The following is a 144,179-nucleotide window of genomic DNA, read 5'->3' on the forward strand; positions in this document are numbered from 1 at the left end:
GTCTTAACGACTACTCAAAGCACTTTTTACATCATACAGGATACATTCACCATTCACACACTGCGGCCGAGGCTGCCGCACAAGGTACCACCTGCTCATCAGATATACACTCACACACATTCACAATCCAATGCACAGCATCGGGAGCAACTCAGGGTTCAGTGTATTGCCCAAGGACACTTCGACATGGGACTGCTGGGCCAGGGAACCACCAACCTTCCGACTGTCAGGCAACCGCTCTACCACTGAGCCACAGCCTCCCCAGGTAACAGATCAGATAACAGATCTGATAACATATCAACTGTTGAAAGGGAGACATTTAGAAATGTCATGCCAGATATTGGCTCATTTTGGATTTTATGAGAGCTACACATTCTAAAATAGTTGGGACAGGTAGCATAAGATTCAATTCAATTCAATTTTATTTATAGTATCAATTCATAACAAGAGTTATCTCAAGACACTTTACAGATAGAGTAGGTCTAGACCACACTCCAGAATTTACAAGGACCCAACCGTTCTAGTAGTTTCCTCCAGAGCAAGCAACAGTGCGACAAGGGCGAGGAAAAACTTCCTTTTAGGCAGAAACCTCGGTCAGACCCAGGCTCTTGGTAGGCGGTGTCTGACGACCGGTTGGGGTTAGAATGAAGAGTGGAAATAACAAAAATAGAAAAAATAGTAGTTTGTAGCAGTTCTTTGTAGTAGTTCATGGCATAGCAGTGCACTGTGCGACATTACAAGGCCAAGCAGGACGTAGCTGGGCACCGCAGAGTGTAGCAGATGAACATGGCATCGCAGAACGTGTAGCGGAACCATGGCGACAGCTGCTACCATGATTTTGGAGCCTCCCTGATCCGAGGGAACATGCTGGGGAAAAAAGAACATAAGAACTTCGGGGAATGACTCCCCAGAGCTAGGTTAGTAACAAGCATTTCTGGGACATGGATGCACATAAATGGAAAGATAGGAAGATAGAGGAGAGAGGAGCTCAGTGTATCAAAGGAAGTCCCCAGCTGTCTAAAACTATTACAGCAAAACCAAGAGAGACAGGGTAAAGAGAGGAGCCTGGTCGGGCTAGAACTCTCCCCAACCGGATCGGGCTGTATGCCAAGTCTCCTTTTAGTTTTATTATAAGCTTGATTATATGATAGATAAATCTGACAACTATGACGAGAAGCAGGTGGGCCGGGTTAGGCGGACGCTGCGACTTCTTACTCCCTAACAATATTCAATTCTATGCCCTAACTATAAGCTTTATCAAAGCATAACCAAGAGATACAGGGTAAAGAGAGGAGCCTGGTCGGGCTAGAACTCTCCCCAACCGGATCGGGCTGTATGCCAAGTCTCCCTTTAGTTTTATTATATGCTTGATTATATGATAGATAAATCAGACAACTATGACGAGAAGCAGGTGGGCCGGGTTAGGCGGACGCTGCGACTCCTCACTCCCTAACAATATTCAATTCTATGCCCTAACAATAAGCTTTATCAAAGAGGAAAGTCTTAAGCCTACTCTTAAATGTAGAGACGGTGTCTGCCTCCCAAACCTAAACTGGAACTTGGTTCCACAGGAGAGGAGCCTGATAGGTGAACGCTCTGGCTCCCGTTCTACTTTTAGAGACTCTAGGAACCACCAGTAACCCTGCATTCTGGGAGCGTAGTGCTCTTGTAGGGTTGTAAGTTACTATGAGCTCTTTAAGATAAGATGGAGCCTGACCATGAAGAGCTTTGTAGGTGAGAAGAAGGATTTTAAATTCTCTTCTAGATTTTACAGGAAGCCAATGCAGAGAAGCTAAAACTAAAAAGAAGCTAAAAAAAAAATAAGAGGCCGGAAAAGTTAAAATTACATATAAGGAACAGCTGGAGGACCGATTTGCAACTCAATAGGTCAACTGGCAGCATGATTAGGTGTAAAAAGAGCCTCTCAGAGTGGCAGTAGGCTCGTTCGAGATGAGCCAGGTCTGCGCAGAATCGATCACCGGCAATCGGCGCCCGTTGCATGCCGGTTAGATTTGTGTCCGACTTGATCCCGACTTGCTCTGACGTCACGCACACGTGGGCAACGGAAATCTCACGAGAGCAAGGCGGCCGCAGTTCTGAGACGCAGGCGGTGCAGTTGCTTTTCACCGACTGCAAGAGCCAGGCGGACTCAGGCGGACCCAGAGCATGCTGGGAAACGCCGGCTTCTCAGCTGATTTCAAATCTGATTGGTTTACAACATGATGACGTTTTATATAAACTTTTTTATCGTTTTTGAATCGGAGGGATTTTAATTGCTATTTGTCTGATTTAAAGACTTATTCTGTCCAGAACACATGTTGTGTGACTGATAGTGACGTTTAGAAGTCAGAGAGACTAAATCTGATCAGATCACTGATCATCTACAGTGTGTTGTTAATTAAAAGCAACAGATCGCATGTAGAGCACTTTGCCAGCTACTCTGTCATAATTAAAACAACTGGAGACTGTGTACTAGCTGATCTGGGGTCTGATTATATTTTCTTAAATCGGAATCGCACCACAGTGTTTTCATCACTTCCTGTCCAGCCTGAAGGCTTCACAAAGAGGAAGATGAGACAAAGAAGACCTAATATAGAAGACAGTTGAGCATCTAGAAGCCTGTATTAGACAAGAATGGGACAACAGTAACTGTTATTAAAAGAAGAGGGGATGCCACACAGTTTCTCAGTTTCAACATTTGATATGTCATCTATGTTGTATCCTGAATAAAATATTGAAATTTATAACTTCCACATCATTGCGTTCAGTTTTTATTCACAACCATTTTGGAATCGGGTTTGTATGTAATGTGTGTGTATGTAAATATGTGTGTGTATGTGTGTGTGTTTATACATACGGTTAAACAACAACAATCATAACCAAGTTGTAGATAAAGGGAATTATGCTTTAATTTAATTTACCTTCTGTACGTTGTAATGTTGAATGGGCCCCTTTAAGAATCTCCCATATGAACATGAATTGTTGAAATGGGGCATACAGTAAGTGACATGAATTCACATTAAAATCCCGACTGGTCCAGAGTCATGGATTAAGACGCCTTCATCAAAATGAATTAGGAGTTTACATATGCTATAGAAATTTAATGCAATAAAAATGTAAAAAGAAGACAAGTATAATGTGATCCAGACACCAAGCGGCAATTCAGAGCTGGAGTTTCACCGTCCCAAGGGAAGCAGAGAGGATCACTGATCAGGGCTTTTAACAAGAAAGATAAAATAGGATGAACCTTTATTGCCTCCTACAGGAGAAATTCGCCTTTGGCAGTTGAGAGAATAAATAATGACATTTGATAAACCTTACACAAGACACCCCTACCTTCTCCCACACTCACAGAAGAAAGAGCACCCACTGCACATCATCCCCTTTATATTGCACTTCACTGCACCCAGATTGCACAGTTCCCATTTAAACATGCTTCGATCAACAACTCATGTACTCTCCAAATGCACAGTTACACACTGCCGTCTCAAATTAAAAAGTATTGCACCATAACCCTAACCCATAATAGTGAGGACCACAAATATTATCTATGCTTAAACCCAGGACACAATACACACTTATCTCTTATTATTCAGTCATTTACCAGGTGGTGTAACACGTTTGGGCAGGCTCAGAAACCCTCAGACAATGTATAATTCCCTCAAAGTGCAGGCAGACACCAGTGGCTTTCTTGCCATCGGTTTACTTAAAGCTTTTCTCCCAATCCACCGTGACTTAACCCCCACAGTATAAATGAGTAAATACATAGACCATGTTATCTTAACGCATGAGAAATAACATTTTTCCAACATAAAATGCAGGAAAAAAAAAACAAGATTCCCTTTCTGGCTTCATGCCAACATTTTCCCAACATTTAAATAAGTTTAAAAGTATTGAATTCTATCAAGTTACATTACAAAAAACTCTGGAGTAGAGGTCTGCAGTTCATGCAGTGGGGTATACAATGCTAATCCATGAGCCTAAATTCATATATTCATCACCATTCATTCATACACATATTTATTGCATATATGAAATTAATTCCTCCAAAACTGGAGCGTACACACTTGGAAATGGGTAGTTAGTCTGTGTAAAGGCCATTTACCTCCCAATATAACTGCCTACATGTGAACTTCAATGAAAACGAACATGACTTCAATCAGTCCAAACATATTTTACATTGTATAAATGCTATATAATCAACTTGGTATTTTGTTTTTTGCAACTCGTTTGTTGTGAGAACATGATCCGTACTCGGACCACACCAAGGATACGTGCTCCTCGGTCTGAGCTCTTAGTCAGGAGTGTTCAGCAGTCTGTGATGCAGCAGAGCAGCAAACTGCAGCAGCTTCAGTGTTTCCATCACAGGAATAGACTGCGGTCAAGCTCGCCGTCCGTCACACGTGGTTTGACCACTCAACCAGAACACAGGACCTTCTTCCTGCATTTACTTTCTTGCTCCCACCTCCCAGACATTCGACCAATGAGAGGGCTGGACCTTCTCACCTGATTTGTAATAACGCAGTTTGGTACGCTAGGATTTTTCCAGGTGTGAAACCAAACTAAACCAAACCGACCGAGGGCATATCGCTCCAATTTTACTAACTCACCAACTGATTTGGTCTTAAGGTCTTAAGATGCCCTTAGAAGTATTTTGAAGTATGATGCTGGGCGCGCCTGCCTCCATCACACAAACAACGGGCACATCTCCTGAGGCAAGCCAATGTGTTTTCAGTGAGTGTCTGGTCCTTCCCTGTATAGTTCACCATTTAATAAACACTATGTAGAGAATAGTGAGTGAGTGAATGAGGGAGCGGTTTTGAACACATCTTAAGTTTGACAAATGAGCGGATCGTGGGTCTAAATATCAATAATATTGATCAATACTAGACTAATGAGATTGATACCTTGGTTTTCAGTTTCTCTCTAGTATGCACTGCTGTGGTTTCATCAAAGAGGCGACCGGGCTGTCTGTGTCTGTGTCAGTGTCAGCATTGCTGCTTTCAAGTGCCGCTCCCGTGCAGTGCACAGCAGGCACACCTTGCTCCAGTTCCCCCTCTGTGTGTGTGTGGCCAGCACCACACACACACACACACAAGCAGCACGGAGACGGAGCAGAAGAATAGCAGAGAGGAAGACAAGCGCCGTGTAGCTATATTTTTAGGCAAAAAATTCAACAACGGCTGTAAGATACAGTGTTAGCACGACAAATTCACACAAGCATATGAAAACTATGCTTTGGGTTTTAACTTATTGATACTCTAAATGTAAAATCCCCAATTCACTTGAAGGCTATGAAAATCCATTCAGATGTAGCGATTTCATGATGAATCGGTTTTGCATCGACATCGGCGATACAGGCCCTGTATTTACTTGGTATCAGATCAATACTACATTTTGCAGTATCAAACACCACTACCAACCAGATTTTGCCACAATCTCTCTAAGGCTATCATGTTTTCATTGTCAAACTATAAAGCTGTTCTCCTCTCGGCTGCTATTGTTGTCACCTAGAATGAACTAGACAGATCACTTCACCTACTCGGGCAGCCTCCTCTGCTACTCCAGGACACTTAAATGTAAATGTGCTGTATATATATATAGTAACTAGCTAGCTGAGGCTGCCGTATGAGGTGCCACCTGCTCAACAGATAAACACTCACACACATTCACACTCCGATTGAACCATCAACCTTCCAATTGGCAGGCTATCTCTCTACCACTGAGCCACAGCTGCCCCGCTGCACTTAGTGCAGCTAACCATCTGATCGCCACCATGCAGTCTCCATCTTGTTCCAGCACAGTTATCCATTCACGGCTACAGTCCCTGGAATGCATCAGCCTCGATCATCAGCACCCCTCATCGCTGCCAGGACTCTGTCTCCAGCTAGCCTTATTATGTTTATATTGTACAGTCATAGTCAATATTTTATCATGATCTACTGCACTGTTCAGTCCCTGCACTGTTCACTTTTTCATCATCATCACACACAGTCTACAATAGTGTCTCACCTTATCATGGTCATTGCATTTCTGTGAGTGATTTCTAATTTTTTTTTTTTATTCTTAGGAATGTGTGATACGTGTGTCTATATGTGTTTGTTGTGTTATGGTTGTCTTGCTACTGGATGCCTAAAATGTTCTTAGGGATGAATAAAGTATCTATCTATCTATCTATCTATCTATCTATCTATCTATCTATCTATCTATCTATCTATCTATCTATCTATCTATCCATCCAGCCACACAACACACCAGCTTGCCCGGTGCATAAGGTTAAAGGTGGATCCCCCAAGGCAAAAGAACAGTTTATGTCATCTGACAAAATATCCATCCACACATATAAAAATTAAGTGTCACATTCGACCTGTGTTCTCATCTATTCAGTGTTTAAAGACAATTGTTTTCATGGATTACGGGTCATGCTGCTAGTTTCTGGGCGCTTCGCCAAACTGTAACAGTGTTTGCATTCTGTCGTCGTCCCCTGTGGATGTGGAAACAATTACTGTAAATTCTACAATAGATCAGACCGGCAACATGTCATCCAGAGAAGGCTCTCGTGACCACGGACCTTTCTGGGGGAAAATAATCCCGCATCCCTAACCCTAACCGTGTAAGCAGCAAAGCGCAGAACTTCTAGTTTAAACAAACTTTCTATTTGTAACGCTATGCTGAAAAGTTGCTGTGTAATTAGTGGTTGCACCAACAATAAAGCAAATAACGATCTCTGATTTATTCCCCTGCCATGTCCAAAAAAAGATCTCGACAGAAGAGCTTTTTGGCTCCAAGAATAAAAAAAGGGATTAGCTTTAGCTGAAGGGACTGGGACACAAAGCAGAGATGCAGCCTGGCGGCTAGCCTCCAGTCACTACAGCCACCTGTCAATCAACGTGATCACGCCCTTAATTATGCAGAACTTTAAAGCTATGTTGCATAGTCTCCCCCCTGAGGAATTCAAAGTAATGACAGCTAAACTCTCTCAACTAAAGACTCTTTATGAGAAGTAATTATCTTCACTCAACTTTCTGCGCGTGAAAATCACAGGATGACACCCTTTTCTTAACATAGCCATACTGAGAAATACTGAGAGAGTTGTGTGGAGTCTTTGTTAGCTTTGTAGCAACTCATTTGGCAATGGCTTGAATGTTACGGATGTTCCTTAATGTTAAAAAGTTATGCACTAAAGCTTTAAGGCTGAATATAATTTAATCGAGTGAGAACTCCACCCTAACAGTTGTAGTGAAGGGGTTAGTAAGTTATAGACACCAAAACCATGTTTTGTACTTGGCTGTAAACATGTTAAATCCTGCAGTAAAGTTGGTTATTTTAACATGGTGGGTCTTTGTGGACTTACTCAGTTTTGGAGCCAGCCTTGAAGGGTAACTACAGGTTTTTTTTCAACCTGGACCCTACTTTCCTATGTTTTTGTGCCTTAGTGACTGATGGGAACAACAATCTTTGACATCGGTCCAGTATTAAGCAAGAAGCGGGGAAACAAGCTACATTGTGAGTTAATAGGGTGATTGTCCAGCATGTATTTACCTTCACAAAAGTGCTAATTTTTGCCACTGACCGGCTCAGATTAATATTCTTAGTGTCTGACAACATTATGAAAAGGATTTCTAAGGAGGTCCAAGGTGAAGAGGGTAGTTACTCTTTAACCCTCGGGTTGTCTTCCCGTCAAAATTGAAAATCGACACTTTTGTTGACGCTTTTTATCAATGTTTTTAACTTCTTCTTTTACAGCTGTTTTTGGAATTTATGGTCAATGAACCTCATTTTTAGGAATTTATACCAAATGTTTGAGTTAGAAAAGCAGAAAAAAGGAATTGTTTAGACTAAAATTAAAGGAATGGGTGTTGATGGATAATCACAGACTGGAACGTGTCAACTTTTACTCAATACTTCAAAACCATTTCATTTTTTTTTTCAAATGCTGTAAAATTGCATAAGACCCACCAGTATTGTAGAGATTTGTACTTGTCAAAGAGTGTTGTGTGGAATCAATCATTTTATTTTGGGGAAAACAGGTCAGTTTGACCCAAAGACAACATTAAGGTAAAATGGCCACTCAATGAACTACAGTTTTTTGCAGTTGGCTTCATTTTTCAGCACCTGTGGTTGCCGCCTGATAAAGATATAGTGAAGTAATAATGTCCTGAGCTGAGAACGAACATGCGCTCCCTCTGTGTGTGTTGAAATCCAAACTTATCTATTCTTCGTCTGGATAGCCGTTCCATGTTGCCGTAATTTCACGTAAAGAGAAACATCTGTGAGAGCTGCATGTAGGCGATCCCAGCCCGCTGTTTTTAGGTACACCCCCATTAACATAATTCAGTGTTAATTTTAGCTCAATATTTCTTGGTTCATTTAGGATCCTCAATGCAGCAGCTATTCTTCCCGAGGTCCTTAAAGTAAAGTGAATAAAGGTGATGTTTCCCGGAGTATGTCCATCTGACTTAATGGAGCAGTTTACACATTGTTATGACTGTTTATTTATTAAATTGGGGTTCAACTGAACGAAACATGACAACAGTTTAGCAGGTCCTCACTAATGCAGTATATAAAAGGTCTGGTAGGTGGTAAAGATAATCAGTGTCTAAATAATGAAATGCTTACCTCAACCACCACAACCAGAGCCATACCCAGGGTCATAATGATACATTAATTTATTGCAATTCATTTATAAACCCCTGGATTTTAATAGCTCATATGTGTTTCCACCAAGATTTCTGCTTTTGCATGCACGCACATGCATGCACATTCAAAATATAACTTATACCATCTGTGTTCACTGACATTTGGAGAATGCTTGTACTATTAAGAGGATAAACTCAATTTATTGAGAATAAAGTCACTGTTAGGGTTTTGCATTTTGTTCTGTTTCCTGTTTTATTGTGGTAGTCTGTGTCTCTGTCTTCCCTTGTCTTGTTTTACTTCCCGCCTGGTGTTTTCCCTCCTTTGTGATTGTCTGCCCCACCCTGATGTGTTTCACCTGTTGCTGATCCTCGTGTCACCTGTCCATTGTTTCACATACATACAGTACATACACACACATATATACATACACACGTGGACTTATATTAATCCCTGTTCACTTTATCACTTTAACACTGGACTCAACATTGACACTTTGATAATAATTTATGGTCTTTTTTGTCTTTATTTGACGAATGTTCTTATTGTTATTATTATTATTATTATTATTACTTATATACTTGTATATACTTGTTATTTTTATGTCTTTATACTGTCTTTTTTATCTATTTTTTTTTTCTTGCTAAAACTGCTGCTGAAATTTTCAATTTCCTCGCGGGAGTCATCCCAAAAGGATCAATAAAGAGAAGTCTAGACTTAGACTTAGACTTAAAATTAGACTTACCTTTGTTAATCCCTTTGGGATGACTCCCGCAAGGAAATTAAAGTTACGTTCTTTTTGGCCTTTTTTTTCCACACGCTTTTGCAATAAAACTTTAGAAAAACTACAACACCACACCAGATAAAGCTAGACCGGAAACAAGACAACACGCACGCCACACACACGCCGTTTGGGCTTGCGAGCCGGCCAAAGAGTAGTAACGTTAGGTTTTGAGTTGTTGGCGAGCGAGAGACTCCGAAATGGATGCCGATAAGATTCTGGATGGAAAGCTTACTTTTTAAAAGTTGCCAAATGTTCCACTGACAAGACCAAAGTGATGTGTGTGTGTTTTGTCGCTGTGAACTGAGCGATAATCGCAGCACGTCCAGTTGGAAATACCACCTGATGGACAAGCACACAGCTGATGCCAATTCCCCCCCCTTGTCAAAGTATTTTTGTCACCCTTTTATTGATGAACAGTGTTACATTGTGAGAGATTATTTGCTCTAAGTGAGAATGTTAGTGTGAAATTGAACACTACAGTAGGCTATATGCCAATGTTGTTTTCAATTTTAAAAAAAAGACTTTGCACAGAGCGAGCCAATCCACTTCACCATGTTAAGAGCATTAAAATAAAGAGAGAGAAAAAATAATGGGACAAAAAGAAATCAAGGGACAGTTGGAATAGATTTAAAAAAAAAGTGTGATTAATTGCGAGTTAACTAGAATAGAATGCCTTTATTGTCATTCTACACAAGCGCAGTACCTGTGCAATGAGATTGAAGCAACCCCATTACAGTGTTGACACGAACTATAAAAATAAAAAAATATAAAGCATAAAGTGTAGGTAGGCAGTCGAGTCCTGAGAGCAACTACATACATATGTAAAATAGCTTTGTGTACACATTGTGTGAAAAGTAGTTAGGTATTAACAGCAAATAAATAAATACTGCACTGTAATGAAATGAAATGGTTAAATAATAAATATTGCACTGTTTGAAATTGCACAGAATTCCAGTGTCCTTTTAGGTATTATGTGACATAGTGTCAACTATGACATTAATGCGATTAATCACGATTTTAAATATTTCAATCGTTTGACAGCACAAGCAGAAACAGCAGCATTTGCAAACAACTGGCTGGCACTACGCCATCTGGGGACTGGGAGCAGCAGCCTCATTGCATCATCACATGTAAGACCACAGTGAGTCTGCGCAGACTACTTTTCCTGTAGCTCCACCCGAGATGAGCTACGTAGGCTACATCGGAGTACAGAAAGTCCTAAACAACCGTTACATTTTATAGTTGCACAACACATACTACACTTGCAAGGCAATATGTTAGCTCAATTTATCAGTTATAAAATGACCATTCATGTGTACTATGTCATGTTTTATCTAATTTATTATTTTTGATCTAAGTATCTTATATTTGCTGTGTTAAATGTCTATGTCTGCCGGTGTTGAATCACTAGTAAACAGACTCTGCATGTGTGTACGTGATGCTGGTGTTCATCAGTCTTTATTTTATTGCTGTCTGGTTTCTATCAGGGTTTTATTCCAGGTGAACAGTGGTGGTTTCTCCTGCTCTCTCTGTCTCTATTACTTTGACAGCAGTGCCTCCCCATGGCTGCATGGCAGTCTTGTTTAAGGAAGTACTTGAAAGCAATACTTGGATATATTACCTTGCTTTATCTATTTTATTTTATATATCGCTGATATTTTTGAACTTGTTTTCAATTGCTCTTTATGTCTGGCACATATTGCAGAATTGACAATAACGTTGACTTGACATAGGTCTTTGGCCCAGAATGCAGCGGCGGTGCCCTTTCAAAATAATAGAACTTGTTTTGGTGAACATTTGCACGTAGGGAGGCGAACAGGGCTTTAGTCGAAATTCTGTGTTAATTTTGCACGTGTCTCCAGATGTGCCCACGTTCTAATTAGAAGAGCTAATTCCACATTAAAATTCATCCAAGCTTTGTCTTTTTGTTTGGGTGTTTTAATGCCTCTAGGTTTGCAAATATACTGCGTCATTAACGGTCATGATAACCGGGGCAGAAAAGGATGTATAATATGGCACTACAGAATCCTCCTGACACACATTATGTAGAAAACAAAAAGGCAACAAATTAATTTCACAGAGCAACAAAACAGATTCTTAGATCAGATTCTGTGCCCATGTTTGGTTCACATGAGCAGCAGCTCATGTGAACCAAACGCTAGTTAATTTTTCATTGCTTGAGACCAGTTTTCAAAACTCTACACACTTAGGCCATGACTTTATCCACAATGGGCACAACACTGTGGCTTTACGGCACTTGTTAACAAACTGCTGTCACAACCACACATTCAAGACTATCAAACACTGCTGATTGCAATTTTAACTGAAAGACTAAGCCGTTGTCTTGTTTTAGAATTGTTAGTGAACACCTTCTATACAGTATACAGGGAAAGCTCAGAAAGGTTTTCTGGAAATAAAGAAACACCAAATAAGAACGAAACAGTTACACGTTGTACCGTTACACAGCAAACAGGTAGAAGAGCAAAGACACCAATATGTCCAGGTAAGATATCTGAGGTTGCATAGACAGTTTAAAAAATGGGAAAACACTTCCTTTACTATAGTAAAACTGTGCGCTTACTGCTTTTCACAAAGTAATGGAGGTGTAAGCAATGGTAAAAATTGGATCATTCATTTAGTGTATAAATGATCCAGGCTCATGGCAAGAGAAGACATCCAATGCGTTGATAAAAAACTGGTAAAACTTCTAAATTATTACGTACCTTTCAGTTTGTAAACTTTCCAGTAATTACATACAAAATAAAAATGTATTAACATAATGTAGGTAAGCAAACTGAGGATTTTCATTTATCCTTGTGTACCTTGGTTACTGGTATAACATAAAAATCAAATCAAATACTTTTACTCTTTTCTTGAAGAAAATATTGATTGGGTAAAGTCACTTAAATTATTCAAACTGTAAAGACAAGAAGTTAGTATTTTCTGTCTTGGTGTTTGATGCTAGTGTTTTTACTCTGTGTGTTCTGAGTGACAGTGTGTGTGTTATCTCAGTGAGGGTTGTTCATAGTGTGTGGTGCACTGAGCCTGTTTTGAGACGTGTGTTAAGAGTTGTGTTGCTTGGAAAGAGTTTTGCATCTGAACTGTTTAGTTCAGGTGACTGCTGGTAGTGCAGACTGTAGTTATGGTTAGTTCAGGTGACTGCTGGTAGTGCAGACTGTAGTTAGGTTAGTTCAGGTGACTGTGGTGTGACAGACTGTAGTTAGGTTAGTTCAGGTGACTGTGGTAGTGCAGACTGTAGTTAGGTTAGTTCAGGTGATGCTGGTAGTGCAGACTGTAGTTAGGGTTAGTTCAGGTGACTGTTGGTGGTACAGACTGTAGTTATGGTTAGTTCAGGTGACTGCTGGTAGTGCAGACTGTAGTTAGGGTTAGTTCAGGTGACTGTTGGTGGTACAGACTGTAGTTAGGGTTAGTTCAGGTGACTGCTGGTAGTGCAGACTGTAGTTATGGTTAGTTCAGGTGACTGCTGGTAGTGCAGACTGTAGTTAGGGTTAGTTCAGGTGACTGTTGGTGGTACAGACTGTAGTTATGGTTAGTTCAGGTGACTGCTGGTAGTGCAGACTGTAGTTAGGGTTAGTTCAGGTGACTGCTGGTAGTGCAGACTGTAGTTAGGGTTAGTTCAGGTGACTGTTGGTGGTACAGACTGTAGTTAGGGTTAGTTCAGGTGACTGCTGGTAGTGCAGACTGTAGTTAAAAAAAAAAGACAAACCAAGAGATGCCAAATGAGCCAAAACAACCACAAAACACCAAAGAAAACAAAAATGACCAAAAAGAGATAAAATCAAAGAGAAAAATGTATGGGAAAATTGCATAAAAAAAAAAAAATGAAAACACATTTTCTTGAGGAAGGATGCCTGATACGCACAAAGCTAGGGGAAACACTGCTACTGCTGGGACTCCTGGAGCGACTGCCTTCACGGACACTGCAACCAGCAGAGGGGATGGAACAGAACCGAGGAAGAGAGAGGGATACAATCAAAATTGACATGATCAATCAATAAAACTTTATTTAAAAATCATCTTAAACATAGTCTCAGTGCCCTTTACAATACAGAAAATTCCAAAATGACTTTTTAAGATTCTTTTTTGGGGCTTTGAGGAGAGAGAGAGAGAGAGAGAGAGAGAGCGAGAGAGAGAGAGAGAGAGAGAGAGAGAGAGAGAGAGAGAGTTGGAGATGACACGCAGCAAAGGGCCACAGGTCGGACTCGAACACCGGTAGCTGCAAATCTGATGCGACTAAGGGGAACTATCACGGATGCACTTTCCTTCCATATTTAGACATAAACAAAAAAAAGGCTCATTAGTTAGTCAGCGATGTGTTTATTTAGGTTATGTCTCAACAGTGCATTTCTAGAGATACAAATGCTGATTTCATATTCATGACTTTTTGTTTTGTGGGATTTATTTAATACTAAAACAAAATGACAGACTCACATTGCCATAGAATAACTAATTACATGAAAAAAAAGTATCAAAATAATGTCCGTTTGTGGTCAATGAAGAACATATATCCATCCATCTATCTATTGTGGATTAAAAACCGTGAAAATCAGATCCTTGGTGGAGGCGGCGACAGGGGAGATGAGGAGTTGTTTGACGCTATTTGATGACATCACTCAGCTGGAGGGGCCTCAGGAGGTTCACGATTAACTGGATCAATAAAATAAAAGAAAACAGTAAACAGTTGAGTGATTGTTATGTAAGTAGTCTAATCTTGTTTCATATAAATTACATCAACTGCAAAAGTATAAAGATATGGTGCAATCCAATCCTTTTTCACATTCTTGATTTATCAACAGAGAACATGCTTTTGTAAAAATGTAAATGAATAGCTCCTAAATATGATTGCTTCCTGATACCGATTCCAATACCTGAACATACGTCTCATCCGATCCCCAGTACTGTTCCAATACCAATGTGTCAGATACACTAAATTAAATAATTAACACTTATGTTTTTGCCCGCATTTTTCAGGAGCTGAACTCAACGGTCTAAGACTTTTTCTACGTAACGAAAAGGCTTATTAATATTTCTCTCAAATATTGTTCACAAAACTGCAGATTTTAGAGGGGCCTTTTATTGTGGCCCGCCTAAGGCACACCTCTTCAATAATCATGCTGTCTAGTCTAATCAGCATGTTGATAAGCCACACCTGTGAGGTGGATGGATTATCTCAGCAAAGGAGAAGTGCTCACTAACAGATTTAGACAGATCTGTGACCGATATTTGAGAGAAATAATCCTTTTGTGTAGATAAAAAAAGTCTTAGATCTTTGAGTTCACCTCATGAAAGATGGGGACAAAACAAAAGTGTTGCGTTTATAATTTTGTTCATAATTGTTCATAATCATAATTATGTTTTAACAGCTGTACGCTGCTATCCCTGTATGGACAGGATAGGATTTCTATCGTTGATGTACAGTCTGACTCAGGCTAAACATTTTATTATTCAATTTGACAGTGAGTCACAAGGGGCAAAGAATATAAATGAACTACTTCAAAAGTAGATGTTCTTCATGGCATCACATGGGTGCATTAACTCATTTTGGGCAGTATTGGTGGCTTTTCTGAAACTTGTATCAAAACATCTCTAAATATAATACAACCCCACCAACCTAATATCCACAACAAATATATACCGTAACAGAAATGGCTTATTTCGGAAGTTAATTATAAATCCAACATTAAAGTCTGCATATGTACCTTCCTCTCGTGCCTTCATACGCGCGACAAAGTTGTAGCTCTTGTTCCTGCGATAGTTCTCATAAGGGTCGTCCAAGGACACCCCCACACCTTTATACTGGTCCCACTTATCCCTGATGTCTCCTCCTTTGATGGGGTCCTGGATGCCCTGTTCTTTGGCCCCCAAACCACCTGACCCACTCCAGCCTACAGCAGACAGGAACACAAGAAAGAAAGCTAGAAAACAGTACATGCAGCATCTGGGTCATTTTTACTTTGACGCAAGTTCCCAAACACAGGCTGTACATTTTACAGTGGAATGAATTACAAACATCTCATATATTCTTACTGTATAACATAGGCATGCACAATATGAGGAACATATCTTATCGTGACTATGTTGACTGATCTGGCGACTGCAATATGATTCACAATATAGCAGGGAATGAGCGTTTTTGTATCACTCATTTTCATTGAAAAATATATTAAAATAAAAAAATGATTGTCGTGTGATCTATGCGAGGATCTGTACCAAACAAGAAGATTTTTTCTTTAGTCTGTAGGATAGGATTTGTAGGCAATTTTGATAAAACTGCAAATAATTGTGCAGCCTTACTGGATAATTGAATAAGTTTAAATCTAAATTATGAAATAATGAGGAAATAATAAAGAGCATACCCATCTTCATCAGCAGCTGATGGCCCTTATTCTCCTCCCCTAACCTCATATCTGATATCGGTTTGGAGGGAGGGACACCAATCACTGATGTGGAGCTGTAGAGAGCAGATTAGATATTTAATATAATACTGTATAAATAAACATTAAGGGGTCTTATGAAAACATGTTATCAAAGAGCAGTGAAGGAGACTCACGGAGGGGAGGAGCTCTGGGATTTGGGGCCATGTTGTCTCTTGGTGGGTGAATGGGAACGGGATCTGGAGCGAGAGCGACTCCGAGAGGACCTGGATCTACTCCTGGACCTAAAGAGAGGTAGAACGGTTAATGGACTGCATTCATTTAGAGCATTTCAACTTTACGGATAAAGCGCTTTTACAATCTCACACACTCACACGCTACCATAAAAGGAGTCTCGTTAAACGCAAACCGTGTAATGCTTGTGTGACTAACAATTTTTTTTTTTTTTAACATACAAAACACACACCTTGCTACATAAACAGATCCCTCCCTTCATCATCACCACCCACCAAGACAAAAATCAAGAAAAGATGACACAATAACTACATTATTCAAGACATTCAACAAAACAGACAAACCATAAACCAAATAAATGTATGTATAAATGACTGAACCATAAGCCCATCATGCACATCTATCCCTAGCACAAAGCTTCTTAGGAGCCCTCCAGAAAGTTCAGGTAATTTCCCCCTTTTTCTAGTATAGACATACAAGCTGGCAAACCGTTTATATAATACCTTTTCAAGAGTCTCACTAGCCCACTCCTGGATTGACGGCCCCCCTCATTCTTCCATCCTCTTAAAATAATCTGTCTGGCCGTCATTAAAATAGTCTGGACCCAAATTCTTATGTGCTTATCCGTCCCCCTTAGTACCACTTATAATCTTGGGCTGAGTGGAACCAGGGTCCCTGCAATCTGACACAGGTTATCATCTATCCCGGTCCAAAATTCCTTGACCTTATCACAGGACAGCAACCTTATGACTAAAAGATGACCCGCTATACAACAAGCCACAGCCGCCCCAGGACGGTTAAAGCACGTCCATAAAAAAAAAATCCATAACAGTATCGTGTCTGCTTCTTCAATTGTTTCATCGTCTTTGTTCTATTTTCCTAATTTTTGTTCTATTTATAAAAAAAATGTAAAACAGATTTGCATTGTAACTTTGAGCACAATAAAGATCTATCTTTCTATCTACAACTGGTCACTTCACTTCCTACCAAATAGTAAAAACAGTTAGTCTCTCTTTGTGTTCACAAGTCTTCATTTCTATATAGACACGTGTTTAAATAAGATTCCTGAATATTTAATTCAATTCAATTTTATTTATAGTATCAATTCAAAACAAGAGTTCTCTCGAGACATTTTACAGATAGAGTAGGTCTAGACCACACTCCAGAATTTACAAGGACCCAACAGTTCTAGTAGTTTCCTCCAGAGCAAGCAACAGTGGCGAGGAAAAACTCATTTTTAGGCAGAAACCTTAACATTCCTGTGTGTGTGTGTGTGTGTGTGTGTGTGTGTGTATATAGTTTTGAGCAAGTTACTTTCAAAATGTAATCAATTACATTTAAACTAGTTACTTTCACAATAATAATGCCTAAATGGTGATGCACAATATATATCGGTATTTTCATTGTTGCACTGTACAGCACCTTGTAAGCGTGGTTTTAAAAAAAGTGCTTCATAAATGAAGATTATTATTTGGGGGTGTAATGTTACGTCGATCTACCGATCCAATCTAATTGATGCAAAGTGAAAATATCAATACATAGCGTCTGTATGATTCCCACTTTATATTTATTCAAGCATAGTTTGTTTTTCATTTAAATGTCTGGAAGAGCTCAGGTATTAAACTGACAAATCATATTTAGTTTCTAATTTGAGTGTAAATGTAACTGTGTTAAATTGGCACATGGTATTGTCTCAGATCGATTGAATTGAAATCGCACCCTGACAGACTTTAAGATAGCGTAACAAATATTGTATCTTTGTCTAAAGGATCAATATAATATCGTATTGTGATAAAGCTTGTGATTTACAACACTAATTATCATCATCACAAAAGGTATCATCCAGATGTGTGTGTGGTTTGTGTTTGCAGACCTGGAGCGTGAGTAGGAGCGAGAGCGGCTGCGGGAGTGGGAGCGAGACGAGCGGGACCGCGACCTGGAGGACTTTGAGGAGCGAGAGCTGGAGCGAGACGAAGACCTCCCTCGGCTGTGACTTCTGGAGCGACTGCCTCCACGGACACTGCAACCAGGAGAGAGGGTGGAACGGAAGGGAGGAAGAGGGAGAGATACAATTAAAATCGACATGATCAATCAATAACATTTCATTTAAAGTGTAAAATCCCCTTTAAATATGGTCTCACTGCTCTTTGCAAGTAGAGGAACAAAGAAATAATAGACAGTAATTAAAGCAGTAATAAACAATACAAAACCAGCAACATAGGAGAATAAGTCAAAAAAGGTTTGTTTGTGAGGGAAGCAGAAAGGATGGTGTGTTATAGTTGGCTGTAGTATGAAAAGTACGGGTGGGTTTTAAAACTAGATTCAAAGATTTTTCTTTAACATGTAGTGAGAGGCCACAGTAGGAGAATGCTCGATGACCAACTGATTTTGTGTTTACTAGGGGAATGACCAGCATCAAGGGAGTGGAGAGTGCAGGTGTCCATGGTGTAATAAGCGTAGATAAATAAGGTGGTGCAAGTCTCTCCAGGGCCTTTTTAATGTGTGTTAAAAAAAAGAACCTTTCAATCAACTCTAGCCTGCTCCAGCACTGGGAGCCACTGAAGACCGGACAGAGATATGTGATTATATTTTCTAGTTGTTGTCAGGATTCTGGTTGCAGTGTTCTGAGCAAGTTGAAGGCTTCTAGTGGCACAATTTGGAAGACCAGAAAAAAGGACACTGCAGTAATCAAGTCGGGAAGACACACATGCGTCAATTACAGTTTCAGCATCCCGAAATGATAAGATGATAATCATGTGGGACAGGTTGGCAGGTAGTGCACCAAAAGCAACGTCCTTCTGTAACCAGTAACAAACGTACCTTTAACTAGGGCTGTTCAATTTAGAGCCCGGTTGACATATCGGCGAGCCGATATTATTGGCCAATATTAGGTATTTCCCGATCTATCGGTATCGGCATTTATAATGGCCGATAATTATTTTTTTTCAAAAACATTCATCAGAATCATTTATAATAACAAATAAATGATTCTAACAAATGAATATTTAAAATAATAAAACGACTGTCAACCATGTTATGAGTGTTGGTGTTGCATAGTTTGTCCACCAGAGGGCTCTCTACAAAGTCCCTGTTGGAAACACTGATGTTTTTTGATGTTTTTGATGATATCGGATTTTTAAATAACCAAATATTTGTATTGGTATCGGCCTTAAAAATCCTTTATCGGTCGGGCTCTAGAGCAATTAATAGAATTTCTTTTAACTCTTATTTTGTTTGTGTGAGAAATTATACAGCTCAAGGCGTTCTCGATGTTGAGAGACAATGTGTAATTGTGTTAAATAATCTTGATTATGAGTTTTTCCATAATCAAGCCGCCTTAGCTTTGACCAGAATGAACACAGAGTGCAATTAAAAAAACTCATTTTGACAGACAATTAGGCAGCCCCACCATTAGCTGTAAACTCGGAATATGTGTGAGAGACGGAGAAAAAGGCAAAGAGCCAAGAGAGAAAAGATCAAAATGAAGAGCAAGGGGTTACCTGTTGCGTTTCTCCTGTCCCTTTTTCCGCCTGGCTCTAAACTTGGCCCTGAAGAACTCATACAGGCCGTTCTGCTCCCAGCCTTCACTGGTGGAGAACAAACAACAGCCAGGTAAAGACAATGACCGACAGCAATGTCTATCAGAAGCTAGCAGGACTACAAAGATGCTGCTGCAAACTACTGAAAACGATCAGATGATTTCATGGTGATCATTTGCAAGCAAATGGTATATTGTTCAAGTATGTTTTTCATGTATAGTTTTTAAACTACTTTATAATTACTTCATAATTACATTGCTAGACCCTCCTCCACATTGCTGTAGTGGAGGGTCTGGCTAGTCCAAACAGCATTCTGTGATGGGAGAATAGTGTGTTATGATTTATTGTTATTACTTAGCACTAATCACAACCGTCTACGCCCCGAACCCAATGACGATGCTTCTGTTAATTAGCCTGGGGAAGAAACACGTTTTGATGGAACATGTGTGCGTTCAAATGTAGTTTTAGTCGTGCAAGGGAAAACTCAGATTGGACAGATAGTCTAGCTAGCTGTCTGGATTTACCATGCAGAGATCTGAGGAGCAGTTAACCAGAGTCCTCAGATATCCAGAGTTTAGAACGCCAACACAAAAAAAGCAGAAGGAAACTGACATGAGGGACATCCGGTGGATCTTTTGACGGCACCACCGCAATCCCGGAAAGGAATCGTCGTTATAGACAACTTAATAATGAAATCCTTACAAACAAACAAAAAGCTGAAATAATTCCTATTTAGCATAACTAATAAAATACTGGATCCTTGCTCTTTTTAATATGATCAATGTACAGTCTGGTAATGTCAGTAGGCTTCTCATTTTTTAACCTGCCACTGACCATTGCGGTTGCAGGTTTAACTGACAAATGGTGCTTGTGGACTTACTAACTAACTAAGATCCATGGCTAAAGACACTTGGGAAAAAAGGTAAAAATGAAAGTCAGCCATTATCTGGTTAATGTGGACTTTGCTAGCCAGTTACTGGCTAGCGGATTCAAATTTAATACATGTGCTATCAAACACCAACCCTACATATGACAAGGGGGAAAAGAGGTTTCACATTGACCAATGGGAAAATTCTGATGTATTCACAAAACTGCTATTTTAATATCAGCCAGATTTGTCTTGCAGACAGAGTGGAGGTTTGTGCGTACCTGTTCCTTGGCCGATCATGGGATGGAGGGCTGTAGAAAGCTTCCACAGCAGCTAGCAGGCGATCGCTGGGTGGCATGGGAGGGGGCAGCCGGATATCTTTGGGGTCCAGAGGTTTGTAATCACAGTCCTCAAGCTGAGCAATAGACATTACGAGGAGGATCATGAGACATGCAGGTTTTACTGCTGTGTGAGAATGAGTCTAATGAGCCAATTCTAAAACTGTACTAGTACAAGGATCAGTCTTTACAGATTTGGACTGGCCTCTATTGTTATAATCTATTTGGAAATTTATACTTGTCTGTTTCCCAAATTGTCTTAAAAATGTTACAGCTACAGCTCTGTGTCTGTCCTGACTTAATGTCCCGCCAACAACATTATCTAACTATCTTTGATTGTGGATTATGATGAAAGTTTCTAATTCATTAAATAATTGCTTAAAGCAGTTGAACAATGTTTTGTGTTGGAGTTTGTAACATTCCAAAATCTTAATAGTGACTTAAAGAATTTCGTTTTCACTGTAAATGCAATTCGGTTCTATATTGGTTTTATTAACTACTAATAATCGGAATTTGCCCTGAAAAAATCAGTCGATACTTAGCTGGCTAACAAGTTCTGACATAACTGCAACATGTGGTGTTCACATGTTACAACTGACTCAATGTCAAAAATCTTTTTTGGAAGAACCCCTGGTTGTGAATCACTGCTGTAAGCCACTGTGGCAGTGCAACATCACTCTTTACCATTATCGTTTTCTCCTCTGGTATAATTTAATCGTGATTGCTTTCTTCTGGCAATAGAGTAAATTTGTCAGCTGATAACTGTCTAATTTCATGTCATACCCTTATCCTCAAATCAGAAGCAGGTGACTTACTTTGACCAGAGGAGCCATTAAACCAGCAGGCAGGTCAAAGTATGGTACGTTAGGCACCAGACTGGGGTCGTCCTGGACTGGATGCTGGCGATGGCGCATGTGGGGGGAATGGCCGTTGAAGCCGTGTGGGGGCGGGCCAAAATCTGGGTGCTGGCCTCCACCCCAGGGAGGATGTTCGGCCCCCATACCTGGGGGAGGGAGCCTCTGACTGGGATGGTGGTGGGGGGGAGGACCTGGTATGTCTGGCAAACATATTGTTAAAAAACACAAGTTAATAGCAATACAGGTGCAAAAACAGGCAGCTTTACAGATGCATTTATAGGATCAGTGTGTAGGATTTAGTGGCATTTAGCAGTGACGGTGCAGATTAAAACCAATTGAATGCTGCTTCCTTCACTCCTCCCTTTCCAATGTGTCCGTGTGGAAGAACCTCGGGTGGCCTTCAGGTAATGTAAAAACTAGGGCTGTCATTAAAAAGTTTAACTCTGAAACTCTACCTGCCACCCAAAAGACCCTTTTATTTATCTATTTCTGCTCACATCTGCTAGCAATCCACTCCCGTTCTTCGATGTATTAAAAAAGACTTGTAACACAAAGAAAGAAAATTTGGATCAATAAAGACTATGTTTACAGCATTTACTCTCTATCTGGGACGTTTTGGGATTAGGACAGCCAATAGATCCGCCTGAGTTCTACACAATGGACATTTAAGTGAAATTACAGCTCAATCAGGTACCTCTGCACTCAGCTCCGGGATAATCTCCCTGAGCGTAGTCAAAGCGGTGTGGGGTATACGGCGGCCGGTCATAGTGGTGTCTGGGAGGGAAGTCATCCTGCATAAAGCGCGGTGGGAAGCGTCCAAAACTGTGCGGTGGTGGAGGTTGGTTGAAAGGAGGTGGCTGCTGGTGAGGAGGGAATGGCCCTCTGAAATGGGGAGGTCTCTGTAGAAAAAAAAAAGTTGGATAAAGTCATTGATGGAAATGAGCAGCAAAATCGTATCCTTGACGCAACAGAAAAATGTTTAATGTGCAAGTGTGTATCTCAGTATGTGGTGTCAAACTGTGGAATTCCTGATGATGATTTAAAGGTTATGTCTATCTTTCAGTAAGAGAAAATGTATAAGGAAACATTAGCTGACTGTTTGTTGTATCATTTGAGAAAGGGGCTGATAAAATAAGATTTTTCTCTTCATCCAGTTCCTTTTCGATCATAAATATGTGATGTAATACAGCATTATTAATGGTGGTTTGATTATAAAATGTGTCTTTTTCCATGAGCGGAAGTGAAGTGAAGGATAATTACACATTGTAAATATAGAGTGTTCAATGTAGCACAATAAAAACTGGAAAAAGAAATCACTGCAAAGACAGTCAAAGCCCTGTGAATATCTAGCACATGCCTGCATGCGTGGAGGAAATGGGGGCTCTCTCTGGCCCCATGGAGGCTGGTCAGGCTGGTTCCCCCATGGTGGCTGCTGGTCATATGAGTTCCAAGAAGGAGGGCCTGGGTCGGACCCACCTGGACCGCTCCAGGGGCCTCCTTCTCTGGGTGGACCCCCGCTCCAGTTTCCTGGGTCTCTCTGGTCATTCCACATCCCCTCATGGCTGTTCCAGGGAGGGCAGGGAGGGGGGGGCTGGTTTGGGTCAAAAGGAGGCTGGAAACAAGGACAAGTCAGAAAGTGCCAACTCACTCACACAAATAAATCACTGTTCTTTTAGTTTAAGCAGTGTCACTCTTCATCACACGTCTGGCTGATTAGGAACTTCTAAGCTCTCTGATAAGTACTGGAGCCCTATCTTTGGCAATGTTACCATTTCTAGTTTAGAATACATTTTTAGGGTGTAAGGTAGAGGTATATCATTATATGCCTCCAGCATAACGTTTGGGAATTATTTTCCACCTAAGTAGATCATGTAAGCAGAATCTTTCTCCATCTTCAGAAATTTCCAACCTATCTCTTCGGAGAAAACATACAAATCTAATACGCTACCTCTCTGTTCTTCTTTAAAAAAAATATCACTTGCAGCAAGTGTCTACTGATAGCAATAGCAATGGATAGCAAGGATGAGTTACTGCCTTCCTGTCCCCACACAACCCACCCACCCACCCAGGTCTTTACCGGCTGGTTGGGGTTCCAGGGGCCTATGTGCTGAGGGTCATACCACCCAGGTTTGTTAGAAGGGATATCTGAGGGTCCACTGGGGTTGCTGGGGTCCTGTGGTCTGGATGAGGGTCCATCAAACTCCCCTGGAGGAGGACCCGACATAGGAGGCTTCACATCCCCTGCACACAACACACACACACCAACCCATTACAACACAAACACACATGTACTTGCCCATTGAGGAACAGATCACAAACCTATACAGCAAAACCTAACAAGACAAGTTGGAGAAAAAAAAACTTCCACTCATTTCATGAGTAAGAATGTACTGATGTTGTATATTACTGTTTTTCTTAAATAAAGTAAAACAATTCAATTCAAGTTTAAAATTGAAGCAGAGTGTGACTGCACTGTATTTATGTACAGCACCTTAACATTTAGTTTTTGCTGTTATGTGAACTATAAATTTGACTTCATGTACTGTCTGTGCCTCTGGTTATGTGAAGGGTGTGTCTTCTCACCAGCTTTTGTGGTCATAGGTGGGGCCTTTTCAGGCTCAGCAGGGGTAGCTAGTGGCACTACAGGGGCAGGCTGTGGCTGCTGCTTCAGGCTGGAAACAAACTCTTCATGCTGTGTCTTCAAAGCCTGAATCTGCTGCTGGAAGGCCAGCTGGATCGGCTGCACCGCAGCAGCATACTCCGTTATCAGAGACGCCTGAGAGAAGGCAAGGGAATTAGATTATTTAAAAATGTTATACAAGGTTATCAGTGAATGACAACCACCAATTGTTTTATTTTCCTGAAATGGGGCGCAAACACAAGCAAAATGTCAAACTGAACACATAATTGGGCGTGACCAGGCGCAGCTTACACAGCGTAGAAGAGAGCCTGAAACATACGATAGAATACATAGTTAGAAGAATACAATATGAGCAGGTGGAGTCAGCTGTGCATAACGTATGCCAAATTTTGGAGAGATGTGAGTGTGATCCTCAGCCAGCGAGTTGGTACTATGCAGAAGGAAACACAAGTGAACATGCTCCAATGAAAACACGAGTGTTACTGACTGCACAGTACTAACACTAAAGGCTAACACTAAATGTTTAAACAAAATTTATCACCTCTCTCTACTTCGTGCGGCAAGCTCTTGCCTTTGCTGCCCAGCAGCACCTCTAAGGTTATATTCAATTATGGGTCAAGTCAGGTCTTAAATTGACGAGTCAAGTCAAGTCCGGGAATTGATTTAAACCTCCTGTTGTCCTCGGGTCAAATTTGACCCCTTTTAAAAATGTCTATATCAGAAATATGGGATCTTTTTAACCAAATTACCACAAAAGAGGATGGATTCCATACAACGCTCTTTGAAAATACAATTCATCGCTTTCATTGAATTTTGGGTGAAAATTGAAATGGTTTCAAATCACTATTCTGACCAAACTCCTCCACTAAACATACATTGCTCTGATCTTAAATACTAGTCAAAATAAATCATAATTTCTGCTTTATTATCTCAAATATTAGGAACAATTCTACACAAATAAAAGTTATTGACCATGAATTCCAAAAAGTAGTGTAAAACTAGTGGTAGTGAGGTGGTGTTAGTGAAATCAAAAAATAAATAAATAAATAATGCATTGAAATTGGCAGGTCAAAAAAAGGGTTAAAAAAAAAAAAAAGTGTTGATCTGTTTGACCTGGGAGAACACAAAGGCTTAAAGATAATTTCCGTCTCTGGTGCAGGTACATGTTTGCAAACTAGAACCCGGAAAGACTCTGCTCTGGAGATATATATATAATATATATATATATATATATATATATATATTATATATATATAAAAAAAACAGCCCTTACATAAACACTTCAAACACATTCTCTTTATTTGCGAAACAGAAGAATATATGAATATGCTTCCATGTGCATGTGCCACACACGCAAATATTAAACCATGATTGGAAGTGGCATCACTGAAACTGCACTGTAATAAACTTCTTGACATGACACAAATCAACGTTTGGACTGCTTCTATATACGTGATGGAGCATAGGACGCATCCTGCTGACAGCTGCGTTATCCCAGATGATTTGACTAAACTTGGAATCAGCAATTAACAGCTTTCCAGTCAGAGGTTTAGACAAAAAAAACACACATTAATTACTGTTGGAACATGAACTACCCTCTCACTGTGTCTGGAGATCTAAATAATTAATTAATGACATTGCTACTGCTGTGTCATCCTGTAAAGTCACGGACAGCTCCTCTCTTGTATCCCAGACTGTAGATGCCTTATAGACATGTATCAATACCGCACGGAAAAGATCAAACATTTCACAGGTTCCAAATTTCTGTAAAACTTTGAGTCCCTCTTCACTTAGGATTACATGGATGATATTAGGGCTGAACAATTAATTGTTTTTTAAATCAAAATCGGGATTTGAAAGAATGCGATTAGGTAATTGTGAAGGCTTTTCACTTTGTAAACCTTTAATGTGCACAAAAGATATATAAGACTATAAAGGAAAGGGAAAAAGCATAATAAGAGCACTTTAATAATAAAAAGAGGAATACAAAAATGTTACATTTACTGTTTTGTTTTAAGATAAATGCCGGTATAATGTTACATATGACAGATTTGTAACACAAATGTCCCGTTTTCAGTGGATTTTTCATTCACGTTTTATTACCGTATTGGTCCGAATATTAGACAAACCCCCTCATTTTTGGGAAAATACTTTTTTAAGAGCAAATCTTGTTTTTATTATAATACAATTTGTTTTTTAGAAAATAATAATAATTCTAATACAAACACACTGAATAAAAAAGGTAGGCTATTGTTTTTAAAATCTTTTATACAGAATCTTTTTTTTTAAATGAAAATGTCACATTTAAAGTAACATCAAGTTTTTTCAGTCAGGTAATCATGTTCTCCTGTCAATCTCTTGGAAGCGACTGCTTCGACGATGTATCATCTCCATGACAACGCCTCATTGAACTTCTGTCCGGCTTTTAGGCTTTTGCGTAGCTGGATATATAATTTGATGCGTCTTAATATGAATGCGGATAATGGTAGTGATGGTGAGATGCTTGCTACAGTTCCATTTCTAGTGAGGAATCAGCGAAAACACGTTTTATTTCTCTGATTCCCTCTCTATCTGACTTGACCATATAACGTTACAGTGCTTTTGTTCGGTCGTTGGGGCTCGGTCTAAAACTCCGCCATTTCAAACAGCTGTTTGTGACAATAAAATAAAATGGATTATGGATCATTTCATGTCTATAGTTTATAGCTGACTTTACCAGCTGACTTCTCTACTGGCTGTTAAAACAGGAGACACCACTTGCGTTTTAAAACCAGCCTCCGCAACTTCAACAACTGAAGGTCTAGACCCCAAATATAAGACGACCCCACTTTTTCAAAAGTATTTCCAGGGGGGAAAAAAATCGGTCTTATACTTGGACCAATACGGTACTTTATTTAACATGATGGTAGAAGGTGCAACATGTAGATGCAACTGTTGAACTGAGGCATAGCAGAAATTTCAGTTTACAGGAAAGTTCTGATATATTTTATTGGAAGTTTTTTATCATTATAACTTTAGGTTTCGTGATAAATGTTCTGTGTTTGACTGTTCAATGTTCCATGCTTATTAAAAGAAAAACACGTATTGCTGCCAATTCATGTCCATGTTCTTATCCCTTCATAAGAATATAGAGCAGTTTTGACGATGTCTCATTACGTGTTTGATCGTTACATAGTGAATTTTTAACTATAGCTAAACTTTAAATCAAAATGATTATATATGGCAGATAAGTCTTAATTTGTTTAGCACTAGACGATGTTGGTAAAAAGTATCTTTTACACACATATCAAGCTTAAAGAAAACACTGGCAGGAACGCAGAGCCTTAAGTCTTTTTTTCACTCACTTGGTACTGGCCGAGCCCCAGTGCTGGATTCTGGAGCTGCTGAATGGTTTCCTCATCAAAGTACCCGTTCTTCTCCCACAGCTGCAATAACTGGAAAAGAGGGGGATGGAATAATCAGAGAAAAGTAACTTTAGACTTTTTAACATTTTTCACTAAAGAGGTACAGAGGTACTATCTCTAGCTTTCCAATTTGATAAATTAAGAGCATAACAAGCAAGAAGTGCTGACAGACATTTATTTGTCTACGCTGTATTATAAGTTATTTATGTATTATGTATACGTATGTTTCTATAAAAAGAAATAGACTGCATTAGCATTGATTGTTAATATACAGGCTGTGATTGACACAGTCCAATAAAAACATGATGGACTCAAGTCAGCGCAGCCAACATGATGGTATTCATTATACTATATGCCACTACCACTTTACTAAAACAAGCCCTAAAACTGAACTCACTCAAATTAATGGCTGATTCACATTCATGCAAATGCTCTATTGTAATTATTCAGGGTTTAAATGGTAGTATGACTTTGAATGAGTAGTGTCCCATGATGTTAACGTTACTGCCAAGAATAAAACACTCCAGTAATCTGTAGGGAGTTACCCCTATTTTCCACCGGGCGTGTCTGCGATGTGTTCTGGAGCCGCCGCGGTCCCCGCGTGCAGTTGCTGCCATTCAAGTAAATGCATGATATTCCACTAGCTGCGTCAGGGCGTGTCCCTGAAGCGTGCTTGACTCGGCTCTGTGCTACGCTAAGGATGTGCGCCAGGTCTATATTTAGCCAAGCCACGGGACGGTAGGACAGCCAGGCAGGACGTGAAACAGAGTATTCAGTAAACTTACACCCACCCCCCCCCCTCCAATATTACTTATGTCTCCTTTACAACACCACGGACGACGAGAGATTCATCTTGGAGGTTGAAAAACATAATACGACATCAAAGATCAGTTTTTAAAGGACATCACCAGTTAACCTAAGTCATTGGAATGGAATGTGTCTGCAGGTAGATACTAGCTTAATAAACACAGTAAAGTAGTCGGGCAGCAAGACACTCCGCTCCTGAGACGCTCCCAGTGTGGTATAGCGGTTGGCGGAGGACGGAAGAAAACCAGAACGCCGCATAGAAAGTGGAAAATCTGAGTTAAAGATGTACACAATCATGGACATGTGCATGTGTTTACCCTGGTGATCTTCTGCTGCTTCTCTTCCTCTACAGCCAGAAAGCTGGTGCAGTAGATGGGAACCACAACTTTCTGGAGCGCTGCCAACAAATCCTTCTGCTGCTTCCGCTGGCTGGGAGGACAAATTTAAACATGTTACAATAAGGAAGATACTGGTCAAACTATTTGATTCTCACCAAATGGCGTGGCTTGAGGCATGTCAAAGTGTCCCCGAGCAACACACTGAACCCCAAGTTGCTTCCCGGACGCTGTATGTATGCTTCCAATACTATGAATAATATAATAATATAATAATAATAATAATAATAAAGTTATGTTAAGTTATATGTGTTAGGTTAACTTATAAACATGTAGTTAGCGTAAAACTGACATTTGGATATTTTACTTGGTAACAAAATGCTTGCTGCAAACATAAAGTCAGAAATAACTTTAGATTAGCTTCCCATTCTCCCTGCTGATTTCTCATGTCTGCATTTACTTTTGTCTTCATAAAAGCTCAGTTATTTGGGTTGGCAGCTTATAAAAACTTAAGTCATGGTTATTTACCCTGTTGGTAGTAAATATATCACCACACAGCAGCTTTTAGGAAAGAAATTTGCGGAAGAAATTGACACTGAGGCACTTTCATGCAATACAAGTCAACGGAGAGCAAAGAGTTGTTTTTCCCTCAAGTGGGAATGGCTTTTAGAGTATGACGCGATGCACTCTGTCTCACTATAACACTCCATAAGAAGGAAGTGTAGGGGTAAAAGGATCGACATGTGTTTATTGACGTAGTTAAGTTTGTGTACCAGTGATGGAGAACGTCATTGGTTAAATAGATGAGATGTAGGCGGAGCTCAAAATGCGCTCCATCAGCAATTATGCGGTTGCGAAGATGTGATGTCATCAGTTCACAGTGCAGGGGAGACTTGGCGTTGTTGAACATCCAGTTTTTACCGCCCTAACAAGAGGAGAAATAAATTAGTGAGATGAAAATCTTTTTTCCAAACTATTTAAGGAATCTAAAGGCATAAGCATCCCTTAGAAATAAATCTCCATCATGGCAGGCTTACAGAGATGGCGTCTTTGGTGCAGGTGTCTATAATGGGCTGCAGGAGGTTGTCAAACTCTGTGATGTCCAACTGAGTTTCCAGCAGCAGTTTTTGGGTCTGCTGCTCCATAGCCAGAGATATGGCTGCAGTCACTTGTTCCTAGATTGAGAAAGACAGAAAAGGCTATCAACCATCTTCTTGTTTCCTGCTTCTTACAGTGCAGACCCTTTGCTGCTTGCTTCTGCCTCTGCTTGCATATTTCTGCTGATGATCTTGCTTTTCCTCCGTGAGAAACTATGAGCAGCGGCTCCTGAATACTTTTACATCAATGGACTATATATTTTTGGTAGACATAGTAGGCTATCGCCATATTTCAACATTTTTATGACCTCCTCAGTACTGCGTGAGCATGGCCTAACAATACCACAAGCCTGTCCTACACTGACTGGAAATGTGGTACTTAGCTAAAGCTGATTAGCAGTAAGATTCCTCTCCTCTCTGTGGGTGACTGATACAAACCCTTACAGAAGATTGCAGTTCTGGAAACCAATTTTCTCCAGTTTGAAGTGAAAGTGAACGAACCTTGTGGGAATGACATCACTTTACCATTGAACAATGGACAAAAGCGTGCTAACACACAAAATAGCACCAACAAGACAAAGAAACAAGAGGGCTGTGGAAGTGGTAGTCCTTCCTGAAACTCTCTTGGTTCAAAGCCTAAAGACAGTACTATGAAACTCCACGCCATAGCTACGCCTTTGCTCCAACGGCGTTGTGAGCCCTTCAAAGTTATGCGTCGGGGTTGCTTTGCATCGCAGTGCAACCACCATAACACTTGGGCTGACGCCTGTGTCTGTGTCGCTCACCACCAATACAGTCCTCAGACTGGCAAACCCCATTGACTAAAATGTGACTAATATACTAAAATGAACTTCCCCCAAAGTAGCTTACTGGCATAGAGTTAATTTCAAAACGTACTGACATAAACACTTTACAAACAGATAACTCTGTCATTGTAACCAAAATAAGTTTATTTGCAAAGCTTAGGTCCGTGAACTAGCATGTTGCAACTCCCTACAGTGGGCTGCTTGAGACACTAACTATCAACATACAGGACGAGTTGACCAACCACAGTCCTTGAGGTTGGCTTCGACTCGACGCAAAGGTACAAATTTTTGAAGGTGCATGTTAGCATACGGCGGAGGGCTCAGAGAGAGGTTTACAGAGACGCAGAGCAGTCTGTGGGGGTATGTCGTTAATTCAACACAGAAGCATACATCAGCCTTAACCCTTTCCTAGTGAAAACCTCTTCTTTTCACTAAACAACAGTTTTAATGCCTTCCTGTTGGTTTTTTGACCACACCACAGCACTGAGACGGCTCTTGTTATAGTCTTTAATGACATCCACCTTAACACAGATAGTGGCAAAACTTCAGTCTAAACTAAAGTATAACTTTATCTCAGTGCTGCATTTGACACAGTTGACTAAGACATATTAGTAAACTGATTGGAAAACTGAGTTGGACTTTCTGGCTCAGTACTAAACTGATTTGAATCCTACTTAAAGTTGCTGATTGAGTATACAAATATGACATGCAGAGTTCCCCAAGGCTCCATTCTAGGGCCTCTTGTGTTTAACATCTACAGTACATGTTTCCACTGGCTCAGATTATGGAAAACAACAAAATAAGTTGCCATAGTAATGCAGACGCCACATAAATTTACATAACCTTGATCGCCAGGGGACTACAGTCCAATACAAAAACTGAGTAAGTGCATTGAACAAATTAACGACTGGATGTGCCAGAACTGTCTTAAATTAAATAAAGAAAACGTGGTTGTGTTTGGAGCACAAGATAAACGATTAAAAGTGAGCGCTTAACGTCAAACAACAATGTTAAAAACAACAGACAAAGCCAGAAATCTTGTAGTCATGGACTCAGACCTGAATTTCAACCGCCACATTAAAACTTACTTACAAAGTCATTATCACCTTAAGAATATATTAAGGATTAAGGACTTATGTCTCAGCAGGATTTGGAGAAACTTGTCCATGTTTTTTTATCTTCAGTAGACTTGACTACTGTAACGGTGTCTTTACAGGTCTCCCTAAAAAAAAAAATAATCAGACAGCTGCAGCTGATTCAGAATGCTGCTGCTCTAGTCCTCACTAAGACAAAGAAAGTGGATCACATCACCCCAGTTCTGAAGTCTTAGCACTAGCTTCCTGTCTCTCAAAGAATTGATTTTTAAAATACTGGTGCTGGTCTATAATTAACTACACGGTTTAGAGCCAAAATCCATTTCTATTAACCACCCAGGCCTCTCAAGTCATCTGAGACAGGTCTGCTATCGGTCAGAGTCTTTATTATATTATATATTTATTAATTTCTCTCTTGCTCTGTACCTGTCTGAGTGTGTGCATATGCTGCTCCTGTTGCTGCAGATTCCATAGGCTCTGTTGGATGAGATCTTCCATAGAGGGCACGGCAGGCGGAGGAATAGGAAGCGGAGCAATCATCGGCATTGATGGAGGGATGTCAACCGCGTCTTTGGCACCGGGTTGTAAATTTCTGCAAAGAGAGCAGCAGGAAAAGAGTGGGGGATAATGAACATTTGAAGTCTGCAGGTTCAGCAAAGCTTTGATTTTGAGGCTGAGGTTAGGGGGGTTGATGCTGTGCGACTGCAGACGTGATGTAGATGTCCAAAGAGAAAGTTTCAGTCCATAAATCATATACAAGGTAAACATAGCATGGTTTGTTTACACAAAAGTATTTAAATCAAAAGGGACCTCAAAAGATAAAGCAGATAAAACATGTCAAATACAAAGCAGAAGAGCGAACAAAATTTGAAAGACAATCAGCACTAACTCCCCCTCCCAACCACCCTCCAACATGTTAGCACCTCAGAAAAGTAGAGACCCATCTTGTGATGGGATCACATCAGCTGGCGCGCCAAATTGGACCAGGGGCGTAAAGTGGGTGCAGCAACGACCCCTTCCCTACCCCTACTTCCGACGTTCTTTCTCAGACCGCACTAGGGCTGCACAATGTATTGTTATTGTCATCGTGGTATCAACTACTGTAATAGACACATTGCGAAAACGGCTACATATATTGCGAAAAACACTGAAATTTTGTGTGTTAATTGAAAGAAATTAGCAGTAAAAAAATTGCACTTTAAAATGTAACTCTTTTTTTAAGTGGTGCCTATTACATTCCATTCAATGTTCAATTTGCTCAATAAAAGAATGCTGGAAATTATTTAGCTTTCAAATTATTTTAAATTAAAGTTGTATTTTAGCAGAATACTGAAAGCAGCAAAAATGTACATTTTAATATTGGTTTATTTATTGCAAGTAATATCATTATTGCAATATTCAACAACGCTATTGCATATTGCATATTTTCCTCGTATCGTGCAGCCCTAGACCACACCCACAAATTGGCCTTCATTTTGATCTCGGTAATGTTTTGTGACTGCATCTTGCACGGTTACCGGGCCATTATAACTATTCTATGTTCGACAGAATCCTAGAAGTCTACAAATAAGGCTGCAAGTCAAAAATGCTCTGAGAGGATAAATATTGGACTGATCAAAGAAATCATTAACCAGCCATGTAAAAACTATTAATTTGTAATTTTTAGTTTAATCTGATTTATTTTTGCCCCACTGCCCTCAGTCAAACGCCTGAACAAATTAAAAATTTGTATGCTGATTTTAGGCCTGTAGTTTGACAGCGATGTGGCACAACCGTAACAAGAGTGAAAAGGTGCTAGTGTCAACTTTATAGGGACTTGTTTGTTTTTTTAACCAAGAACTAAGTTCAAAATTCAGAAACTATTGTTCCGAACACAACACTTGAATTGTTGGTGAAATCATGCTGCCCTGGCACTTCATTCGCTCTGAATCGTGACAACACAGTAAATAATACAGCACAAACTCAAAAAGGAAAAAAAAGAAGCATACGGATAAATGCAACTGAAAACAAACCATAACAACTTTCAAGCACAAATGTGATAATGTCCAGCAGAAAAAACAAAATGTGACGGTTGAACTGGAATTTTGAATTTGTCAGACCAATCTGGTTCCAAATAAATACCTTCAGATATATACTCCTCCCCATCTTGGGTAGAGGGATCTAAGTGGAGAAAAGCAAACAGTGGTATTACATGACTGACAGAACGTTGAAGAGCCCTGCATTGGAAGGCTGAACCTGCTCCTCCTTCCCCATAGCCTGCCACATGCCTCAGAGGAAACATGTAATGGGTGCTGTCTTCATCACTTGTGAAATCAACTTTCCAGGTTCACAAACTAAAAGTTGCCCTCAAACTGCCAACGAATCGGCAAACAGCAGTAAACTACTATCGGCAGCGCGCTTCTATGATTTCAGACTTTTATGTTTATAGTATTTATTTTTCCACTTCCATTATTTATATCTTTAATTAGTAATTTGACAAGCCATTTAAATGATGTAACTCATTGTATTATGTATTGACATATTTAGTAACACATTTGACTTATCAGATATGATGACGTAATCAACAAGTTTGTGCATTTTGCAAATGACATGCATCTAGTGTCTACACCACACCTGGCTGACTTTGGGCTCATTAACATAGCAGTGCATTACAATGCAGATGCTGCACCGACTTGAGTTTTCAATTTAACTGATATTTTCTGCTTTTGCCCTTTCAACAAACAGTTTTAGTTATGAAGATGTTTGCTTTGCACATACAGTGCTCCTCAGCAGACAAGAATCCTATCAGCTCTGACTGCTTGCATCTATCACAACGGATACACACGCACACACACACCTCATTCAGGTGCAGAGAGTATATAGGACACAAATGACGAAATGAAGCCCATGTGCAATGCTGAAGAAAAATTCAAACAGCAGCTAACAATTCAGTGTCCACTATAAGGCCACAAAGGAGGAGTCAGAGTTCATATCACCAAGTAATGCTGCTCAGTTTCGAGAGGGACAGGATATTTAATTGGGGAAGAGTGTTCTTGTTTAGGGCCGGGCATTGTGGTTTAAAATAGATACATTTGGTTAGAGAAGCCCAAAGCCCATCTTATGCATACAATAAAAATACAATTGTACAATATACCTGCCATATCAAAGTATTTAATCAAATTGACTAAAAAAAATAAAATCTATTATTTCCATTTAGCAGTTTTTACAAGAGTTAAACAAGAGCTAAGCTAAACTTGTTATGTGTCGGCAAGGCATAGAAATTACTAAAAAGGGAGTGCAGGTGGCCTATGAGGTGATAAGTGTGAACTGGTAATCAAACAGTAGCAGGCGGTTGTGATGCTTTTGTAAACTATAATTTGACAGTATTTGTTTCTCACAGCAAGTGTTGGCAATGACAGAATAGTACCTTTTCCACTTGAATTCAGCCACAATAAGCCATGCGAAATGTGTTTTTTAGTCTGTACTTTAGGACGCTGTTAGTATACCTGGTATATAGCTTACAGTGCCGTACAGTGCTGATGGTTCGGCTTTCCCATACACCCAGAGATAAAATAGGACATGTTGAATAGTAGGTACACATGGTATGTCAATATGTCTGACCGTTGACAAATGTTTCCTATTGATGTTGCCCACCATTAATAAGAACCATTAATAAAATACAATCAACTATAAATTTGAAAATATTCTGTTTTGAATAATGAAAAAGCTTCAAATAAGAAATATCAGTTGGCATTGAATGTCAACTGTAGATACTTGAATTTGGAGCTAAAGACTATTTAAGGTTGCATACCCAGCCCTACTCGTTTCAAATAGAGAGCAAATTCCAAGTTCTATACAGTGCAGCACTGGTGAGCTCCACATGGCTTTGTTGTGAAAATGTGGCCTAGACAATGGAGGCAACTTGTGGTTGTACTGCTACTCTACTGTAGAAAACAGCTGACATGGCAGGTGACATTAAGGTTCTACCATGTGCTATAAGTAAGCACAATAAAAGTAGATAAGTGTGAGTAGGTACAGTACTTGCTTGATGGGCTTTAAATGCCTAAAAAACACAAAAGACAAATCCACTCAAACAGAATACACATTATTAGTATGATGTTGGCGAGTTCAATCGAAAAGAAATCTTGTGTCTGTATATGGATGAGCAAGGTGTTCCAATTGGTTATGTACCTAAAATACAAGATGATATGCTCTCATTTAATAAAATGAATTACATGCTGATGACTTATTGGCCTGTAAAATTGTAAAAAGCTAGCCTGGAAATCCAGACCCAAACCCGAAAGATTAAGGGTCTGGCATTGAGTAATGAAAGTCGCCCATCGTGAGGGGTGGCACCAAGCGTCCATTTAAAATTCTTACTGCACGCAATTGGATAACAGTACAACCAATCACAACAATACAAATAGGGTGACGTATCCAGAGCCCTATATGCTTAGCTACCAGCTGAGCTAACTGGTAGATTAAACTGTCGTCATCTGTTTAGCTCGCCTCTGGCCCGCTTATATCAGATACACTGATGTTATTGGTTCAGCCGGGCTGCAAGGGTACAGTTAATGAGCAGCAATACTCAATGATAGAGTGACTTAAAGAGTAAAATCAAATTCTGCTCTCACTAGAACTCTGGATTTCCAGGTTAGCAAAAAGCTGCATTTCAATTTATTCCGTTTCTTAATTTCATATGTTTCATTAAAGGACTCTATAGCACAGGGAAAGACCTAATTTTCTCTTGAATACTAAAATCAACTGAACATTACAACATCATACAAATATTTAAGTGCAAATTCCGGTTAAATGGTGGACTGTTCCTTTAACTACATACGCTGCTGTTGCTCTATAGCAAGCTTGCACTTGTAGTAGCTGAAGTAGTCTCCCCCAAAGAGGAAGGAGAACTTAGGGTTGTCCTTCTGTTTCTCCATTGTCATCTTTTCAAACTCTGGCCCGTTCCGAGCGACAAACTGCGCCAGCTTGTCAATGACATTCTTCAGTTCTTGATCTGCACCAGAAAGAGAAAATGAGGAAACAAATACAGTCAGAACTGAGGCAGCTGGTGGTCTATCTGAAACTAGTGGCAAACAGAAGATGTTCAAAATTACCATAACATGTGCTATTCTGACACTGAAAAGTTATATACTGACTTGGCCACAGTCTTTGCCCTCATGTGTTATTGTATTAAGTACATATCCAGCTGTAAATCTTGCCCACAATACTTGTTATGTATATTTTATATTCATAGGACAAAACCAACTGTAAAATTCTGTTTATAATATTATTCAGTTCCATATTTATTAATTTATGCACTTATGCACTGATGAAACCATTGTATATATCCTGCACTGCTATTGCACTTCTGGTTAGACCCAAACTGCATTTCATTGCCTTGTACCTGTACATGTGTAATGACAATAAAGTTGAATCTAATCTAATCTAATATTCCAGTTACAGAGCTACGCAGTTTTCCAGAAAGACAAATATCCTTTGATCTTTGAAATAATAATTGTTCACCTACATTTTCCTCTGTTTTGTAGGTGATTCCTGAATCCTTAATGACTTTTGTACCAATCTGAATGAAAGAAGAATCCCATCTACTGCAAGATAGACAAAAAGTATTGACTCGGTTTCCCCATACAGGAGCTTTCTGCATAGTGGAATAGGTCCTTGCTCTTTTTTAATACAGTAGATCAATATACAATGTGAAGCAACATCAATATTTACAACTATAATTATTAATATTTTTTAATTTAGGTTCACATTGTTCAAATTGAGCAGGGAAATATTTCACTTGAGGAAACACATTTGGGAAACCGTTTGAAAAACCTGTTACTCTGCAGCAGACAGTATTTCTTCATTTCATCCAGGTAGTTAGAAGAGTCTTTGAGAACCCTGGAAATGTCTTTAAAACAGTCAGTAGTAAGTGTACGCTCGTTAGCTAAATTTACAGTTACAATTTTGTTTTCCTTTTTTAAAGATTGCTGCCTGGGTATTCATCTTTCAGAAGAGACACAAACAAGGGCTATATTCTAATCGGCATTGTCAGTTAATCTTGTGCCTTTACAGTTAACATTCTTGCCAAATATCCATACATAATCAACAGTGTACACTCATCTATCAAATTTATATTAAATATATATTATATTATATTAAATATTTACCTTTGACCATTCGTCAGGCTTCCTCAATACCGATTTTTAAAACTCTTCTTAAAACTCATTTCTACACTTTGGCTTTCAACCCAAACTGAGACTTGATCTTATCTGTTTTTATATAGTGTTATTGGGTAGATCTTCACCCCCAGTTTATTATTTTTATGATATTGTGACTGTTATTTTTATATGTGTTTGCTGCCTTCATGTACAGCACTTTGTTCAGCTATTGCTGATGTGAAAGCGCTTTATAAATAAAGTGATGATGATGATGATGATATATAACGATGCCCTGTTTTATTTACAGATAGAGCTAGCTAGTAGTGGAGTAGCCCTAGGAGAGAGGGATCCTAATCCATAAATTGTCTGCAATGGAAGTTGAAAATTACCCTTTTGCATTAGCTTGGTTACTTGACTAACGTTTAAACTTACAGGGGAAAAGCTAATTTCAACCTTGGATGACTTTAGCCGTGAAAGGAAGCCAACTTAATAACATGTGTAACGACTAGCTAACGTTAGCTACTTAGCTAACGCTAACTGTCAACGTTACAAAACTACTACAATTATTGTTATTATTATTATTATAATAACAATTATTAGTCATACTGATTAACATTGGTGCAACTGTGTACACAAAAACCTGGTGTAGCTCGCTAGCTAAAACCTGTGGCCGAAATACTAAAAGCAGCGGTATAACAGCATTGTGTTGAGCAGTAGCGCCAGGTAGCATGATGCTAGCTAACGTAGAATTACAATAACACAACGCTGTGGCGCCACGTTAACGGTAATGCTTACCTTCAGGGGGATTTGGGATATCCATGTTTGGCTTCAGTTACAGCAAACCCGCTGCACTTTAATGAATAGTCCAGATATCAGTCAACTCGGTTTATGTGTTACTAAATTCACAAAATTGCCCCTGGAACGTACACCGGAAGTACTATTCCACAGACACCGCAACACGAAACAGCGGGGTTGTCTACAGCGCCACGCGGAGTTTAGTCGAGCACATTCTTCCACAGCAAGCATAGACTGTATATTAATATTCAATATGTAAACAGTCTCCGAAAAGCAAGCCAATCCTTGGTGGAATTTTTAAATTTTATTTTTTTTAAATTTATTTATTCAGAATACAGATACAAACAAACAAGGCATATGTACAAATCCATTTCAAAAATAGAGCTTTTTCCTCTGGTGGAGTATACAATCAAAAACCTAGGAGCTTATAACAAAGTCACATAAAGAAGAAAATAAAATAAGAGAAAATAAACAGAACAGACTATCTCAAACTGAGATGAGTTTCAAGTAAACAAATCAATTCAAAGGCTTTTTTTTTCAACCGTTAACCCATTTCAACAACACACACACAATATCATACGCAACTCATTCTTATAATGGATGGAGGGGTTGGTCTTAAAATATCTACATGTGTATGTGTAAAATGTTTTACCAAATTGCTGAGAACAAAATCTACCTTCTTATCTTCAACAATAACACCAAACTTTATATTCTTCACTGTCAGAGGTGGCATTTCAATTTCTCTGGTCTATAGCCGGCTCTGCAGATCTCGCTATTAAGACTGCACCGACTCACACAGAAAAAATAGCCTACATGTTCTCCATTCTCAATTTCCTTTTCACAAAAAACACAATTATATGGATTAGAATTGAATCTCAGTCTTAAGCATTCATTTGTTGGCTAGATTTCATCTAAAATGTTCTTTTACCTTTGGAAGGAGAGGAAATGAGACATAACCTTTCCTTATTTTCTTAACCTCTCCATCACCAAATTCTTTCAACATATATATTTTCTTCTTACTGGATTAGAATAATATCTAATATACTGTATAATCTTTTAATAGAATATTTCTAAAAACTTTGTTGGTACACTTATAGTCACAGAAATCAATTCATTCAATGCAGAGCTGCCTCAGACCACACTTTGGAGTACCTAATGTTGATTTTAGAGACTCTGGTATAGCTTTTAACCATCTATAATAATACTTGACGTTGCATTGAAATTGATATTTCTCCCAAAACTCCTCGTGCTGTAACACAATACCATTACCATCCATAAAATGAGCTATTGCCCAGATTCCCCTGGATTTCCATTCAACCATGTGCACAGATTTTCTGCTTATCAATATGTATCTATTATTCCAAACTTGGGTATTATGAGGTGTAAAAGGATGTTTGTAGATTAACTTCCAATAGAGAAGGACCTGCTGATGGAAAGCAGTTTGACTGGTAATGAATTGCTTCCCCCCCCCATGTCATCCATTTATACATTTCAAATTGGGGACAATAAACCTAAAGGCCTGTTATAAAAGTTTTTCACCATTTCAATGTCAAGACGCCATTATCAAAATCAATCGCATTCGCACCTCCATTGTCAGAGTTTTCAACCATGTTAATTTTCCTTATTTACTGAAATTTGTTTCTCCGTATTAAGTTAAAATTGACCTTGTTTATGACTTTGATCATACTTGTAGAGATGGGTAAAGAGAAGACCGGTAAAATAAGTCTGGATAAGCTGTCCATTTCGGATAATAAAGGAAATTGTGATATCTTTCTGCAGCCACCTATTTAAGATTGTTTTACACTTGTTTACAATTGTTCCATATATTCATTTTGTCCGAAGCTGTCTTATTCTTGGAAATAACAATTCCCAAGTATTCAACTCCTGACTTGACCTCTATATTTGCCCGCCAATCGGAAGGTTGGTGTTTCGATCCCTGGCCCTGCAGTCCCACGTCGCAGTGTCCTTGGGCAAGACACTGAACCCCGAGTTGCCCCCGGTGCTGCGCATCGGAGTGTGAATGTGTGTGAATGTTTATCTGATGAGCAGGTGGCACCTTGTACGGCAGCCTCGGCCACAGTGTGTGAATGTGTGTGAATGGTGAATGTTTCCTGTAGATGTAAAAGCGCTTTTAGTAGTCGTCAAGACTAGAAAAGCGCTATATAAATACAGCACATCTATATTGCACAGGGATTGTAATCATGTAATATTAAATTGCTCTGAACAGCGTTTGAAAGATATGGAAAAATTGATAGGCTATGTTGACTCAAGCTTGTGTCTCAGTGGTTAAAATGAATGTTTTACCCAGGATTCATTTTGTGAGCTCTATGCTGCCTCTCGCCCATCCTGCTGGCTACTGGCGTAAATTACAATCAGTGATATCTATATTTATCTGGAAAGGGAACTCAAGATGTCTACTCTACAGAGGAGGAAGGAGTATGGTGGCCTCTCAGTTCTCAACTTCAAACATTATTTCTGGTCCTTTGTGTTGAAGTCCCTCCTTACGTGGTATAACCCAGATGTGTTTGTTTGCAGGTGTACCTTAGAAAATCTTATGACAGAGCCTTGGTCACTCCATAATGTTCTTTTTGCCAGTGTTTCTATCAAACAGTGCCAACTACACTTTGGCCCCATCATCTCTCATCTTATAAAAACTCGGAGATTAGCTGAAACATGCTGCCATGTAGCTTGTAACTGGCACAACCTTTTCCCCATTATTCAATAGTACAACACTCCTGATTGGTCGGAATCCGATAACAGCCCAACAATGGGAACAAAGTGAAGTTCATTGTCTGGGAGACATTTTTAGCGTGGTTGGCTTGTTACCCTTCTCTGACTTACAAAACGCGTTCAATCTACCATGTTCCTCTTTTTTTCACTTAAGGCATACGGTGTCTCCTGGCAGAGGCCTTTGCCCATTCATCCTGTTCGGAAGTTATTTACTATGCAGCCTAAAAACTGTGGTATTTATCAGTTCTTAGTGATAGCTGGCCACTCTGCCCTTCCTATTGAGAAGATCTGGGCATGCACTTGCCCAGGCCTGAGTATTGATCTCAACTGGGATGCTGTATAGTCTAGCATTCCAGAAGTATCACGCAATCCAGACTATTAGCAGAGTCACTACAATTTCATTCATGGGACATATCTTACCCCTGGGAAAATGCATCACATTAAAATAATGAACTGCCCAATAAAAGTTAAAGGTACATATCTTCACATGTTCTGGGACTGTTCTCCTGTTGGTCAGTTCTGGAACAATATTGCACACAAAATTTCTGCTTTGATTAAAGCTAGTGTACCCGTTACTGTCAATGTCTTAAATCTGAATAATCTGTCAGCCTTTCAGCTCTCTAACACTTAAAAAAACATGCTGTGTTGCTGGACTTACAGCTGCTAAGAAAATTATTGGAAACCGTTGGAAACCACCGTCTTCTTGTACATGCATACTTTTCTTTTTTGGATGTCATATATATGGAACTCTCAGGAAAGACTTTGGACACTTGGCTCAACATAGCGGAGTCCTTGAAATCTTGGATGTAAATTTGTGCTGCAGCCTCTACTTCTGTTTGCACATGTGATTGGTCCCTTGTCTTGTGTCTGTCTGTGTGGGTGTCTGTTTATGTACAATATGTGTTTGTTAATGTCTGTTTTCTGCATGTATTATTTGTAAGCTGTGGACGTCACTCTTTCTGTTGTGTTCTTTTTATGTTTTTAACTGAATCCAACTCCTCAAGTCTCAGAGCTGACTCTTAAATGTCTTTAAAGGGATCACCAATGCATGGGATGGCATGTTTGATTTTATCAAACAAATAATCAGTCTCTATCCCAAAATAATTTGAGTACAATTTGGAGTAAAATGAGAACATTTCCTTACCTATACTTCTCAAATCTATGCTTTCTACCCCATTCATATTTAAACTAGTAATTTAGTTCTTTTCACATGCCTCAATAATTTGACCTTATAAATGTCCCCTGTGCTTTTTCAAGATAAAGTTCATCTAATCGACTTGTAACTCCAATAACTTGTTTTTCCCTTGATAATTTAGGTCCAAATTACTACAACACTGGTTAATTTCCCACAACAAATTACTTTAATAGTCTTTTTCCCTTTTTAATCCCTCGCAAAAATGTATTGGGATTTCTCTAATCTTAAATGTACCAATATAACCTTGAATTGAATCATCCTTTTCATTTTTTATTATAATTTCCCTAACCTTCATGCAATTTTCCTCCTTTTGTAACATTTTACAACTTAACTTCCAATATGTTTTTTGGTTACTCTCACTGTGGGTTCTAAAAGTAGTAGATCTATGAAACAATGATCAGAAAGTGGCTCTTCAGAAATTTGAGTTTGTTTAACATAAGTCAGAAAGGTATCGCTTACCAACCAGTAATCAATCCTAGATTTACTTTCTCCATTAGGCTTAAACCATGAAAATGTGTAAACCCAAGGATTAAGGAGTCTCCATGCATCAATCAAATTGTTGTCTATTATAAAAGTTTCTATATATCATTCTGCTTTGCTTTCCTTAGTCTGGGAGGCATTCTATCATCCCATTCATCTGGTGCCATATTCCAGTCAGCTCCTGCCAATATGTAATCGGTAGGGTACAGCACTTTTAACTCTGAAATCACATTTGAGATACTTTCCATCAGTATTTTTGATTTGACCATCATAACCATAAAAATTGGTAATTATAAAGAATGAACTTTCCACATTCATTATTACCATCAAATAATGTCCGTCTCCATCGGATCGATGAGTCATTCAGGTAACTTTAAGCATATCGCCACAGATCCAAATCAGTTAGAACCATGACTAAATAAGATTTTTTCCACCCATTGATTAGTCCAAAAAGCTACATCAGCTTCAGAAGAAGGAGTCTCTTGTAAAAACAAACTGTGAGATGTTTGCCCTTTACAAAACATTCAAAGAACCAAAACAGATTCTCATTTAATGTGAACACCAGAAATGAGAAAACAAACAACTGCTAGTTTAACAGTTGTTAAGCCACTGAGACCAGGAAAAACTATAGGCTTTAGGGAAAGTTTTGTCCCTCCAAAAGTTTCCACTGCTTTATACCATAAACAGACCGTGTTCCCTCGTCTTCCCGTTGTCTCCAAACCGCCGATGCATCCATACAAGTTTCCCGGACCGCCTTGCTTGTTCTATTACCTCCGTCTTTCTTCCCAATCCTCCCGTGGCAGAACCTCGGCAAAACGGATGCCGTTCTCTTCACAGACCGAAGAGTTTTTGGTCCACTGCCAGATTTCTTCCTTCACTCATCTTTTAGTGAAGAGAACGATGATATGCCTGATCTTTTTGTCAATCTTTTTATTCCAACTCTGTGGACAATGTCCACTGCTTCTGTCACGATTCACTAGAACAGGAACCCAAAAGTAGACCAGGACAAGGTAAGTAGAATGAACAACGTGGGTATTTATTTGAATAGTGTGTGTGGAAACAGGTGAGTCCAGATGGCGGAGCAGTGGATGAAAGCGAGTCGGATGGAAGTTAGTGAAGATCCGATAACGCTGGTGAAGCAGACAGCCAGGTGGATGTGTAGGGAATGTCCCAGGTGACAGAAACTGCAGACAGAAGAACAGGAGGCAGATTAACAGGCACAATAGCACAAGCAGCAGAGCAAGCTTTCTAAACTGATTAACTGATACACTGGCAAACATCCTGGTAAGGCTAATGATCCGGCAGGGAATGGATGTCAGTACACTGCTTACATGGTGGAGCGGTGATGATCATGACCAGATATGCAGATTGCAGATGAAACACAGGTGTGGGTGGTTGCAGATTCTCCCACCTTGCTTCGTCACCAGGCAACCAGACAGGAACTCATGGAAAACAGACTCAAAAGTGGAAAACAGGAACTCAGGCAGAAAACAAACCCAGGAGGCGGGATTCATGACAGCATCTTCTAGCTTTGACCCCATATCTGGAGCAATCATGAACCAGGATGTGGGTGAACTGTGTACGTATATGTCTGCCATTTTTCTCTTCCGAACAATTTTTCTAGAGGCACCACCTCACCCTGTACCTTTATTGTTCTTTGACACTCTCCTAATCTTATTATTCTCTTTGCAAAGATGGTCGTTTTGTTTCTCCAGATCTCATACTTTCTTTTTACATTCCGTCAGTACCACCCTGTCGAACTGGACGGTCTTTGCTAAGCTAGCATTCATGGCGCTGCTTTGTTGGCTCTCTTAACTCGGCTAGCAGCACATCCACTCGCTTTTCCAGGGCCAGTATCGCCTCAAAAATAGTCTTATTAGAAACGTCATCCCTCTCAGCGACTTCAGTTGACTTGGCCTTCTTTCCCACAAGTTGCTTGGTAGGCGTTGGTGGCATGGAATCATTGCCACAGTGGTCCTTTTTATTTAGCAGTGATACATCCATAGCATAGTCATGCTCCTCTTCAAGCACATTTTCAAATTCTTTCGATGTTAGGCAAGGATTTCTTTCCTTCGGGATCTATTTTAAGTGTTGCATGTTTAATGACACGTTTTGCATCTATTTTCACACTTCAGAGTGGACATTCAACTACTTCTAACTATAATTTGGGACTACTTGTGAAGAGCTTGGAAAATCACGACTGCTCAATCCGCCATCTTGCCAGAACCCACCCTTGGTGGAATTCGGAGGACCCTTGACATTGGAACAGTCTTTTGATGACATAGTATTGTCAAAATTCAGGCTTCGGAGGATCCTTCCTTGACTGGGAGAAACGGCTGTAGAGTAATTTGTTCATTCTGATACATATTTCCCACCTGACAGACTGAGCCACGATACTTGTAACTACATTCATAGTATAGTTAGTACATTCATATATATTTCCTACTGACAGAATGAGCTACACAACTTTAAACTACATTTTATAGAGTAAAAAGTCTATTCTTAAAGATATTAACTACCAGACAGAATGAACTACCCTACTTTCAAAAACAAGTGGAAGTGATCTATTTTGATAGATAGTTCCTACCTTAATAAAGTAGTCCATTCTGATATATATTTTACAATAAGCTACCTTACTTTTGACTACATTTATGGTTGAAGTAGAGCATTCTGATGGTCTACTTTTATTTACATTTTCAGAGTAGTCAGATAGATAGATAGATAGATAGAGTGAGTTGTCCATTCTGATAGATTCATTCTACAGCACAGAATGAGCTACCAAACTTAATTACGTTTATAGAGTAAGTAGTCCTGATAGATATGTCATACCTGACAATGAGCTACCCTACTATAAAATCAATTCATAGAGTAAATAGTCCATTCTGATAGATATATCCCACCTGACAGAATGAGTCACCATTCTTTTAACTAAATGTAGAAGAAATACATTCAACATTTGTTGGAAATACACTTGCTACACACTGTCTCAAAAGTATATGCTTCTCGTTTTAGCTGCTTTTAGATTGTCACTGATGCATAGCTTTGAATCCCAACATTCCAGCTATCACAGACAGACCACTTCTGGGAGTGAAACAGCTTTTTCCTCTTGTCTTTCTGTCTGGTCCCCATGAAGCTGGTTCAGTTGTCCCCATGTCCATACAACAGGAACTTCCTTTTGAACTTCCTTCACTTCTTAATACGGCTTTGTCGCTCGCACACGATGGACAGATACTGGGTCAGCTTCACCATGGCAATAATAATGGTTCCTACAATCAAGGTGCAGGTTGGCCAGAACAGGGAGTGGAAGACGGCGACCCGACCGTAGATCTGTGTCAGGATGGCACTGTCAATTCTGTCTGTAGGGTCCACAAAACACTGAACTGTGTGCTGAGACCTGAGGCGCTCAGAAATGTTCTGAATGATCACATGCGTGGCTGCATAGTCCTTACGACACTTTGGGAAGTAGAAGCACTGAAGGAAAGAAGGAAAAAAAGACATGGTTTATTTGTATACAGCTGGCTCGTGTGTGGTAGTCCAGGTGTTCTTAACGTTACAGAAGTCTTTTGACTGTTCACAGTCCAGACCTCAGGGTTGCTGTCCTGCGTCTCCTCGTTGTGCAACAGTCGTAGCACCTTTCCTGTGGAGTTGAGGCTCACGTAGACCTGAAGACAGGGGTAACGGGAACTCTTCCTGCACTCTGCTCCACAGCTGTATGAACAGTTGACATCGCCCACGATGGTGGAGTTCACGATAGTGCAGCTAGCCTCACTAGTCCACACGCTGTAGAGAAAGAACAATTCTTTTCAATGCATGCAACAAACATACCTTCATTGATTTTAGTTGTTAGTCAGAGTTTGACTATGCAGATAATAATGCAAAACTAACCATGACAATTAAGTCAGTTTCTGTTTTCTAAATGAGTTAACGGGAAATGTGCAATCATTGACATTAAGTGCAATATGAGGGGAAGGATGTGCTGTGGGTTCTCTTCTGTGAATGTGAGGGAAGATGGGGGGAATTGTGTGTGGTTGTTAAAGGTCCACTGAAGCATTGGATGACACAATGTATGATTATGTTCTGTGTTGGTTAACTGTAAGCTTATTGTGTGTGTATGTGTTGCCATTTGTTATCGAATGCCCAAGACAAATTTCTCCTATAGGAGACAATAAAGGCGTATCTTCTCTCGTACTGGAACTACGTAACATACTGGAAATACTGTATGTCACATAGAATTTGATGAAAGTGATGCTTTTGAAAACATGATATTACACACTCACTCACTTACTTAGCACCTGAGATCAAATAAGTCTGAGAGTCTTTAGCCCTTAGTCCTCAGAGCTCACTTTGGGATTGGGCCATTGGCATTTCTTCAAACCAATCACCATTGCCTTGGGCAGTGGCGGACACAATGACAGTGTCTCTGCTAAATAGCCTCAGGAAGGAACTTTGTGGTGGAACATTTTTACGTTCAAATGTAGTTTTAGTGCAACAGAAAACTCAGATTCAACAGACAGTCTAGCTAGCTGTCTGGATTTACCCTGCAGCAATCTGAGGAGCAGTTAACCATAGTCCTCAGAAATCCATCAGAGTTTAAAATTAAAAGAAGAAAAGTGGAAGGTGTTGGACATCTGGCGGAATATCTGTTGGATCCTGAACAATCCTGGAAGTGGAACGTCGTCGATATCGACTGACCTTGTGACTTGTCATTACCTGTCCGAGTAAGAGCGCAGTATGGTGATTCCCAGGACAAAGTACATCATGACAGAGAAGACGACCATGCTGAGGCCCAGCAGTATGGCTCTGTCTTCTCCTGCCCTAAGAGCTGTCATGGTCTTCCTCTTGTCCAGGACATCGTATTCCCGGGACTTCTGGTAGTTGGAACTAAAAAAGGTTAACGTGTCAGATGTCCTTTAGCAGTTCAAAAGGTTTTACAGTCAACATTGCACACATGTCTAGACCTTCTATAGTGTAAAATGCAATCTCCTTAAAACAAAATATGTAAATCATCAAATGATGGTAAAGCATTTTATCATTCATGGAGGGTAAGCTGAGCAACAGGACACACTCTGTCGTGTCCTTTAACTGTCTATCAATGTAATATCTGCCTTTAGTCCTAGTCCTTGCACTGCCCACTTGTTTGCGGGGTCCACGAAATAGGAAACTGTGAGCTGAGACCTGAGAATCTCAGAATATTCAGAACTATAGTGTGTGTGATTGAACCGTCTCTGCCTCCTTCATATTAGATTCATTAATTTTAAAGCAGCTAAGCCTTATATAATAGGGTCATGGGGAGTCATAACACCCCAGTCTGCTTTGTTCAAGTTAATGAAGTTTTAGGTAAAATCATTATGGCATCACTATGCAATAATGATGGTGATTCTTGCACTGGCTACCACAGACTCTAACACAGGTATGTGTATACATGTTTACCGTGACCTTTACCTTCTTCTGAGCCAGTATGCTACACAATACCCTCATGATAGACCTTTGCTAGATGTTCCTAAGCCAATCCTCAAGACTAAATGTGTACCCTTCGGCCAATAATTATCCATCATGACATCAGGTAATTAAATCATTTGTCTTCACTTCTGGAAGCCAACTTCTGTAGACTGGCCTACTGTTATTTTTAATATGTCTTTTAATCAGAATTGTACTCATCTATTTTTACATTCATGCATTATATGTATCTAATTTTAGATTTATTTCAGATCATCTACTTTTTTTACTGTTTCTAATGTTTTATTACTATAAAAAGGTGTGTCATTACACACTGTCTTGACCCAGCTTTTGAATTTACTGCACTTTCACTACACTTAGAGTAATAATTTAGTGTGTTGATCTCTGCTCTTCAACTGACAGTTTAACTGCTTTTGGCCTTGACAGCTAAAATACTCCAACTGACATTTGAAACTCTTGTCACTGCTGACATACTAACTGGCACTTCAATTAGCACACACACTCATCGCTGACTCTTGAACTTGAACTGAATTTGTCATTTGTTACATTATCTAACTGCATCAATGGTTTTCTATGGGGTCAACTACTTCTCATTTTAACATTTTAACCTGTTATGTCCAGCAAACTTACACTTTTCAGAAAATGTCACCTTTTCTAGAACATATCTGTATTAATGTTGAAACAAACTGAGCAAGGCAGTATTCAATACCTGCGGTCACTTTTTCCATCGGTTGCTTTGCTTCCTGCCCACAGAAACATCCTATCTGAGGAATGTGGGGACTGTAGTCCACCGATGCTGCCAGAGGCGCTGACCCACCTGCAAAGTACATGAGACAGTTATTCAAAAACCTTACAGAATCTAACCTCTATTGTCCTGATGGACCATGAGGAATATTATGGTCTATGGCTCAGATCCTGTGGTTAAAGTATTCAGATCTGTTACTTAAGTTAAAGTAGCACCACACACTGTAAATGTGACTGTGAATGGTCTGTGTGTATGTGTCAGCCCTTACGCCCAATGTCAGCTGGGATTGCCTCAAAGGATAAGCAATTATAGACAAAGGATGAATGTATAATTTTTGATAGCACTTATTGGATTAATTTCATCAAGGTATTGGGATTTCAAAAACAGCCTCAGGATCAATGACAAAATTAGTTGCAAAAAACATGTTCTGTGAACATTAAGAATATCACGATGATAACAAATATTAGTTGTAATGGAATGCACATATCAAAGATGCATAAACAACCCTCAATGTACAGTATGTTCATATGTCATCACTGAGCTGGCCCAGCATAATTCACAATGATTTACAACCCAGGTAACGGGTCTCTTTCATCATTCATCAATAAGACGCTTTGCGAGGTTACTGTCAGCACTGGTGTGTATGTGTCTGCATACTGTATATGTGCATGTGTTGTAGGCAGTACAGTAGATCAGTCTGCTGGCAAGGCAAGGCAAGGCAGCTTTATTTGTATAGCACATTTCAGCAACAGGGCAATTCAAAGTGCTTTACACAAAATCAGTTAAACAGATAAAACACAAGTAAAAACAGTTAAAAATAGAAGCATTAAAAACCGGTAAAACACATGAATAGACAGTTAAAAAAAATAGACACATAAAACACAAGAATAAAAGTTACAGTGCAGCATAAGAAATTTAAAGAAATGAGCAGTCATTTAAAGAAAGGCAGCATCAAAAAGAAAGGTCTTCAGCCTTGATTTAAAAGAACTGAGAGTAGCAGCGGATCTACAGGTTTCTGGGAGTTTATTCCGGATATGAGGAGCATAGAAACTGAAAGCTGCTTCACCCTGTTTAGTTCTGACTCTGGGGACAGAAAGTAGACCTGTCCCAGATGACCTGAGAGAAACAAGCCTCTCCAGAGAGGTCTGCAACCTGTTCACTCAGGTTATGTTTTTCTTTCAGAAATCACATTTGTCTACACGAGTGACTTAGTTAGTTTTCACTATCTTGTGCACCTGTTTTTTTGTCAGATGCAGACATATGCTGCATAGCCCTGACCTTTTTTCCAGTTTTGTACATATTGACATTTACGTGATTTTGTTCTCTGTGATTGAGCGTAATCACAGAATTGATTTTCTCCCATTCAATATCTCCATTGACATTTCATCAATGCCTTTATAGACAGTTTATTCTGGAACCAAGCCAACCAGCTACAACATGACTAAAACATTTGATTCAGCTAAAAAGAACGTTTCAAAAACAGAAAAAAAGGCAAAGGTACAAGACTGGTTACAGGCTTACGTGAGTACGGTAAACACTTCCACGGAACAGTAAGCTCCCCCAGTCAGAGACGTCACTGATACGCTTATTTATTGTGGGTAGTGTAGTATTTCTCCATGACATCCTGAATCTACGTTTCATTGTTTAGATCTGCTAAGATTACTGAAGTCCAGTTACTAGACCTGAGCGCCCTCTGGAAGTAACAGGTAGTCCAAAAGCTAAGAGAATCAAAGGTAATTCTCACCATGTTCTTTCTTGCGTATTCTCTTTAATGCCATCAGGATGGCCATATCTTGCCCCACCCCCATGTAAAACCCGCAGATACTTGTATTCTTTCTGCGATAAGGCCCTTAAATGCGGCTGATGGCAGCAACCAGTGACATTCAGTGCTTGTAATCCTGGGGAAGCACCATGCTTTCATTTATGTATTTATTACTTCCCTTAAGTTAGATTATGGTTGTATATTTATTTTGTTTAGCTTAATGTTTAAGCCACCATGTGTTGACCTGCTGCTACTGACATGTTGGTCGATTGATTGCGATGGTGTCGATTAGGGGTGTACTTGACTAAGAATTTACACTGTCAAATCATATTTGCCAAGTCTTGTCTATTGTTGACTGAAATATTCAGCTGTGATAAGGTTGTGTGTGAAAGTTCCTTTTGTATGAAAACATGCAACCGATTAGGACACAGAAATAAAAAGACTAGAGTCTTATTGTATAAGTGTTGCAAGGGTGTAGAAGATTAATTAAAAAAAGGTTTGGGAAAAACTGGTGTAAAATCAGACATTGAGCACCCCCATATGGCCAAAATGGCATGATCCTCATTTTATAACACCTCTGCGCAAATAATTGACTGAGATTGGCAGTCAATTCTGGCTCCTTCGATCAAAGCATTGAATATTTGACATTTTAGGGTCACCCTGAGTGTTAATACTTGTCTGCTTTTTATGGGACGTGTTGACTGGAAAATTCCATTGCCCTGTTGGAGTACATATTGAATGCTTTAACCCTTATGTTGTCCTCGGCTCAACCTACATCAATTTTCTTTTTAACTACCCAATTGTAATTACCCAAAATAACATGATGGATTCCAAACAACGCTCAAAACACAGAGACTAAATACAGGAGGTAACGAGGTAAAACCTGGGACAGGTGACACAAGGGCTGGGAACAAGTGAAAGACATCAGACAATCACAAAGGTGGGAAAACTGAATGAAAGGAAGCAAAACAAGACAAGACAAGACAGAAAACCACACTACCAAAGTAAAACAGGAAACAGAAACATAGGCTACAAAAAAGTGCCCTGCTATGCCATGAACTACTACAAAGAACTACTACAAACTACTATTTTTTGTTACTGTTATTGCCACTCTTCATTTTAACCCCAACCGGTCGTCAGACACCGCCTACCAAGAGCCTGGGTCTGTCCAAGGTTTCTGCCTAAAAGGAAGTTTTTCCTCGCCACTGTCGCACTGTTGCTTGCTCTGGAAGAAACTACTAGAACTGTTGGGTCCTTGTAAATTATGGAGTATGGTCTAGACCTACTCTATCTGTAAAGTGTCTCGAGATAACTCTCGTTATGAATTGATACTATAAATAAAATTGAATTGAATTGAATTGAATTGAAATCCCTTACAAAAGTTGCATGCTTGTTCAGATAAGTCTCGTAAAAGTATTTTTTGATCATATACATCCAGAGTAGCCTTTGACTCTATGAAAAGTCATTAGAGAAACACATTTAGTGTGACAACCTATCAATCACCCAAGTCTTCCTGTTAGTGTGGAGAAACGTGTAACCTAAAACAAGTGGGGCCGACATTGTGTGCATGCACGTGTCTTTCCTGAGAACATGTTCTTTTGATTGATGACTGACTGCATACCCAAACAGATCTTCATGTGTGTCTTTGAGTGTTTATATTTATCTTTGTCAAACTGATGGAAAAAACTCACACACACACACAAACACACATGAAAAGGTATGTTGACACGCTGTCTGAAACATAACTGTCATTCCTTTACAGTTTAAAATGGAAAACACTCTCTCGTAAAAGCTGACATTGTGAAGGACAGACTCTGGCCTTGTCACTGGACAGGCTGTTCTCTTTCACTGTTCATACTTATACATCAGAAAAAGAATGCCATGCAATAATATACAGTCCCTGACAAAAAGTGTGTCGCTTATCTTTTTTCCCAAGAAACACTGCTATTAACCTGACTTTAATTAATCAATTTGGTGTAAAAAATAGTCATATGAAAAGCTAAACCTCCCAAATGATGTTCAATGCACGAATAAATTAGTTTCATAATAAAAAATTATATTTAAAATGACAGAAAGGTCAAATTTTGGCAAGACAAAAGTTTGCGCCTATACAGAAATTGAACAAATTTACTACAAATATAAAATATGGCAGCAAAAATTTAAATAGCGGTGCGTGAGATCCAAATTAATATCTGTATGGGCTTCCATGAGCTTGAAGGACGGCCCATGCGGTTTTTTGGAAGGATTCATACAATGTATTGATGAAGTCATCAGGAATAGCTAGGAAAGCAGTCTTGCATGCCTCCCACAGGTCATCAATATTCTTTGGTTGGTCTTCCATGCTTCCTCTTTCATCTACACCCCACATATGCTCAATGATGTTCATGTCTGGTGACTGGGCCGGCCAATCCTGGAGCATCTTGATCTTCTTCGCCTTGAGGAAACTTTGAAGGGAGATGGAAGTATGCAATGGAGCACCATCTGCTAGAGAATTGGCCTCTTTTATGGTTGGAATGTAAGAGGTAGCTAAGATTTCTTGGTATTTGAGACTATTGATGTTGCCTTCCACCCTGCAGATCTCTCGCACACCTCCATACTGGATGTAACCCCAGACCATGATTTTCCGCACCAAACTTCACTGTTTCTGGGTGAATCTTAGATCCATGCGGGCTCCAGTAGGTCTCCTGCAATTTACGGCAAACTGTGGTGTAATTCAACAGAAGATTAATCTGAAAATCCACTTTCTTCCCACTTCTCCAGCATCCATCCTTTTAGCAGGCTGTGGGCCTGGCAAATGCCACACGGTTTTTCAATTGTCTTTTGTTTTAGTGCTGGCTTCTGGGCATTGATTTGACCATGGAGGCCATTTCAAGACAGAATCGACAAACTGTTCAGGTTGACACAGGGACTTCAGGGGACCAGGTCTTGTGGAGCTCTGCTGCAGTAGAAAATGGGCTGCCTTGGATTTTCGAGCCAACAAACGGCCCTCTCGAGCAGTTTTCTTGCGGGTCTGCCTGACGGGCTTTTAAAAAACATCCCAGTGCTTCAAATTTTTTTTTTAACCCTTACGATTTGGAATACTTAAAGGTTTCTGCCCCACCTTGGTTTGGTCTTCTCCCCCATCCCTCTCCGCTTTCAGACTGGGGGGCCACCCAGTAGGGCCCCCCCAAACTTCCCTTTTCCCGGCCCATCAACTAGTTTTAGGGGGAGGGGCGTTCCCGGGCAGGTTGGAGATAAAATCTTCCACCTTCCGGGGTCTTCCCCGAGGTCCCCCCATTGGAGTGCCGGAAACCCCCTAGGGAGGCGCCCAGGGGCCCCTTACCAATCCAAAACCACCTAAACTGGTCCTTTCAACGCAAAGGAGAGCGCTTTTTTGACCCCCTTGGGTGACTGACTTCTCCCCCTTCTTAAGGGACCCACCACCCTCCTGGGGAACCCATTGGCCCGCTTGACCCTTGATCTCGTTCTTTTCGCATGACCCACCCTTCAGACCATAGGGGGGAAAAACCCGAAAATTGCCCGGTAGATCGGAGTTTTGCCTTCGGGCCAGCTCTTTTTTCGTACAACGTGCGATAAACGAATGAAATACCGCACAGTTTCCCGATTCCCCCGACCAATCTCCCCCCAAGGCCCCCTCCTCGCGAAGCCCCCAAGGTACTTAAACTCCTTCCCCTTGGGGTAGGATTTCCATCCCTACCCGGAAGACCTCATGGGTTTCCCCTGTGAAACCGGGGCCTAAATTTTTAGAGTTCTGACCCCCCCCGCCACATCGGCGCAAACCGTTTCCAGTGGGCTGAAGGTCACGGGCCGATGTGCCTCAGACCAACATCTGAAAAAAGCGCGATGGGATCCCGACCCCACCAAACCACCCCTCCCCGCCCCGACTAGCCCGATATCCCTTCCAAAATATTACAAACAGGTTTGGTGAAAAAGCGCAGCCCTGGGGGGAGGCCCCCTCACCCGGGAACCGAGTCCGATTATTTGGCAAAACCCGGCCCCCACTCTCGTTTGGGGGTCATACAGGAGGGAGGGCCCTAAAAGGGCCCCCCCCCCCCTTTTCCCCCGCAGCACCCCCCCCAATTTCCCCCCGGGGGCCCCGGGCCCATGGGCTTCTCCGATCCACAAAACCCCTGTAACGGGTTTGGGGATACCCCGGGCCCCCCCTCCGGGATCCTTGCGGGGAAAAAGATCTGATCCTTTTTTCCCCACCCCCGGAGGGGAACCCGCATTTTCCTTTTCCCAATCCGAGGTTCGCCTATCGGCCGGGACCCCCCTTTTCCCCAGTCCCTTTGGAGTGACTTACCAGGGAGGCTGGAAGTGGGCCCCCCTGTTTTGGGGCACACCCCCTCTGGTCCCCCTTTTTTGAAAGGGGGAACCACCACCCCGGTCTGCCCTCCTTGGGCCCCGTCCCAGACTTCCCCCGCAATGTTAAAGAGGCGTGTCAACCAAGACAGCCCCCCAAAACCCGAGTTTTCAGCATTTCTGGACGGATCTCATAAATTTCCCGGGGGTCTGGTCTTCAGCCCTTGAAAATCAAAACTTTAGTCCCGGGGTAAAATTTTACCCTTTTTGCAAGGTCTTTTGAAATTTTGATGTGAAAGGTCTATTTGTACGGGGGTTTTTTTTTTAACACCCCTAAACCCCAATTTTTCCTTTTTTTGGTCAAGGGGTTTAACCATTACGGGGCGACCCACGTATCCCTTTTTCAAAAAGGGACTCAAGGGGCCCTTTCCCCCCCAAGTTTGTGAATTAGAATAACTTTTTGGGACTTTTTCTTTTTTGGCCCGGGAACTTTATTAAAAACCTTTTGGGTTTAAAAATTTAAGCCTTTTCCTTGTAAAAAAACCCCCCCTTTGTTAGAAAAAAATTTTTCACCCGGCACTTCAGGCCCCATTTTACAAAAATCCCCCAAGATTTTTTGTCAGGGACTGTATTTGTAATTGTGACCAGACTTTCGGGGGTTTAACCCCTCACTCCTTTTTGGTTTTTTAAACACACAAATTTTTGTTTTTTTTTTTTCCCCATCTTGTATTATTTAAAATATTTGTTCTTACTTTTCTATATTTTATTCTTTTTTTTGGGTTTTTAAAATTTTTAAAATTTTTTTCCCTGTAATTGAAATGTTTTTATTTTTGGTGCTGCGGGTAACACTGTAATTTCCCTTTTTTTTTGGAAAATAATTCATCATCTATCTAGCTATCTATCTATTTTACAAATTGGGAAAAGTTTTAAAAACCCGATTAAAAGGCAGGCACTTAAAAAAAAGGGACCTAGCGGGTTATTGGGGGAACGGGCCTACTGTCTATGACAATCGGGCCATCCTTTCCCCTTTTCACTCCATTCCCTTTTATTTATGTACACAGCCCGTTTCTTTTTTTTTTTTTGGGGCCACGTTCAGCCCCTTTTTTTAAAACCCTTTGGGGTTTTTTTCTTCCTTTGGGGCCCCCTTTTGGTGTCCCGGGGGTTTAAAAATTGCCCGGACCCAAATTTTTTTTTTTTAAAAAATAAAATTAAATCGGGAAACCCAAATTTTACTTTAAAAACCTTTTAAACCAAACTTTTGCCCTTTTCCCTCTTTTTAAACCCAAACTGAGAGGGACATATATTTTTTGGGAATGCAATAATCTCTCCTAAGTGTGTTTAATTTTTTGGGGCCCAAAAAGGTTAAATAATTCCCTTCAAAATCCCTAGGGAAAAAATCATAAGGGGTCATATCCAGAAAAAAATTTTCTGTTTAGTGGGGAATACAATGTTTTAAAGAAAATAAGGAAGACCCGGGGTTTTCAGGTATAAAAACTATGTTTTCCCTTTTTTGAGAGGGGGCCCAAATTTAAAACCCAAATCCCATCCCGGGGTTAAAACTTATGTTTTCCCATTTGGGGGGGAAAACCCCATAACGCTCACAGGTTTTTTTTTTTCTCTTTAGTCGGTCTACCCGGAAAGCCGCCCTTTTGCCGTTATTGATATTTTTTTCTTTTTTTTAAAATCAACATATTGCTTCATGTAAAATTTTTTAATTTAGAAAAACCATGGGACAATTCTCGGGGAATTTTATTTTTTTATTCCCCCCTGAAAATGCCCCAAACCTCCCCAAGAATGCACAGGAAGTGAAAAAATTATTCCGGGCTTGGGGGGCTTTTTCCCAAAATAAAAAACACTTTATATTTGATGGATTTGTCACCCTTTTTTGGGTTTAAGGATTTATTTTAATAAATATAACAATACCAAAAAGAACGCAATTTTATTTAAAGCCCTTTGAGTTGCCTTGTTGCAGAAATGTGCTAAAAACCTTACAGTCCGGTGTTTAAAATACAGCCTATGGCTTCTATTAAAAATTTGCATTTGGTGTATTTTGACTTTTAATGTTGTACTGAAAAAACTAAAAATATTTCTTTTTCACAAAAAGGAGCCTTTTGAATTTTTCTATCTGTAAATCGGGATATCTCTGTGTCCCCACATGTGTGCAGTACAGCAGCGGGGGGTGGGGAGTTGCTGAATCCCTACAAGGCCCATTGATTGCGGTTCACCGGCTACAGGTGTCATGCCAAAAACTCATTGCTGTCTACCCTGCATGCAAATGATGAAAATGGGGAAAAGATGAATCTCTAAATGAGCTGCAGCCAAGCAGAACTGATTGAGCCGCACCGTCGCTTGTTGTCCGTACCGTAACCTGTTGTCTGTACCGTCGCCTGTTGTCCGTATAGTCGCCTGTTGTCCGTATAGTCGCCTGTTGTACGTATAGTCGCCTGTTGTACATACCGTCGCCTGTTGTCCGTACCGCGCCTGTTGTACGTACCGTCGCCTGTTGTCCATACAGTCGCCTGTTGTACGTACAGTCGCCTGTTGTACGTATAGTCGCCTGTTGTACATACCGTCGCCTGTTATCCGTACCGCGCCTGTTGTCCGTACCGTCGCCTATTGTCCGTACCAACGCCTGTTGTCCGTACCGTCGCCTGTTGTCCCTACCATCACCTGTTGTCCATACCGTCGCCTGTTGTCCGTACCGTCGCCTGTTGTCTGTACCGTCGCCTGTTGTCCGTATTGTCGCCTGTTGTCCGTACCGACGTCTATTGTCCGTACCGTCGCCTGTTGTCCGTACCGTCACCTGTTGTCCGTACCGTCGCCTGTTGTCCGTACCGTCGTCTATTGTCCGTACAGTCGGCTGTTGTACGTACAGTCGCCTGTTGTACGTATAGTCGCCTGTTGTACATACCGTCGCCTGTTGTCCGTACCGCGCCTGTTGTCCGTACCATCGTCTATTGTCCGTACAGTCGCCTGTTGTACGTACAGTCGCCTGTTGTACGTATAGTCGCCTGTTGTACATACCGTTGCCTGTTGTCCGTACCGCGCCTGTTGTCCGTACCGTCGCCTATTGTCCGTACCAACGCCTGTTGTCCGTACCGTCGCCTGTTGTCCCTACCGTCACCTGTTGTCCATACCGTCGCCTGTTGTCCGTACCGTCGCCTGTTGTCCGTATTGTCGCCTGTTGTCCGTACCGACGTCTATTGTCCGTACCGTCGCCTGTTGTCCCTACCATCACCTGTTGTCCATACTGTCGCCTGTTGTCCGTATTGTCGCCTGTGGTCCGTACCGTCGCCTGTTGTCCGTATTGTCGCCTGTTGTCCGTACCGTCGGCTGTTGTCCGTACCGTCGGCTGTTGTCCGTACCGTCGCCTGTTGTCCGTACCGTCGCCTGTTGTCCGTACCGTCGCCTGTTGTCCGTACCGTCACCTGTTGTCCGTACCAATGCCTGTCGTAAATCATAAATTCCGTTTCGGATTGCCGCCAGCTGAGGAATCTGAATCATATACATAATACAAATACATAAAACATGTTTATTTGGTTAACAGTTTGTTGTTTATTTTGTTGTCATTTCATTGTGTTGAATGTTAGATGGGGAAGTGATGTGTCCATTTTGTAAGTAATGATGCAAACAAATAATATAACAGTTTTTATTTTACAAATCCTCACAAACAGACATAAAGATATAGCTACTCAGGATGGTATTGCCCTGGCCTCCAGAACTACTGTCAGAAATCTAGGAGTTATATTTTATCACGATATATCCTTAAACAACCACGTAAAACAAACCTCAAGAACAGCCTTTTTTCATCTTCGTAAAATTGCCAAAATTAGAAACATCTTGTCTCAAAACAATGCTAAAAAACTAGTCCATGCATTTGTTACTTCCAGGCTGGATAATTGTAATTCTTTACTATCAAGATGTTCAAATAAGTCCCTTAACACTCTCCAGCTGATCCAGAATGCTTCAGCGTGTTCTTACAAGAACTACAAAAAGAGATCATATTTCTCCTGTATTATTTTTCTGCATTGCCTTCCTGTAAAATACAGGATTTAATTTAAAATCTTTCTTTTGACCTGCAAAGCTCTAAATGGTCAAGGACCATCATGTATTGAAAAGCTCATATTTAACTCATTGTCCCACTAGAGCACTGCGCTCCCAGAATTCTTAGTTGTGATTACTAGAGTCTCTAAAAGTAGAATAGGAGCCAGAGCCTTCAGCTATCAGGCTCCTCTACTGTAGAACAGACACCGTCACCACATTTAAGAGTTAATTTTTTTTTTTTTATAAATCATCACAAACATGTGATAAATACATCAATATTAAATATTATTTCAGATGCACTGAGTTGTACGTTTATTACTGCGTCACGTCCTGTAAGCCTCCTGGCCGGTTGTAACCGTGGTTTTTAAATTACTGGAAAAATGGCTGCTTGTGACAAAATCGCTCGTTAAATATGTAAATTGAAGAGATGTTGGTGTGACAGAGCTGCCAGAGTGATTATCTGATGTGAAACGCATTGCATTGTGGGATATAAGACATGAATGCATTCCGCTAGTAGGGTCCCGTTTTACAGCATACTGTACTATTTCACCGGTAATAAGACGGACATAATAACATTAAAATAAAGAAATGAAAACCATGATAAGATCTCGTGAATAAATATTGGTTAAAGTAGCGGTTAGAGTTTGCAAAATATCAATGACAGCAAGCAATGTGGCTTCACTGATGCAGTCATGGAAGAAAAACGTGTTGAGTGTCACAAAAGATGCCTCCAAGTGAAATACAGTACATTAGTTAAAAAGACGTCCTGAGCGTCACTATTCACGAACTGCTGTGGGAATGAGTTTAATTTATTTTTTATTTAATTTATACTGTTTATTGATCCCCAGTAAGGAAATTACAATTTACACTCTGTTTTGTTGAAATCACCCTGAATTATACACACTTGCATGGTCAGGACCTATTCATGCACTAATGGAGAGAGCGACTCAGAGTGAGTGGGGTGTCAATGCTGGACCAGCACCCTGAGTGGTCGGGAGTGCATTGCTCAAGAGCACCTGGCAGTGCCCAGGAGGTGAACCGGCATCTCTCCAGCTACCAATCCACACTCTGTACTTTGGACCATACTGGGACTTGAACTCGTGACCCTTCAGTTACTACGCCCATAACTGCCAGTAGCTCCTCACTCCTCCATAACTGTCTGGACACCAACGCATTCCTTGAAGCCTGGCGAGATGGATTTTTGTGGGATATGTGATCCCGCAATTCTCGCGTGATCTTGTCACAGGGCGACAATCTAGCTGCCGCTCAAGGTAAGTCCAGGGCTGCCTCTAAGGAGGAAGTCAGGTCACGTAGTATAAATCGGTCGGGGTGGATGGATGGGCAAACAAACACAGGACTTTCACCCAAGAGACGATTATATAAGGCTACTCACAGTATCTGTAAATCCGAATGAAGAAAAACACACCCCTTGCTATTCCCCCTGGCAACTTCCAATCAAAGCCATGACCTACAGAAATACTACATGAAAGACCAAACGGCAACAGATGCAAATGGCTTGAGCTACATTGATTCAGTGTGTGTTTGTGTATGGATAATCCACTATTGGGTAGAACACAGGAGGCATGAAAGGGCTACTAGTTGTCAGATCTATACCTGGCTAGAGGCAATCACCTTGGGTTCCAAATCCAAAATCACATCATGCTGTCAAAAAACTTTAAAAACAGATCATCGGATGCCAAGATGCTCAGTTTCTCTATATCCACTTTGTCCACTTTTTGTCCACTTGGAGCAGGGCAAGTTGTAAACATAACATTACTGCTACCTTTTTAACTACTACTACTACCTTTTTAAAATGGCAAACTTGTTGGCACACAGTTGATCATACAAATCCAGCAGATGCAGAGGGACATTAGAATGTTGTGTTGCTGTTGACATGATGAATTAAAAGTCCAATATTCACTCCAGCTGTTTTTGTTTCTCCATTTATATATAGCTCCTTAGCTGCTAAATGCTTTACGATGCTGTCTGTCAACATGTGGTAGAACAAACAGAAGACCGAAACATCAGGAAGCTGCACCTGGCTACTAAAGCAATAACAGTCAACATAACAAGACTGAATATTTACTGAGCCACGCTTCACTACACTCATACAACTGGTCTATAAAAGTAGTAGGACCATGCATGATGGTACACGTAACGGGGGCCTGAATCAATATTTGCTTGTCCTGCATATGCACGCTCTCTGGTTGGTTGTTGGCCTTTCAGCACTGGAGAGCTCTTAGCGGCAGCTAAGTGACAGTTTAAGGTTTCAGAAATCTACACTGGTAATACGATAGTCATTGGTGGGAAATGTCAACACAGGTAGTAAAAGAATCAAAAGAGTGAAATCTGAAAACATTCACAAAACATTGTGAAACTTGTCATTATTACCACAACTGGCCAAGTATGCATCTGTATACCACTTTTGAATGTCATGATTAAACGTAAATATTATTGATTCAAGAGTCTGGTACACCACTAATATCAAATGGCAACTGCATTACTGTATCTGATTGTATTCATTCAGAAACAAGAAACATTTGTAATTATGCTTGGTACAATTATAACTTGTTTAATATTGTGTAGATGACAAACACACAAGTGTGTAGTTTACTTTAAAGAGAATAACTGCAATTTAAATTGCAATTATATGCTGGTCAGATATTTTTTTCATAAATGTATCAGCCCTGCAAGAGGTTTGTATATGTTTGGTGCCTTTGACCTCAGAGCAGTATCAAATGAGTAATAACATAAATAGATTATATTGATCTGAACCCTAACAAAAATGTATGATTATGCATGTATGTATGTATGTATGTATTGTACATAATACAGAAGAGGAACACAGCAAGTAGATTAAAATCAAAACACAAAACAGAATCAACAAACATGGCTCAGCCCAATCACACAAAGACTGGAAATTTTGTCCCAGTAAAAAACCCAAGTAAAAAAATATTTACTTTAGCTTCCTTTTTTCAAGTTTTTTTAAAGGCTTATAAAAATGTTTCAGTGATGAAATGGAGCTCACCTGATTTCTGATGGTGGTTCAAGAAAGTCAAGGGCAACTTTTGGGAGCATTGTCTCTAACTGGCTTTTTTCCTTTACAACACCTTCCCTGACCCCTTTTTTCCCTTTATCCCCCCCATTTTCATTAGTGCACTTGTTTTTCTGCAAAGCCAAAGCGGCTCAGAGTTTCATTTTTAAGTGAAAAGCTTGGCAAAAAAAAGGGAAAACATCAAGTTGTTTTTACTTCCGTTTGCCCCAAATGAAGCAACTTATTTTCAAGCACAAGAAATAACAAATTAAACTAACATCAGCCCTTTAAAAAAGGGTTTCAAAAGTTCTCAACTGAAGTAACTCTTCGGCAATGCATTCTACAGGACCTAGCAGATTGTAAACTAAAAAGCAAAGAAAAAAACGGTCTGTCTGAGGTCTCTATAACAGCTGTGGGAGGGGGCTGGGCTGTGTGGATGTAGGTTGTGGTTGACAGGGAGGAGAGAGACATGAATATTAAAATAGTGTTGTTTCCAAAACCCAAAATCAAAGTCAGGAATCCTCTTCCCCAATATGAAAAAATATATTTTCTGACAAAACAAATGATTCTGCAAAATATTTGTGTATAGATGAAGCAAACTACATTTAGTGTTTTTATATAGGTTTTTTTTCCCCCTGGGAAAAGAGCCAGGCTAGCTGTTTCATCCTGCTTCCAGTGTTTTTGCTGGCTACCATTTTCATACTTAAAGTAATGGTTGGGAGTAATTTCACCCTAGGGTCCTTTGCGCCACAACCTTGAGCCAAACAACCCCCCTGAAGCTTCTTTCACCTGGGTCTAACAAGGGGGGAGTTAGCATTATCAGCTGATTAGCTTAGCGCAGGTGCTAATAGAACCAACTTTGTATCTCGTAAATCACCCCACTAATAATGCCTGAAATGACACCAAACTTCTACAGTAAGTACAAATAGGTTATGTACTCATTAAACAATGGATAGGGAAGTTTGTAAGTACACCAGGAGTTTATTTAAATAAAACACTTGCCTGATGGCTTTTGCTCTTTGCTGCTGCCGATACCAGGCAATATGAGTGCTTAGGGACGTCTACAAATTACAACACCAAAAAGAGATGCAGCAAAAATATGTATTCATTCAACGTATTTCTTAAAAGTAGGTGCTGTAGTACAACTAGCAGGAGACAAGTTATAATTGAGGCAAGTTTTTTTAATAATAATATATACTTTATTAATCCCACAAAGGGAAATTACAATTTACAGTCTGTTGTTATTACACACAGGCATGAATTACACACACATGTTCAGTACCTGTAAATGCACTAATGGAGAGATGTCAGAGTGGGGGGGTTGCCCATGGAAAGGCACCCCGAGTAGCTTGGGGTGAACTGGCACCACTACAGCTACCAGTCCATCACCATACTTTGGTCCATGTGTGGACTTGAACCAGCGACTCTCCGGTTCCAACCCAACTCCCTAATGACTTACTGCCCAGTAGCAGCAGGCAAGTGTTATTTAAATAAATTGCTGGTGTACTTACAAACTTCAGTACATAACCTATTTGTACCACTGTAGTTTGGCATAATTAATTAGTGGGGTAATATACAAGATATGGCCGTGATTCCATTAGCGCCTGCACTAAGCTAATCAGCTGATACGGCTTAATCGCCCATTGTTAGACAGACCAAGGGAAAAAAGCTTCTGGGGGGGTTGTTTGGCTCGAGATTGTGGTGCAAAGGACCCTAGGGTAAATTTACTCCATCACTTTAAAGCTCAGACAGTAGTAATATTCTCCTCAGCTAACCTTTTAATGAATACGCATATTTTCCAAAAAAGCACTGGTTCTCAAACTGTTGTACAACTACCTCTGGAGGTATGCGAGCCTCCTCTAGTGGTACACGGACGGAATCTCTGAAATCTCTTTTTTTTTTAAATAGTGAAATTTATTAATTTAAAAACATACTATAAAATGCAACATTTCCAATTAATAATACTTAAACTATGATCAGTTAAAAGTAATCAATAAAAATGAGTGTTAGAGTCACGAGCTGTGATGGCAAGCTGTAGCAGAGGTAAAATGAATGGATCCAAAACACTGCAATAATGGCTTCAAACAGGAACTATTAGAAATAGAAGTGTGGATTAGGAGGAGAATATTTCAAGCAGCCCTGTGGAAACTACAATGGACGAGTCGCTACTTAAAGGAGAAATCCGGTTGATTTCAACACGTAGCGCTGTTTTTTGGAGTGCTGTCAGTAGCAAGAAAATCAAAAAAAACGCTGCTGCATACACTGTGTTATCCCCCTGATATACAGTAGTCAGCACCCAAACATGTCAAAAATGTCATTAAAAGTGCCTACCCACATGCAATAATTCCTAACAAGGCAGGAGCATGCTGCCTTGATCAGAAGCATGATTGCTTTTGCCACAGCTGTTTCAACCAGGAACAGCGAGAAAAAAGAAACTGACCTTTGGTAAATAACCTTTAGCTGTGCAAGAGCCAGAAGTCGGTTATTCATCCCAATGTCAAAGCTAAAATTCAGTCGGACTCTAAAATTAGTCATGCGGCTCAGAAATCAGATCAGAAATGGGTTTGAATCATACAATGTCTGACTGACTTAACCCATTAGCCATTTAGGTATTTGGGTCTTTTAGCTTGTTTTAGAGTTCTTTTTCTTCCTCTTGTGGCCAAAGATAGTAGTCAAAACAATCATACTAAAAATAACTGAGCATGTTGAACAATGTTGTAATCTTGTTTTACCCACTGATAATAAGCTAACGTTATAGACCAAGCATTAGCATTAGCTACTTGTCAACCAGCACCTCTACTACAGTAGGCACCAAAGCACTTTTCCTCTTCGGTCCCCCTACAGGTTGGAAACAACTGTCCATTAATGATACCAGTACCATTGTACCACGAGTTAATGATCCACTAAAAGCATTTTGAAAACATTAATTTTAAGGTACAAAAGAATCTTTGGTGTTGGATTGATCGATGTTGAAATCAATCAATATCAATAAATAAGGTCTGTGTTGTGATGCAAAATGGAATACAATCAATGACAAAACAATGCCATGTGGCAGAGAAAAAGTTGAATTACGTTTACTGAGTATGTACTGCTCTGCCTGTCTATGTTTTTGTGCTCTGCCAATATTGTATAGTTAGGCAAATCTTCTGTTGCTTGTTACTGTCCTAGAAATGTTGTTGGGGGTGGAGGTTTTATAAAAAGCCTATAAGATCAAATAAGGGACATGTCTTGTTGTAGTACGTGGGTACACATCAACAGAGCCATTTATTCACTTTTCTTACAACTGTTAAAAAGGTCAAGGACAACATGTGGAACGTTCTCTGATGTGGTCATACATCCTACGCAATATACACACATTGTCCGCTGTTGTATCCTTAGTCAGCAACACAGCAACACACCTTCACACACACACACACACACACACACACACACACACACACACACACACACACACACACTATTAAGCAGTACATAAGCTAGACCACTTCTCTCTTTGGCACATAAACCTTTTGGCTTTCCTTGAAGGCGGGTTTGTTAGGTGCCATGTTGACGGCACAGGTGCTGCTGTTCTCTGTGACAGGGTTAGACTCACTGACACACATGCATGCATGCCTGACACACACACACACACACACACACACACACACCACACACACACACACACACACACACACACACACACACACACACACACACGGTGTGTCTCAGCAGTGATGTCATGGTTCTGTTTATGGAAGATTGTCTGGATGCCATGTGTTTCAGTGCGTAGCCTGCAGTTGTCTTTTGCCACCTGACTGACTGCACAACCGACAGGGCGAGTCGGACGCAGCTGTTCACCCTCGTTTAGAATCAAAGAGCTACAGTATAATAAAGCTTTTAAGATAAAGCTTATAAAGCTTATAAAATGAAATCACTGCAAAGTCAATCCTGGAAATTTCAACTCTGGGCGTCCACTGCTATTACAGTAGACTAGACATAACATGCAGTACTGTGCGTCATCTATTCTCTCTCTCTACACTTTCCTGTCTATCTGTACTAGCTAATAAAAATGCATTAAAAAAAAGTTGAAATTCTCAATCTTCTCAAAATTCTCATAGTTCAAACTCAACACACCTTTATCCTGTTGTGTATTACTTTGACATCAGTTTGACTGAATTATAAATTGATTGCCGACCAATTGGATTTGTCAAGAATTCTGATAAAGAGAGAGGAAGAGGAAGTGAGTTATGAATATAGATACATACATACATATATATACATAACCTCAGTCCAGCAAGGTACCTTATCCCAAACTGCTCCAGTGGAGCTACTCAGTGGCTGGCACATTACACTACTATGCTGGGAAGCCTCCAGGTGTGAATGTACTGCATGTAACTGTGAATATGATCAGGAGTTCCCTGTGTGTTGTCATTAAATGTTTCAAGACCACTTGTCTCCTTTTAAGACGGCACTACAGCGCACACATTCTAATGGGTAACAGATTTTGGCATTACACCGGAAAAGCCTGTGTTAGTGTAAACCAGGTAAAGGGTAATAGGAGATATCTTTATATATTCCTAATTGTATATACATGTTATTTTAAAAGTTATGTGCTGTAGTTATGGCTGTTACTGGGGTAGGCCGACACAGAAAAGAAGGAAATTAATTGGTCTAATGGTAAAATCTAAAAGGAAATAAGACAATGGGCGAAATCTGAGTCACACTCGGTCAGGCTTTAAACAGGTATGTTGTATGTCTATTTCATTCAGAAAATAACTTTAGATTGCAGGATTTGGTTGTGTGTCACTAGCCGACATTAAATGATGCCCCTTTTCCATTTAGCAAAGATGTTTTTTAGTGCTTGTGTTGGCCTACAATTTTCTTTTCACTTGTCTCCCTGTACCTGTATAAAGCGTCATTGGGTTTAATGAAATGACCTATGTAAATCTAAGTTATTATTACTCATTATTGGTTGCTACAACTACGTACGTCTTATTGCTTTGGCTTGTGACACAGAGACATCGATACTCGGTTTAGCTCAGAATACATCCATAGTAGGATGAGTTACCATTGGCAACACTTGAAATGTAACGATGCATTTGTAATGTATTCTCTTATTGTAAATTATTAATTTTCTGTCCGAGCAAAAACATTCATCGCAACTACATGACCTCCCCGTAACACTATCTCCTAGACCTTTATGACAGCAAGTGTGGTAAAAACACTAGCGCTGTTGTCCTAAGGGGCCGCTGAAATCAACATAAACTATAAGTGACATGTACTGTAGCCACTTTAAATACAAGCATTTTTTACCAAGCAAAGATTTGATAAACTGCAAATATGATGCATATTTCTAAACACAATTTTGTTCAATCAGATTACAACAAACAAGTCTAACATTTACTATGGGTCACACTGTATGTTGCAGCAAATGTAGATGGGCTGTATTTATATAGTGCTTTTCCTACAACTACAACTACTGCAATAGTACAGGAACCTTACACTGTGGCTGAAGTTCTCATCAAGATCATTCACACACATTTAAACTCCAGTGACGCAGCCCAAGGACACTTTGACACGTAAATGCATGACTAGTGATCAAACCACCAACCATTTCAAATGGTAGGCGATTGATCTACCACATGAGCCACAGCCGCCCAAGAGACATCCTGGTGGGTCATCTGCCTCAGACACAAACCATCAACCCACAACATCTTAGATTTGATTCTAACATGAACATGAATTGTATTTATTCCAAGTCCTTCAACGTTTTTCTTACCCTCTAATACGACCCACAACTTTGCTAAATTAGCATCCTTACCAGTGGCAGCAGATCAACACGTCCTCACACCTAAATGTTACAGTCACAGTTAACATTGTTAAAATCGGTACCAGTATGGTTTAGGAAAAGCTTAAAATAAGTACATCTTTGTACATTACTTAAAGTTCCCATGGCATGAAAATTTCACTTTATGAGTTTTTTTTAACAATAATATGCGTTCCCCCAGCCTGCCTATGGTCCCCTTGTGGCTAGAAAAGGCCATGGGTGTACACGAGCCCTGGGGATCCTGCTCTGCCTTGAAAGCTCAGATGGGCCAATCTGGAGTCTTGCCCCTTATGAGGTCATAATGAGCAAGGTTACTTCCCCTTTCTCTGCTTTTCCCTCCCAGAGTATTTGGCCCCCCCATGGGAGAGAGACATCATGAATTTCAAAAGAGCAAATTGGCAGTTGGTCAAGGCCACACCCCCAGCCTCCACCTTGCCCCCCCCCCCCCCCCCCCCTCCTCAAAAGCTACATACTCAGAAATGGCACACTAAGGACAGTTAATTGTGAGACTGGCTCTAGTGGCTGTAATTCTGCACCAAGGCTGAGTTTTGGGAAAGAGACTTCAGATACAGTATTAGGGGACCACTAAGGTCTAAATAATAAGAGATTTCAGATATGGTATTAGGGGACCACTAAGGTCTAAATAATAAGAGACTTCAGTTACAATATTAGGGGACCACTAAGGTCTATATAAAAGTGACTTCAGATACAGTATTAGGGGACCACTAAGGTCTATATAAAAGAGACTTCAGATACAGTATTAGGGGACCACTAAGGTCTATATAAAAGAGACTTCAGATACAATATTAGGGGACCACTAAGGTCTATATAAAAGAGACTTCAGATACAGTATTAGGGGACCACTAAGGTCTATATAAAGAGACTTCAGATACAGTATTAGGGGACCACTAAGGTCTATATAAAAGAGACTTCAGATACAGTATTAGGGGACCACTAAGGTCTATATAAAAGAGACTTCAGATACAGTATTAGGAGACCACTAAGGTCTATATAAAAGAGACTTCAGATACAGTAGTAGGGACCACTAAGGTCTAGATAAAAGCATCCAAAAAGCACATTGTCATGGGACCAGAACTTACGCATGTGGAGTAGAATGAGTTACAGTCGTAACTTAACTTACAAGCAAACTCATGTACGTAAGTCTAAGTGAGTAAACATTGACTTGTGGTTTTAAACAGGAAAGGAACATTGGCCTGCTGGGTGAAAATCCTGTTTTTGTTTGACCCATCCATCCACCGGGACTTCCTCCCTAAGCAGACTTTGTCGCTGTTCATACTAGCAACAATGGGGTATCATTGCCATGTAAGGCTGGCTTGTTGGCCCAGGTATCCTTTTGAAAAGCTACAGCAACAATGACAGATTGCCAAACTTTGTTTCCTGCCCTTTTATGACAAAAAAAGAATGGGACTGCAACAGGAGCACAGGCAGGTAGTTGGAAAGACAGTGTGATATTCTATAGATAGAGTTAAAAGTTGGCTTGTCTAAGACATATTGTTGAGTGTTACAATGAGTGCTAATGGCAGGGAGGTAGAACCAGCTGCTGTAAATTGTTCAGACCAGACTATGTGGCTCCCAACAGTGAAGTAATGTTGCAGACTGCTGGGAAGTTATTTTAGTACATGCACTTAAATATTCCGCTGAACTACAGTTTGCAGTAGCTTGGTGGTAGGTCAATTGAATTTAAATTTGAAGAAATAGTTTTGAGACTATAACAGCTATTTTGCATGACAAATCTAAAAGAAAAGTGTTTTTTATTCTTCTGTTTTTGTTTACTCCTAGAAATGCCTGAATGTCCCAAATGTCTTAATCGGAAAATGATATGTTCAGAAAAAGGCCTTATTCGGAATATCCAACCGTTTACATGACCTGTATCAAATTCGGAATATTGCCATATTCAGAATATTAGTGGAATATTGGTGTACATGTAAACTTACTCCCAAAATGACTGAATAGTTTGATTTACTGCTGCACACTGGCCATTACACGTGACCATGACGTCATTAACGTAACTATGTGACAGTTCTATTTAACGCAGTTAACGTGAAACAGAACTAGTTAAGTTTAGGGAACAAAAATATTTCATTAGAGTTAGTAAAACATCAGGTATTGGCATAAAATGAGCCAGGTTTACCAAAACAAGGACGTAACAGACGCCATTTAATCATAGCCTAACTTCAAAAAGTTAAGTGTGACATATGGTTTTTGGGAGTGAAAGTCTTGTGTTTGTATGACCTATAACCAAACCAATCTGCTTCCTTGCGCAGAATTTGGCACTCTTTTACTTTGTCAGCTCATTTCCTCGTTTGGTCTTGTTACAACTACCACAGCCACGAGAGGTCGCATAGCAAGAAACGTCAGCATGGGTCATTGTGAGCTGCTTGCACAATAGACCTATTCTGTTGTTTTCTGGGAGAAGACTGTCTGGTTTTTAACTCCACAGTGATAAGTGAGAGCTGTTACATGTTTTCTTCCAGTGTTGAGACATGGCTGAGAGTTTGGTCTGTGCAACATGCTGCCCAGAAACATGAAGGCAGCATAAGACACATTGCATTGATTGTGTTTTCATTTCAATAATAACCAGTCATTTCACAGCCGAGCTTCAACAAGTAGTGGAACTACTCTTCACTTTTCTACCGCCCCAGCTTTTGGGCAATGTAATTAAACACCTTCCTGAACACCAAAATGTTTAGAGGACTTTGCTCCCTTAAATGTTTTCTTAGTTTGTCAGACGGCGAGAGCTTACCTTCAAATACTGCTGAGGTCAAAATGTTTCCTGGCTGCAGGTGTTCAATTTGTATTTTAATCCCATGGCATGTTAAAAAGTGTCCTCTAAGCTGAGCCAACATGTGTTATTCTGTCTTTCAGGGACAGAGCAGCCCTCAGCATGCCTCCCATACTGCAGACTGAATGACACTGCCCCTCACTGCTCACAGTAACAATCAGTCCCCTTTCACACAGAGATTTCACAATAGTTCTGAAATGAAGGTCTGCCGTTATGTTGGCTTTGTTAATTCACACAGAACCAAGAAAAGGCAGTATAATGCCACCCCAGTGTGTGATTGCACATGCCAGCATTTCAGGATCAGAACAAATGTGGCGTGCAACACAACAGCATTGGCGTGTAGTGTGTGTGTGTGAGCTGGTCTACACCGTTAATCAACCACGCAAAACCCGTGGGACCCACAAAACCGCCTACAAAAAGGTGAACATACATCATGGGAGAGGATAGTGTGTGTGTGTGTGTGTGTGTGTGTTGTGTGTGTGTGTGTGTGTGTGTGTGTGTGTGTGTGTTTAACAGAGGCAGAGACGAAAGGATGAGAATGTGGACAATTGCAATGTAGTTGTTAATCTTGCATTGCAAGACCATTGCAGTGCTGCGGAGGAATGTCTAGTAGTGATGAGCCGGATACTCGGCTGAAACAAGTATCCAGTACGGATAAAGCACTTTTGCCGAGTACAAGTATTATACGAGTAATGCGAGTCAATAGGCACGTTCGAGATGAACTGCGCCTCGCCTGTAAAGTGGACGAGAGCAGGCGGCAGCAGCCGGGGGTGGGGACAAAAAGCTGCGGTAAAGTCGGACAGTTTCCAGCCGATTCCAGCCGCCTTCAGACTGGACAGGAAGTGACAAAAAAACTGTGGTGCGATTCCGATTTAATAAAATATAATCAGACCTACATATCATTTTTGTTATTTCCACTCTTCATTCTAACCCCAACTGGCCCGTCAGACACCGCCTACCAAGAGCCTGGGTCTGACCGAGGTTTCTGCCTAAAAGGAAGTTTTTCCTCGCCACCGTCGCACTATTGCTTGCTCTGGAGGGAACTACTAGAACTGTTGGGTCCTTGTAAATTCTGGAGTGTGGTCTAGACCTACTCTATCTGTAAAGTGTCTCGAGATAACTCTTGTTATGAATTGATACTATAAATAAAATTGAATTGAATTGAATTGAATATCAGCTTGTACACAGTCTCCAGTTGTTTTAATTATGACAGAGTAGCTGTCCAAGTGCTCTACATGCGATCTGTTAATAAACAACACACTGTAGATGATCCCTAATCTGAAAAGATTTAGTCTCTCTGACTTCTAAACGTCACACAACATGTGTTCTGTACAATAAGTCTTTGAATCTGACAAATAGCAATTAAAATCCCTCCGATTCAAAAACAATACAAAGTTTATATAAAACGTCATCATCTTGTAAACCAATCAGGTGTTAAGTCAGCTGAGAAGCCGGCGTTTCCCAGCATGCTCTGGGTCCGCATGGCTCTTGCAGTCGGTGAAAAGCAACTGCGCTGCCTGCGTCTCAGACCTGCGGCCGCCCTGCTCTCGTGAGATTTCCGTTGCCCACGTGTGCGTGACGTCAGAGCAAGTCGGGATCAAGTCGGGCACAAATCTAACCGGCATGCAACGGGCGCCGATCACCGGTGATCGATTCTGCGCAGACCTGGCTCATCTCAAACGAGCCTAATATCTGTACTCGGATTCAATGAAAGTCTCCATTGACTGTGTCTCCGTTCTGTGATAGGCTAGTCACAGTGCTAGTCACAGCGCTCCTCACCTACACTATTCTGTGATAGGCTAGTCCCAGCGCCCCTTCCTACACACACAGATTCCTTCTGTTGTTGTGTCCGACCGGCTGTGCACACACACACTCAGGACACGGAGAAGTGAACAGCTCTCTCCCTCAGGTCCGCGGGGCTTTCCCGTTAACATTTAGGGTTTCTTCAGCTTCAGGTTTGTTTTATACTTCGGTTTGAACTAGTACTTATTTTAGTATAACTAGTACTGGTAACGTGGGGTTTGTTCAGACATAGTGCTCGGTAGAATGCGACTCGGGTTGCATCTCTGCCGTCAGAGTTTTTTTTTTTTCTTCAAACCGCCTGCTGGCTCTAACCAGTTTTTTTAAGTGTCTTAAACTTTCTTGCTGTGTTTTATAAAATGAAAAAAAAATGCAGTGGATAGTAAATAAATAATATTACAAATTAAGATACACACACAAACACATTCCAACCCTCCGCCCCCCTCTCTCTCTTTGTTTCTTTCTCTCTCTCTCTGTATCTCTTACTCACTCACAGACACACACACACTCACACATACCTGGTGTGAAAATAAAAAAAGAACCAAAAAACCATAAATTATCATGGAAAATTTAAAAGTTAAAAAAAGAAAGTTATATTATTAAGTATAAAAACTCTTGTTCATTACATTTTACTTAATGATTGCAACCACATTGTTGTATTTATTGTTGCAAAACTTGTTATATCTTGTATGTAGTTTGTTTGTTACCATGACAACACCACTGATCTGAAGCTCAATGCTGATGCTGTCACAGAAATAGTTTTCTAATCAGCAATATATGTATAAGAATTTCTGATCAACCCATATCAATTGCATGCTTAAATAACATACTGGTTAAAGTCCCGCCCATTTCAAGACAACCCGACCCACTTCAGGGTTAAATCTGCCCACTTCCGGGTTAGGCCCCGCCCAGTCCAAGCACAGATACGGATACAGATACTTCATGTGGTAAACAGATACAGAAACAGACACAGATAATGCTGTACTCGCTCATCCCTAATGTCTAGCAATAAGAGCACACCCTCTGGGTTGTTTTCATTTCTTTAAACCAATCACAATCGTCTTTGGCGGCGCTAAGCTCTGTACGCAGCGACGGTGGCTCTGCAAAATGGTCTCGGGAAGGAACTTGTGTAGATGAAACACTTGCACCCCGCAAAAGAAATGCCACGTAAAATATTAAATGAAGTTAGCTGTTCACACAATACAGTAAGGTGAGCTATTTAAATTAGCTGGATGCATGGTTAGACGACATTTGCACTTCCCCACAAATAGTCCCAAAACGTCGCAGTTAGAGAGTAAATGTAAACATATTAATTGTAAATCTTTACAATCATTCTCCAGAAGAACCAAGCAGGCCTGCCTTGTTGCATGATTCAAATTTTCTTCAAAACATGACATTGTTAGTGTGTAATGTTGCTCAATGGTTCCGGTTAATGTAGCTTGAGTTCAAAGTAAACAAAAAAATGGAAAGTGAGGGACGTCTGGACTATGTAGTTATTAACCTTCTGCGGCCTAATCCTTTTCTTTTTTCTCAATAGTTTGTTAGCCAAGTTTCTTTGTGTAAGAATGCCTGCATGACCTCAACCCTATAATGCACAATCGAGTTATAGATATTGTTTTTTTTCTCAGGACAACCTGGGCTATGTACTGTATGCTGCAGGGATGTCACAGGAATATATACATTGTTAGCCTATATGACAAAAAAAAAAACCTATACTGTAATTGCAATTCACAGAAATGTTTTGAAATCACAGAGTGAAATAAATTAAGATTTTCTCCTAAGTCTTGGCAATCAAGGTATACAAAATTCAACACAAATAAAACACAAGTTAGATATTTTCACAGAAAATTCTATACGCTTTTATCCAGAAAGTTAGTTGTGCCATTTCCAATACATCTCCTACAAAACTACTACCCAAATGCGCGAATGAGAATCAAAACATTATATATTACATTTACACTGTTATATAATTATTTATTTATAGCACGGTGGCTACGTGGTTAGCACTTCTGCCTCACAGCAAGAAGGTTCTTGGTTCGAATCCAGGTCGTTCCGGGCCTTTCTGTGTGGAGTTTGCATGTTCTCCCCGTGTTTGCGTGGGTTTCCTCCGGGTGCTCCGATTTCTTCCCACCATAAAAGACATGTATCCTAGGTAAGACTACAGTTGAAAACTAGCCAATTGGCTAACACTGGCTCATTTACAGAAATGTTCATTAATGTGCATTGTCCTAATCAAATAAATAAAATAATAATTTATGCCCATTCATTCCCGATTATTTTATGTAAGTCAGGAAAGTGGCAGCATCTGCAACAATGTGAAGACAGCCTCGGATTGGTCGACACCTTTTAATACAAAAAGATTCATAAATAACCGTTCAGTTGTGGATTTATCATTTTGGAATTTTTGTGCAAAGTCTCAGAAATGATACTGCAGTTTCAGGCTGGATAACAAAGCTTCTGGAAGGTCTACAAACAAACAGAAGCCTTCTCAACAAACAGAACCACACTTGCTTGAAAGTGGAGATATCCAACATTATGTAACATGATTTATGGATACATAAGAAGGGATGTAAGCCACAAAAACTCTGTCCAACTCTCTGACAACGAGATGGCTTAAAATGTTAGGCTTATAGTGTGCAATGATGATAGTCTGTGGGATGGGATTTAGTGTGCGTGTGTGTGTGTGTGTGTGGGGGGGGGGGCGGTGGGGGGTGGAGAGTAAAAAGTAAGACATGACAGACTGTGGGAGAAAAAAAACAATTTAGGTTATGGATAAAGTAACTACAAGAAAACACATAATAAAGCACTTAATGTTATGGTTGTGTACTGTATGTGTTTCAGTTTCCTGTTTTATTTTGTAGTCTGTTTCTCCCTTGTCATGTCTTGTTTTACTTCCTGTCGTGTGTTTTCCCTCCTTTGTGATTGTCTGCCCCACCCTGATGTGTTTCACCTTACCCTGTGTATTTAGTCCCTGTGTTTTCTTTGTCTTTTGTCGGATCATTGTTTCTGTATGGTCTTCTATGAGAGTTTGCGTTTCTCTTGTCTTAGTGTTCCTAGTTCATGTGATTCCTGTTTTCTTCTTCTTGGACTACATCCTGGTATAGTGTCTTGTTGGTGATTAAATCCTCAAGCTGACCACTTCTGCCTGGCTATCTCTGCATTTGGGTCCTACTATTCTCTGTGTCGTGACATTTTAATTAGCACCAATAATTGAGCCTGGCTTGATGATAGCTCAAAATGACTGACAAGGGATGAAGGGAATTAGTAGTAATTTGGGTTGTGTCAGGCCACCTGATGGATGTGTCAATTTTCACTCTTAGCTTGGCTCCATATTTGGTCTCCACCAACTCCTGAAGGAAAAATCTGTCTCTTATGCCCTGTTTACACATGCATGGTTATTTTGACAAACTGAGACATTTTTCCTTCGTTGACACGTAAACAGAGAATTTGCCTCTGAAAACAAGTCTAAAACAAGTCTAAAACCTCTAAAACTTATTCTGAAAACTGATAGCTGTGCCGGATGTTATTTTAGAAAATGGAAAGGTTGAAATGTCTGTTTATGAAAATAGCTGCCCACGTGTAAACTTAAATGGGGATTTATTGAGTCACAAATCTTCATCTACCAATAATAATGAAAAAGGTGTGAGATGTCCTCAGGAAGATGTAGATAAGAAGCAGTAGCTAGGAGACAGTTAGCTTAGCACAAACACTGGAAGCAGATAGAAACAGCAAGCCTGGCTCTGTCCAAAGAACTACTGGCAGCTCTAAAGCTCACTAATTAACACGGTACTTGTCATTTTTACATTTCAGATTTTGAAGAGATTAAATTAATGCCTCAGTTATAGAACCTATTTATTTTCATTCATATATAATATGCCAACAAGGGTGTTACAAGTCTTAAAGAGCAACTTGCAGTTTGAAATGCTAAGCGGATGCATAGTTTAAAATAGCTACTGAATTAATATAATAAAATAATATATTGATATAATAATATAAAAACCCACAATAACTTTTCAAATGGTAATTTTCGCAAAATGTTAAGTACAAATTTAGGATAAAATCCACCTTGTTGTTCGTTAACATTTAAAAAAAGAACAGATGATGGAAGCAGTTCTTAAGCGCTGATGTGGTGTAAAACAGATCAGAGGTCTCACCCTGGGGTGCAATGAGCGCCGGCCTTCCTGAAGCTCCTCTGGCGTAGCCTATTGTCGCTGTGGCTATGGCTGACTGTGACTGACTGGCCGAGAGGACTGGCTACACACACGCACACGCACACGCACACACACACACAAACACACACACACACACACAAACAAAAGGACCACAGCATAACACGTAATCCATAAAGCAAACATTGAGAGAATTGGAGGAAGTGGAGTCTTTGCTCACTTTCCTGGTAGTGGGAGAGGGCGGCTGCGATTGGAAGTTTCCAACCAGTTCAAACTGGGGCTCAGTCGGAACTTAGACTTAGTCAAGGCTTGACAGTTTCCTCATGTTCACACAGATCAGACACTTGGAAAATTCATTCTTTGTTTCATGACAAAAGGGCCATTTTCTGCAACCTTTTATCCATGTAAAAATGTTGTACCTTGGGTAAAACGTTTAATGTGTAATGATCATTTTCAGTGATGTGAATTACACTAATGTTAGCTTAGGGTCCGGGGAAAAGTTTCTATATAAGGGAGACATCTCCACTTCACTTTTAATAATCCACTTTTACAGTTTCAGTTTGATTTACTCGCATGAATGTCATGGCTTTCGCTGCTCTGTCATACAGACGCTTGTTGGGGTTGTACTCAGCGCATTGATTGTAAAAATAACACACTGGTTTGTGTGAATTCTGGCTGTTGCCATCTTGGTATTTTGGAGCCAGTAGTGACCATATTTGGACAAAAGGGGCGGAGCTGGGACGGATGACAGTTTAGTTGGGCTGTGCGTAACCCTAAAATCGCTGTTTTTCAAACCTTCTAACGCCAGTCAGTCCAACCCAGCCGATTTTTATCTCTAGTTCATCAGCATGTAAGGCAGTACACAGAACTGGTTGAAAATCTGCAGTCTGCAGCTGACGCTAGCACAATGCTTAGCAAGCTGAAAAAGACATTTCTATGGGACCAAAATGTTCCAATCAACTTTGGCGAAGTGAAAACACACAGGGAGAGGGGCTACGTTTTAGATAAAAATATTGACAACACCCAAAAACAATTTCATGGTTGTTTTAACAGCCATGGTTAGCATTGCTAAGCCTCTATCATGATTGACAGGTCGGGGTGCAGCCACACCCCGAATGCATCCCCTACATTATCATCAATTTTAAAAATAAATGGGACCATAATTTACAAAATGAACATCATGCTGTATTAAAGAAGACTTGTGATTGAGGCCATACACTCTCTTAGTGAGGTAATACAGTATATCAAGGCAGAAGTAGGGTCATTTCCTCACAGATGTCTGTAAAAATTACTTCTTTTGGGAGCCAGGGGAGTTGCTCCCTTCTGGAAATTAGATAGAATTCAGATTTAAGGCACTTTTCAGACCCGGAAGTTGCCGCTTGACTTAGCCTAACAGGTAGATCTGCTGAAAGAGTCTACAGCCATGCTAGCAGCTCTGTAAGGCTTTAAATAGGCATAGTGCTGTGTAGAGTGAATTGTCAGCATGCTGCAACATGAATGTGACCATCTTAATGTTTAGCAGGTACTGTCTAATGTATGCCATGTTTCCCATTTTATTTTTGCGTGTTGGTATGTCATTTTTGCTTATCACTTAACACAAAATGCAACCGAGGCTGATTAGAATGTATGTTGTTTTGCAGGTATTTAAACCAAAGTATTGGACAAATTAAAATTTAGACGTGATGATGGCACAAGATAAAAAGTCAGGGGTCTCCAAAATTAAATGCATTCAATGCAATTAATCTTGAGGGGAAACATTGTGGGAAATTTCACAACAATCCATCCAATAGCTATTGAGAATTTCACCATGGGCACCATGGATTTACTGTATGTACCAAATTTCATAACCATTCAGATATTTCAGTCTGGACCAAAGTGGTGGACCAACTAACTGACCAACATTCCTAGAGTCGCGCTACTAGAAGTGTGACAACATGCCATGAGGGTAGTCTCAAAAAAAGATGATCATATTCATCTAGCTTACCCAGTGGAGCATGCACCCCATGTAGACTGAGACATTTGCCCTTTGTCATCCGCTCTCTCTCTTCCCACTTCCCTGTCTACCCACTGTCTGATAAAGGGAAAAGCCCCAAAAAATAATCTAAAATGATCAAATCGACTATCACGTGACGTAAAAGATAGTGCTGTATTTAGTAAAGATGTAAATACACTATTAGGGTATTATAAAATGACCGGTTAAAAAAACAGTGTATTATTATTTTTTCATAATTTATTTTCTGTACGAAGAATACCTCTTGAGATGTATACACATCTACTCACATACAAGCTCCCCCAGACTAGCTTTACTACTATCCAATTTTACCATAATGTGATATTTTCAGGATTGATCATAATGAAAAACTAGCTTTATATAAAACAGAACTAATTCCTTCATTGCATACCAAAAATTGGTATTGCATATGTACACATGCACTGATGACAACAGACAGAAAACACCTTCTATTAGTAGTTTTACCATAGGTAACAGCTGCATTGTTACAGTGTGTGAAGAATTGTAACAGAATAAAAGTTATCTGAACATGCATCATCAGGGTCATCATGCAATAACAGGACTTGTTTAGACAGGAACTCCTCTGCAGTTACCAGACTGCCACCACTAGATGGAAGCAGAGAGGTGATCTGATTGGCTGTGAAAATGACTTGTGGTTGTACTCTTGAACAAGGCTCAGTGGATGGCAGTGTGGAGTTATACATGTAAACACAGAGGGGACGCTGTTTGTCCATAGGAGGCACTATATCCTTTATCTTCACTATTTTCATTCTCACACACGCACACACGCACGCACACACATATACACACACACACAGGCAGTGTTTTGAGACAGGGTTCACTCAGGGCTTAGGTTGGTATTCTATTTTAGAACTCCACCCTTAACAGCTCTAAATGGACTTAGTGACTCCACCCAACCCTCATCCTGCTGCAGGATTGTGTGTGTGTGTGTGTGTGTCTTTTAATGTGGAAAAGAAGAAAAGACAGTGAGAAATGAAAAGACCAAGGCATGGGGAGGAAATGTAGGTCACGTTAGATTGGAGGGAGGACAAAGTGAAGAGAATGGGGATAGAGAGAGACAAAAGGACGAAGGAGGACACGACACCCGCCCTCTGTATCCCTCACGTGTGCGTTGCCAAAATGACCAGCAGGGACAGAGAGACATGCAAAGTTTCACATAGGGATGAAGAAAGCAGGACACCACTTGATGATCACAAGTGTGTTTGTGGGTGTGTATGTACGTGTGGGTGTATTCTGGCCAATCAACAACAACTACAACATTGCAATGCTCCTTCCCTCCTCCCTCTCTTCTTCCACAAAGAGGTGACCTAAATACTAAAGCTGCTAAACTGTTGGAGGAAAAAAACCCAAAAGAACTGCTCTCTGAGTGTGTGTGGGTTGGTGGGCGAGGGTGGTGGGGGGCTATGGTAAATGTTGCATCAGTCATGAAAGCCATCGTACTGCAGCTCAAAGCTTTTATTCTTGATTGTTGGCATAGCAACCACTGATTCAAACCAGGAAACCAAGAGGGCTGATTACCCTGTGTGTGTGTGTGTGTGTGTGTGTGGTGTGTGTGTGGGTGTGTGTTGTGTGTGTGTGTTGTGTGTGTGTTGTGTGTGTGTGTGTGTGTGTGGTGTGTGCGGGCCTGCGTGTGTGTGGGAGAGAGAGAGAGAGAGAGAGAGAGATGGAAACAGATTAGTAAAGTATGCTGTATTTATAATGTCGTAGTGAACCACTGGGTGTTTTTTAAAACGCAGCCCTTCATCTGCAGCTCTCGCCTCTCTCTTCTAAGCCCCTCCACCAGACATGCAACGGTAAATCTGTACAAGTTATTCATTTTAATGATCCTGATTGTGATCCTGATGCTGTTGTGTGTATATATATATATATATATATATATATATATATATATATACACTACCGTTCATAAGTTTGGGGTCACATTGAAATGCCCTTTATTTTGAAGGAAAAGCACTGTACTTTTCAATGAAGATAACTTTAAACTAGTCTTAACTTTGAAGAAATACACTCTATACATTGCTAATGTGGTAAATGACTATTCTAGCTGCAAATGTCTGGTTTTTGGTGCAATATCTACATAGGTGTATAGAGGCCCGTTTCCAGCAACTATCACTCCAGTGTTCTAATGGTACAATGTGTTTGCTCATTGGCTCAGAAGGCTAATTGATGATTAGAAAACCCTTGTGCAATCATGTTCACACATCTGAAAACAGTTTAGGTCGTTACAGAAGCTACAAACTGACCTTCCTTTGAGCAGATTGAGTTTCTGGAGCATCACATTTGTGGGGTCAATTAAACGCTCAAATGGCCAGAAAAAAAGAAACTTTCATCTGAAACTCCACAGTCTATTTGGGCCTTAGAATGAAGGCTATTCCATGCAAGACATTGCTAAGAAATTATAGATTTCCTACAACGGTGTGTACTACTCCCTTCAGAGGACAGCACAAACAGGCTCTAACCAGAGTAGAAAAAGAAGTGGGAGGCCGCTTTGCACAACTGAGCAAGAAGATAAGTACATTAGAGTCTCTAGTTTGAGAAACAGACGCCTCACAGGTCCCCAACTGGCATCTTCATTAATAGTACCCGCAAAACACCAGTGTCAACATCTACAGTGAAGAGGCGGCTGCGGGATTCTGGGCTTCAGGGCAGAGTGGCAAAGAAAAAGCCATATCTGAGCCAATAAAAGAAAAGATTAAGATGGGCAAAAGAACACAGACATTGGACAGAGGAAGACTGGAAAAAGTATTGTGGACGGATGAATCCAAGTTTGAGGTGTTTGGATCACAAAGAAGAACGTTTGTGAGACGCAGAACAAATGAAAAGATGCTGGAAGAATGCCTGACGCCATCTGTTAAGCTGGTGGAGGTAATATGGTCTGGGGTTGGTTTGGTGCTGGTAAGGTGGGAGATTTGTACAGGGTAAAAGGAATTCGAATAAGGAAGGCTATCACTCCATTTTGCAAGCCATGCCATACCCAGTGGACAGCGCTTGATTGGAGCCAATTTCCTCCTACAACAGGACAATGACCCTAAAACACCTCCAAATTGTGCAAGAACTATTTAGAGCAGAAGCAGGCAGCTGGTATTCTATCGGTAATGGAGTGGCCAGCGCAGTCACCAGATCTGAACCCCATTGAGCTGTTGTGGGAGCACTTGGACGTATGGTACGCAAGAAGTGCCAATCCAACCAATCCAACTTGTGGGAGCTTCTGGAAGCGTGGGGTGCAATTTCTCCAGATTACTCAACAAATTAACAGCTAGAATGCCAAAGGTCTGCAATGCTGTAATTGCTGCAAATGGAGGATTCTTTGACGAAAGCAAAGTTGGATGTAAAAAAAATCTTATTCAAATACAAATCATTATTTCTAACCTGTCAATGTCTTGACTCTATTTTCTATTCATTTCACAACGTATGGTGGTGAATAAGTGTGACTTTTCAGGAAAACACAAAATGTTTGGGTGACCCCAAACTTTTGAACGGTAGTGTGTATGTGTGTGGTGTATGTATATATATATATATATATATTATATATATATATATATAATATATATATATACACTCACCGACCACTTTATTAGGTCACCTGTCCAACTGCTCGTTAACACTTAATTTCTAAGCAGCCAGTCACATGGCGGCAACTCAGTGCATTAGGCATGTAGACATGGTCAAGAGAATCTCCTGCAGTTCAAACCGAGCATCAGTATGGGGAAGAAAGGTGATTTGAGTGACTTTGAACGTGGCATGATTGTTGGTGCCAGAAGGGTGGTCTGAGTATTTCAGAAACTGCTAATCTACTGGGATTTTCACGCACAACCATCTCTAGGGTTTACAGAGAATGGTCCGAAAAAGAAAAAACATCCAGTGAGCGGCAGTTCTGTGGGCGGAAATGCCTGTTGATGCCAGAGGTCAGAGGAGAATGGCCAGACTGGTTCGAGCTGATAGAAGGGCAACAGTGACTCAAATAACCACCCGTTACAACCAAGGTGGGCAGAAAAAGCATCTCTGAACGCACAGTACGTCGAACTTTGAGGCAGATGGGCTACAGCAGCAGAAGACCACATCGGGTGCCACTCCTTTCAGCTAAGAACAGGAAACTGAGACTACAATTTGCACAAGCTCATCGAAATTGGACAATAGAAGATTGGAAAAACGTTGCCTGGTCTGATGAGTCTCGATTTCTGCTGCGACAGTCGGAGGTAGGGTCAGAATTTGGCGTCTACACATGAAAGCATGGATCCATCTGCCTTGTATCAACGGTTCAGGCTGGTGGTGGTGGTGTCATGGTGTGGGGAATATTTTCTTGGCACTCTTTGGGCCCCTTGGTACCAATTGAGCATCGTTGCAACGCCACAGCCTACCTGAGTATTGTTGCTGACCATGTCCATCCCTTTATGACCATAATGTACCCAACTTCTGATGGCTACTTTCAGCAGGATAATGCGCCATGTCATAAAACTGGAATCATCACAGACTGGTTTCTTGAACATGACAATGAGTTCGCTGTACTCAAATGGCCTCCTCAGTCACCAGATCTCAATCCAATAGAGCATCTTTGGGATGTGTGGAACGGGAGATTCGCATCATGGATGTGCAGCCGAAAAAATCTGCGGCAATGTGTTGATGCCATCTATGTCAATATGGACCAAACTCCCTGAGGAATGCTTCCAGCACCTGTTGAATCTATGCCACCGAAGAATTGAGGCAGTTCTGAAGGCAAAAGGGGGTCCAACCCGTTACTAGCATGGGGTACCTATAAAGTGGCCGGTGAGTGTATATATATACTGCATACCGTCCTGTTTTCTTTGCAAACTTGTGGGCCTGTGAAGCCCTTTGAGATGACATTCCAAGCTAGCTACATAGACATGAACCGGAATTAACCACAGCTGTGAGCCCTTGGCTACGGTTAGCAGAGGGTTAAACTATTGGCAACATTTTCTCACCATCTCTGAAACAATACGTCATCTTTGAGGTCTGATTAAGTCTAAGCAATTAGACTTTTGGTGTAAAATTAGTAAAGAAACCAACATTGGGCGCCCAGGGAGATCACCTGGTAGGGCGTATACAGAGACAGAGGATCAGTCCTCACACAGTGCCCGCGAGTCCATCCTTGCTACATGTCATTCCCCCTCACCCTCCCCGGTAACACTTTATAATAACTACATGCTATAAAGCATGATTGTTAAGCATTAGTAAATTAGGAATTTTCATTTATAAAGCATTATTCACACATTAATACTCATTAGTAAGTCATTTACAAGCACAGTTATAAATGTTTTAACTTCACATTATTAAGCATTAGTTAAGCATTAGTAAATTAGGAATCATTATTTTAAAGCATTATTCATACATTAATACCCATAGTAAGTCATTTAAGCACAGTTCTAAATGTTTATCTTCACATTATTAAACATATTTAAGCATTAGTAAATTCTTGATTTGTCATTCATAAACATTGTTCTTGTTCTTAATACACATTAGTAAATCATTTATAAGCATAGTTATACATGTTGAATTCTATATTAATAAGCTCCTTTATAATGGGCTTAATGATGACTTTAAAAATTGTGTGTTCACTTTTATAAAGGAAATATTTCAAAGACAACCATATATAAATAGTTCTTTATGGTTCGAAAGATTCATTAAAAGTGTAAGGAAATGATTAATAAACTATTTAGATGTACATTTTGCATGCATTTATACAAATGGTTTAGACATTTTGAGTGTTAAGACAATGTTACAAACATTTATGATATTAAATTTATGATTAATTCAGTTGTAGTGGTTAACTATTTTTAAAGACTATCTACACCATACAAATCATTGACTAATGAGATTGAAAAAATCAGTCTCTCAGTTTTTCAACAGAAAAGTAAATAGACACAACACAAATTGATGAACATATAAAGGATTTATTGCCATTGTTGTCTCTCAGCCATTCATTCATAATAAAAACATGATTCTCTTCAGGAGAACCTGGCTGGATAATATAACATTTGTTCTGTACATCTTATCTTATACAGTTTGAATGGGACTACTTGTACTTTCTGGAAATGTCATGAATCAGTCTGCCAAATGCACCATTATGGTGTTTCTTTGCAAGCCATTCATTCCACTCAATTATTGCAAGATGGTCAGAAAGCAAACTATCTGTGCGTTTTCCCCTAAGCCCTCCAGATCTGCTCCTTGTAGGATCTCCAGGCCCTCTCAATATGTTGGGTATGGGCACCAGTATGGGGATCTACATACCACCTGCTGTGGTTGACTGTGTGATGGTTGTACCCTAGTGCAGGGAGTATGCGATAGGCACGCACTCATCACTGATTATTGATGATCCACGCCTACATGATGGGCGATTAAGGGGACTAGATGTCCTCGAGATCTTCTCTCCACAAGACGTAGAACAGGCTTTCTTGATGTTCGTCCTTGATGATGCTTGACACCTAACATCCCAAAAACCCACTTCTTTTCTTCCATCCACCAACCATTCGTCCTCTCCCGTACTGATGAAGATACAAAAAACAACAAACACAGACAAACACATACATTATTATATTAAGAAAAACACAGGACTATATTTCACAATTATTTATTAAACTATTATAAGACACCTTTCTTTTGTGCCGAAAATGGCTCTCATCAATCACAACAAACTCTCTTCTTCACCAATCTTCTGGCCTGTACGCCTCCTCATCTTTCAACCGCCGTGACACAGACCTCCCTTAGTTTTTAGCCATTTTACTGAGAGTTGCTGAACTGGCCGCAATGCTGTCATCCATCATGTCAATCTGTCGTAATCGTAGACCCTGACAAAATCTCCATAGGCAAATTTAAAGAGTAATGTTTATGTATATCTGAAATCATGAACAAACATTCAGTGCTTTACTTGGCAATGTAGTGAGACTGTGGTATGTGTTGTTATCATTGTTATTACTGCCTACCTGTACATGAATTGCATCCAGTTTACTGAAGGAGATCTTTGAACGACTGAAGATTGACTTGTGCCTGACAGAGATTTGTTTTTCCGTTCCAACATGTCGACAGGTCCTATTTAAAAAGAACAGTAATATTAAACGATTTTATTAGAAAGATGTCCATGGCCTAGACTAGGAGCTAGTCCAAGTCTAGTAATGATTTTTGTAATCATCCGTGCCGGACATATTCTGATATGATAACCTTTGCAAAGTGAAAGCTTTGTTGTAGGCTAATTACCATGATTTTATACCCATATTCCTTAGACAGGTGTCCGAAACAATGAAATGATTATTACTACAAAAGTATCTACACAAAGTAGTAAAACAGAAATGATATGCCCCACCACCTAGGTATGGGCAGTATTTCTGATCATTTATAATCATTTATAGTATCATGCTCAGTATTATTGTATTTAAAAAAATACATGATACTGTAGGTTTATTTTGATACATGGTCTTGGTTGCTGTATTTGTATTTTATTTTGATAGGATACTTTACAACTTTAGTATTTGTATCTTGTATCAAATAAATTTTGATGTATGCTATTAGATTTTCGCCCATCCCTGCCACTGCCCACTATACACAACATAATACATAGTGTTGTAAATATAGTTACTACCAAGCATACTGATCTCCACTGTTTGCCCTTTCTCAGTTTCATGCCATGATGACATATTCTGCATTTCACTGTTAGTTTTTAGGAGTTCTTCTTTTGAAGCCACTTTATAAGCTTCAGTGTGTTTCTTTCGGGTCATCATTAATAAGCTTTTTAGCTTTGTGAACTAGTCATTTTTTGCAAAAGATTTGCTTTTAAATGGTAGTGGTTGCAATCCAATAGTCTGCTCGCATTTGCCGCTCTGCAAGTTCCCTCAGTGGGCCCGCGTTCATACGTCATCAACGTGCGATCAAGAAAACGACCGCCAAGTTAGACAGCGAAGCATGGACAACGTCGAAAAAAATAAAAAGGGATGCGGACCGGGGCAAAAAGAAAACCGAGGTGCATGACACATTGGAGGAGATACCTGTCATTAGTGGTGAGTATTTTTTTGTTACACTTTATTCAGCACTGTCATAGAGGTTTTCAGACCGGTGCGGGGTGGACCAGCAGGGAAGGGAGCGGAGCCGGGCAAACAGTCAACAAAACCGCGCTCTATAGCCTCTCAGTGAACGCCGCCGAATAAGACCGAACACAGCCTCCGAGTATAGCTGACTCAGCCCCGGGGTGCTAAGCTGATGATACATGGAGCAGCTTTGTAGAGCAATGGTTGTAGGGCAATTTTGTCAATGGTACTGAGAAAAGATTACTACCATAATCCTCTTCCCCACCACTCTGCAACCCAACCCGCCCGCCGCTGTAACATTAAACGTCAATCATCATATGTGACAAATTCCTCCTCTCCTTTTTGCCTAGAAAATAAAAAAACTTATTTGTTTGTTTAATGAAACAATGGGTATATCTTATTAAGTAAAGTGTTATGGAAACGGGCCAGTAAAAATATGTTCTTTACTGTATCATTCTTTGCCAACAACGTGTAGTGTGGGTGTTTGTAGGTAGGGTTACTGTCAAAATAACAAGTTAGGATGAAGGTGAGTTTTGAACTCCCTTCTGCTACATAGCAGACATATACATTAATACATTTATTAATACATTTTGAATGCAATAAGATTAAAATAATGTTTTAGATTCATTCATTAATGAAACATTATTTTATTTCAGGTTCTGCCATGGCACCTACCGCACAGCTGGGACTTAAGCAAAAATCCAATGAGTTGGAGATGTTTAAGCTGAGGGTTTAGCAGTGGCAAAAGGAGAAGATTGCTGAGCTGACTAAGGAGAAAGACTATCTCAAAGACCAGTTGGCATCAGGTAAGTCTCCCAACAAACAGTATGTGGTGAAATTGTAGTACAGTTCAGTCTTAGGCAAGTCTAGTTTTGGTTTCTAGTAGGGTATATGAACATTTCTTCCCATGGTGCCATGTATTGTGAGCCTTATGTTTGTATTGTATCTGTTTTAACGCTCTCAAAAAGGATGACAAAGGTTCCATCAAGGAAATAAACTTGTCTCAGATTCTTCTGGTGACAGCCCAGTGGAATCTTCCTCTGATATGTCTGATTCCTCCTCGTCCTCATCAGAGGAGGACAAGATAAAAAAGAGAAAGAAGAAGGGAAAAGGGAAAAAATATAGGAAGAAGTCAAAGAAAATCAAACAAAGAACGGCCAGAGAGGTAAAAAAAGCTACTTTGACCCCTTTCCACGTTTCCATTGGTTCGCTTAGCTCTGGCTGTACAATTGCTCTCTAGGTTGGTTCCTCCAACACAACATTAAATGTGTGATTTTTATTGGTGCTAACTAACTATTTTACCATAACACAGTGCGTTCTGGATTCATGGAACCTGGTAAAAGGTAATTCCACCTCAAGCAGATTTTTTTTTTCCGTGCCTTTTAAGCACATGCACAGGCGAAGTTTGTGATTTATATCTCAACAAGATTTTCATGCTAGAGGCATCAGATAATAACCTTTTATAGGTAGTTTCCTGTTTCCTGTAAAGAGGATTGTGTCCCCATTTAGTGTTTTTAATGTTTGAATTTTTTTAATCATATTCACGAGCCACTGAACTTGTCTGACAAACTGAACAAATTAAACAAATACATTCCACTTATGCAACCCTTTCAAAGTGCAGTGTGTAGGATTAGTGGTATCTAGTGTGAGGTTGCTGATTGTAAGCAAGCATTAATTATCTACAGTATATTAATAGCATTCTAAACTTGGTCCCACTTTGGATGGTCAGACTTTATGTGGGACAAATTCAAGAACACCTGAGATGCAAAGCAGAAGGCATTTGTTGATTTGAGGTGGAATAAAACCTAAACCAACATGTAGGTCTCTAATTGCAACCATTCAGTGTCACGTTTGTATTGTAGATTAAAACTGAATGTTAGTGTGACTCGCAAGCCGTGTGTGTGTGTGTGTGTTGTGTGTGTGTGGGTGTGTGGGTGTTGGTGTGGTGTGGTGGTGTGTTGGTGTGTGGGTGTGGGGTCAAAGAGTGTGGAGTAAAAAAAAAAAACAATATTGTGGAACACTAATGTTTATGTTGTTATAATTGCAGCCCAAACTCCAGACCAGGGTGGTGGACCGGTACAAAGAATTCTTAGAAAGTTCAGTAAAGGAGGGACCATGTCTGCTGCTTTCAAGCATGTTGGAGTAGACAGGAACACGGTGGTGGTCAATGCTCCAATCGCAGAGTGTTCATTGCTGCGCCTGGCAAGTACAAGGAAATCCTTAAAAACCACAATAATGTGAAGAAAACTCAGCGTGTTTGCCACACAGTGTGCCACTGCTATTCAGGAGGACCAAGGAATAGAGGACACAATCACAGCCTATAAGGCTTCTGGAAAGCTTCTGCCCCTAAAAAAAAAGTGAGCTCTGATGCTGGGGTAGGAGATCTATTCTAAAGTTGTTTTAGTTACATTTTGACATTGAAAGATTTTATATTATTATTTTATGAAGATTTTATTTGGCACCTCTCTGGTAAATTTGTATTCAGCCATGGGTGTTTATACTTGAAAGAAATGTATTCAATTATTTTATTATATATTTGTACATGGTGCATTTTATGAACAGTTCTACGTTATGCAGCCGTGTTTTGTCTTTTTTATAACGAATGGCTGACATGTTTGTAATAAATAATTGATATGTTGTATATCACTTTATGTTGTCTTTTTCCTTTTTCTGTTCAGAAAATAACTGATTTGTGTTACAATATCATTTGTAAATGCTTAATGAGGCATAGATAGTCCTCACTTTAGATGAGCTCTCACTAAGTCCTTACTAAATGGTAGTTAATGCTTTGTAACTACCTGAATAATCATGAATACTTTATTAACAAATGTCTAGAGAATATCTATTGCCTTTAGATTTCATTTGTAAATGCTTAATGAGGCATAGATAGTCCTCACTTTAGATGGCTCTCACTAAAGTCCTTACTAACAGTTAGTAAATGCTTTGTAACTACCTGAATTATCATGATGCAGTATTAATAAGTGTTATAAAACATCTATGAACACGTGCACTGCATAGACATTTCTAATAATTACATGTCATTTCAAGTTAGTGGTTGATCAAAGCACTAGGGGGGGGGGGTCCTTCAACAGAACATCCAAGCAAACATTTGCTTGGTCCCGTCACAGCAGATTCTGGAAGCGCAGGTCGAGTTTTGATGAGGAGTTCAGAGAAACAGTACCAGGCCTGTAACGGGAGGCTTTTCCCGCACCAGAACATTAGCTGGGCATCTTCAGGTTTTAGCAGCTCCTTTGAGTTTTGCACTAGTACATTTACAAGTTATGCTGAGATGTTTAAATCTTCCTAGGAGAGTAATAAAAAACAGGCACTATATAATAATTCTTACACTTCCAATATACTTTGAACCATTAACAACTCATACATAAGGGTTGTGTCATTTAAAATAACTTCCTTATAAATAGTGACAGATATATATAAGTATGAAAATACAATTATTAAGCACATTTAGTGAGCTTATAATAAAGATACAACACTGTAATGTGTGTAGATAATAAAGATAAAACATTTATAAACTGTGCTATAAATGACTTAAATGGGTATTAATGTATAAATAATAGCTTATAAATGATGAATTCTAATTTACTAATGCTTAACTAATGCTTAATAATGTGAAGTTAAAACATTATAACTGTGCTTATAAATGACTTACTAATGGGTATTAATGTATGAATAATGCTTTATAAATGATAATTCCTAATTTACTAATGCTTAACTAATGCTTATAGCAGTGAGTTATATAAAGTGTTACCCTCTCCCCTTTTGTGTCTACGCTGTTCTAGCAAATAAAGGTGTAAAATCACACAAACCAGGTAACCAACATTGTTGGTAAGAGTTAGGACACAAGCTATAGTCCCAAGTGATATTTTGCCAATCATCCATTTGGATCTTCTCCATGGTGATATTAATGAAATCCTACCACTATTGCACTCTGAAAAGGAGTTATGCAGACAGCAACATGGTATACAGTACATAACAACTTAACACATGATGCACAGGACAACACACAGTTCATGTGGACACATGAAGGAATTTTTTGAGGTGGCTTTGGAGGGTGTGAGGAACACAAAATCGAGGCAGTCAGACGGATACGATATGTTCATGTGCTGCCCTGTCTGTGTGTGTGTGTGGGGGGGGGGGACACAGCATCATAACGATGATTGTGCCAAGACCCAACCCAATAAAGTAGTGTTAGGATCAACGCCAGCAAAGGAACTTCTCAATACCTTTGAAGGATCCATCTACAGGGAAACGCTGATGAGCCTTTGCCTTGTGAATGGGACAAAGCCCCTTACCACGCACATTCATTATTTGCACCTTCGCGAGCACCTGGACACCACACCCGTGGACTTGCGAATGCATACGCATGTTTCAGGCTTGAAATAACTCAGTGGTCCTTTGGCCCACACCTCTGCCTCTGAAAAAGGTGTGCAGAGCTACGCATAGACACTGACACTGAGATCATGACAGGAAAATCTACAAGATTAAGATGCAGTGCACTTTTCTGCTCAGTTAACACGTAGATATGCTAGAAGTTGGGGCCATTTTAGATTTCAGATTTCAATGCTGACATATTCTGTATTGGTACTACTGTACATTTTGTTTCATTAGAATCACAATCTTGGATCAGAGTCCAAAGGATCTTATCAACATCGTAACACATTGGCACATTAAAGCTACCTTGCTACTTGATTTCGTAGGCATGGGGACAAATATTATTTTTAGTCTTTTGTCTTTTGTACAGTCAATATAGGCCAAGTGTCTATTAGAAAATTCACAGTTTGTCCTTTTCCTCAGTCAGGTAAGAAACCAAAAGCCAGTGGAATTATTGCAACCATTTGAATCAGTGAAGTTAGGGTTTGATGAAGAGGAATAGGACATACAGGATTGTTGCTTTTGTCAACTGAGCGACCTGAGCTTTTTTGTGTTTATGTAACTGCTTGTATTCCATCATTTCTCAGAAATCACAGAGCTGGTTGCCATGGGAATGCTGCAGGGAGCTCCTCATCCTCCCACCAATGGGCTCTGGTGATTTGTTACCGCGGGAAACCTGGCTTGTTGCCTAGGAGACCAGAGGCTGTGTGCTCCACGCAAAATTGCCTTGGGGCCTGATTAAGGAAACTATGTAAATGCAATTTATTTTGACTGCGATTGCAATACAATTCACATTATTAAAGGGAATTATCCTGTTTGTATGATTGTTCCTATTTTCATTGAAAATATTTCAAATATTTCAAATTAAAAAGAGTATTGGTCAACCTGGTCAATAATACGGACCACGACGAATGTTGTACAGAGTGGCAGCTTAAATATCAAGAAACAGTAATCTTTTGGAGCCCTGAACTAGCAAGTAAAACATTGTTTAACACACAGTAGCTGAGTGAGTACAACAACTAGTGCCACCTAATTATGAACGCTCCCCCTAGTGGCGTGAAAGATCGCTAACATCGTAAGCATTACAACAATTATAGTGTCATTTTTGCGAGGATCTGTACCGAACAAATATGTTTTCTGTAGGATAGGATTTGTAGGCCGGGACATTTCTGCAGCACCACAATACTTCATTGAGAATGGTTGGTACCCTATTTAACTTTTAACAAATATTGCGCCGCCCTGCGATTTGTATATTGCACTAGACCCTATTGCAATATTGATAAAATGGCAAGTAATTATGGGTGCTCGGGTAGCTCACCTGGTAGAGTGTGCGCCCCATGAAAGGAGGTTTTGTCCTTGCTGCAAATGTCACGGGTTGAATTCCGACCTGCGACCCTTTGCTCTCTCTCCCCTCTAAAGTCAAAGCTGTCCTATCAAATAAAGGCCTAAAAATGCCATAAAAAGTATCTTAAAAAAAAAAGCAATTGAGAATAATTGTGCAGCCCTACCATGTAGACAGTTAGACAGGAGGGAATACACCTTTTAAATAATCTACGTGAACATGTTTCCTAAAGAAAACAAGCAGTTATTGTGAAGGGCTAGCTGTTTCCGGCTGGCTACCATGTTAGCAGTTAGCTCGCCAGCTACAGTAGGTCCTGGTCCTAGTCCTGCATGTAGTCACTACACCACCAATCTTTTAATACCACCTTTTTCCAGAAAACGTGCAGATGAACTTTATTGTGGCTTTCTGGCTGGACTAGTACGGTGGCCCTGAAGTGCAAACCCCGGCAGCAATTCCCATTATTTCCCACAACACAACACATTAGGCCACAATGCAACAGCATTTAACATAATGCAAAATGCTGAGGTGTTGGGCAAATTGTTGTCGTGCTGTGGCTTATTGCTCTCGTGCTGTTGCGAAATACTGTGTTGTGGCGAAATGCTGTTGCATTGTGGTACTTGCTGCTGTGGTTTGCACTTCAGGGCCACCGTAGACTGGGCCGTAATTCACAAATGTTGTGAATAGTGAGTACATGGGGCAGCAGGATGGTGTGTGTGGTGTGGAGTCAAAATAAGATACAGTGTGTGTGTCCATGGTAAGGAAGGAACATAGAGTAATGGAATAAGATACATCAAGCTTTGGATACACACACACACACACACACACACACACACACACACCACTTGTTAAATCAGTTTGTTGTTGGTTTTGGTCTTTTCATGGGTTTTATTTACAAGAAGAAAAAATATAGAAAATCACTCAACGTATCCTTTTATCCCAAATCCTCCTGCCATAGCGATACATAATGTGTTTTGAACATGTGATGATAAGTTTACTGTTACCTACATATGCACAAATATCAATTTAGATGAGTTGGATTTAGAAATGGTGCTGAAACCTAAGGAAAGTAATTGTTATACAAAGACATAAATTAGTTAAGTTTGGAAACGCAACTTTCTGTTGCGATGCTTTGTATGAAAAAATGGGGCAGTCCTTTATGTGAAACTTTCAATTTAGATGTTTCGGTGCATAGAATAAAGTACAAGAGAAATTATTCAAAACATGATGAATCATTGATACATGAGCCATCTGGAGATGCAAATAACCTCCCACTGATCCACCAAGGACGTCACCTGTGTGCACAACAGTACTGCAATGCAGAGGAAAATACCACAAAGTATGTCAAATGAGCACTTGTCGACGATACATCTCTTGAAAAATACAGTGTTGGAACAAAGCTCAATACCTGCTTTTCAAACGTTGGTATTTCAGTATTTCTACTCTCACAAGGACGCTTTTGGCATTAATTAGTAGTTTTTTAAACAAACAAGCATGATAACTACTCATTACGCTGCATTACACATCAAATGTAGTGTAAAGGAAGTGCAATGGAATAAATCATTCTGCTGAGGAGGTATGAGCTTTTTTGTTTTGCAAAATCTAAAGTGGACTGCCTTTTTATCAATGTTTCTGTTGGCAGGATTTTTTTTTAAATTTTAAAGCTTTTTTGGATTTGAAGAATATACTGCAAATACAATATGTTTTGTAAAGTCGCAGTTTTTAAAATCACCACCTTGTATGTTAGTGGGTGCCAACAATCACAGCAGCTTATAATGGACCTTAAAGGCCCTGAACACCCACACAGGTGTAATAAATCAATCTGGCTGACCTCTTCCCAGGACTGTGTGGGTGTGTATGGACTGATTGACATCTAATCAGTCAGAATTCAATTACCTGTGTGGGTTTTAAAAGGCTTTAAATGTCTCTTTAGCCTAACCATCATGTTATGCATATCCTTTTATAACAACAGCTTAGCAGCATACAGACATAACACCACCAGTGTTCTGTAAATCCTCAGAGCACCCTGACCTTTTATGGTACGTGTCCACAGGGACAGTCATTTTGTTTTTTTTAGATAATATTTGAGCAGGACAACTAAGAAATGAAAGGGGAGAGAAAGGGGGAGTGACATGAGGCAAAGGCCGTAGATCGGAGTCAAACCCATTGCGTCATGGAGCAAAAACTCCACATATGGGCGCCCGCTCCACCAGATGAGGTATCCAGGCAACCGGGACCGTCATTTCTACGCTTCCCATTCATCTTGTCTCTACTGTGAAAATGTGATTTTTTTGCTCACTGACTGAGGCAACTAAAGTTCAAGGTTGCCTTTCTGTGACTGGGTGGAGGCCGGTGGGGGGGCTTTGATCATCCGTGCGTGATGGGATACGGCACTGTTGCTACAACACCTACCGTAAGGGGTCAATTAAGGTCATAATAGGTCTATATCGACGTTTCATTTCTGGGATTGTTCAGATGCCGCCTGAAAATTCTGAGATTTCATCCGGTTGTCCGTCACCTTTCTTGGTGTTGTAATTCTAAACTCCGGTGGATTCATGAGGACTATGGTTACCTGGTCCTCAGATCTCTGCAGGGTAAATCCAGACAGCTAGCTAGACTATCTGTCCAATCTGAGGACTATGGTTACCTGGTCCTCAGATCTCTGCAGGGTAAATCCAGACAGCTAGCTAGACGATCTGTCCAATCTGAGGACTATGGTTACCTGGTCCTCAGATCTCTGCAGGGTAAATCCAGACAGCTAGCTAGACGATCTGTCCAATCTGAGTTTTCGGTTGCACGACTAAAACTACTTTTGAAGTACACGTTCCACCAAAACAAGTTCCTTCCCGAGGCGATTTTGCAGCGGCACCGTGGCACCGTCCGGCGGTTTTAGCGCCGCCCAGTACGACTGTTATTGGTTTAAAGAAATGCCAATAAACCAGAGCAATTTTGTGTGGGCTAGTCCGAACCTTCTCCGCAGTGTTGTGGAGGAATGGTTGGCAATGCGAAACTAGGTCATAAATGACTTTTAAACTTCACTTGACCCTTTGAGACTATAACTGACTTGACAGGTGGAAACAGCTAATGATGCCTTAACAGTTTCACCACAGAGGACCAGGAAAGCTTTCTAACACTCACCTCCTCTTCTCTCCCCGTTGACCTCCTTCTGGCTCTCTGCCTTCCTCCTGTTGAATATTTCAGATTATCACTAATGAAGGAAGTTATCTGTCTCTCACTGCGGCTTTAAATAGAACCAGCGCATCAATTCACTGCTAACAATCCCAGGGCTGTGTGTGTGTCTGTCACAAACTGGTCTGGTGTGATTCCAAAACAGAGAAATGAAAAGAATTATTGAGCATGTGAAATAGGTGTTTTGTGTGAACTTTGATAATATTGAGATCAAAACATGAAATGACTCTGAAGTTCTGCTGCAATTAAATGAAGTGGTGGTGGCTGCTGATAAATCAAGCCGATATTCAGATCCTCAGGGCTCATGTTAAATCCCCACACAGATGAATGTTTCATCACATTGCCTGGCTTGGTTTTACTACTGTGCTGCCGTACAGATAATTACACAAATTGTCATTGGAAGGTCTTTCTACAGCACGGTGAAATACTTACTTATCCATGTGAGGACCAGATGGAGGACTGATCTCTCAATTAGCTAACGTCACTAAATATTTATTATTGAAATGGGATTATGTTGAGTTAGTGTGGTCTGCCATTGACTTGATAGATTTAAGTTTGGTTTATTGTATTACTTAAAGGAACACCGTTGGATTTTGGAGCTTGACAGTGTTCTTTCTTGAAGAATTCTTGGCAACTACAGAGGACAGTGTGTAGCGCTTGCAAGTAAAAAAAAAAACATGAAGAAGAAAATGACAAACAAGTGAAATTGGATGCAAGTGAATCCTGTGTGCAAAATCCTCCTACTATCTTTGCTACGTAAAGATGGCTTAAACCTGAAAGATGTGCAATGTCTATCAAAGGAAATTCACTCGGGGCGGCCAGATATGTATATTTATATATATAAATATACTGTATATATATGTAGAGGTTTACTCCTTGACACAGCGGCCCGGGTTTGACTCTGACCTGCGGCCCTTTGCTGCATGTCATGTCAAAAATAAAAGGCTGAAAATACCCCAAAAATGTCTTTAAAAAAAGGACATTTGCTCGGTTTCACTCTTTTCCACTGATCGAAGGTTGTAATGTGCAAATGTAACAGAGCACAAACAAACGATGGGGAAAGAAGAACAGATAAACAATACAAGGCTTGATGTAAAACAATTCAAATTCAAATGTGTTGCATTGAAAGGCCTCAAGTCGCCTACACATGATACACAACAAAACCGCCGGGTAGGGTGCAAAGGGTGGTGCCCAAGGTTAGCGGCAACTAGTTCAAATTTAAAAAGAATTTCAACTTTTAGTACAAGAAGGCACCCCCTTTTTGGGGGGTCTCCAGTCCCTTTTGTTTCTCTTTGTTTGCTACTTTTGGGAATATTTTTGCATTATTTATCATAGCTTGTTGGTTAATTGTTAACCCTGCATCTGGCATCTATTTATACAGTATGTTGTATCCTCCAATCCCTTTTGAGCCTTGGTTTGTTCCTTCAATGGAAGTAACAGCACTTTACAGCAACCAGCAGGTATCCAAAGTACTTTACATGAAGTAAACACAGTAAAACACAACATACAGTAAAATCACAAGAAATAAAACATACAGTAAATCCGAGAAAGGAATAGATGAAAGCAGAAAAAATTTAAAATGTCACAATTCTACTATGTATTGTGAACCATTCTAAATAAATTATCAAGCTGTCAAAAAGAGAAGCAATACATGTCCTGATGGGACAGTGGAGAGCTCTAGTTTGGCAGATGTTTATGTGATTATATGTACAAGCACAAGTAATACAACCACAATTATCATCCTGATTTAAATGGACTCAAACAATAGTGAAATAGTGAACCCTAATTCCATATTAGTGTATCTTTTAAACCAGTATGGGAAATAATATTCAATCCTGCTTCTCAGGTCCCCTCCATCCTCCTTACCCTCAGCTTCTCTTCAGAGAGAGAGAGAGAGAGAGAGAGAGAGAGAGAGAGAGTCTTCATAACTGCTCAGTATCCAACAGAGAGACAAGTGTAAGAGACTGACACATAGAGGATTGCCAGCCGGCAAAGATAAAGGCAGGCAGAGAAGAAAAGATTGCAAGTCTGCAACAGACAGATATCCAGAGGAAAAAAAAAAAAATAGAGAGATGATTAAAAGAGAAGCCTGGCTACATTAAAGTTCAAGCTAAGTTTAGATGTCAAAGCAAAGTTCAGTAGAGCTCGGTGAACTGAGATGCCCCGGTTTTGTCCTGAAAACTGCGTCATAAGCTGCAGCTTCACAAGCCACCTTTGGATCTCCACTTTCTCGTTGCACAGCTACTGAGAACATGTGTTACTCTATTAATCAATGCACAGGTCTTATTAAGTATTAAATATCAAATATTAAAAATGCTTTAAGAAATACAGTGCTAAGTGGAGTGCATCTCCTTTGTCAAAGGTCCCTAATACAGCTATAAGACAACATATCAACTCAATTCAATTCAATTATTATTCATAGTTTCAAATCACAACCTTCTGTGTTACCTACAGACAGAGGATTCGGTTAAACTGAAAAACAGCTGAATATGAAGACATAATGCACACTGTATTCTCAAGCAGTATTTTTTATGTGCATCTCTGAGTAAGTGTGTGTATGTGTATGGGGTGTGTGGTGTGGTGTGTGTGTGTGTGTGTGTGTGTGTGTGTGTGTGTGTGTGTGTGTGTGTGTGTGTGTGTTTTGGTGTGTGAGCTGTGAGCTGTGAGCCCTGTGGGCTACGTTCCTATTTATAACCGACATTGGCAGAGTTGCATAAGGACACAAGCTGCACATTAGACTGTGGAAGACAGTGAGAGAAACGCAGAAGGAGAACATAGCAAGTATAGTATAGTATACTAAATGCCCAATTCTACTTCAACTCTACATGTCCAAAGTATTGTCAGCTGCCCTCTTGTTCTGATTTTATCTATCATGATAGAGTTTTAATTCAGGAAATATTTCTCAGATGCAGAACAAATGTGATATGGTAGATCACAGATTCATTCTTCTAAAAGTGAAGCTAACAACATCTGCATTCCACTTATATGCAACATACCGTGTATTGTATTCACATGTGTGTGTGTTTGTGTGTGTGTGTGTGTGTGGGGGGGGGGGGGAGGTCCTTTTAAAGCTCCACAAATCAATAAATCAATACGTATCACATTAACAATGAATCAAGTCACGACAAGCAATGTGAAAAGATGGGGCAGCTCATTATATAAAGCCCATAGAGCCGCCAACCAACCAACCAACCAACACTGCAGCTCTGCAATGCCTCTTTTAGTTTTACAGCCTGAAAATGTGCCGTGTGGTTTATTCCCAGTCAGTGAACCATTTTCAGCCACAGCAGGCGGATAATTCCAGCAGAAAAGCTGGAACACTACATGTCCAGCACCAGGAAGGCAGACAAAGTTAACATGTAGCGAAATAATGTCCAACATTTAGCAGCTAAAGAGCCACACAGAAATCCAGACATTGCTTAAACAAGATTGAATACGGCAAAGCTAACATTCTGCTGGATGTTTGTATATGTCTTACCTTTAGTGACCAAAGTCTGAAAATGCAGCTTTAAAGTTTCACTGTCTTGTGAATAATTACAGATTAACAGAAATGATTTGTGATAGATTTGATTTGATTAAGAGATGCAGATGATTGACTCATATTGCTGACATGCTACCACAATTCAAACATATTAAAAAAAAAAATAAAGGACTTGAATGTAGGACTTGGCAATGTCAAATATCATATTGATATTGACATGTGGGGCTATATACTGTATTGGCTTCAATTTTGGATATCATAATATCAGGATATGACACAATTGTTGTCTTTTCCTGGTTTTAAAGGCTGCATTACAGTAAAGCAATGTCATTTTCTGAACCTACCAGACTGTTCTAGCTGTTTTATTATTTGCCTTTACCCACTTTGTCATTTTATCCACGTTATTGATGATTCTTTATCAAGAATCTCATTGTGTTAATATTTTGTGAAAGCACCAATAGTCAACCCTACAATATCACCACAATATTGATATAAATGTATTTGCTGATGCTATTTGATTCTTTCCATATCGCCCAGCTCCAGTTGAATGCATGAAACACTTCTCCTCGTCGTAATAGCCTCACTTATTATTCAATGTCAATAAGCATTCGAGGCGATTAGCAGCAGTAGCTTGTATTGTTTCACTCTAACCTCAAATAGAAATCAATCCGGAGCGTGTATGTATCAAAACATAACAGATACGTATTGGAGGTAAGTGGCAAAAATTGATGGATACGGTGTTGAGGAGCAATTGGTCTAAAAGGGTCAATGGATTTAAAGTGACATGCATGATGGGTTACAAAAAAAAGACAATTACAATCCAATCTGTGTATGGAAATCTTCTAAATCCCAGAGAAGGCTTGGGTGAAAGATATGGATCTTTTTTCTGTGTCGTGTCACAGTTCGAAGGTTGTTCATGCTAGGAAGAACAAATGTTCTCTGGACCACAGGCGTAGATTTCATAGGGGATACAGGGGATTTATCCCCCCCCCCCCATATTTAGAAGCGGTAGATTTGTCCACCAAAATATGAAAGACAACCCACACCCCAATATAGGTTAAGAAGAAATAACCGTTCAGGGGGCTCAAAATATGCATGAACAACAGGATCCGTGTCTACTTTGCGTCATCGGCGAGTTAAAGAACACTACAGAAGCGTGAAAAATAAAGATGTGATGTATGTAGATTCAAACTTTTGGAGCTTCTGGCTTTAACAAGGTCTTAGTCTCTCGCAGATTGGTTGTTCACATGTACACGATTCCCAAAAAACACATCTCGAAACACCTGTTATGTTCTGACTAGGCCGAAAACAGGAGAATAATACGGTCATTTCCTTTACATAAATAAAAACATAAAAGGAAATTTAGTGTTAGATATACAAAATGTTATGATTAGCAATCCCCAGGATTTAATGGGCCCCTCCAAAACCTATGCTCTGCTCTGGACAATACTGGAAGGCTAATGTGTGGTAATATCAATATATATCTGTTCTCCTTGTGGTTTCCATTGGTTCAAGGATGAAATGAAGTGAGCTACGCTGGGTATTGTTTCATTAACACTTCCCTAGCGTGTCTCTAATTAAGGTCCCAATGGGAGCACAGAGGGAGGAAGTCAAATTTGTCTTTTGATATCTGCCCTGCATTCAGAAAACATTACTTCATTCAGAGTCAGGCAGGGGCGGTTGCAGGATATTTTAGTGGGGTGATGGGGGGAGACATTATATAGAGACAGAAGAGATAAAGACTGGAGACAGAATATAAAGTAGCAAATCTGCTAAGAAATATAAGGAATATTGGATAGGACTTGTTTTTATTTTAAACAAATTGTATATCCACATACTAAATCAGCAATGGACATCACAATTGTCAGATTGACAGCACTCTAGACCAGGGGTCTTCAACGTTTTCCAGGCCAAGGACCCCCAAACTGATGGCGAGATGTAGCGGGGACCCCCTAATTATATATGTTGTATAAAATTGTGTTATATCAAACTGGTCCTATAGTGCCATGTGTGCATTGATGACTGAAAGACATCTTCTGCCTCCATTTATCTGTTTACTACAGTGTGTTGAATTCATGTTAATGTGTATTTAAAGACATTTCAATTAGTGGAAATTGCAGGGGGGGGGGGGAATATTAAAAAAAGTCTAATCAACCAAAACTTTCGCGACCCCCATGCAGTACCTCCGCGGACCCCCTAGGGGTCCCTGTTGAAGACCCCTGCTCTAGACTAATGGATTTTTTTTGGAGGGGGGCGATCATACGTCAGTACGAGGGCCGGTACCACCTTGTGCATTGGAAAGGTTAATCCTGTCCAGGTACAAGCTGGACCAAAGACCCATTCAATTCCCTGAGTGAGAGACTGAAAGCATCCCAGCAGGACAACAACAGGGACAGATCGGGGTTGCAATATCAGTTGAAGCTTGTTTAATCAGTCTTGGGCGTTTTCTGTGCAGAGAGTACATTAAGACATTCATTGGACATTTAATTACATTTCTGGTTCATTTTGAAATCTGATTTATGTTTGTTTTTTTGCTTGACTGTGCTGTGTTGTCACAATTTTGTTGTCAGTCCCATACTAAATTGTTATCATTACATAATGCTGTGAGATTATTGATTAATGTTTGACATTTTGAGGCACTGTACTAAGAGTTGTCCATGTAACATCCAATTCAATTTTAAACTGAAAATATGCTATGCCTAATGCTAGCTTAAAGCGTCCATATTATGCTAATTTTCAGGTTTATAATTGTATTTTGAGGTTGTACCATAATAGGTTTTCATGGTTTCATTTTCAAAAAACACCATATTTTTGTTGTACTGCACATTGCTGCAGATCCTGTTTTCACCCTATGTGTTTAGATCTCTGTTTTAGCTACAGAGTGAGACATCTCACTTCTTTACTATCTTTGTTGGGAGTCGCACATGCTCAGTAGCTCGGTAAAATCACATCATCTAGATTACTCTCTCTCCAACTTTGGTCAGTCCAAGGCAGGATTAGCTGGGAGACTTCTTCTAGACGAGGGCCACTTGTGGAATACCTGCAGAACAGGGACAGGAAGTAGTTCTTTTGGAGATTATGGTCAACTAGTGGGTGTCGTTGCAGTGTTTTGCCATTGAGAACGAGCTAGCATGCTAGCAGGTGCTACCGTTAGCCACCTCGTCTCGGCTAGTGACGCAGAAAGCCGTGCAGATGTTGAACAGCTCACCCGGAGACTGAAGGCAGAGGACATTCAGAAACCGCATCTCACTCAAGTGAGAATTGCAATTTCTGAGCTGTTTCTGGTTAAATAAAAAAAATATATAACAAAAAGGTCTATCTCTGTAAAGATCCTTTCCATAATATTGTCAGACACTAATTATGTAATATTTGTAGCCTATAATCCGAGCCTGTCAGTGGCAAAAAACAGCACTTTTAGTGGACGGAATTGACGATGCACATTTGCCCTATAGAGTTACATTTCAGCCCAGTTCTCAGCTGCTGGTTACAGCATTCTCGCTCAACAATCAATCAACAATTTCAAAGATTTGTGTTCACAGTAGTCACCTAGACACCAATGCATGGGGAAATAGGGTTCAGGTAGAAAAATACAGAAATTACCCTTATTCAGTATAGTGCAGTAAAGTTGCAGGAGGTGCTCTCTGTAAAATCTTACAGGCTCTGTGACCTAGATGCAGCACAGGCTGTTAGAAATGACTACCTGACAGATGGGATTTCAATTTTCAAAGACATAACCGAAGAAAGTTTGATAGTGTGGTATCATATGTGAACATACAGCGTGGGAAAGAATGCATGTGTCTGTCTGTGTGTGTGTGTGTGTGTGTGTGTGTGTGTGTGTGTGTGTGTGTATGTGTGTGTGCTGGAGTTTGTAGTGCGAGTGCAAGCACATGTACACACCACCCTGTGCCCCACTGTTTTATCTGTGCAGCTCCTCTGTTAATCCCAGGATCAATAACTGGAGCCACCCTTTCATGATCGTTTCACAGAGGCCTCGATCTGTCACACGACATCATGTCAGTGCCTGCTTACACACACATGCACACACACATTGGATTTATTTATATACACGTTTATTTCACTTCTTTATACAGGTGGCCTGACCATTGTCTTTGTCAGCCAAACACCAACCTTCACTATCACGCTGTTTCCAGTACAACCACATCTTCTACTATTCCTATGCTGCAGCAACTTTAAAGGCACCTTGACCGTGATATTGGAGAGAGGAGGTTACTCATTCACTTTCAAAGCACACACTTTCTCTGGCAGGCTGGAAATTTGCTCTGGCACCGTTGCAACTTGCACCACTCTCACTTGCATAAAAGTCTTTCTATTTTGGTCACTTGGGCAAAGTCGGGAGAGAAAAGCCACCTGGCAGCTGCTGCAATTTCAATATGTTGCTGACAAATATAACGAAATACATAAAGATTGAGGAAGTAAAGGCATCATATAGGCTCTTAACAAACCAACAATTTAGCTGCCATTAAGAAACCATTTTAAAGGCATAGTTCAACACATTGTCCCTCTTTCTGGTCTATATATCCCTGCTTCTGCTGAATTATTTTTAATCCCTGGTGGGGACAAATGTAGGCCTATCCCTCGCTCAAAGATACTGCTTCACCAATAGACCATATTATCAATGGAAGTATTTTAAACTCAGTAAAGTGTAACGTAAACAGTCCAGAGTATGATAGAACAATAAAATCCAAGCGGCAGTTGGTAGATGTGTTTAGCCGCCAGATGACGGTCCTGGAGTTTAGCCAGAAAGAGTGAGCGCCATGCGGCGATGACAGTTAAGTTTATGCACCTAAACGACTAGTTAAGTTTAGGAAAAAGATCGTGGTTTGGATTAAAACACTCCCGAGGAACAAACATACGTTTCCTGGGTGAAAGTTACATTTTTCGCTGTGTTATATGTTGACACAACATTGTGCTATTTCATTTTGATATTTTCCTTTGAACGTTGAAGTTCATAAAGAAGTGTTTGAGCGTGCCTGGCATGAGTGGCACTATATCCATTGTATAAGAAGAGGGATTCATTGGATGTTGTTTTGTTGTGCATGATCAAAAAAATACCCCCCCTCGTTTTTTTTTTTTAATTCACAAATCGCACTTTGGTTATACACACACATGCATATTTACATATATATACATATATACACACATATACACATATATACATATTTACACATATACACATACACACACGCATACACACATATATACACATGTATACATATACACTCACCGACCACTTTATTAGGTACACCTGTCCAACTGCTCGTTAACACTTAATTTCTAAGCAGCCAGTCACATGGCGGCAACTCAGTGCATTTAGGCATGTAGACATGGTCAAGAGAATCTCCTGCAGTTCAAACCGAGCATCAGTATGGGGAAGAAAGGTGATTTGAGTGACTTTGAACGTGGCATGATTGTTGGTGCCAGAAGGGCTGGTCTGAGTATTTCAGAAACTGCTAATCTACTGGGATTTTCACGCACAACCATCTCTAGGGTTTACAGAGAATGGTCCGAAAAAGAAAAAACATCCAGTGAGCGGCAGTTCTGTGGGCGGAAATGCCTTGTTGATGCCAGAGGTCAGAGGAGAATGGCCAGACTGGTTCGAGCTGATAGAAGGGCAACAGTGACTCAAATAACCACCCGTTACAACCAAGGTGGGCAGAAAAGCATCTCTGAACGCACAGTACGTCGAACTTTGAGGCAGATGGGCTACAGCAGCAGAAGACCACATCGGTGCCACTCCTTTCAGCTAAGAACAGGAACTGAGACTACAATTTGCACAAGCTCATCGAAATTGGACAATAGAAGATTGGAAAAACGTTGCCTGGTCTGATGAGTCTCGATTTCTGCTGCGACAGTCGGATGGTAGGGTCAGAATTTGGCGTCTACAACATGAAAGCATGGATCCATCCTGCCTTGTATCAACGGTTCAGGCTGGTGGTGGTGGTGTCATGGTGTGGGGAATATTTTCTTGGCACTCTTTGGGCCCCTTGGTACCAATTGAGCATCGTTGCAACGCCACAGCCTACCTGAGTATTGTTTGCTGACCATGTCCATCCCTTATGACCATAATGTACCCAACTTCTGATGGCTACTTTCAGCAGGATAATGCGCCATGTCATAAAACTGGAATCATCACAGACTGGTTTCTTGAACATGACAATGAGTTCGCTGTACTCAATGGCCTCCTCAGTCACCAGATCTCAATCCAATAGAGCATCTTTGGGATGTGGTGGAACGGGAGATTCGCATCATGGATGTGCAGCCGACAAATCTGCGGCAACTGTGTGATGCCATCATGTCAATATGGACCAAACTCCCTGAGGAATGCTTCCAGCACCTTGTTGAATCTATGCCACGAAGAATTGAGGCAGTTCTGAAGGCAAAAGGGGGTCCAACCCGTTACTAGCATGGGGTACCTAATAAAGTGGCCGGTGAGTGTATATACATACATATACATATATACACATATATACATATACACACACAAATAGACATATACACACATGTATATACATATACACATATATATATACACATACATATATTCATACATATATACACATATATACATAAATACGTATACACACATATACATACATGTATACACACATATGCATATACACAATATGTATATATATATGTATATATATACATATATATATATATCATTTCCACTGAATTAGTTGAACTGCAGGTCTGCATGGTTTCAAATAATCAGGAAACTAATGAGCAGAGTGTGTTGTAGAGTTGTATTTTCATAATTTACTGAAGGGGTTTCACGCGGCTCAGTCCAATTCAGATGGATTTCTGATGTCAGCCGAGCTGATAGACTGCCAAACAGCTGCTGCAGCACTTCTCTTTTTCATTCCCCTCAGCTTCCTCTCTCTGTGGCTGTTTCTGCATGACAACTTTTGTCAGGAGGGAATAAAAACGGAGCTCTAGCCCTGAAAGTGTCACTGTGGTGAACAAAAATCAAGACACCTCGCATAAGCCTTGAGCCTTTTCAGATTCCGTGATATAATATAATCCAAACATACTGCCATAGCACGAATGCCAGACATAAAATTGATTTGGTGATTTTGCTACGCTACAGCTTCAACCTGAGAATAAAGCTAGTCTATCATGATAAATGCCTAGTATTGATACAGACTTGCCTCTGCTGCTGGGATAAAGCTGGCACTGAGCCCAACACAATCTCTTTCACATACACAATTTGCACCACACTAGCTATTTCTGGTTCTCTCATTCTGTATGGTTCTCCCCCTTTTCCACCCCGCTTATCTTTTCGTGTGTGTGGGGGAGGGTGTGTGTCTTTCTCACACACAAACACACTTTCTCAGCTCAAGGCCGCCTTCCTGCAGATTCATCATTAATTCATCCAATTTCTTAATGTTCCTCCTCTGCCTCGCCTTCACATGGCCCCGGTGTCCCTAGCTCCTCAACCACCCGCTGGCTCCAGTCCATCTGCACTACTTTCAGACTGGAGAGCTTCTTTCGACTCTATTGGCTTCTCTGTCATCGAGTTCCTCCATTAAAACCGATGACTGAGACTCTTATGCCTTTTGGGGACATTGGGAAAGGAGGTTTGGATTTTACACTTTCTGCACCACATGCTTTGCTGGAGCAGTTTCCACTGTATATTATGCAATGAACTGGAAGATACTTACTGTCTCTGCAAATTTACTATGTCAAAAATCAGTACATCGGTCTTCATTTTCACATCCATTGTGGTTGCTTGTTGAGAGAATGCTCAAATCAATAAAGCTCGGTTCCATGTTTTCCTTTCTACCTTTCACCTGAGCAGAACGTGAATACACAACGTGAATAGCGCACACATAACTGTTATTTAACTAAATGTTTACCTGTTGCTTATAGCCTTCTAGTTTTTGTTACAAAGTCTCTATATTGACGGTAAAGTTTGACTGCTAGTTTCCCAAAGGAAAAAGCAGTGTCATTTTAAAGCTCAGACTTTGTAGTTTTAAGCAGTACCAAACATGTCATGCCAAGTTTTCATCTCAACTTCTTTATTTAATCCACACGCTCTCTGTATATCTTTATCTGTTTTTATATTTTTCCATTACAAGTACTTACTTTTTCAATATTATTTATGGTCACAGGTGAATATAAGTTATATTATGGTTACCTGCTTTTGCAATATTACTTTAATTACATATCCAATTTAATTTTAACGTCACTTACTACACTGCAATGTTGTTTTCTTGTACTATGGCAACTGCACTTTACTTTACTTTACAATACCCTTATTTGACGCCACTTTACTTTCAGTCTGCCTTCTGCACATTGTCTATTGTTTGCCTGTTTTTCTTGTGTGTTTACTTGTTTGTTTGTTTGTTTTGCTTTTATTGTAGAAAATATTGCTGTAACAAGGGGATTTCCCCACTGTGGGATGAATAAAGTAAAATATAATCTTATATTTTTAAGACTCTATTGTTAAATTACTTCATAAGACACAGTTCAACATACAATTAGTTATGGATTCTGGAAGCTGAAGATCTGATGTTTTCAAAAGAGTATAACTGTTACGTTAACAGGGAGGCAGGCGGAAGCAGGTACACAAGGATTTATTATCAAAAAGTTCAAGGAAAATATAGGTAGCGAAACCAAACAGCCAAATCCCAAAAATACAAAAACGGTCCAGGGCAAAAGACAAGACAAAAAACAGGGAACAACGGCAGGGAAAACTCACGGTTAACGGGAACAGGAATAAACAACGAACACTCAGTCAGGAGGCGGCGTGGAAGGGAACACAGACACAAGAACAATCAGACAAGAGACAAAAGGAACAAAACGAGGAACAGGTGATACGTCAGATGAAACACATCAGGGTGGGGCAAGACAATCAAACAGACAAAAGTACAACTCAGCAAGACGAGACAGAGCAGGAAACCGGACTATCAACATAAAACAGGAAACAGAACATACCGACGCTCACAAGGGGACACAAGACAGACTACCACACAAAACCGGACAGGAAACTAAGACACAACCACAAGGAGACAAGACAGGACCCCAAAAAAAAGAAGAAAAAAAAAACCCAACCCATCGCAATAACATTCATATCTTGTATAAATAGATTATGAAAAAGGGCCATAGTTTTGTTAATCATGGCATTATCTTTTTGAGATGTAGCCAAATGCAAACAGTGGGGCCTATACATGTTTAAGGTTATTAATGTTAGCTTTTGTTGATAGCAAGCCATTTTACAAGGATGTTTATGCACTTATTGTTGGTGTTAGTTGTGGATAAACCGAGCCGAACTCGTAAGTGTAATCAGTGTAATAATACTAACAAGCACAAGTCTAAAAAATCCCTGGAGTGTTTATTAGTGAGTCGGAGCGTTTGAGCATGAGCTGTTCAGACGGGATGGAGGGTGAGAATGTAATGTGAGACTTTATTTTCACACCGCTCAGCTGACCTTGGCACTGAGGATCTGCTCAGAGACAATGAGGAGAGAAATCGACAGAAAGATGAGACCGAGGAGAGGAGAGTTACATCATTTCCTCTCCTAACACAGTACCCCACCCTGTTTAGTTAAAGCTAAAGTGCGTAGTTTGTGCCGCCCCAATAAGAAATTGTAAGTAATGAATGAACAACCACACACACACACAGTTAACAGTAGCCAAGGAGGACACGGAGGATTAAATAAACATGATGGACTCTTCAGCAGAAGTAATTATCTTCACTCGAGTTTCTGCGCTCGAAAGTCACCGGACTAACACAGACATACTGAGAAATACTGAGAGAGTTGTGTGGAGCTGAGAGACTCGATCAGCTTTGCAGCAACTCATTTGGCAATGACTGGAATGTATTGGACGTTCATTAATAAAGCTTCAAGTGTCTTTTAACTGTATGTGGAGCGGTAGCAATTCCAAATTTTACCCTACGATTGAGTGTCTTGTACAATCTGTTAACTACTGTGCAGAACAAGTTCCCTCCAGTCTGATTCTGTGTCTTGTATTGTGTCAAGAATAGGGGTGGGGGGGAAAACCAATACAGCGTAGTATCGCAACATTTTCGTGGCAACGTTGTATTAATACACAGAGGCCAAGTATTGATCTATTATTGCACATGTGTTGGTCAGTTTGTCTGCTTGACAATCCCCTTTTGCCACAATACAACTGAAGTGATATGAACAAAGAGAAATGTATCTTTTTAGGTGAAACAGATGTTGAATAAGTTTCCTTTTGAGGACATCATTGGAAATTGGGCAAAAATTTCAAGTTGGAAAAAAAGTAATGAAATGTAATATATCGCAGATGTGCTTATGCGATATGTTTAAAATTGCAATAATATCGTATTGTGATATACGTATCGAGATGATTTCACATTGTTAGGCCTCTGGTAATTCCCACCCCTAGTTACCCCTAGTGTCTTCTACTCCTAGGTGCTAGTGGCTTGTCTCTCGTAATTGCAGGTACTGAAATAGCTAAGTGATGTGTCCTTTGCTGCATAATTTAGTATCCCTCTAACAAACTCTGGTGTTGTAGATGTACAGAAATGTGATATGGCAGTACTGCTCTGTCCCAATTCAGAAACCTATGACCACATGGCTTTAAAAGAGAACTGAGGACCAGAGAGCTCAGCATGGTCTCCACACCTCTCCTCGCCCGTTTGCTCATTGTCCAAAACCATTAATACAGTATGTACAGTATATACTAGGGCTGGAAAATTCTTTATATATATTATCTAAATATTATAGAGTAATTTGACCAAAATAGAAATTATGATTTGATGGTCCCCTAATACTGTATCTGAAGTCTCTTTTATTTGGACCTTAGTGGTCCCCTAATACTGTATCTGAAGTCTCTTTTATATAGACCTTTGTGGTCCCCTAATACTGTATCTGAAGTCTCTTTTATATAGACCTTAGTGGTCCCCTAATACTGTATCTGAAGTCTCTTTTATATAGACCTTTGTGGTCCCCTAATACTGTATCTGAAGTCTCTTTTATATAGACCTTAGTGGTCCCCTAATACTGTATCTGAAGTCTCTTTTATATAGACCTTAGTGGTCCCTAATACTGTATCTGAGTCTCTTTTATATAGACCTTAGTGGTCCCCTAATATTGTATCTGAAGTCTCTTTTATAAAGACCTTTGGGTCCCTAATACTGTATCTGAAGTCTCTTTTATATAGACCTTAATGGTCCCCTAATACTGTATCTGAAGTCTCTTTTATATAGACCTTAGTGGTCCCGTAATACTGTATCTGAAGTCTCTTTTATATAGACCTTAGTGGTCCCCTAATACTGTATCTGAAGTTTCTTTTATATAGACCTTAGTGGTCCCCTAATACTGTATCTGAAGTCTCTTTTATATAGACCTTAGTGGTCCCCTAATACTGTATCTGAAGTCTCTTTATATAGACCTTAGTGGTCCCCTAATACTGTATCTGAAGTCTCTTTATATAGACCTTAGTGGTCCCGTAATACTGTATCTGAAGTCTCTTTTATATAGACCTTAGTGGTCCCCTAATACTGTATCTGAAGTCTCTTTTATATAGACCTTAGTGGTCCCCTAATACTGTATCTGAAGTTTCTTTTATATAGACCTTAGTGGTCCCCTAATACTGTATCTGAAGTCTCTTTTATATAGACCTTAGTGGTCCCCTAATACTGTATCTGAAGTCTCTTTTATATAGACCTTAGTGGTCCCTTAATACTGTATCTGAAGTCTCTTTTATATAGACCTTAGTGGTCCCGTAATACTGTATCTGAAGTCTCTTTTATATAGACCTTAGTGGTCCCCTAATACTGTATCTGAAGTCTCTTTTATATAGACCTTAGTGGTCCCCTAATACTGTATCTGAAGTCTCTTTTATATAGACCTTAGTGGTCCCCTAATACTGTATCTGAAGTCCCTTTTATATAGACCTTAGTGGTCCCTTAATACTGTATCTGAAGTCTTTTATAGAGACCTTAGTGGTCCCCTAGTACTGTATCTGAAGTCTCTTTTACATAGACCTTAGTGGTCCCCTAATACTGTATCTGAAGTCTCTTTCCCAAAATTCAGCCTTGGTGCAGAACAACAGCCCCTAGAGCCAGTCCCTCAGTGGGCTTTCCTTAGTATGTGCCATCTTTGAGTCTGTAACTTTTGAAAAAGCGAGACGGGGGGTGTGACCTTGAGCAACTGCCACTTTGCTCGTTTAAAGCAGGCCGGGGTAACGCATATTAATGTTAAAAACCTCATATAGTTACATTTTCATACCATCGGACCTTTACTTGGCATTTTGGCTCCTAGTGATCACAAAAACGATTGTTTGAGAAAGAAATTATGATGTTTTGAACAATATTTTTTGCAAGAAAACATATTTTGTCTTGTGTTCTATATGAAAAAAAAACATTCAAATGGAAAAAGTATTAAGAAAATGTCACAGTTCAAGGTGTTTTCACTGTTGATTTCTTCAAGCCTTTCACTGTTTTTAAAGTAGGCTACAATTGCAACATCTTTCCAAAAGACAACGAGTAATCGTGTTAAATAATCATGATTTCGATATTGACCAAAAATAATCACGTTTATGGTTTTTCCCTAATCGAGCAGCCCTAGTATATATACTCGCACTCTCTTGAGTTGTCATTGCAAGCAAATCAGAAAGCCACCTGGCAGGTCAATGAAATCCTAAACCTCTGTACAAAAACCCATGATCTCCTTCAGACTGACCGTTTACTATTAACTCTAAAAGCAGAGCAATTCCTGCCAATTTCATTTCCTTTCTTCCTGCTTCTTTCACTTTCATTATCTGCTGAGATGGAAGTGAAAAAGTGAAAGACTAAGTGCCCTTGAGATTGATTTAATTTTGCTGTTATGTGGTAGGAAAAAGATTTCCCTGCACAAAGCCTTTTTCATGCTTGCATTTGGTTCTCATGAGGACACAAAAACAAGTCTGCATTTAAACACATGAATGCACACGCACGCACGCATGCACGCACACACACACGCACACACACACACACACGCAGACAGATGCCCGTCTCTGCTGAACCACGTGTAACATGAGATTATATTAAGGCTGATAATAGCACAGGTCTGCAGTGCTGCTGGAGTTGTCTTCCTTCGCCTGTTTCCACAGATCTATAAATAGCATTGCTGATCATGCAGCACAGCCTGCCATCACCCTGCGTATTCTCTGCAGCTCACACCTACACGCTTCACCCCATATTTCCTCTGCTCCTCTGCTATTCTCTCCTATCCGCAATTTCACACTCATTTGCTCTGATTCCTCACTCCTTCCCCCACTCTCCCTCCTCCTGTAATTTTATCTCATTTCCCTCATTATGCTGTTCCTTATTTCCCCCTCTAACTCTCTAATTTTCTCCATGTCAGACTTCACATTCTCTCTCTCTCTCTCTCTCTCTCTCTCTCTCTCCCCACTATGTCCTGTGTTACTTTCCGTCCACCTCCTCCATTTATTTAGTCTTCTCTCCACCATTCCTCATGTTTTCTGCTCTCTTTCTCATTAGCTGTCAACCCAGCCAGTAGCTTCTTTCATTTTCACACACAGATGGATGGAAGGATGGATGGAAGCAAATAAACTTGGCACTGCTGACTGACAGTAACAGAGTAATGGCAGACTGTGCTCCAGTTGTACACAGTAGAATCACTACAGCTCAGTGTTGTAGTCAAATCCCCAACTGTCGAGTCTGAGTCAAGTCTCCAGTCCCCAGTGTTCAAGTCTGAGTCCAAGTCTATGTCAGGAAAGATAAGTCCAAGTCTAGTCTCGGGTCCCCAGTGGCTGAGTCTGAGTCACTAAAGAAGTCTGGCTGGTACGCAGTTTGTGTACTTGCCAGATGTTAGTGTGGAGGATGCCATCCTCTACATGCTACATTGAGTCCACTCCCATCTGGATAAGGGAAACAGCACCATGAGGATCCTCTAGCCACCTGTACAGGAAGACACAGAGCAGGCTGTACTTCCTAAGTATATTGCGATTGTTTAACATCTGCAGTGGATGTTTTACCATTCTGGGGCAACCAGCGTCCTTTTCTACACTGTGGTGTGCTGGGGGTGGGGGGCAGTATATCCAAGAAGGACACCTCCTGGTTGGCACGAAGCTGGACTCACTAATGACGGTGGCAGAGAGGAGGACACTGGACAAACTGCTGGACATTATTGACAATGCCAGCCACCCCCCACCCCCCGATTTCAATTTCCTTGCGGGAGTCATTCCAAAAGGATTAATAAAGAGAAGTCTAAGTCTAAATGGTTGCCTGAACTGATATCCCCCCAAAAAAAAATGTCAAAGTGGTGCACAAAACTACAGTCGCCGACATTAAAGAACCGCGTGTTTATTGCTAAGGACGTATGCTCAAATTAAAATCATTTATTTGAGTGTAAACTTGTGACAATAACTTATTTCACCAGTAAATTGCTGTTAAATGGCTAAAACAATCACTATATATCAAAAAGCTTTGTTTACAATGATTTTGATTTCCTTTTTTTTTATTGCAAGTGAACGTACGATAAAGTCCCGTCTGTGTTGCTTTGCTGACGGCAGTGCCTATAGTGCAACTGCACTGTCTTTAGCTGCAGACCTCTCTATGTCACGGTGTTGGAATCCGTTTCAGTGAAACAGTTACACTTTACACCGTAGCAGTCAGCATTTTAACCGTGTGCAGATACTAGGTAGGCTAATGTTACCTGCTGCCAAGTGTAAGATAGGGTTAAATAGCGTCACATGCAGCACTGCTACAAGGCTACTACTACTTAACTCCTGTTGTCCTCGGGTCAAATTTGACACCTTTAAAAAAAATATATTTATGTCAGCCAAGGCTTGCTTTCTTTTTGCCACACATAGCTTTAAAAAGTGTATTAGTTGGCTCGCGTGAAATGAATGACCTGATGAGTGCACCCACGATGAATACCAGTCATGTCTAGTTGGAAGTAGTTTTTGGTCCAGGGGGATGTTATCCATTAGCCCTGACCCAGAGCTCACTGTCTGGCTGTGTATTCGGCCTTCTATCCCTCCTCTCACATCGGCCCATCCCCATAAGTGCTGGCAAAAAAAATGAACCAACAAACCTTTTTTTGTGTTGGGTTTACTGGGTCTGCACTGATGTACTGCTTCCAGGAAATAGCCACAGCCTCGCCCCATGAAACTAACATTGACAAAATCTCCCACCTTATCCCGCCAAATAACTGCTGGTGAAAATTAAACCCTTACACTGGATTTTACTGGAAAAATGAATACACATGTCACATAATCAACACATTAGCGGTCCTTTTTTTTTTTTTTTCAATGCAGCCGGTTACCATTTTGGTCCTGTAAAAACAAGCTCTCCCAGAAATGGGAATCATTGGGAATCATCAATCCATGCCAGCATTGCTATCTGTCACCACTGCCCTTCTGTTTCTGTCTTTCACCCTTTTTCTCTTATCTTCACCCATCCCCTCTTCCTTCTATCATACTATGATTTCTTTGCCTCTTTTTTTTACCTTTCCCCTCCCCATCACACTGCTCCATCTCCAATATTATTATCTGTCCCTCCCTCTCTCACACACACACACACACACACCTCCTGTTTTATTAGGACATGCAATTAAGGGAATCACTTTCTCAGACTTTTTATGCCTTACCCCAAGTCCCTGAACACTACCACCTCCATCCACCCTGTCGCCGTCTCTCACACACACCCACACCGACACACACACACACACACACACACACACACACACACAGCAGGACATCAGGTTTAAAATGTTAAATTTAGAAATCCTGCACTTTGCTTTGGTGTGTAACCTTTTTATATTAATGATCATCCATTCCATACAAGCCATTGCCAGATGAGTTACTACAAAGCTGATTAAGACTATCAGCCCCACACAACTCCTCTGGATTTTTCAGGATGACTATGTTCAGAAGATTGTGTCGTCTGGCGACGTTCACACACAGCAACTCAAGTGAAGATAACCACCTCTTCTGAAGAGTCCATCATGTTTTTATAATCCTCCTTGGCTTCTAGTAGCTGTGTGGGGGAGCAGTGGGGGCTGTGCGGGATCATGTAAGGCTTGTGTGATGTGGATGCACCACAGTTTTGTTGACATTACTTAGAATTCCTCATGGGGAAAACAGAAACTACGCACACATCGCTTTAAGGGTATTCATGGTAGTATTTGTTTCAAATGTTTGATGTTGGATGGTTTAAATGCTGTTCTTTAGATTTTACCCTATGTTTAGTATTGCTGTTTTCCTCAGCCTGTGCCTGTAAGACAAGTTGGCCTAAAGTGACCTCAACCTCCCTCCCCTTCCAACTTCTCCCCCTTCTCCAGGCAGCAATTAATTATCTGACCTAACCAAGCACACAATCCCAGACTCACTTTTCTCCTTCCCCCTCTCTCTCTGCTGAACCTCCCCCACCAACTCCTTCATCCCCACAACTGTCTGTAATTGTTGACTGTCCCTTCCTGTTTCTTCTTGCGGAAAACTCACATAACAAACACCCTCACTAAATCTTTATCTTTCTATAGGCTAGATCTGTATTGACCAACTTTCTCCAAACTACTCTGTGTTATCACACAAGGGACTTAAAAGTCTGTCGCAAAAAGTATGTTAACAGGTCATTTAAACTCCATTTTCAACTACAATCCTATTATTGATGTTCTCTAAAATAAGGCAAGACAGAAATTTGTGTTTAATGTTACGGTTGTTTGTGCGTTTGGAAGCTGTGGTTTTGGTCTGACAGTAAAGAATGTAAAATCTACAAAAAACAGCTGGAGCTGTTCAGAATTTTGCAAAGTTTGTCGTGATTAAACTAAGCCTTTTAGTGATGACTTTATTGTAGTGTAAAGAGAAGTACTTCCACACTTGGCTATGGGTAACCAGAGTACAAAGTCCCATGATCCTGCGGGGCCCGTGGTGGATGGATGGGATGGTAAAGACGTATGGTTCTGCCTGTATAGAGCGACAATGTTTGGGTTTCTACAAAATGGTTATTGCGCCCTGATAACGTGTGTGGGGCAGCGGCTTATACACTGTCCCATACTTTTATATGTTTAACTGTTTTTCACTGCTCTTTAATAATTAAATAAATAAATAATAATTTATCATACTGCATGGTAACTTTTGCTATTTTAATCTTTTTATGTAAAGCACTTTGAATTGCCCTACTGCTGAAATGTGCTCTACAAATAAAGCTGCCTTGCCTTGCCTTGACGGTGTTTATGTATAACACCAAAAACCCAAAAGTACAAGGTGTATTCATATCTGCTAGACGGATGTGGGTAAACACAACAACAACAAAAAACAAAGCCACTAAAACCAGACTTGGCAGCTAAGTTCAACCAGCACAAGCAAAGAGTGCACGTAAACACGGGGTGGGTGTCTGTATGTTCTAGTGTTTCTAAGAGAATGAGAGAGAAAGAGAGTGCACAAACTGACTGGTATATTACTGTCAATAAATAAATAATCATCGGGTTTGAATACAGGAAAAGAGATCAACTATAGCTATTATGGAGATCAACTATAGCTACTTCAAATATGTTTTTGTCTATCAAATGTGTGTCTCAGACTCTGCCACAGGGCCTTGTGTGTATTCAGTGACAGTCAACCTTTTGTGTCAAGCTTTGTTAGAGTTTCAGATTTGTCCCAGAGCAATGCATGAACAGGGCCACACTGCCCACTAAAATTTGCCTTGTTGCAAAAATTTTATAAAACTTGAGATGAGTTGCCCTGGTAGCTAACCTGGTTGAGCGTGCACCCCATGTACTTACTGCAGGGTTTGATTCCGACCCACAGCCCTTTGCTGCATGTCATCTCTCTCTCTCCCCCCCCCCCCCCTTTTCTGCTTTCAGCTGTCCTGTCAAATAAATGGCAAACAAAGCCCAAAAGAAAAGAAAAAGCAAAGAAACTTGATAAGAGTTTCCTGACATGAGAAATTGCAAACTCCTGTCAACAGAGTCAGCTGTATGTCTCATGTTGTGCATGTAGGTCAGTCAGTCCAACAAGCAGCAATGGATTTTTTTTTTTTTTTTCAATTGAACAACCATTGCCACTTTCTAGAAAACTTTTAAGTATTTAGGGCAAAAAGGATTTGAATTCGTAAAAAAAGAGGCCGAAAAGTCTGTGTATTTAGAGTAGAGACATCATATTATTAGACTATTAGGCTTTATGGTCTTATAAATATAAAATAATGTCATCAGCGTATAGATATACTATTTACCATATGTGTTCATTTACAGCAGCATTGAAACCATAAATGTTATTTTGATAGATGGAGAGTAGACTTTCTTTGTTGGTTCCTTGTTTTGGTGGAAGCTGCATTTTACACTATGTGGTGAAATATAGTTCAATAATATTACAATTTAGAAAAGACAATTACTTTTTGTTCCTACAAAGGCCTCTTAAACATCCAGATTACAAACAGACATGACTGGACAATATGTATTTTAATTTTCACCAACCTATGGCTCAATACACAATTTCCATATCACATTTTTATGCTCTATTGACAGGCACGGGTTTGAGCATGAGCATAAGAATCCATTTTTACCAACATGAATCCAACTTCTCTTGTCTTTACGGTCATCTTTCAAGGCTACAAATGTGATACTGAACAGATCAGATGCTGGAGAGTCCTATAGAAACCACGGCCTTTAATCTGAAAGTTAGTCAACAGACTTTTGTATCTTTGTCTCATACTGCCCTCCCCTCTTCCTCCCACATCGATCCGCCTCTCCACCCCACCCCCTTGGGAAAGATGGCGGGGGAGTGTAGATTATAGTTTATCCCTGCTCTGCTCGACTCTGCATTGCCTCGCTCTGACAGCAAAGCCCTTTCACCTACATTCACTGACATTCTGCCTGCCTGCCTAGCCACACACACACACACACACACACACACACACACACACACACACACACACACACAGCCTGCCTGCCGGCCTGATCTTGTCATGCAGAGTGCAGCAGTGCTCTGCAGTGTGACATGGCTCCCTACAGGAGGGAAGTATTTACCATCTGTCTACATTTACATACTCTCTCTCTTTCTTTTTCTCCTTTACCCTTGTCTTCCTTTCTCTCCTTCAGCCCTCCCTCTCTCTAAAACAGAAACAAGAGGAGTAAAAGAAAGCAGAGGAGCAGAGAGAGTGATAGAGGAAATGCTGTAGAGAGGAGCTATGTGTCACAGTTAGCTGTTGCATGAGCAAAATGGTGATTTTTTTACCTTATTGTTACTGTACAATGTCGCTGATGAGCTATCCAGTATTACACTCATGAATAGAGCCTAAATTTGCCTGGCCAAAAATAACTTCTAGGGGGAAAACTGAACAAGAATTTTAACCAATTTCATCGCAATGAAATTGTGAAATGTAAAGCCTGAATATCTACACAGTAATATCTTCTGTGTAGAGTTTGTGTACTCACATTAAATAAGTTGTCCATTTGGAGCCTCTTTGGAAAGGAGCAGTAGGATTCATCATCTCTCTAAGTTTAATCAGAATCAGATGAGTGATGTTGCAATGGATTTTTCAAAGTTACAAAGTATGATTATAATTATAAAGGTTCCACTGTGCCAAACATTTGTAAGGAGAGCTAAAAGCGTGACACAAGTTTTGTTTCAGTAAAGGTTGCAGCCAACTCAGAAGTCTAACTTTAAAAAGGTTCTCTGTAGCAAAAATTATAATTAAGCTACAGAAGCATGAAACCATTTATTTCTTGAATACTGATACATTTTATGCACCAATTTATGGCGGAAACTTTTATTCATGAAAAGGAAAACACTAAATTCAGGAGGCAGGTGACACTTATGTAATATAATGCAGTTAGGTGGCTTTCACACCCTGGTCTTGGTCCTGGATCTGGGTACATTTGGCCCCAAGTCCGGTTTGTGTGTTGAGTAGGAACACTGTTTGTTACCTCAAAAAACATTTGTTACATAAACATGACTTTATGGTCTCAATCACTAGTTTCAAGATTTCTTGTCAAGCACAACACCAACCGACCTAGCTATCTAATGCTAGCGTTAGCTGGTAACTAACAATTTCCGTTGTACATGCAGATGAATGGCGGCAGTACCCGGATGTCCATGTTTAACCACTGGTGAATCTCCACTGGATGACTCGCTTCAGAAGTGCTAGCTTCACAACGGAGCGGCTTATTAGCACCAGTTGCATCTGGGAAACACATATGCTGTGGATGAGAAGTTGACTAGTTGACTGCTAGAAGTTGTTTTGGCGCTGAAGATTTTTCTTTGATGTGGGTTAAAACCTCTTTTTTCTCTGTGTAGGATAAACCCTGGATGTGTGAAACTGCAAATCAGATTCATGTGCCTAATAATCAAATGTGGCAGAAAGCAGTAACGGATCTTTCCTGCCCACGTTTTCTGGTCAGGTGCCTTTGGGGTTTGTAATTGACGCAAAAAGTGTGATTTAGCGTCAAATTTAGACACGCTTGGTCGGGACTCTTGGGTCGGGGTGTACGTTTAACTGACATGCGGCACAAGAACTTTGCAGTTAGGTTTAGGAAAAGATTGTGTTTTGGGTTACAAATATGTACGTTTTAGTGACACGCGGGACAACAACAGAACAAGAACAACTCCCAGTCTCCTGGATGAAAGTCCTGTGTTGTTGGACCCAACCAACGTCCTCAGGCATTTATTTTAGGTCTTTCATACTCCTCGCTACCATTGTCGCTCTTACACATCATTTAACAGCGGCGAGGTATATGTATGGCCGTATGCTTTCCATACAGATGCTAAAGGGGGATTTTTGCATCGGAATCCGAAGCTGAGAGCTACTGACCAAGCATCAGCATTTCCGGAGTTGGGAGTGAGAATGGGTTGGATAAAAACACTTAAGCCTGTAGCTAACATGGAGGACACTTAGGTCATGTTTCCATCACTGTTTCCTAGACATTGAGGCGGCTGTGGCTCAGTGGTAGAGCGGTTGCCTGCCAATTGGAAGGTTGGTGGTTTGATCCCTGTCCCTGCAGTCATTGTCGAAGTGTCCTTGGGCAAGACACTGAACCCAGAGTTGCCCCTGGTGCTGCGCATCGGAGTGTGAATGTGTATGAATGTTTATCTGATGAGCAGGTGGCACCCTGTACGGCAGCCCAGTGTATGAATGTGTGTGAATGGTGAATGTTTCCTGTAGATGTAAAAGCGCTTTGAGCAGTTGTAAAGACTGGAAAAGCGCTATATAAATACAGCACGTTTACATTGAGATTAATTGTCTTCTGATTGTACACTTGGGTAAATAGGAAACCAAGCAGCAAACACAACATTGGCATATCACATTTTAGGTTGATATTGCAAATGTGTTATTTTGCTTGTTTGCACATGACACAAACACTGCATTCATTTGGAGTCATATTTTTTGGTGGGTGGTCATCAATATTTTAGGGGGGCTTGTTCAGCACTCGTTAATTTGGATCTCACGACCAGTATTTCTAAAACACAGGCTGGTCATACAGTATCTGACATTCACTGGTCTGTCGCAGCCTTGAGCGCTAGACTAAAAAAGTGCATCGTGAGTTTTTTGTTTTCATGAGGTCCAAATGTAGGGGCACTCAGAGAGCGCAGAGCTCCACCAAGGCCATGAAAATGCCCCCTGATTCAGATCCTACTCAAAATGTTCTTTGTCCATGCTACAACCTTCCCCCAAATTTCATGAAAATCAGTGCCACTAGTTTTTCCATAATCCGGCAGACATACAAACAAACCAAAAACATAACCTGTTTGGCGGATGTAGCAAACCATCCTTAATAAATAATAACACCTTGTCCTTTTTAATAGTGTCAACACAAAGTACTGTTTAGTGTTGGGAGGATATGAAGGCTTCACTCCAGTGCCTTTCGGTTTCTGCTAATTAGATTATGGGCACGCACTTTGTGCTTTTCATAGTTTTTTTGGAATGATAAATGCCACTGTGTAATTTCTACCACAGTGAGCCTCTGGTGTGCTGTTGCACAGATCAGAGTCTGCACAAAACTGTGCTCAGAGTATTATTTGTACATATAATCGAGGTGTGATTTGTGAAAACCAAATGGAGGATGAGGGGGGGGATGTTTTTTGATCATACATGCAAAAATTAAATCCCCCTTTCAATATTGCCACTTGGCCAGGCATGCCACAACACTTCAGTATTCAATGGAAAATAATCTCAAAATGAAACAGCACAACGGTGTGTCAACATAAAACACAGCTCTTTCAAGCTGGGGAGCGGAGTTCACTTCAAGGCAAAAACTAAATACTTTCACCCAGCAAACACGTGTTTTAATCCAGACCTCGACCTTTATTGTTCATTTACCAAGTGGGTATGGTGTCTAAACTTAACTGTCGCTTCCGCGTGACAAAATTCAACTACCATGGCCACCAGGGCTTGACATTTACTTTTTTGCTTCCCTGCCATGGTGGCTAGTGGTTTTCCAAAGCTACTAGCCACTCAACATCTTCACTAGCTGCTGTTTTGTGGGAAATTACATTTTATTTGAACATAATTGACTACGGTGTGCTACTATTAACTTAAAAAAACAGGTTTACAACCCTTTTAAATGTAAAATGAGCACTGTGAACACCCAAATCAAGACTACATACAATGTATAACACTGCAGTCATCAAATATTCAGCTCTGATAATGTGTGTAAAGCTCTGTTTTGTATGAAAACATGCAACTGAATGAGACATAAAAATAGTAGTTTCTTATTTCATAGGCTTTGGAAAGCGCTGGCTTATTTTTTTGTTTTTTCTTGTCAAAGTCTTTAATGACATCCACCTTAACACAGATAATGGCAAAATTTCAATCTTAGTATTACTTGATCTCAGTGCTGCATTTGACACGGTCGACCACGACATACTACTAGACCGATTGGAAAACTGCGTTGGCCTTTCTGGCTCAGTACTAAACTGGTTTGAATCCTACCTAAAGAATAGGGATTACTTTGTGTCTATAGGTAATTATGCATCTGAGCGTACAAATATGACGTGCGGAGTTCCGCAAGGCTCCATTCTGGGGCCTCTTCTGTTTAACATCTACATGCTTCCACTGGCTCAGATTATGGAGAAAACAAAATAAGTTACCATAGTTATGCGGACGACACACAAATTTACATAACCTTATCGCCAGGGGACTATAGTCCAATACAAAAACTGACTAAGTGCATCGAACAAATTAACGGCTGGATGTGCCAGAACTTTCTGAAATTAAATGAAGGAAAAAACTGAGGTGGTTGTTTTTGGAGCAAGAGAGGAACGATTAAAAGTCTACGCTCAGCTTCAAACAACAATGTTAAAAACAACAGACAAAGCCAGAAATCTTGGTGTAGTCATGGACTCAGACCTGAACTTTAACAGCCACATTAAGACAATTAAAAAGTCAGCCTACTATCACCTTAAGAATATATCAAGGGTTAAAGGACTTATGTGTCAACAGGATTTGGAAAACTTGTCCATGCCTTTATCTTCAGTAGACTTGACTACTGTAACGGGGTCTTTACAGGTCTCCCTAAAAAATCAATCAGACAGCTGCAGCTGATTCAGAACGCTGCTGCTCGAGTCCTCACTAAGACCAAGAGACTGGATCACATCACTCCAGTTCTGAAGTCTTTACACTGGCTTCCTGTGTCTCAAAGAATTGATTTCAAAGTACTCTTGCTAGTTTATAAATCACTTAACGGTTTAGGTCCAAAATATATTGCTGATCTGCTACTACACTATGAACCACCCAGACCTCTCAGGTCATCTGGGACAGGTCTGCTTTCTGTCCCCAGAGTCAGAACTAAACAGGGTGAAGCAGCTTTCAGTTTCTATGCTCCTCATATCTGGAATAAACTCCCAGAAACCTGCAGATCCGCTGCTACTCTCAGTTCTTTTAAATCAAGGCTGAAGACCTTTCTATTTGATGCTGCCTTTCTTTAAATGACTAATCATTTCTTTAAATTTCTTATGCTGCACTGTAAATTTTATTCTTGTGTTTTATGTCTCTCTTTGTTTTTAACTGTCTATTCATGTGTTTTACCGGTTTTTAATGCTTGTGATTTTTAACTGTTTTTACTTGTGTTTTATCTGTTTAACTGATTTTGTGTAAAGCACTTTGAATTGCCTTGTTGCTGAAATGTGCTATACAAATAAAGCTGCCTTGCCTTGCCTTGCCTTTTAGGGGCTGCAACTTTATCATTATTCCTCATTCAACCAATCTATTCTATACACTACATTACCTGCACCCACCAAACAGCAGACAAAGGTAGAAACTAGTCGGTGAACATAGGGGAGCCTTTAGCAGATAAAAAGGTAGACATTACTCTCAGGAGTTGTTAAAAAAGGAACTAAAAAGACAGGGAATATAGGTCTTAACTTTGCATAATTCCAAATAAATGCTACTGTTGCTCTGTGTCCAATGTATGTGTAAATAGGCAGTAAGGTGCTAATATGTCAGTGTTGTGACTACAACTTGTTGGGTTCAAATCTCCAACCTGCTTCCAATGGGTCAAAACGCTCATTCGCACAAGTTAGCACATCAGCATTAGCGGCTTAGACAAATGCAGCCTCTGCAAACATTTCGTAAGTGTGGCTCTTAAGTCTGCAATATGCACGAACAGCTGCTCGGGTTTCATGTCCTGCATATAATAACCAAGTAGCATGGTGCAATTTGCAATAAATATGACTTTTCTGCCTCCAGCAGGGCAGCTGATTGTTAGCTCTGTCTTCATTAGGGTGCCTCAGGGTCGGTAGGAAACAAAAATTAGACCGCGGTGATTTGGTCATCTCTCTCACACTCTCACACACACTCTCCCACACACACACACACACACACACACACACACACACACACACACACACAATTATTTAATCCTGCTAAAGCGTCCTGTCAGCAACTCTGAATATAGTGTGACTACTTATATAGCAGCTTCCGACTCATATCTGCTATTGCTCTTATTCCCTCTCAAACCTTCTGCGTTGCGATGCAAACCGGCCCTTCATCAATACACGAATAGGAGCACATTGCACAAGTTGAAGACTATAAACGAAAAAATCACATTACCAAGTAAAGTACCCACTTCTTCATGTGTGCAAATTAATGTTAGTTGTAGAAGTAGAAGCATTAATGAAAATACTACCAGGGTAGGGAATGAGTCCTTACGCCAAGTGAAGGAGTTTAAATACCTTGGGGTCTAGTGAGGGGACAATGGAGTGGGAGATTGGTCGGAGAATGGGCAAAGCGGGTGTGGTATTACTTTCAATTTATCACACCGTTGTGAAGTAAAAGAGCACTAAGCCAGAACGCAAAGCTCTCGATCTACCGGTCAGTTTTGGTTCCTGCCCTCACCTACGGTCATGAAGGCTGGGTCATGACCGAAAGAACGAGATCCAGGGTACAAGCGGCCAAAATGGGTTCCCTCAGGAGAGGGGCTGGCTCCCTTAGAGATCTCTCCTGGGCGCCTCCCTAGGGAGGTGTTCCAGGCACGTCCAGCCGGGAGGAGGCCTTTGGGAAGACCCAGGACTAGGTGGAGGGATTATATCTTCAACCAGGCCTGGAAATGCCTTGGGATCCCCCAGTCGGAGCTGGTTGATGTGGCTTAGGAAAGGAAAGTTTGGGGTCCCCTACTGGAGCTGCTACCCCCACGACCCGATACCGGATAAGCGGATGAAGATGGATGGATGGACTGGCAGCAATAGTAGCAGTGTAGAGGTGGTTTATCAACACTCAAGTAAAAGTACGACGTAATACCACACTGTAAATATGCTCTGTTACAAGTAAAAATCCTGCATAGAATTTTACTTAAACAAAAGTATGTAGGTATCATTAGGAAAATGTACTCAAAGCATTAAAAGTAAAAGTACTCAATGCGGAAAAATCCTCACATTTTAGAAAGTGGAAACGGAAAGTGGAAAAGATCTAAACTGTAGAAAGTGTAGAGTTTAAATTGTAATTTCCCCACTGGCGATCAAAAAAAGTATCAATATATATATATATATATATATATATATATATATATATATATATATATAGATATAGATATAATATATCTGACTAAAACATAACACTCAATCTAGGCTGTTGTAGCTCTTAAGGAGTGCTGAACTGACAGTAACTAGGCAGAGGAGTGAATAATATCTCATATTGCAGGGAAAATGTATTGAAAAAACCTATTTAGTAATGTTGAGTATTGATAAGAATTAACTAAAATATCTTTATAAGTTCTGACTCTGAGTCAACTCTAGAAGAAAATGTGATTGTGTTCAGTCCTAATTACAGAAATGCATTGGGGCAGTTTTATTTGCGTCATGGTTTAGTCAAAATATGACGAGATGAATAGCCCACCATCCCTTTTGGTCACCACCTGTTTTTTCAAATGTTGTCTGTAAATCCCTGGTTTTTCTTTAATTGATGGTGCAGTACAATGAAACTAACTATTTTTCACTTCAGCACAAGCATGTACGCAGCAAGAGTTGCAGAAGACTGAGGTGGACTGGCTAAAGCAGGAGATGTGGCCCTGATCATGTTTAGGTTGGATTTGTGCATAAGGCTATATAAAAACTACAAATTTCAAAACAACAAGAGTAGATTATTATACAAAATAACGGGGGTATACAGATGTAGCTCTTTTTAGGTCCAAACTCAAAACAAATCTGTTTAATCTGGCTTTTAATACGTAGCAGTGGTGTGACAATTTCATTCTTTTGTTTCTTTGTAACCTTTTCTGACTTTACTGTTTTCTACGTTCACTCTTTCTATTTTACTCATTCTGTTAAGCACTTTGGATATCTGCTGGTTGCTGTAAAGTGCTATATAAATACATTTTGATTGATTGATTGATTGATATAGCTATTTTTATATTGTCTTTAGAGCACAGCCAGCTAAACTGAAAGAACTGACAATGCAAAGCAACAGCTTACAGGTATTGTGTAGACATCAGTGTAGCTCCGATGTTTAATATCATGAGCTCAAAAAATACGGAGAGGAATGAGACAGATGGGAAGGTGCTGTGATAAACCTCTCATTGGCCGACAGTTGTATGCTACGTTCTTCCTCTCTCTTTGTCCTTCTGCTTAGCCAAAAATACCTCCGGGGCGCCCTGGTAGCTCACCTGGTAGAGTGTACACCCTATATACCAAGGCACAGTCCATACTTTCCTTCTTACCCCCCCCGGTCTACAGCTGTCCTATAAATTAAAGGAACAAAAGCTCCAAAATGGTAGCAAAACACGATCAATGCATCACCGCTGTTTATGTGACTATTTTTGAAATGACCCTGGAGCAGAAACATCTGAACTCTACCCATACTGTATACGTGTTTTTCATCCTTTTTTATCCTAGAAATAGCAGCCTCATTCACAGGAAATGTTGCTACAGTGTTGCCAGGGAAACTCAGGATATGGTGCTCAGCTGTATCCCGGCGGCTGAGCCAATAACAGACACACACACACACACACAAATACAGAAACATAATAATGCTCTGCTTCTAGCACAAACACTGTGCATATGCTCTGGAGGTATGGCAAAATCGACTTTTAACTTTTGAATTCACAGGTCAATTCAATTTGTCCTGCAAGTATCACGTTACTTCTTATTGACACAATAAGAAGTAACTATTAACAGACACGCCTTGTATATGCAGTTTTCAATTTACAGTGTTATCAAGATATACTTTTTAGGCTTTTAGAATGAAAAAAATGTGCTTTTTCCCTCATTCAGATTGGTAATAAGAAGCAAAACAAAAGCAGGGATTTAAAGCCGAAATAAAAACCAAATGTGGTGACCAAAACGGCTGGTGGGTTAATCATCTCATCATATTTTGATTAAACCATGATATGAATAAAATTGTATGTGTATTGAAGTGAGAATCATGCAAAAAAGCCTGTGTATTCCTGTGTGCTCTGTGGTAGTGCTTAACTAAAAGAGCACGGGTGCTTTTTCTTGTTTACCCCATTGTTAGATTCTGTACAGGGAGCGTTTCTTCTGAGCACATTTTTGGCACTGTATATTTATTCTACATAAATCAGTGTCCAGGAAAGGACACACAAATGTTAGGTTAGGGTAGTAGTGCAACTGTTATAATATACAGTATAGTACGATACATAGTGTGTGCGGAAGCAGCACCGAACAGGACCGCAAGGCCCTACAAAGAGTGGTTTGTCTGGCTAAACATACAATAGACTAGACTGCCCAAAGGAAAGACTGCATCTGTGTTTTGGTCCATACGGGGACTTAAACCAACAACCTCCTGGTTCCTGACCCAACTCCTTACTGCCACCCCAAAATGAAGGGGGTTTTGTACCACAGTGCTAACTTTAACGTTGTTTTGTGGTAAATAGATGTTTTGTCACAACATCAATAAAAAAATGCCCACATGTATAGATCTGAAATAGCTGGAAATCTTACATAGTAATTTCGCAAAAATAGAAATTATGATTTGATTAAAACATTATATCCACATATTAACATTAAGTCAACTGTAACAGTTTAAAGGTCGCATGACATGGTGCTCTTTGGATGCCTCTATATAGACCTTAGTGGTCCCCTAATACTGTATCTGAAGTCCCTTTTATATAGCCCTTAGTGGTCCCCTAATACTGTATCTGAAGTCTCTTTATATATAGACCTTAGTGGTCCCCTAATACTGTATCTGAAGTCTATTTTATATAGACCTTAGTGGTCCCCTAATACTGTATCTGAAGTCTCTTTTATACAGACCTTAGTGGTCCCCTAATACTGTATCTGAAGTCTCTTTTATATAGACCTTAGTGGTCCCCTAATACTTTATCTGAAGTCTCTTTTATATAGACCTTAGTGGTCCTCTAATACTGTATCTGAAGTCTCTTTTATATAGACCTTAGTGGTCCTCTAACACTGTATCTGAAGTCTCTTTTATATAGACCTCAGTGGTCCCCTAATACTGTATCTGAAGTCTCTTTTATATAGACCTTAGTGGTCCCTAATACTGTATCTGAAGTCTCTTCTATATAGACCTTAGTGGTCCCCTAATACTGTATCTGAAGTCTCTTTTATATATACCTTAGTGGTCCCCTAATACCATATCTATCTCTTTCCCAAAATTCAGCCTTGGTGCAGAATTACAGCCACTAGAGCCAGTCCCACAATGAGCTCTCCTTAGTATGTGCCATTTCTGAGTCTGTAGCGTTTGCCCCTTATGACCTCGTAAGGGGAAAGATTCCAGACATCTCCCATCTGATCTTTCATTTTCTCAAAGGCAGAGCAGGATACCCAGGGCTCAGTTTACACCTATTGCTTTTTCTAGCAACTTGGGGACCAAAGGCAGGCTAGGGAAATCATTTTAATGTTTAAAAAAAAGTGACATTGTCATGCCCTGGTGCAGTTATGGAAGAATGTGAAACCTAGTTGGCAAGCGAGCACAGAAGTTCAAAAACATATCTAAAAGTAATGAATCAATGGTAGAATAAAATGCTTAAAGTAAGACTAAACAGTTCTAATGATTAGCTTAAAATAACGGAGAAAAGTTTAAAAAATAGTAAGTGCTGGATTAGCACACGCTTAAGAAATGTTTAAGTATTAATAATAATAATAATGTAAATAGTTGAAATAGTGTCCTAACATTAATGGATGGTTGAAACATTCATCTTCCCTCCAAGTAGTATTAGCCTAGGGTTGTAGTTGTACAATTGCTGACCAAACCTAAATATTGACAGTTCAATTGTATTAACAATATTGACTTTTGTATGATAAGTAGTTTTACAACATACATTGGGAATTGATAAAGAGGGACGTGAGTTCACCTGACAGGACTGTGGGAGTACCTCGGACCAAAAAGGTTGGGAACTACTGCTCTCGACTTATGACAACCCCTTCAGAATCTGAATATAACAGGATATGTCCTTCCATGACAACGTTTCAGTCTTTAGCTAGACTGTCTGTCCAATCTGAGTTTTCTGTTGCACGACTAAAACAACCGAACGCACACGTTCCATCCCAGAAAGTTGTGTGGACTAGCCAGGTCTGGCAATGCGAGACTATTGCCTCCAAGGCTAGTCTATGGTCATTAACAGTGGTCTGTTTGTGAACATGTGAATAAGTGGGAAAAAAGGAACAGATTTCATTGCAAACAGAGGAATCCCTAACTGTCCATCCAGGGCTTAAGGCATCATAGACAATCCCATTCAAGTGCCAAATAAAAACCCAATGCTCTCTTTATTATTTGCCTTCAGAGACAGATCTAAAACGGGAACCCAATCTCCCCTGTGCTTGGTAAATGATGAGCTGTTGTGAATAAGAATCTAGAGCGCCCTTGAGATCTTGGGGGTTTGTGTTGAAACCACAGTAGCTCTGCCAGTATAATCTCAACCCCTCATGGTACTGTTAGGATGCTGCAGAGGGGTGAGGGGCTCGTGCGCGAGACAAAGAGAAAGAAGGAGAGACATGAAAGAGGGCAGGGTGGATGGAATAATTTGGTCAAAGCTAAAATCATGCACACAGGGAATGTGAGGCATCTTTGTCATCTTTATCTTTATTTAACCTCCACACACATGCGTGCATGCACAAACACAGACACACACACACACACACACACACACACACACACACACACACACACACACAGTACTAAAAAGCTGTCAGTGCATTGCACACACAAAGGGATTCTATTGTCAAAAAGAAGGGGCTGTTGAAACACCCGTAGAGATTTCTCCTAATCTGCCCTGAAAGATTTCAAATATTTTGTGAGTGTGTGAGTGTGTGTGTGTGTGTGTGTGTGTGTGTGTGTGGTGTGTGTGTGTGTGTTGTGTGTGTGTTGTGTGTGTGTGTGTGTGTGTTGCGCATGTGTATTCATGAAGAGGCAGCAGAAAGCGCCATGGGAAGACCTTGTCGCTTTCAGTTTGATGATGGTATTTCACATCCCTCTGTCTATGTGTGCATATGAGGATGTATTTGAATGTATTTGTGGTGTGTGTGTGTGTGTGTAAATACTTTGATCTCCAGAGCTCCCTAGAGTTAAGCTCCTCTCTGCATGACTTCTGAAATCAGCCATGGCAGCCTCTTAGACTTGTAAGAAAGAGAAGAGAGAGAGAGAGAGAGAGAGAGAGAGAGAGAGAGAGAGAGAGACAGTGACAGAGTGAGAGAGAGAGAGAGAGAGGAAGAGAGAGAGAAAGAGAAAGAGAGAGTGTAGAACATGTGGTGTAATAAAGATAAAATACAGAAAGAACGGGATGGGGAAGAATTCAGTATGTCCTTCCAAAATAAATTCATAAAACTGATTCATTGTCTTTGGAACTCACCTGAGACAGCTCTACCTGCTCATGGTTAACAATCTGCTGCTGGTACCAGTAGTGAAGTCATGTATGACAGTCACATGCAAGTCTTAGGAGCGTATTTGGCAAATTTTGCATTGAAGCAATGCACAATATATGGTAATAAGGATCTATGCAATGCTGAGTAGTCTCTTAACTCCTTCTGAGACCTAAGGCCATTTTTACAGTTTATTGTCCGTCTGGATTTATTTTATAAAAAAGCTTGTAAAACATCAACCCTGTTGTCTACAGTCAAGATATGAACATCATATTTTTTAGGACAAACTGGGTTATTAGAATATTTGGGTTGCAGTGAGGTCACTCGCATGTTAAAAATGGTTGTAGGGCCTTAAAGACAAATAAATAAATAAAACGGAACATGAATCTTCCAGATATGTATTGATATCACAGACAGATAAGTGATACATAAGCCATTTTCCTTTCTAAAACACTTTTCATATGTCTTGGGAGTCACACTGTGAAGAAATAATTATTATAACTTATACAGTTGACAAAATACATAAATTCTTTCAAAGAAAGTAAAGACGCTTTTGCTCTCATGACATTTACTCATGCCAATAATGACATAATAATGTCATATTTATTGATATTACACCCACAGTAATGCTACACAAGCAAATGCGTGTCAAAAATGTGCTCCTCTTGGCCTTCCATACAGCCTATTGGCCTTTTTGTCCCCTCTGGCCTTCCATACAAGTTGGTGACGTTGTCTCCCATATATGGGCATAATGGGGCTTCTATTTCCCTAAACAACAGAGAGTAGAGACGGAGCCGCGAGCTAGCGGCAGAAATGAGCCAAAACGCGATGAATTATGGACATAAAGTGGATCAATCTTGGTTTGGATTTAATGCTCAACGACCCCGAAAAAGGCTGGAAGTTCCAGGCTGGATAGAAAATTACCTGTAGAGGCTAGAAGGACCCGGAAAAGACCTCCTTAACCGTTAACTCGTTACCTTTCAGACGCAACCGTTTGTAAGTCGCTGGCTTGTATGGTTGATAAATTATTAAACTATGAATCAGAGGTGCTATTTTTACGCATGGGCGAGTCTCTCGGGCTCAGAGGGTTTTAATCTACCGTACCATTCTGCAGGTTATACATGACAATTTGTCGCCAGTCATTGTTACAAAATGTTCTTATTTAAAGCTTCCGTCTGCAACGTTGATGTTACGTTCATCATCCAAATCTGTGCTGCCCATTTCCAAACTTATCCTTTTTTGTGAATATTGACCACCACCATCCATTTCAAGTGCAGTGAACCCTCGCTATATTGCGGTTCACCTTTCACGGTCTCGCTGCGTCACGGATTTGCATCGTGCATTGTGTTCTGCATTCTGATTGGCTAAACAGTCTCTGGGACCCTTTGATGAGCCGTTCATTACAGTTCTCAAACATAATCAATGGTGGCATGTCGGTCTTTTTGTCCAGAAGAAAAAAGAGGGACAACAACTACCGACAACTATGTTCTTCTCTCGAAAAAACACACCTGCACCGCGGGCTTTAGAAGAAAAAAACGCTACAGAGCGGCGTCAGGATGCAGCGGCTCAGTCAGAAGAGCAGTGAAATACACAGGAGTCACTATTTTTCCTATTGTACTTTGCATTTTTTTTCATAATCATTTTTCATGTTCTCCCGTTCTAATCCAATGACTCTGGTCGCGGTGGGGCGGTGCTGATCTCCGCAATTTGAAGTCTTCAGTTCGTATTGATGATTAAATTATTATTTTACACTACAGCAGTTATTTGTAAAAAAAAACGTTTATACAGTACTTTTGTTAAATTTGTTAAACAAATGCTTGAGCCTGTAAAAAGGTTTTGTTCTTTGGTTTCAATGTATTACGGAGTATTTCATCGTATAGCAATTGTAAAAAAAAAAAAAAATGTTAGTACTTCACGGATTTCGCCTATCACGGGTTCTTTTTGGAACTTGACCCCCGTGAAAAACAAGGGTTCACTGTATTCCCATTGACATTTTACATTTGCGCTTGCATGAACAGGGATAGACTCTTCATAGTCATGCACCATCTTCAAATACGTTAGCCAGTAAGGGACAAACAGGCTAAACTGCTCCGCCTTTCGCGTTTTTGACTCACAGGTGCTGCCAATGGGTATTGTCGCAATTTTGAAGAAGGAGGACCACACGTATTCAAAATCCTAATTTCATTAACAGGAGTCTTCTTCTTTACCCTGAAAAAGAAAATGGATATTGCAAAGAGCAAGAGACTGAGAAAAATCGAGTGAACGTTGGAGGTTTCAGGGTTGTTACACAGAAACTACCAGAAGCATTTCCAGGCAATCTGTACATCTGTCTAATATTACCATGTAATTAATAGAAACAGGCAGTTTTTGCATTTTCCACCATTGATTCATGGTTATTACACACAAAATACCAGATGTGTTTCCAGGTAAGAAGTCACAAGATTAAACATATAATTTGTAAAGTCTTACCTTGAAAAAAAATATTTGGAACATAAAGGGTGGCTAAATTTCAGCATTATAATATGGTAATTACAAATTTAAAATTCCAAGAAGTTTATCTAATTTGGAAGGTATTACGCTGATAGTAGCCTGTAATACTGTGAAATCACCAACATATATTACCCCATTATTACAATGTTATTACAATATTAATATAACTATATTACCACTACCCAGATATACATACGTTATAATCAAACACATTCCTTGTTATTATATTGGTAATTGCATGTTGTTACATTTGTTACCTTCTTACCTTCAACAGTGTTACATCTTATTACGGCGATGTATTACCCAGTTATTACTTTGGTGATTGAGAGTTATTACCTATATATTACCTGTTATCACACTATCACCCCACCATTAGCATTATTATTTGCCAATTCTGTTCAGAACTCACAGCACAGTAGACAATCATGTTCATTCGCAGATGAGTTAAGTACATAGACTTGATTTAACTTTACTTTGCAGGTAAATATTTTGAATATATGAAACAGACATGGCAGGCAGGGAGGTAAAGTACCTGTTGTTTGTATGTTTTTGTTTTCCCTCCTGCTTTTCTTTATCTTCCCCTCCCATTTTTTCTCTCCATGTGCTAAAAAGTTGATTGGTTTCCACCTGTGCAGTCCTGATCAAATCACTGATTGTTGTGTGGTCGTCTCCATGTTTGCCCAGGAGATCCTTGTGGCCTATAGGTCACGCTTGACTCCATTTTCTGCCTCTATCTCTAGCCTGCATACCTGTAGTAAGAGTTCATAATCCGCTTTAGGCACAGGAGAACGTGCCTGTGCCTCTAGCTGAAGACGGGCCAGGCGAACCTTCAGCCTGGCATCCACACTGGATCCGTGGAACAAGGTAAAGTTACCAGAGGAACTCATGTTCATCTTTGGCGTCACATTTGGACGCGCTTCGTTGGGACTCTTGGTGTAACTTTTTGACGCTCTGAGTCGGACATTTAACTGACATGAAAGAAAGAGACAGTTTTAAGAAAAGATGGTGGGTGGGGTTACGAAATGTACGTTTCAACGTCACATGGGGCAAGAACAGGCTACAAACCCGGCATCCTGGGTGAAAGTCCTATGTTACTTGACCTATCCACCAGCCAAACCTGCCTGATTATGCAGATTTCTGGTCTTTTCATACTATCGTTGTCGCGTTTAACACTAAGTCATCTTACAGTGCCACGGTTGAGCTACTGCTCTGCCCAGTGCATCCCATACAAACGGTAAAAGGTGATTTCTTACGTTGGTATCTGACACTAAGAGCCACTGACCTAGCATCAGTATTTGATGAGTTGGGAATGAAATAACGGGTTGCCAGATCATCAAGAAAAATCTCATTCTAGACTGAACAGTGTTGACATGAATAACTCTGGCACCGGCTTACATTAGTGATCTGCTGTATTCTGATGTTGTCAGCAGGTCTTCGAGGTCCTCAGATCAGGGCATACTGGCTGTTCCCCAGCTCAATAACTTAAGTGTGTTTTATGCTTCTGCGTTAAATCTACGTGTGGCTACATAAATAGGTACTTAATAACACAGACCCTACCCTACGCAACTTGACCTGCACCTACGAAAAATTTAACTACACGTCAATAAATATTTTGATTACATAATCAACAACCAAAGTCAAAGTTTGGGAAAAAAAAAATATTCTTAGTTATCAATTGAAAGTATAAATTTGAATGGAATTGAACCAGGAGTGTGCTTGTGAGAATATGTCATATAAGTAGTTTTCCAGGTTGGATGTATATACTAGAACATGGGAAAGGTACCTGAGGTTTCTGGAGGGCTCCTAAGAAGCTTTGTGCTGGGGATAGTAGATGCGTGCATGATGGGCTTATGGTGTGGTCATTACACATGCAGTGCATTTATTTGGTTTATTGTATTTTTTGTTATTATTTTGTCCGTATGGTCTTGAATATTATCGTTACTGTGTCCTCTTTTCTTGATTTTTTTTTGGTCATGACAAGGGGGGGGTGGGGTGTTCATGTCATGTTGTGAGTTGTAAATAAAAGGATAATCACAAAAAAACTGTCCTTAGGTTTTGATTGAAATACTGCCAAATACTGAGCTAACGGGAGAATGCTATCAAGGACAATAGGCATGTGCCTCTTTTCCAGGCATGCGTTGGCATTCTGTATCTCACATTCTTCTCCAGGAATGATTTCCACTGAGGGTGTGTTCAAACCAAGCATGTTGGAGCAGATTATATGACTGGTGACTGGGTTTCATAAGTTTTGGTGTGCTTGGCCAAGAGGGAACAGTGCCAGTTGAACTTGGGAAGCAGCAAGTACTAAAAGACTCACAAGTGCAGTTTGGGGTTTTGAAAGTGTTAGGAGCGTGAGTGAAATTATATTGACGTACATAGGTTTAGGGGTACACAGAGACAGATGTTGACATTTGATAGTCAGGGGGTTTGTCATGCTTGGAATACCTGGCATTGAATTGAAGCCAGACCGCAGTCTGGACTGTTGATAATTATCTCCTATTTCTTCGCATCGTCTTACATCGGATAAATACAAGAATGGGAATATCACGGCAAGACTGCAGACGAGTCCCTCATTCCACGTTGCTATGGCCCGAGTCCGATGTGTTTAACCAATACACCCTGGCAGGACAAAACACTCCAATTAAAACTTACTTGTTAGTTCCTGTAATTTATGTTTACCAGGGTGTTTGGATTTAAATCTAATTGGGAAGTGTGAAGCCTACTGAATTAATTTTGATCTTTTTTCTCCACCCAAACAAACAGTAGGAGTTCCTCAGAGAACCCAAAGAACAGTTGCATGATGATGGCCTTGGTTTAAGTGTACTGTATAAATGAGGCCCTACTCTCTTTATATCACATATCATAATGCCTGAAAAGAAGCAGCTAATGTTTGTCCCCCCCCCCCTCAAATGAGCCACTTCTTTTAAAGAGTGGGTTCTCTTAAACTTCCATCCAATCCAGATTCAGTACAAGGTGCTTGCTAAGGAGAACCATCTGTGACAAAAGAATGTGAGACTTGGATAACAAGGCAAGTTTTTTTTTGTTTTTTTTCCTTGAGGGGGTTTTATGGCGGTTTGTGTTCTGCCAAACAATTCAACAAAAATACCAATACCATCCTTGTCTGTTTTTAAAATATCTTTTTTTTTATATGTTTGTGGGACTACACGGCAGACAAACGACAAACCTGCAAATCAACTCATTGGTCAGTGATTATCCACATGCCCTTTCTCCCTAAAGTAAATTTGAGCACTCAATATGAAAACTTATGTTTTGTATCCAAATTTCTAACATTTTAGCACTCAAGCGTACCTTAACTGGTATGAGACAAACTACTTCTTTACACTTTGGGGAGAAATATTACAAAAAAACAATACTGAACATTGCAGATGTACATTTACTATCCACAAATTCACATAGACACTACCACTGATTATCCGTTATGGCTGTAATTAATCGGAATTTTAATCGCAATTACAATTTTGGCTCCTAATAATCACAAAAACAGAGAAAAAACTTATTTGTCTTGGGTTCTGAATGGGAAAAACATGGAAATTAACGTTGTGAAATAAGGGAAATTTCACAGTTTAAGGTTTTTTTTAGATTCAATAATTGCAACATCTTTCCAAAAGTCAATGAGTAATATTGTTGATTATTACTAAATTATTATGATTTTTCCCAAAAAACGAGCAGCCCTAGTATCCACGTAACAATTTTGACATTGACCGTACGCGGCCCAGCATTGTACCAGGTTTTGACAAGAGCCCCTTCACATGCCTCCCATGGGAGGAGAGAGGAAACGAACAAATGTGTTTTAGAGTGATGAGACGTCCTTTCACAAGGAAAATTCGTCAGAAGGCTGCTCTCATGTATCCTCGCCTATAGCTCCTCGATGATCCGGCCTCGATGCTCGCTCCTCGGGGAAGGAATAAGAGCTTTGAGACGGCCTTCACAAAGGAGGGCGAGAACAACTTCCGGCTTACAGCCGAGGACCAAGGTGCTAACCGAGGACTTGATGGGTAAGTGGGGAGAGCTGAGGTGGAGTGCTCAAACTTGGCAATACCAACGAGGGACATATTAATGTTTGACTGTCACATTGCTAGATCAGAGCAGCTTTTACAGAAAATCTCATTGTCATGAAATTAATGGAAATGAGGAACGTCACCTTTGATGAGTGTGACAAAAATGCACTTCATCTTTGTAGGCTTTGTAGGCTGATGAACGTCACGTCTTGTGAAAACTAAGCATGACCCTTAATTCATTACAGTAATGCTCCATTCTTCCCTCTTCAGGAAAAAACACACATTCACACACATTCTTTGTGTTGCTCAGTTCTTTCTTGGTCTATGTAGGTCACTGCAGTAAGCAGGCCATCTGGGCTATCAGAGCCCTGGCTGGGTTGTCTGTTACTTGGCACACACTGTGTGTGTGTGTGTGTGTGTGTGTGCGTGCGTGTGCGTGCGTGTGTACGTGCGTGCGTGCGTGCGTGTGTGTATGTGGTAGGTGTGAGCATTTATCTGTGACAGTGTATGACTTCATGCTGTCTGGAGGTCTCTTGCTATTCAGTCGGTAAAAGTCTCACTAGGGCTGACATTCAAACAAAATATGTAATCACAGTAAATTGCATGATTTTTCATGGTTAAAGACAGGACTGGTCACTATTTCCATCATAACACTTTTTTATTTTATTGTTTGAAATGGTCTTTACACTCCGACAGCAATTGATAACTTATGGGTATTGAAAAGGACCGACATCTGTCAATGTCAATGTCAATGTCAATTTTATTTCTATAGCACATTTAAAAACAACAACAGTTGACCAACTGCTGGAATCCTGTAAAAAAACGCCCGCCAATCACTGCCTCACGGTTGGCTTGGAAAGAGCCAATGAAAGGCCTCCTCGCCCTCTCCTGTGTATGAGACAAGGTGACTAACTTTACTGTATGTGTTTACACTGTATGTGTATTTGTGATGCCCTGTACAGGCTTTTTTTTCTAGTGTACAACAAAGCCTATCAAATCAGTCTATCTATCTATCTATCTATCTAAAAAAATGACAAATACTGTCTAGAATATTCTCCAGAATAACCTCAAAGGCACTGCATGCTCAAAAAAGATGCTGAAATCATAATATGGCAAAGCCTGTCGAGCAACACCAGATGGGCACATAGGACCACATGACATATTATCCAGCGTGGCGTGCCTTTGGCAGGCGGAGGATGCTTCTCCACCTCAGCCGCATGTTTGGCCAGCGAGTGCTATTTAAGACTGGACGTACTCCGGTGGTAACTCAGTTCACATTGACAGAACATGCAAATAACTTCAGTCTTGCGGAGAGAACATCTGGAAGGGCTTTGAAACTGAACTTACCCTTCAAAAGGCCCTTTTCTTTGTCCATTTCTGAGGCGTGTAAGCCAATCAGAGGCAGAATAAGTCGGGCAACACGTCTAGCGGATCCAACCTAACATATACCAAAAATTAGTGGTGAATTTCCATTAACTTGTTATAATCGCGTTAATACTTTTTTCATCAAGACCAGGTTTAGACTTACTTCTGTGACAAAAATCTGTGTCTGACATGGAAGTAAAAGAATGCAGGCTTTTCACTTTTATCCATTCCATAGATTTTGTTTGCTGAAATAATATCCTCAGCAGATTTGGTCAGCTAGCTAGCTAGCTAGCTAGCTAGCTAGTTAACTTCAAACATTTCCAGCTGTAATGTTTGACTACCATGTAAAAGGATCAAATAAGGACTTACAAGAGATAGGGATTGTTGGATGCGAAGCTCCCAAAACCAAAATGAGGAAGTGACATTAGCCTAAAGTCTTATATAATGGCATCTTACTCCCTCACCGTGAATGTTACCAAGCAGAACTCAGCCGTCAATGGACATGAGTGATCTAGATTTATCTGTTTATTAGATATTATCTACTGCTGGCCGACGTGATCACCACGCACACACACACACACACACACACACACACACACACACACATACACATACACACACACACACACACACACACCATGTAATGCGCTTTTAAGCCAAAAAGGGTTTATATGCTCTTCAATAGTGTGACAGCTGGAGACACCTTCATTTCACAGCTATGAGATAACAGGAAAGCCTCTAAAATGGGAGGCTCATGTGTGAATATCACCACAGTCAAAATGGGAGCTCTCACAAGGTGTTTCTGCCTGGTTGGTACTGATTACATGGGTTGATACTGGCCTCTTTCTAAAGATAAGATCATCAGTCCAGTCAGTGTCTTCATCTTCTGGCAGAATGCCGCGCAGTCAGATTGATTCCATGGTCTATTTATTGCATAACGGATCAGCACTACATGTTTATGAAAAACCCTTTACCTAAGTGGATTCTGAGGTGTCTTCAAATTGGGGGTGGCAGTAGCTCAGTCCATAGGGAGTTGGGTTGGGAACCGGAGGGTCAATGGTTTGGTATGGACCAAAAAGTAGGGAGTGTGGATTGGTGGCTGGAGAGATGCCACTTCACCTCCTGGGCACTGCCAAGTGCCCTTGAGCAAGGCACCGTACCCCCCCCCCCCCCCCCCCCAACCGCTCAGGGCGCTGGTTCAGCTGGCAGCCCACTCACTCTGATCTATAGATACTATGGATCCTGAGCGTGTGTGTGTGTATAGTTCAGGACTGTGTGTGATTGCTAACAAAGTGTGGACACAGAGTGTAAATTGTAATTTCCCCATTGGGGATCAATAAACAGATTAAAATTAAAATTAAAATTAAAAATTAAATTAAAATTAAATCAGATTATGTAAAGGTTTTCATAATAGTAGTATTGCCGTGCAATGTTTTTCTGGTGACAACAATTAAGGCTGGAGAAAACCTTAATCTTTTCATTTGTTCTCCTGAATGACATTAAAACAGCCCAATTTAAATAACTCTAAAAAATATAGTTTCCAGAAGAATCTGTGAGCGACTTAAAGAATCCCTGCCACACGTTTATCATTACTTTGTGGACATTTTTTGTAGAAAAATACCTTGGTTACCTTGTTTCAAGCCATTCTAGCATAGAAAGCCTGCAGGAAGACTCAGCTCCATTTGTGCCAGTTCTTATTACTATTCAACAAGCTAAGCTGCTTGACTAGGATTGGCTAACAGCTAGCCAATGGGAGCCTGGCTATCAGGATCCTTTACCCAGCGCAGTTGGGTGAGCTCATGAATATTGATGAGCTCAGGCAACATGACATCAGACTGACCAGTTTTTGGGATTGGCCTGATTTCTCCTCTTATTTCTTTTCAGTGGCTAGAGCTGACAGAGGAGGTAGCAGTTCATTTTCACAATCACATAACACAAACACATGGACCTGACGTATTTCAAAAAATGCAAGTAAAAACGGTTTTGTGTGGCAGGGCACCTTTAAAATATTAGCATTGCACTGTCATATCTGCCATACACACACTGCTGACTAGTTTCCATGTTTTGGCTTTTGCAATAGTCACTTCCATTCACACCAACTTGTACATTTCACTGGCTGTTTGACAGGGAAGCAAACAGCTCCATGTCAGCTTCACTTGGCTGTTACATTACCTTCATTTTGTCCACTATGCAGCCCACACACACACACACACACACACACGCACACATACACACACACACACACACACACACACACACACACACACACCAACATGTTCCTAGCCACGGCTGAACAACTTTAGTGTTTTTCAGTTTATATGGGGATTTGTAGTCATGCACGAGTTTTGTGGGAGTGTGTATGATTGTCCAAGTGTTGTCGCTTGTGCCCACAATGTCACTAACAACTTGTGGAGGAAGCTTGTATGCTTTGTGAATCATCTACAGTTACAAAAGTCATCAAATAACTGTTTAAAGTCAAACTGGAATTACATGTAAAGGATAATGCTTCAAGCACTTCTAACACCTTTTTTGTATAATGTGGCACATAACCAAAACTAGGTGTGTAAGAGCCTGGCAATCAAGCACACTGTAAAAATAGCATAAAGAGAAACAGCCTGAGGGCTATTTTACACAACCTAGATGGCAGATTAAGCTACCAGACCAGGTTAGACCAGGCTTGATTGATCCTGGCGACTTTTCTGATGAATTTTGTCTCATTTGTATTAGCCTGCATTAAAATACAACAGGCACATATTGCCATTCAATTAAAACCTAATTTGGGTTTTCTTCACCCTGAACCCCATGTGTGTAAGTGACTGCTAATAATAACTTATTGGATCTTGGAAAATTGCCACAGATCGGGCTGCAATGTAACCCTGAGGGGTTTTTATTTGTGCATTGCCAATTTGGTCCACTAAAAGTGCTTTATTTTGCCACCGACAGGATCAGATTAATACTCTAAGTGTCTGACAACCTCATGGAAAGGATCCCTACAGAGATAGACCTTTAAAACCTCTTTGAGACCTTTCGGTTTAAGTCACTAAACCCACCAAACTCTGTTTAAAAAAAAAAGCAATTCTCGTTGTGTGTATGGAGACAGCTTCTCTTTACATGTACTGTAAATCAGTAAATTATGTGTTTATTTCAACCCAAACTAGAGTTGTGATGGTTGTAAAGTGGAATGACGGCCCAAAACGGCTTTTCATAGTTTTATTTTGTTTCTGTGGTCTTCAAATGAAGTGTATTTTACGATGCTAAAGTTAGAGTTTATTGCCTTATTAACTTACTGTCCATTGTAGCTTGTCTTGCTGCTGCCGACTGCAGCGATCTTACATACTAGACCAATGTCGAAGATTGTTGTTCCCATCAGTCACTTAGACACAAAACCCTATTTTTCATGTGATAGCCATTGTTACTGTTATGATGTGCTTATGCAGACAGCTGTTGTTATATTGTTAGCGGATTGATGAATGTGTTATTGCTGTTATTGAGACTATTAGAAATGGCTGATGAAGTTCCAAAGGTGTTTTCAATGAAGTCAATGTTAAGGGCAACACATACAATTGCCAAAACAATGATAGACTTCAATTAGTTTGGTTGATTTATTGCTTTTTTAAATTTTAACAAGAAAGGTTCATGTCTTCCATGTGCATTTTATTTTGGCATTGCTAGCACACAATTTTTGTTTATTATGTTTCCTAATTGTACAATCCTTCCAAACTATAGTCCCAGTTTGCTGGACCAGTGATTATACAGTGGACTGTACATTGATGAAATAACAGGGGGAGGACACCTCAATGTTTCTTGACGTTTTGACGGCCGTTGTAATAAAACAACAAGAAAAAGCGCGGCAGACGGCGGACCGACTGAATGATGATCTAAAAAATATACATTTACGAAGCGCTGCTCTGATTCGAAACCGTTCAAGGAGTTTTTATAACAAATAAATAATTATATTATTATTTACATGGTCGTATTCTACCATTGTGGATTAGTGGTTGTAATCGATCGGCGCAGTAAACTTCCTGGGTAACATATCATCTTCTGATCACTTTTAGGGCAAGGTACATCTGTTGATTTGTGCAAATGAAAAGAAGCCAAACTCCTTAAATGGTATAATTGGGATGGTTTCAGTTAACAGCAGGTTTTAGTAAATGTATATTTTTAGGCGAATGACGCAGTCAGTTGATCCACTGCGGTCTGCCACGCTTTTTTCTTGCAGTAAACGGCAACGATGTATCCTTTTTTTTTAAAACCGTTATATGCTTTGCTTCCTCTTAAGCTTAGCAGCTGTTGCTCACTGGGTGTAAGGTACACGGTATGCACCTTCTCCATTTCAGCGTCAGTAAATCTGTGATCAACACGGTGGTCTGTTGACGAAAGCACATCAATTACTTACACCTGGCTTGACCTGGTCACAACGCCTCAGCCTGGCTTGGCCAACAAAGCCAGATCCACTGATTAGACGAGGTCGAGCCTCGCCTTTTCTGTTTCAAATGTTGCTTGTGTGAAACAGCCCTCAAAGAAAGAAAGAAATGCATGAAGAGACCATGACATCTCAACAACACATTACGTGGTGGTTGCACATAATGTGTTGAAATAACCTGCTGGCACCAGGAAACAATGCCAATGGAAAGTCAATACGGATCCTTTGTTTTGGTTGACAGTGACGCAAGCAGCTTGAATCCTGTACGCACTGATTTAATCTGATAGAATAGCTTAAGACCCGCCCCTGCATCAAGGCCTCAGTACAAGGGGCGCACGCTGGACCAGGTGAGCTAGCCTACCTAGGCGCCCCAATGCAGCTGTGTTCTGCTCTCTGCTCAATCATTTTCTCATTAATTATATTACTTTATTACTTCCACTATTAATCACAATGTTCATTATTGTGACTCAATCTGTAGGTAAACTGGTTGCTGGACATTGAGTATCGCTAAACCTACTGAGGAAGCTAGCATGTTTGAAATATGTGTGTTAACATGGACATGAATATTGGGGTTATGAGGCTTATCCTGTATTTGATCAGTGTGGATATGATGTTTACATGGCACACAGAGAAATCGGGTTCTTCATTTCTCCGTACAGGCTTACCAACTACTGTCTGCTCTGAGCTCCCCACCTCTCTCTCTCTTTCTCACAAAACGCGTCAGTATTTTCATGATCTAGTCATTATGATATGATAAAAGTATATTAGAAGCTATGATATTATGAGACCCAAAATTTGAGACAATTTCTAGCCTCTTACATCAATGTCGATACAATATCAGTATATTGCCCAGCCCTAGCGGGAACCATTGCCAATGACACGCTAACTAGCTTCCACTCTGAAATGTGGAAAAGCTTGCTCATTTCACACAGAACACTAGGTTGAGTTTCGTGTTCTCCCCCACTATTGAATGTTTTTCAGTCCACAAAATGATATTTGTGTTCTTTACGGAAATCGTATAGAGGTAAAGTAAGATGTTTTAACCCTTGTGTTGTCTTCCCGTCAACCATGAAAAAAAAAATGTTTTGGTCA

The 144,179-nt window shown here is 40.3% G+C and overlaps 2 protein-coding genes and 1 long non-coding RNA gene across 6 annotated transcripts; 1 reads left to right on the plus strand and 2 right to left on the minus strand.

Annotated features, from left to right (window-relative positions):
• Window positions 1-13,742: 13,742 nt before the first annotated feature.
• On the minus strand, window positions 13,743-38,952 carry LOC116695342 (calcium homeostasis endoplasmic reticulum protein). Of its 3 annotated transcripts, none has more exons than XM_032525552.1 (20): window positions 38,772-38,952; window positions 36,656-36,829; window positions 33,958-33,996; window positions 32,263-32,428; window positions 29,877-30,014; window positions 29,613-29,755; window positions 28,822-28,933; window positions 27,638-27,727; window positions 24,236-24,428; window positions 23,730-23,893; window positions 23,010-23,264; window positions 22,347-22,551; window positions 21,611-21,852; window positions 20,739-20,872; window positions 19,551-19,637; window positions 17,924-18,070; window positions 15,993-16,100; window positions 15,799-15,893; window positions 15,142-15,327; window positions 13,743-14,089 (listed from the first exon to the last, which is right to left on the minus strand). In XM_032525552.1, the coding sequence occupies exons 4-20, from the start codon at window positions 32,380-32,382 to the stop codon at window positions 14,052-14,054; spliced, it is 2,457 nt and encodes an 818-aa protein (XP_032381443.1). In that variant the 5' UTR covers window positions 32,383-32,428; window positions 33,958-33,996; window positions 36,656-36,829; window positions 38,772-38,952; the 3' UTR covers window positions 13,743-14,051. The 3 variants fall into 3 exon arrangements, with proteins under 3 accessions (XP_032381443.1, XP_032381439.1, XP_032381440.1); XM_032525548.1 differs by having other exon boundaries at window positions 29,613-29,764; XM_032525549.1 differs by lacking the exon at window positions 36,656-36,829 and having other exon boundaries at window positions 29,613-29,764; window positions 38,772-38,933.
• On the plus strand, window positions 34,181-53,677 carry LOC116695384 (uncharacterized). Its single transcript, XR_004333446.1, has 3 exons — window positions 34,181-34,263; window positions 45,665-45,670; window positions 53,667-53,677. It is a non-coding gene; the product is annotated as an uncharacterized LOC116695384 (long non-coding RNA).
• Window positions 45,919-77,139, minus strand: LOC116695363 (calcium-activated potassium channel subunit beta-2). 2 transcript variants are annotated; one of them, XM_032525581.1, is made up of 5 exons: window positions 77,084-77,139; window positions 49,343-49,450; window positions 47,887-48,057; window positions 46,761-46,956; window positions 45,919-46,647 (listed from the first exon to the last, which is right to left on the minus strand). In XM_032525581.1, the coding sequence occupies exons 2-5, from the start codon at window positions 49,390-49,392 to the stop codon at window positions 46,363-46,365; spliced, it is 702 nt and encodes a 233-aa protein (XP_032381472.1). In that variant the 5' UTR covers window positions 49,393-49,450; window positions 77,084-77,139; the 3' UTR covers window positions 45,919-46,362. The 2 variants fall into 2 exon arrangements, with proteins under 2 accessions (XP_032381472.1, XP_032381471.1); XM_032525580.1 differs by lacking the exon at window positions 77,084-77,139 and adding an exon at window positions 71,091-71,392 and having other exon boundaries at window positions 45,920-46,647.
• Window positions 77,140-144,179: the final 67,040 nt, after the last annotated feature.

This window comes from Etheostoma spectabile, chromosome 9, assembly GCF_008692095.1.
Source record: "Etheostoma spectabile isolate EspeVRDwgs_2016 chromosome 9, UIUC_Espe_1.0, whole genome shotgun sequence".
Taxonomy (NCBI): domain Eukaryota; kingdom Metazoa; phylum Chordata; class Actinopteri; order Perciformes; family Percidae; genus Etheostoma; species Etheostoma spectabile.

Bases quoted from the DNA above. Each gene is read 5' to 3' on its own strand.
- LOC116695342 (XM_032525548.1), bottom strand. From the start codon at position 32,382: ATGCCGATGATTGCTCCGCTTCCTATTCCTCCGCCTGCCGTGCCCTCT. The intron at 18,071-19,550 runs GTAACCCCTTGC...TCCTGGTTGCAG, and splicing joins GGACAGGAGAAACGCAACAG to TGTCCGTGGAGGCAGTCGCT. The intron at 15,328-15,798 runs GTATGCTCTTTA...TGTCTGCTGTAG, and splicing joins TCAGCTGCTGATGAAGATGG to GCTGGAGTGGGTCAGGTGGT.
- LOC116695363 (XM_032525581.1), bottom strand. From the start codon at position 49,392: ATGTTTCTGTGGGCAGGAAGCAAAGCAACCGATGGAAAAAGTGACCGC. The intron at 48,058-49,342 runs GTATTGAATACT...AACCTTTTTTAG, and splicing joins GATGGAAAAAGTGACCGCAG to TTCCAACTACCAGAAGTCCC. The intron at 46,957-47,886 runs GTAATGACAAGT...CTTTCTCTACAG, and splicing joins CTGCGCTCTTACTCGGACAG to CGTGTGGACTAGTGAGGCTA.